This window comes from Lycium barbarum, chromosome 4 (assembly GCF_019175385.1).
Source record: "Lycium barbarum isolate Lr01 chromosome 4, ASM1917538v2, whole genome shotgun sequence".
Lineage (NCBI taxonomy): Eukaryota > Viridiplantae > Streptophyta > Magnoliopsida > Solanales > Solanaceae > Lycium > Lycium barbarum.
Window position 1 is genome coordinate 122,670,543 of NC_083340.1, and position 144,179 is coordinate 122,814,721.

Below are 144,179 nucleotides of genomic sequence, written 5' to 3' on the forward strand. Positions count from 1 at the left end.
AGATGATATAGACAGTAATTTAAGCAACAATAACCAATTTATACAAGGGTTTCATGATTAATACCCTAGGTCTCATAACCCATCATTCTAAGGCCATAATCTCCCATGGAATCTTAAAGAGAAAGGTAAATAAGCAAAATATCATAGGTTAGAACTTACCCCAACAGATGATTTCTCCAAAATCCTTCAAGAATCACCTCTACTAGCTCTTAGAATAAGGTTTTTGGTGCGTTGGACTAATGATTTCTCAGTATGTCAGTGTTGTACTTTTCAGCATGATTCTCAGTTCTTTTATATAAATCGTTTAATGTTGAACACCTGTGTTTTGGGCCTAAGGCCGCAGTTATGTATACGTATACTTGGGCTTGAGGCCACAGACTTGTGCACTTATATAGGTCTGAGGCCACATATTATATGGGCCCAAGGCCTCATGTTATAAATAGGTGATTCCATATTCAGAATAGGAAGTAATCATAACTTTACTTCTTTGTTCATTGCAATTATCAGTTTCAACACTTATTACATGTGCATTGATTTGGGCTGCCCTTTCCCCGAGCATCCCACTTACTTTTCTTTCTTTCAATTATTTTATATACCAGTGCAATTCAAATATACTAACATCTCTTTTTCTCAGGGCCTGCATCTCGCGATGTAGGTAACGATTTATAGGACGACGAATTTGCTAGTTAGGATTTCCAGTATCAGCTGATCGGTGAGCCCAGTCTTTCAGGGCATTATCATTACTTTCAGTCTTTCAGTATTTACAGACAGTCAGGTATGTCGGGGGCTTGTCCCGGCAATAATCAGTATTTTTAATACTTCATTAGAGGCTTCATAGACTAGAACCGTTAGACAGAGTCGCAGGCTTTACATGTTAACCGATGTTGGCTATAGTTATGCTTCAGACTTATATTAGCGTTTCCGCACTTTAATTTATATCATTCAGACTTTCAGTATATCATCATGTGTTAGTTTATTTTATGCATTCAATATGTTATTGAAAAGTCCAAGTGCATTTGTGTTTTGATGATTGTCAAACTATTTCAGAACCAGATAGTGACCTATTCAGTAACCTGCTCTCTGTGCACCTTGCACCGTCAGTAGAGAACAGTTGTAAAGCCGAGACAGTTGCTGCACACATGTACAGCTGTGAGTTGGCCCATGCTTTAAGTCAAAGTGAATGAGTGATCTCTATCTATATGCTCCCACTATATATACAACATGATGGCAACATATTGAGTAGACTTGAAAACCTAATCTAAATCGTGCAAAGCTGCCGACACAAGTTCTCAAGATCTCTCAAGAACAAAATCACCTAGAAGTTAAAGAACCTGATCCAGACACAAGATTCAGTCTAAGTTCTTTAAATGGTTGTAAGTCTTTGTTTAGTTGTTTTAAGCTGTAAACCTACTCTTCCAAAAAAAAAAGTTGTTTGTAGGTGTTCTAAATTCTCAAAGTTGCTTCCACAAGCTCTTGAGTGGTACACTAGGCTAGAGTTAGCTTAGTTGTATTAGTGTGTGGCTAGAGTTAGTCACGATAAAATCTCAAAGGGTGCCTTTGAGTGGTACATTAGGCTAGAGTGAGTCTAGGTGTATTAGTTTTCTTGGCTAGAGTTAGTCAAGTGGAGGTGCTTGCAATTAGAGTATTTTAAAGGTTGAGGGACTAAGTGAGTTAGTTCCTAAGTTGCATAAGCGTTATTGTATGGGTGAGGGATTATGCGAGTTAATTCCTAGCTTACGATAGAGTTATAACCTGAAGTTGCTCGTGTAGTGGAATTGAAATCCTACTGGTGTAGGTCGTGATTTTTAATCCCTTGAGCAAGGAGTTTTTCATGGTAAAATCTTGCCTTTTGTACTTACTGCATTGCATAAGGGAACTGGTACTCAACCAGGTCTCTTCATATTGTTTTTGGTGGACGCATAGCCTGCAACAATTGGTATCAGAGCATGTTCTTTCTAAAAGGTTAACACCTAGAAAGGATCTCTTCATGGCTAGCTCACTAAACCAAAAGAAGGGAGAATCTCTCTCAAGACCACCAAGTTTCAGCGCTAAATATTATGAATGGTGAAAGGTTAGAATGCAAGACTATCACTGGTAAGGATACAGATCTGTGGGACATGATCTGTTATGGTTCTCATCTCCCTGAGCTGAATGGAGATTCTTCTTCAAAGCATTGGATCAGGGGAGTACAATCTAGTTTCTTCTTGTGAAACAACAAAGGAGATCTAGAACGCTCTCAAAGGTGCACATGATGGAGTCGACAAAATCAGTACAAAGCTTGATCTTTCAAAATGAAGGGTAGTGAGACCACTCAAGATCAAGAAAGGGATGATATGGTCGTTGGTATCATAGATCTACAAGAGCAAGTTAAGGAAGTTACTAAAGAAAATCCTCTTCTAAACAGCCACATAAAAGAACTATTGAATACATCATGTAGAGGGAAGGAGATGATAAACAACGCACAGGATGAGTATGAGGGCAGACAAGATGGATCACGAAACACCAGCATCTTCAACCTTCTTCAAAATGAAGATACTGCCAAACAGAAGTCAAGAGAGGAGGAACCTGGTCTGTGGAAGGAAAAAGAAGAGTTTCTTGAATTAAAAGAAGAAAGCTCAATTCACTCTGCTTCTTACTCTAAGGGACCTGATCAGATGCGGGTTCCCAGACTGAGTCAGTAATTTAGACAGAAGACTTGGGTAAGTAAAGGACAGTCAAAAGGTATCATTTATCAAAATCCTTTTGAAAAATGAAGAATGTCACCTCACTCAAGGGACTCTAAGGAAAGTGTGTTAAAAAATGAAAAACACCTTCCTATGATATTGAAATTAGCTGCTACTGAAGAAGAGACAACATGATCAGAAAACGCTATTTACATTCTAAATGACACTGACCAAGGGGAAGCATACTCTCATACCACTCTCAGGACAGCATAAGTATTAGAGACATTGCATACTTCTGAATTCCCTGCTACTTCAAAAAAACTGTCAAGGAACTTGGTTCCTGTGATTCAGGTTAGTAGTCTCTCCAATGCTTATATATATGTGTTAAACTGCTAACATGTCATGTCATTAAAAATCTTCCCGCCCAAAATCCTCATCCCAAACGTTAGATTTTTCCTAGACCGACCCGGTCTGTAAGAAACTTCAGGTATTAACCGATCAGAATCGGTTCCTTGTCTCAAATATTTAAGGCTACTATTTGTGTCTCTCTTACTAAATCCTTATTCTCTGTTCCCTTTGTTAATGTAACATCCACAAACTCAAATCCCTCTTCTTCCTCTCAAAACCTTAGCCTAGACCAATTATGTTTAACAAAGAGTCCACCTCTCAAGCTATCTCAGACATAAAACTCTTCCCCTCACCTTCTAAAAACACATCCTTAGATCCCGTTCCATCTGAAAAACTAGTTTTAGACGAAAGTAGTCAAACATTTTCAGTCTCCAAATTCCTCCAAACCACTGAGGAAATCAACGAAAGGGATGATAGAGTGGAAGTTTCAAGCAACATCATGAGCTCTGTGGGTTTAAATATCAATATCCAAAGGTCTGTTGCTAAAAAGGCAAATTGTGAGGATATACAGGACTCAAAAAATAGAGGTACAACTAAGGAAAGTGAAGTTGGTGCAGAAATCTCAGGTAATCCTAATTCCTTTAGCTGTGAAAAAGGAGCAGAGGACTCCATCTCAGTTATAGATAGTAACATATCGGAGAAAAGAGTGGGATTTTCTAATATATTGGAGAGTGAAAACGAAATAGTGGTTGGGTTTGATGATGCCATGCAGGCTAAAATGGACAGTGAAAAAGTTAAGGGGAAAGAAGAAAGTACAGGGGATGTGCAGGAGGGACGTGGTCTCTCAGCACAAGGAGTGTTCGAGTCATTTATACTTCGGATTACTCCCATCGTAGTTGAGATTACAGACCTCTCTAAAGTAATTAGAGATGTAATTCCTGCTGTTGTGCAGTTAAGAGGACCATCTCCGGAGAAAGAAAAGTCTGATAACTCCTCTGAGGAAGTAGACTCAGATGGTGATATCATTCTAAGTACCGTAATTAAGAGATCCTCTGGCCCTGTAACTCCAAGAAGTGGGAAAGTCAGGAAACGAATTGCTTATAAAGTCCACACACTAGGCAAAGGAGAAAAGCTAGGCTTGAGTGCACCCTAAAGGCAAAGAAAGATAAATTGGTAGACAAGACGAAAGGAAGATTTGGGAAGAACAGTTTGAAAGATGAGGAGGTTCCATCGTCTTCGGATGTGGTGACAATTCCTGATGAAGAAGAGGAACCTGAACAACTATCTCTTGAGAAAAGTTTATCTAAAAGAAAAGAAGAAGAAAAAGGAAAAAAGGTTATCAAGGAGGATACACCTACTGAAAGAAATGAGCAAGTTCTCAAGAAGAAGAGTACACCTCGACAACCCAAAGAAAAGGGAGCAAACTAAGAAAGGAACCACGTTGCTCTGAGAAAAAGAGAAGGTTACAGGACTCAGATGAGGAAAGGGAAAATACTCTAATGAATCAAAAAGTGTTACAGGGAAGAGTATTTGATTATGACATCTCTGACAAGCATGGAATGAGGGAACTTCTAGAGATCGTAAAATTTTAGGAATGGGAACATCTGTTTGTTACTCCAGTTCCCAGTGTTTTTGAACAAGAGGTGATTGAGTTATACCTGAATCTGATATATACTGATGACTCTACCTTGGCTCTGGCAATTCATTCAAAGGAATTCCAGCTAGATGAGGCAAAGCTTGGAGAAATCTTGGCAGTCCCAACCTGTGGACTGAAAATTGTGAAAGGAAAAGCCTCTTAAGATTTCAAAAACTCGATTGTCAATAAGGGCCCTGCATCCTCTGATAGGTTCCATAAGAAGCAACTGAAGCCGCAATATCAACTTATTTTTGAGTTTGTTAACAAAGTGCTGCTTCCTAGAGCTGAGGGGAGATACACGACTTCATTGTCAGACCTGGTACATCTTGAACCTCTTGCAAACTTTTAACCCATCAACTTGCCTGGTCTAATGATTGAACATAGGATAAAGGTTTGAATATCAAATATAGCAAGCATGGGCTTCCTTATGGCTTTTTCTTGACCAATGTGTTTGAGCATTTTAGTGTCAAGAATGGAAAGGCTACGAAGGGAACAGGGAAACAGATGATCACACTATAGGGACCTTAGAAGAGTGTGAATGAATACACAAGAGGGAAGGTGTGGGGAGCAGCTCTATTATATCGGATCTAATTGACGCACATGAGCAAGCAACCATTAAAATCAGTCGGCTTCAAGTTGAAAATGAAGGCCTGAGAGCTAAATTGGCTGAAAATGATCGCCTGAGAGTTAAATTGGTTGAACAAACATGTGAACCTGCCCCTAGTAGTGAGCTTGGACGCGAAAATGTTGAGCTTCAAGCGGAGAATGCTCGCTTGAACGAGAAGGTGGGTGAGCTTGGTGATAAGATGATCAAAAATCAAAGAGATAATAGCGAGAAAGTGAATAATGTTCTGAAAGCCTTTGCTCGTGCTCCCTGATTCCTCTCCTTGTTCTGTCCTCCATATTCCAATCCCTCAAGCTCCCTCTGTTTCCCCCAGTCCTCTTTGTCTATGACATGATGTTTTAACATTTTAACTATTATATGTATATTGTTTAGACTACTGCTTTTGGATAATGATTGTTACTTCATCCTGTAGGCAAATTAATCTGATGAATGCAACGATTATTTTATCTTTATGCCATAAGATATCTCTATCATCGTGTATACTTATGTTTCATAGCTCTGAGAGGGCGTCACTGAATTTTTTTGATAATGCCAAAAGGGGGAAGATATTGTTGATGATATGAATGGGTACATCCGACTGTGATCAGAATAAGTGAAGACATGTTGCCGAACTAAGGGGGAAGATATGCTGTAGAAATGTGTTGCATTGTTACTAACATGTTGCAGGTGCTCTAAAATGATGGTCTGCTTCGCAGGGGGAACAAGTGGGAAGCTGGTTTTCAGGGGGAACATCGTCTATGAGTTTGTCATCATCAAAAAGGGGAAATTGATAAGTCCAAGTGCATTTGTGTTTTGATGATTGTCAAACTATTTCAGAATCAGATAGTGACCTGGTCAGTAACCTCCTCTTTGTGCACCTTGCACCATCAGTAGAGAACAACTGAAAGCCGAGCCACTTGCTGCACACATGTACAGTTGTGAGTTGGCCCATGCTTTAAGTCAAAGTGAATGAGTAGTCTCTATCCATTCCACATGCTCTCACTATATATACAACATGATAACATATTGAGTAGACTTGAAAACCTAATCTAAATCGTGCAAAGCTGCTGACACAAGTTCTCAAGATCTCTCAAAAACAAATCACCTAGAATTAAAGAACCTGATCCAGACACAAGATTCAGTCTAAGTTCTTCATATTGTTGCAAGTCTTTGTTTAGTAGTTTTAAGCTGTAAAACTACGCTTCCCAAAAAAAAAAGTTGTTAGTAGGTGTTCTAAATTCTCAAGGTTGCTTCCACAAGCTCTTGAGTGGTACACTGGGCTAGAGCTAGCTTAGTTGTATTAGTGTGTGGCTAGAGTTAGTCACGATAAAATCTCAAAGGGTGTCTTTGAGTGGTACACTAGGCTAGAGTGAGTCTAGGTGTATTAGTTTTCTTGGCTAGAGTTAGTCAAGTGGAGGTGCTTGCAATTAGAGTATTTTAAAGGTTGAGGGACTAAGTGAGTTAGTTCCTACGTTGCATAAGCGTTATTGTAAGGGTGAGAGATTATGGGAGTTAATTCCTAACTTACGATAGAGTTGTAGCCTGAAGTTGCTCGTGTAGTGGAATTGAAATCCTACTGGTGTAGGTCGTGATTTTTAATCCCTTGAGCAAGGAGTTTTCCACGGTAAAATCTTGTCTTCTATACTTACTGCATTGCATAAGGGAACTGGTACTCAACCAGGTCTCTTCATATTGTGTTTGGTGGACGCATAGCCTGCAACAGTTATGATATCACATGTTGATTCAACCAGCCAGTTGGTTCGCTCGATCACATGTAGCCAGGCACTGGGTGCCGTGTTACGTCCAAGCCCAGGTTCGGGGCATGGCATGGATAGTGTAAGTTTCAACAACACTTGTCCTCTGGTTTGTTAAATTAGTTGCAGCAAGTTAACTGGTTGGTGTTGCAACAATTTATCTAGTTGTTGCAACAAGTCTTTTTTTGTTGAATTAGTTGCAGCAAGTTAACTGGTTGTTGCAGCAAGCTAACTAGTTGTTGCAACAAGTGAATTAGTTGTTGCAGCAAGTTAACTAATTGTTGCAACAAGTGACTGACTGTTTTGATACTTTTACTGTAGTATGCAGATGAAATCATGCTGTTAATGTGTATTAGGAAATTTAATTTCTCTAAGCACTATGATTCCTCTGATAGAATGTTGGACCTCAACTTCTACAATAACATCAGCAAAAGGTACACAGAGTTGACCGATGAGGCTACAAAGGAGGGTGGTGCGCCCTTGGAGAAAAGACTTGCTATGTTTCTGTGGGACGATGATGTCCTCAGTTATCCCAAAGGTAGAAGACCCTACCTAGATGGATGCGAGTGGGTTGGTGTCAAAAAGGTCATAACTGTGATGAATATTAATACCACCCATTTTGTCACTCTTGAGTTCATGATTGAGGAGGTGGTCATAAATGTTATGATTGCAACCTCTCAGTTTATGAAGATGATGTTTTCTTCAGTTACATGTCTTCTGTTACATGCAGTCGGTATTGGATTTGTTACCCAAGTTACTAAAGCAAAGTGGCATGTTCTCACACTTGCCTTAAAAGGTGCTTAATGAACCATGGGAGTTTGATCAGAAAAAGAATCTCCCCCGCAATGAGACTAATAGGGCATGTGGTTCGTGGTCACTTGGTTTTATTGAGCATTTTCTTACCGGCACGAATATTTAATGAGTGACAATACTGTGGCAAGGATGCAATAGAGGTGGGCTTCTGGGATTATTGATAAGGTGTTGGAGCCATAATGTGGGCTGAAAGGCAATTATTTTAAATTAGTGTTTTGGGGAGCCCTAATTTGGGGACAAACAATTTCTCTTTATGTTTGCATTTTATATTCAGTTGTTAAATTATAGTGGATGAAGAAATTATGTAATTTTTTTAAGTATATTTTCTATGTTCATTACCCTTATATATTGTATGTTCAGTAGTCTCAAACAAGTCAAATAGTTGTTGCAACAGAATCCTAACTTGTTGGAAATAATAGAATAGTTGCTGAAGATGTTGCAACAACTAAATAATATGTTGCAACAGATCAGTAACCTGTTGCAACAGATGACTCACCTTGTTGGAAAAAATCAAACAGTTGCTTAAATTGTTGCAACAACTAAATAATCTATTGCGACAGATGACACATCTTTGCAACAACCAAAACTTAAAGGCAAGTTCTACAAAGTGGTGGTTAGACCAACTATGTTGTATGGGGCGGAGTGTTGGCTAGTCAAGAAATCTCATGTTTAGAAGATGAAAGTGGCGGAAATGAGAATGCTACGATGGATGTGTGGGCACACTAGGAGCGATAGGATTAGGAATGAAGTCATCATAGACAAGGTTGGAGTAGCCTCAGTGGATGCCAAGATGCGGGAAGCGAGACTGAGATGGTTTGGGCATGTGATGCGAAGAGATGCAAATGCCCCAGTGCGGAGGTGTGAGAGGCTGGCTAGCGACGGTTTCAGAAGAGGTAGATGTAGGCCGAAGAAGTATTAGGGAGAGGTGATTAGACAGGACATGGCGCATTTCCTGCTTACCGAGGACATGACCTTAGATAGGAGGGTATGGAGGACTCATATTAGGGTAGAAGGCTAGTAGGTAGTCACGTTTATCCTTTCTTACGAGTAGTTATATTGCTCTATAGTTTCTTGTCTCTTAATTTTTGCGAGTATCTGTTGGTTTATAATGGCTTATTTACTTTTATTGTTTTCATTTTCATAATTGCTTTGATTTATTTGCCCGTATTTGACCTTTCATATGTCTTTTCTTGAGTCAAGGGTCTTCCGGAAACAGCCTCCCTACCTAAGGTAGGGGTAAGGTCCGCGTACACTCTACCCTCCCTGGACTTGTGGGATTCACTGGGTATGTTGTTGTGGTTGTTGATCACTAAATATCAGAGAATCCCTTTGTTGATCACTGAATAACATTGAAACCCTTTGTTTACCACTAAATATGGATGAATAAAGTACTTCACATCAAATCACTCTAATGATCACTTGATTTAGGAAGAATACACTTCAAATTGTGAAAGGTCATTGAACACATCTATATTGTAAGCTTTTGCGACTTTATAAAAATGAGATACGACCTTCGAATTGTGAAAGGTGGTTAAGAGATTTTCCCCAAGGTGCCTCATGCAACAACCACAATGAGATGTAAGGAAGACAATTGAAACCGCCTTTTTGATACTTGGATGCCTATCAGAAATCATGCACAACTCAGCGGTATCATCTACATAGCTTCTCATTTGTTCAAAAACAATATTAGTATGAGGCATCGCACTCCTTGTCCACTACACAAAATGCCATCGGGAAAATATGATTCTCCGTATCTTGTGCGACGGCTGACAACAACACTCCTACATACATGCTCCTCAATAACGTCCTATCGACAGCTATGACTTTTCTCATTTGCACAAAATCAAGCATCCAAGCCGCATAAGCTACAAAAAAGTACTTAAACTTCCTATTTTCATCAACCTTTAATGCAATCTTACTTCCTAGATTTGCGGAACAAAGCATATAATGATACGCATCAAGCACCGCCTACCCGTGCTTATGTGTCCCCCTTGTCAAAGCCTTTGCGATCTCCATGCCCTTCCAAACCTTCCAATAACTTACCTTATAATCTAATTTTGTATGGACTGAATGGATCATATCTTTTGTAGATGGGCCTTTGCCGTCGGGAAACCTATCTTTGAAGTATTCACCAATGACTTTCGCTATGGCGTGTGGATTATGGCTCATAATATGCTCAGAACCACATGTGTGATATTTTATGTAGGTTCTGATATAAATTCTGTCAGAACTTAAAAGCTTCACAGCCCTCAGCCACCACATGCACTTCGGATGTACACATCTGAAGCAATACACAGTACGTGAATTAATCACCTGTTTGAGACTGAAAGCTTTCTTCAAGCAAGCAAGTTTCAACGAAGTTGCTAGTACTTCCTTGTTCTTGAATGACATTCCTTTATAAAAACCTGTTTCATCATCTTGAACATGGCTGGACTATGTTGATTGTGTAGTGCCCGGTGTATTGCTCGCAACTTCCGGTATAGGAATCTGGTCACCTCCACTTCCATTATCTGGAATATCCATATCCATCCCATCCAATTCATCATTTAACATATCTTGTTGGTCTTGAGTTAAATTCTGGTTCTCTACCGGGCTTCCAACCAAGTATACCCTTAAAATGGGCCTAGCTACAGCATTCAAATAAGCATGCAAACGAACCTGATCGGTTATCTTAAAAGGGAAGACCCTCTGGTTTTCAAAAGAGTTGTTCATGTAAGTGATGGTAAGATCTTTCGGTTCACAAATTAATTCACAATAGGTAATGATTAAGTTCACAATATCATCAAACACAACATCAATCATCGCCATCGTCTCTAACATGTCACTACCCTTCCAGCGCCATACATATCTATGGTTCTTCTCGCTCCATTCACCATGGCAATCAAACCCTATTGTTATTGAGTCCCCCATTAATGGTACCTAAAGATATTTTGTTTTAAGAAAATCAATCATGACAGTATAGTAACAAAATGAAACAATTAAGTGACTTGTTACAACAAGTAGTCTACTTGTTGCAACTACTCACTTAGTTGTTGGAGACAACTTCAATTTTGGTCTCTATTTCATAACATCTGTAAAATATGTCCAAAAACTAATGTAGCTGTTGCAACAAGTCATCGAGTTGTTGCAACTACTCACCCAGTTGTTGGAGACAGCTTCAGTAACAACTGTAAAATATGTCCAACAGCTGTTGTACTTGTTGCAACAAGTAACCTACTTGTTGGTTACTTGTTGCAACAAGTCAGTGAGTTGTTGGAATGAGTAGAAGTTGTCCAGCCACTATCACAGGTTACTTGTTGCAACAAGTTAGTGAGTTGTTGGAAAGAGTAGAAGCTGTCCAACGGCTATCATAGTTGTTGCAAAAAGTACAACAACTGTTATAAATTATTTATACCCATATTTAGCAGTTGTTGCAACAGATTTGTACAAAATTTGCAACAACATCATAATTTATTGCAACTGTTGCAGAAACTACAACAGTTGTTGCAATAAATTCAAAAGCTCTTATACAACATCTTTAGCACTTGTTGCAACAACTGCAACTGCTACTGTAAATTGTTGGAAAAGCAACAGCTATAGCTAGATGAATAATTGAAACAAAACAATATTGTTTTGCTTACCAAATGAGCGGAAATTACTTATGAAGTAATGCCCAGTGCTACACGAACGAAATCCAGTCAAACAATTGTAAAATCGGGTGGTTTCGTTTTTTTTATTTCTTGAGCAAGTTCTTCAAAATGAAGAAGAAAACATCAGCAGAAGAAGGAGAACAAGAAGAGAGCAGCAACAGTGGACGAAGAAGACAAAGGAAGAAGAAGAATGGAGGGAATGGAGAAAATCAGCGCTAAAGAGAGCTTTGGCGCGTTTTTTATTTATTTACCTGTTTTGGGTATTTTAGGGCTTATATTGGTTGGGTCAAAGTGTTAAAAATAAAACTTGGGGGAAAGTCGGAATATGGTCAAAACTCTTTAATCACTAATCTAAATTTTATCACCCTACTCAATAGAAATAACTTGAGTTACTCCCACTCAATTTTGAAACTTTTTTGTCAACTATAATTAATTGTCCCAAGTTACTGTATGAAAATGATATATATATATATATATATATATAAAAGATGTCAACGAGAATGCGTCCCTAATCAAATTGTTTTTTTAAGATCAAGAAATATCAAAAAGCTGGGTTAGAAGAAGAAATTATTTGAATATACACAAAATAAACAGATAATACATTAGATAGTATATCTGAGAGCTAATTTCGGAAGTTAAAGTGCAAAATATTACACACTATAGCTTCAACAATTAATATTATCTTCAATAATCAAAATTGTATTTTGATTGCAATTGCTAATTAAAACGACAATTTTCAAATTTTAAGTTTAGGTTAAATTATTTAATTGTAGCTTCTTGAAGGGCATGATTACATGATTCAAATTCGATAAAATTAACACATAATCACTAGATTAATATAAGGAATCATTATCTATAATAGTTGGGTGAAACTCCACCAATTCGGATCCAAAAATTCGAGTGGTCTTCTTTCCAAATTTGTCAAGAATGATTATTGTCCCGAATATCTAATTATTTATATGTGTGTGTGCCCGCGCGCGCGTGTGTGTTGTATCGTCGCAATTGCGGACCTCTTGATCGCAATTGCAATGCTGCAATTCTAGAACCCACGCAAATGTGAATGCCCGGATGGCCGACCACCATTGCAATTCTGACCGAACCATTGCAATTGCAGAAAGTCACCATTGACCGACTTTCGCCTCTGCGTTCCCTGGCTCACTTTTGCAGAGGCCAGGCCTGGTGCTTCCTTTTACCATTTGTGACCCCAGGGAGGCATATGTGACGCACCAGCTGATAGTAACTTCAGTGACTGTGCAAAAATTAATACTTTGCCCAAAACTCATCCGAACTCCTTGAGTCTCAATCCAAACCACATGTTAAGTCCAAATGATAAAAACAACATATTCAAAGCATCAAATCACTTTTTTTAGGCAAAATTATTCAAAACGAGCAGCTGTATTATTACAATTGGCCATCTACCTAATATTTTGTGTTTTCTTCTATTCGAACGTAAAAGATCCCACAAATTGACAAGTATATTAATAGAGAGAAACACAAAAGTCCAATTTATATGGAGAAAATCAAAATGGTTTTCAATATGTGAGTTTTGGTTCCATTTGGTCCTTAACGATGAAAATGATCCTTAATGTAAATAAAAAAGTAATTGATTTGATCCAAAACCATATAAGTAAAGATAATTGCTACTTTTAATGTCAAACTAAACTGAAGTCTTTCCTCCGTACACAACCCACTTTGTCTAATTGAAGAATTTCTAGGCTTCCTTTCATGCTCTAGTTAATAAAGTCACAGTAAAATTATAATTTTCTTTCGGCTTTACCTCTACATCAATTTTTCCCATGGCTAGTTCAAGTTATGATTAAATTTTGGCGTGGATGTCGAAATGGGATTTTGAACGATACAATAAGATAACTTTTATTGTGTAGTTTAGTAGCATAGCTCACATGGAGTACATATGCCGAGGGTCTTCATTTATTTTAATAGTAAAAATAACAATTATTATTATTTATGTGATTTAGGATCAAATTGATCACTTTTTGAAATGCCTTAAAGAACTATTTTCATCATATTTATTACATTTTAAGGACCAAAGCCCATAGATAACCCTTCTGGCCATAAAAAATATTCACTTTTTTCCGGAATAGTTTATGACTTTATTTAAAAATTAGCGTTTGTCATAAAAATCTAAATTCAACTTGAAGTTGTATTTCAAATTTGGAAAACAGATTATAACTTATTTTTCAACTCCCTTTTCACTTTTCAAGTTGTATTTATGATAAATTTAAGACCACAAGATTTAAAGAGCTATATGTATGCCCAATCAAACTAAGAGTTATATTGAAATTAGTTATCCTGGCATTATTTCTTATTGATTGTTTGGGTTTGTTGAATTAAAAGTACCATGCATTGCATAATTTCTAAGTAAAAGTTATTTGTTTACAAAAATGGTAATTTTACATACTGTAGAGAACATAATTTAATAGTTAAATATTGTATTTCAATTACACAAGGTAACTAATTCAAAACCCATCTCCTCTTATTCAATTGTATCAATCTTTTCCCTCAATCGCTCTCTCTTCTCCCTCAACTCTCTCTCCCTTTTTTCACTCTCTCTTCTCCGTCGGTCAACCGTAGCGGGTCTCCCAAAGTGTAGTCATTTGTGTAAGTTGCCCAACAAAAATAACCTCCACCTTATTTAGTAGAAAAGGAGTTTGACGGACCGCAGGCTATTTTTGTCATTTTAATTATTTTATCCTGAAATAACTAATCCTGAAATTATTATTCCATACCAGAGATAATTTATTCTGATACTATTTTTAAATTATTAACCAAATAAGGGATAAGATGTTTTCCTTATGATCGTGCCAAACGGCCCTGTTAACACTACGAAGGACCATTTTTGAATTTTTATTTTTCTCTCACCAAAGAACATTTTGATCATCATTTTGTTACATTAGACAGTGGAATAACAACGGAGAAGCTTCAATACGGGTATCCCGCATATCAGAGTGTACAATTTGATTGTTTGAATGGAACTGAAATTTCGAAATCGAGAGTATAAAGCTGAACAAGAGGTTCACTCCTTGCGTCGGGTAGCAGCAGAGACTACTCATCCTCTCTCCCTTCAATCACCCTTATGTGCCCACCAGGTTCAATGTTTTCCTCTATATTAAATAACTTCTATTAATTTTTTTTTTTTTGACTATTACAAAACAAGGATCTATGTTCCTTTTACAAATTATCAAAAATATCTTCTGTCATGTTTACACCAAAAAGAGATACACATTTCATATTTTCTGCATTGTTTGCTCTCAAAACTTATAAGTAAGTATTAATTAGAAGCAACTTAACTTTAAAATTTCCTTTTTACCCTTAATGAAATTATTCATAGCCACATAAATATGTTAAAGGTTTGTTTTAGACTACAAATTTCAAACTTCTCAAGTCAAATGGTGTCACATTAATCGCAACAACTTATTAGGCAACCGCTTGCATTTAAATCAGTGGAGTATGTTGTAAAGTAGTAAGTTGTTTACAAAATGTGGAATCAACGGTACAAATTGTTTTTCTGTTATTTCTTTTCCCAGACTGCTTTGATTTGCTTTTCTTCGGGCCGAGGGTCTATCGGAAACAACTTCTCTACCTTCCATGATAGGGGTAAGGTCTGTGTACACTCTACCCTACTCAGACCCCACTTGTGGGATTGCACGGGGCATGTTGTTGTTGTTATATGATCAGGTTTTCAAACAAAAGAACGAACACAGCTACTCATTATCATGATTAAATACTTAAATCTCCTATTGTTCTGAAGAGATTAGCCGAAAAAAAGTGGATAGAATTTCAATTTGAAAAATTTAGGCAAATTAGTGACAGGTGAAGTCCTTTTTCCAGTGGTTATTTATGAAACAAAAAAGTTATTAAGATGTAGATAAGTTAGAACTGCATTCATGCTTTTGTGTTTGTGTGATTTCTACTTTATTGTGATTTAGGCAGTGCAATTTCACCAGAGCAGGTTCAATGTTTCTCCCTTCCTCGTGTATATTAATCGCAGCAACTTATTACGCCACCAATTGCATTTAAATCAATGAAAATGTTGTGAAGTAGTGAGTTTTTATGACATTGTGGACCAAAAAGTGGATTCAACGGTGAACAATTTCACTTAAGGTATAATCAGGGTTTTAAACAAAAGAACAAACAGATACTACTCATTTTCATGACTAAGTACTTAAATCTCCTATTGTTCTGAAGAGATTAGCCAAAAAATGGATAAAATTTCCATTTGACAAATTTAAGCTAATTAGTGACAGGTGAAGTCCTTTTTCCAGTGATTCATTGTGAAAAAAAATAAGTTATTAAGATGTAGATAAGTTATAACTGCATTCAAGTTTTTCTACTTTATTGGGATATAGGCAATGCAATTTCACCAGAGCAGGTTGTAGTTGTTGGACTTCCCATACTCCTTAGTCCTTACTCCTTAGAGGTGTTAAGACTCAGGATAAACAAAGTGCATCCATCTGTCTAAGTTTTGGTGGGCAGCGCCCATACTGGTAACAAGATGCACGTACTTGACGAAATAGGTTAGTAAGCTGGTCTACGCACTACAGTTAAAAAAAAAGAAAAAAAAAAAAGAGAAGAAATACTTTAAGACAAAAGAAACTACTCCTATAAGAGAAGAGACTTATAAGCTTGTTCAAAAAGAGTCAAAACCAGCAAAGGAAAATAAAACCAGATGATTGTGTATACGATACGTAGCTAAAATTGTAGCCACTCTAGGTTGCTTCAATATTTTAAAAGATTATAATGGTGATACCAATATACCACCTAGGTTTAATCAAGTGTTAAGTCAATAACCTTACACTACGATTGATCATGGGCTCTTGTTGTTCTTAGCATATCCAGATATTTTTTCATTTCCTAATTTTTCCATCACTTGGTTGAGTTTGTAGGTTGACGTTACGGATTATGGCAGGGACGAGTTTTTTGATCCACTAAGGGGGAATCATGGAGAACCAGAGGATTCAGATTTAGGAAGTACAGCTACTGAAATCACAGCAGAACCATATAGAGATATAAAATTTGTGGGAAAGGAATGGACATCTTACAAGAAAGTCTTGATGCAAAAGTTTCCTGTCTCCAAAATGATTTCTGTTTCTTCGGTTAGTATGCCTTTTTAATCTTCATACACGTGCTATTACAAATTTTCCAAAATGGAGGTGATCTTAGTGGATCCCTAGTTAGTGGTCTTCTTATAGTTTATGGTATAAGTGTGTATTTGGTACGGAGGAAAACATATCCTGTCAAAATGTTTTCCAATTTTTCGTTGGTCAAAATGTTTTGGAAACTTAGTTCCTTAAAAATCAGAAAAATGACTTCCTTAGAGTGAATAGGAAAAACAAGTTCCATAAGTGACAATTCAAGATCATTGTCTCTTCCTACCCCAACGCCCCAGCCCCTACCCCCGCCTCAGCCCATCGTGTTTTCTTAGAGTTCATATAAATGCTGTTAGGACAATATTTTTTTGCTTACCTAACAAACACCAAAAAATAAGTAAGAAAATTACTTATTTTCCAATATTTTATAAGAAAACATTTTCTTCATACCAAACACACCCTAAATTTGTTTTAAAGTTGAGTTATCAATTTCTATTTATGTTCAATGGATTAGACGGAAATTCTTTTCTTATGTTGCAGTTGCTAGCTGCAATTTATAATGAAATTGTGTTTGTTTTGTCCCAAAGTGCTTTATTTTTCTTTCTTTCAAGTTTTTCTTTTGGGGTGGGGTGTTTGGGAGGTGGGGGTAATGGGCTTTATTAACACTGCAACAAATTGCAAGTGCTGGTGGATTTCTTTTTTTTTTTTTTTTTTTTTTTTTTTGGCTTAAAACGAATAACAGAAAAGAGAAGGAAAAAGTAAAACGAAGAAGAAAAACTAGGGTGTCAATAAAAAAAATTAGAAATTTTTGATCAGTGTTTTACGTGTTCAGTTCTTAATATTGTTCTGGGTTTTTGTGTAACTTTTTTCTTGCTCCTTGCAGCTGTCAAGCTCAATTATGAAGACAGGCATGGGTATGATATATCCTAGCTATATTTACTTTATGTGGCTCATTATTTATTTTTGAAATGTCACAAATAAATTACATATATTGTCAGACAATAATATTCTACATTATACAGGGTTTAAAACATTTTGATTTAAGATTATGATACATTATTTCCATATAAATGTGACTTGCGTACCTAATCCAAGTCATCTGACTCCTTAATCTTTGTGGCTCAATCAAAGATTTTCATATAAAATAGGACAAAAGAAGTCATATCAAAGGTTTTTTCTTTACTCGTGGCCTTTTAAAGTTCTCTCATCCTTTTAGTTTCTGATACAGGTAAGAAAAATGTAAAAAAAAAAAAAAAAAAAAAAAAAAAAAAAAGGTATCAGTTGAACTTGTTTGATATGTTAGACTAGCTGTTGTATTTCCTCGGCAATAATTGCTATGATGATTAAATATTGTAGGCCCTGAGAAACCCTCAGCAAATGCACATCTAGAGGAGCTAGGTGATCCTCAGAGATTTGCTGAAGAAGGTGTTAAATTTATCACCCTGCAGGAGTATGTTTCACGCTTAACTGAACTTAAAGATGAAATTAGTCGTGCCTGGCATGCAAATGACCGTGTAACCTCCCTTAATCTGTCAATCAAGGTAGTTTTTATTCTACACTTTGTAACATTCGCTTCTTGCTCGATTCTGCATTTACCAATCAAGTGATCATTCTTTTTGGATAAGTACCTCGCAGTTTAACAACTTTATTTGGTATTCATACAGTAAGTCAGTTCAAACTTGCTATTTGATACTGGGCTCATAGCTTAGTCTGGTTCACTCGGGTTATTCCTATTCAAGTCATTATTTTTGGATAAGTACCACTCCGTTTAAATTTTTTATTTGGTATTCGTTAATTAAGTCAGTTTCAAGTTTGCTATTTAGTAATACTTGGCTCATAGCTTAATTGGCTGACTCAGGGCTATTCTTAGGTACAGACTAGGGATTGGCTTTTTTCGTAAAACCGAAAAAAGGGACCGAACTGAATACTTCAATTTTTTCGGTTTGGTATTCGGTTTTAATTTTTAAAAAATTCTGTTTTCGGGTTTTAAGGGAAAAAATATTCGGTCAAACTGGAAAACGGAAATTTGCACATGCAAGTAACATGCTCGGCCATGGTGATTTAATAGTGTGAGAAATTGGCATGAAATCCAAAGAGAAGATGGGATATTTTAAAGGATTGGAACGATAACTGAAAGAAGTTAATATTTTACTCTTCTAATAAAACATTCGGCTTTTCTTTCCCACAGAGTTAAGCAAGTGGGCCAATAGAGGAAGTTAAATATAAATCGTTTAATTGTTTCTTTAAGTTATTTGTTTGCCCATTTGTTTCTTTTACATTCGGTGAGTCATTTTGAACCATAAATTAAGAATGGCGATTGTAATTGTTAATTTTCCGTGTTTTTCATTTCTTCACTTTGTTTCTTTTCAAATTTTCACATCTTCACTCCAGTATTTGTCTATATGCTTATCGATGACACCTGATGCTGAAAAGATAATTCAACTGTTAAGGTGCAACGCACAATTCGCCTGATATTCTGATAGACCGACATAATTCCAAGCAAAGTAAACAAGTAAAAATAACATGATTGCATTGGTTTCTTATAATTCATAAACAGTAAAAGTTTCTTCTCTTCTAATTGATTTCAACAGTAAAATGCATAATAAAAATTATGAAGGATCAAATTAGTCAACTGGTGTAATGTAACCACAGATATAATAACTTAAGACATTTCTATAACATCAGGTGGTCTGTTGGCATTTTCTACTTCTTCTATTTTTTAGCTAAATGTATCTTGACTTCTCTTGTATAGGTTGCTAAGCTGCTGTCGGATACATCTGTACTACAATTGTATCCAACAGTATTTGTTCTAGCTACAGAAATACTAGATATGTTAGGGGATATGGTATGGGAGCGCATCAGGCAGAAAGCTGAATACACTGAAGATGGGACATTAGTCCATTTACCAGGTATAGCCGTCACATTTACCTCAACCTCTGCCTCCCCGTGGCCAACTGGCACTTAAGCTCCAGTATCTGGTGTCCACTGCTGTCGTATGCGTTTACTGTGACCAAATTTAGTTTGAAATGTACTTAAGTGTGTGTAAAATAAGTTTGTCATCATCCTCTAAGTCAACTTGGAAATTATTTGTTAGATTTTCTAATTGATTTTGTTTGGATGACTTAGAGCAGTTTGCCACTGTTCATTGTAAATTTGTAATGGAAGACTGTAGAATCCTTAGGCCCACGGTTAGAATAGTAGATATCTTGGCAACGAGTTATGAAATTTGTCTTACTGTCAAGCCTGACCTTAGCACCTTAAGGTTCTCCAATTCTCATTACAACTTATCACAGTCAAAGAGGCAACTTGATGGGATGGTTATATGGTGAAGCAATGATGGATAAGTCAATCGGGGTGTTGTTAACATTCCAAATCAGAATTGCGCGTTTTTTTCTTCTTTTTCATTTGTCATATTTTATTTTTAAGTTGAAGGACAAGGCTTCAATGTCTTTAATAAACCTAATCTCTAAGACACCTATCCATTTTTTTGTTTCTTCTTGTTTTCAGTATTCTGATATCCTTGATCTTGATGTAATTGTTCTGGTTTCCTGAGTCTCATTTCTTCCTAAAAGACACACTTGTTCTATAACAGATAACTTTCAAGCAACTGAAATCTGTGCTGAAGCCAAAGAAACCTGCTATAACTGGTTTTGCAAAGTTGGTTCCATCCGCGAGCTACTGCCACGCATGTGAGGTCCTTAGTTCTTGCAATTGCTTCCCCTGTCTATTGAGCTCTTGATTCTACTTCATTAATTTATCTTTAGGTGTCTGTTATTCATAAACATAACTTCCTTAAGTGAGATGCTGGAATGGAATGGATTAGCATTATAGAGTTTTTGAAAATTGACATATTGAATGGATGATCTTTGGATTTTTGTTCCATCCTAATGTGATGATCTTGGTTCACTAGTGAAAAATTGCTAGAATTCCATACAAGCTGGAGATTAACAATGTATTGCTGGCATGGTAAATTTTAATTTATCTAGGACTTACATTGCCATTGGGTTTGTCTATGCAACTGCTTTCATCACAATCATAAAAGTAAAGTTGATTCCTTCTCCCCCGCTAGACTGGGATGATTTAAAGTTTTTAATGATAATCCACCTCTGGTATTTGTAGTTTCGTGCTTATGTTCCATATCAGCTGAGCAGCTTCGGAAACTGTTAATAATTAAAAATTGTTAATATGGCAAGAGTTCATTATAAATATGCGAAAGTTGTAGAATCCCTATAATTGTGTAAGTAGAAATAGAAATTTCTTTCTTCCTTTTGAGTATTACTTGTAAACACTATTTAAATACCATCATGTTTGATTGAACAGTGAATCACCAGATCTCTTCTTCTCTTTTTCTTTACAAAAGCGAAGTGTCTGTGAACTATACAAGAGATCATTGCAGGGAGATAGCCAAAATCACTTGTACCGGTTCTTTTCTGCTGTGCATGAGTTTATATTTCTGTTAGTCTTCTGTTTGACAAATACTCTTGTGAACAGATACTTGGAGCTGGCCATATACCATTGCTGGCGTTTCCTTTTGGAACAACCTGCTGATAATCTTCCACGACTAGTTATGATGGCGAGAGGCGTTGCAGATCCATTATCATCGTTTTATTGCCGCTTATATTTGGCCCATTGTGCACAAAAATTACCCCAACGGAACATAGGTAACCTTATACGCAGTTTACTTGTTTAGTCATGACGGATAGCTCTAATGTCACTGCAAATAGGTATGTGTGGTTCATATTTGCTAATAAAATTTGCCACAAATTTGACTCAGCAAGTTGTGGCTTCTAGTGGTCATGCGAACTACAATTATGAAAAATTGATGGATCAACATAGTAGTTGGATAAGATTAAAATGATACTAAGCAGTGTTATCAAAAGCGAAAAGCACAAAAAGCTCTTAGGTCAGCTGGGGCTTTAAGCGCAAAGCGCAAATAAAGCGTTGGCTTTAATGAAAAAAGGCGCAATGGTGCAAAAATACAAATATATATATATGTGTGTGTGTGTGTGTGTGTGTAGTCCAAGACTAATAATAATAAGCATGAATAACTAATATTTGGACAAAGAAATTGTAAAACCATTACAAGAAAGTGAAATATCAATTATCTAGTGTCACCTCTTCAAGAGAGGCTCATTGGCAAGGAAAAGTATGGCTTAGAGCCTTGATGATGACACTGAAGCCCACATAAAGCGAGGCGAAGCGCTCAACATGTTTTGGGCCTCGCTTCAGGGCTTAAGTGCGCCTTTGACAACACTGGTTTCCTATACCAGTGAATGTGGTTAAAAGGATAGATACTCTTAAGGAAAACTTTTTCTGGCAAGGCAATGAAGACAAGAAGAAGTTCCATCTAGTTAAGTGGGAGGAGTTGACAATCAACAAGGAAGTAGGATGGGTGGGAATCAGAGACATGAGTAGACAGAACAAGAGCCTGTTGAAGTGTTGATGAAATGGTTGTGGAAGTTTGCAACAACTGACAACTCACTTTGGAAGGAAGTGGTCACTGCAAAGTATGGGATGGAGGATAAGTGGATAGCTGAAGTGGTGACTACCCCTTATGGTTGCAGTTTGTGGAGATCTATCAGGAATCTATGGCCTTTAGTTTTGGCTAGAGCAAGATTTAAAGTGGGGAATGGTTTGAAGGTGTCCTTTTGGGATGACAGTTGGTGTGGCCAAGAACCTTTACAGCAAATGTACCCAGATCTTTACACCCTATGCCAACTTCAACAAGTCACAATTGCTGAAATATGGACAGGACAAGGATGGAATCTACAGCTAAGAAGGAATCTGAATGATTGGGAGATGCTAAAGATAGTAGCCTTTTATAACACAGTGGCACATTTCAACAATTTAACAGGTGAGGGATACTTTGGAATGGAAAGCTGATAGTAAAGAGAATTTTACTGTTAAATCTGCATACAGAGACTTGAGTTCAACAACAAATCAGGAGGCAGGATGGCCCTGGAGGATGATATGGAAAACCAAGATACCATACAAGGTAAACTGTTTTTCCTGGCTTTTGGCAAAAGAAGGAGTGCTGACTCATGAGAACCTGAACAAAAGAGGTTTCCACCTATGCTCTAGATGTTACTTATGTGGGGAACAAGCAGAGACAGTCAACCATCTGTTTTTGCATTGCAAAGTGACAGACCAGTTGTGGCAGTTTTTTCTCAAAATGAAAAAAATCAACTGGGTGAAATCAGGAAGTATAAAATAAGTAATGAAGTGTTGGAACAGAGATGGTAATGCAGCAAAGGGGGAGGAGAGATGGAATACTGTCCCAGCAAGCATATGGAAGTTTGAAAGGAGAGAAATCAGAGATGTTTTGAAGATAAGCAGAGCAGCATGCAGAAAATGAAGATGAATTGTTTAGCTATTTACTATTTTTAGCGTAAACAGGAAATGTTAGTCAAACAGTAGATATTTTAACAGCTATTGACTGGTTGTAATTTAGCGGAAATAGGAAGGCAATGTAGCTGTAATACTTTTGAAGGGGGACTACACATTTGGATGTAGTTATACTTGTGGATATATAGATTAATTGTTACCATTCTCAAAAAAAAAAAAAAAAAAAAAAAAAAAAAAAAAAAAAAAAAAAACTATAAATCTTCCTACTTCTACAAAAGAGGTATTCTAAATCTTTCCATATTTAGAATTCCTCTTTTGTAGAACTAGGAATATTTATAGGGTTGTAACTATATGGTTTTCTTTTTTCTTTTTAGATTTCTATCTTTCCATATTTTAATTCCCAACAGAGACAAAAACTAGTTGATTTCTTCCCATCTGTTCTAGCCTTGGTAAACAGAGTTACCTGATACCTGTTGCTGGTGGGAGGTATCCATGGAATTAGTCGATGTGCGCGCAAGCTGTCCCCGACACCACGGTTATCAAAAAAAAAAAAAAATCTTTCCATATTTACAAAGAACATATTTTTGTCATATTCAGTGACGGATGCAGCCTGTGTGCTGCAGGTTAAACCAAACCAAGTATTTTCATCACATAGTCTAAATATATATGTGAAGAGTCACCAAAATTTTAATAAATATTAGACCTGAACTCATCTTGAAGGTCGAACCTATCAAATTTAAATCTTCAATCTGCCTCCGGTCATACTTACAGATTCTTAACAAAGCTCTTCTATAAAAATGTTCCTTTTGCTTTTATATTCATTTTCAAGAATAAAGTAATAGTCCTTCCTCCTGTGATCCTTCCTGTATCAAGGAATTTACGATTTCTACACTGGAAGAAGCAGAATGCTGCAACTGCTAGATGGTAGACAATCCACACCCTACCCCAAATACCAGCCAAGATATAGGAAAATATGATCTTTTTGCTCTTTCGTCAAGTACGGGAAAAATGTGCTTTTGACTATTGTGGGACTAAATTGGGTATGTTGTTGTTGTTTTGAACATTGGTTTATTTGAGCAAACTGAATGTCAGAAAATGCAGGTCCAGTTAGTGTAAGGTGGAGTTGATTGCTCAGTACTTTGTCTGATCACAGGCTAAACTCTTCTCCTTATTTGTTTTTTTGCATCAGACAAAATACCCTTCAAGTTACCACCCCATCCTTTTTTTCCTTCTTTTGGTTCGCTGTGTGAACTTAGGAGCTTTCCAGTCTTGCTAGCATTCCGGATATTTGAGTTGTAAGCTTGAACTTTATATTTGGGTGAAGTGTTACACCTGTAGTGATCTGATATGCTTTCAGTTTTATTGTATTTTCTTGAATAATTCATCTGGTTTTTTCTCACAGGGCATCTGATAATTTCTATGAACGACATGAAAACTCTTCTGATGAATGGTGCACATGTTGCATCTGCGGAAAAAACGTCTGGAGGTTTATCAGGAACTCGAAGTTCAAGACTTGGCCTGATGGAACCAGCTATTGAATATGTTATGAAATGCTTATTCAAGGAGTCATGTGAGGTTGGTAATTAGCAGCTTCTGTTTCTTGTTTTCTGGTTTTGCTAACAGCAAGGTGTGCTGTGCCTTGGTGTTTTCTCACATACAGAAAGATGCATTTACTATTTAAAGAGGGCTCTGAGGTTTGGAATAAGTAGTTAAGCTCAGTGGCGGATTCAGGAATTTTACTAAGGGGTGTCAAAATATAAAAAGATAGACACACGTAAAATATAAGGGGAGTAACATATAGTATTTATACACAAAACTAAAATTTTGACCTAGCTGGACATTGTAATTTCCGGGAAAGATGTGTCAATTGACACCCCTTAGCATAAGGTGGCTCCGCCAATGGTTAAGCTTCCACCCTTAGTTTTTGTAATGCTGCTAGTAGAATTGCCTCTCCTTTTAAGATGTGAAAGGGTGTTATGCTAACCTCATTTAGAAACTGAAAACAAAACATATGATGCATTATGAGGATGGGTTCAGCGAGTTGGGCAATGGGATTGGTGGAGCCAGAGGTAGGTCATCTATGGGAGGGGAAGGTGTTGGCTTAACAAGAGCGGATAGAAAAGTGGGAAAGGAGTTGCTGTTTGGGGAGATCAGGTGCCGGAAGGAAAGGAAAGAAGACTGGAGAGAAAATTCAGACACGGAGGGAGGGAAAGGATAAAGATAGTGAAGTAGGTCACGTGGTTGGGTAGTATAGGGAGGGTAAAAAAATAGAGGAGAGAGGAATGGGAAACAAGTAGGTTGAGGGAGGAAAGATGGAAGTTGGAGGGAATAGGGTAGAGATAGAGTGAGGGAAGAGATAGGTTCATTCAGACAGTGTGAAAGGATGGGTAACAGGGAAAGTGGGCAGGGGATGTTTATCTTTGGGGCCATTGCTGTGGGTTCATTTTTTTATAAATTTTTGGGACTATTTTGAGATTGCTCAAAAGGCAAAAATGTCCACAAAAATGTCCACAAAAAAAAAAAAAAAGATCTGTAATTTTCTTTTCATAAACACATAGGGGGATAACAGTTATGACCTAAGTTTGTAGGATTTGTTTCTGCTTGGCCCCTGTGAAGTTAATCTTTGTTGATCATCAGTAAAAGCACATATTCATAAATTTGAAAGAAAAACCTCACTATTTCAAACAATAGGGGTACAGGCGAAAGCAACCACCTAAATGCTGAGCAAGGAGATGATTTTCTGCCTGGATTTTGTGGTGGAGCCTCTCGGTCCTATGCCAAATATCTATTGCAACAGTGACCCTAATATGTTCTCAGAAACAGAGAGAGAACAGCAAATTTAAGCCACCTAACGGGAATTTAAAAGAAGACATACTAAGTTGATGAAATAAAGACTTATTTGGGGACACATCATATGAGAGCTCAAGAAAATAGATTGTTGTTGGGAGAAAAGTAGACGTCTATCTTAACAGCAAAGTAGACTATTCCCCACAATACATGATAGATATCCTAATCTTCTAACTTGCACGAGTATCCTTAGTGCGCTGGGCTGCCCTTTTTACTAATAAATTTCTTAAAGATAGGGCAAAAGCTTACCCGTATCCACAAGATATTAAATTAAAACCGGTCTATCGACCAACCTAGGCCTCTTTCTGCTCTTCTCAACAGAAAGTAATCTTTAATCTACTAGCACTCATCCAGTGACCAATTAAATTTTTGCTGGAATAAGCACAGTGCAAAAAGAGAACTCCCTGCCTTTGCACCACCTTCCTCTTGAGCTTGATTTTTGACTCAAAATCTCGAGTAATAAATAACTAAATACTGCTAGAGTAGAGCGGTATTCTTTCTTTCGTCCACATCACTAGCTGTTGTGAGAAACACAAATTAGATTCGAGATACTTTGTAACGACAACCTGTTGACTTGTAATGCATATGTGAAACAGTTGCAAATTGGAGACATATTGATGGGGCTTGGACTTGGGAGGAACCAATCAGAGTTATTTGGAAACTCATCATGCGTCTCGCTTGTTCTTCACCATTTATTAAGGGAACTTCCTATAGGAATAGTTTGTTCTAATGCCTTGGACATTCTTCATCTCATTGAGTGTAGCAACGACTACTCCTTTGATCAGGTATTTCGTGAGATTCATGTGTTGTTGCTTCTTGAAGCTTTTTGTTCTGTTTATGCCTAAAATCATTTCGGTTCAATACACAGTGTTTGAATTATAAGTTACTTGGACTCAGACTATGCGAAAACATATCTCATGTGAATGAAGTCAATCTCGTGATGAAGAAGGTTATCCAGGTATTGCAGTGTCTCTCTTCAAGTCTTTGTCTGGTACTGTGTATCTTTGAGGGCAGGGGCTGGGGGCGTCTCTTTCTGTCTCTCTCTCTCTCTTCTTCCTTTTTTTTTTTTTTTCTTTTTAAATATTTTATCTTTGTGAGGACTAAGATAAACAATGACATAAAATGAGGCGTGAAGACTAATGTTTCTTCTCCTAAATCCTTTTATGGTCACTCTTTACAATGTAAATAGCTGTATTCATCACAGGTGGGATAGTAACTCTATACTACATCTGAGTATACTTATTTAAACTTAACTATATTTTGCACTCCCCTTCTAGTTTGGTTCAATAGCAAATGTAGTACATCAGGGGATGCATGGTTGGCATATGTCACAAATTTGAATCCTCGTGGTAAATAAGGTTTGGTACTTAAATGGAGAAGGGTAGAAGGCATGTTATCCACTGGGTTCCAATAGTTGGAAATAACAGATATTTTAGTTATCAAAAGGAAAAAAGAGATGTCAAGATGGTCTAAAGGAAGTACAAGATAAGGTTGAGTTTCATAAAAGGTGAAACTGATTATCATAAAGTACTTAAGGAAGTCGAGTGAGTGGCAACAATATCTCCCCTAGGGATTTGACAGTGAACAAAACAAGTTAGACACAGGGAGGAAGAATAAAATGTGAATGTTGTAAATCATGATTTGGATAGTGTTAATTAATCAAATAGCTTTTTGAGAACCGTGTACACCAAAATGCAGTGAAACATGTGATCATTTGATTAGCGTGCGGGCAGTCTCCATGATGTCTACTCTTCTTAATTACTGCATTTTGTTGAGGGGTATACATGATTGATTGCTGATGGAAAAACCGTAGTAGAGCTCACAAAATGCTAATATTGACAAAATAATATTTTTATATTATACCACTGGAAACTGTGCATGGAAACCTCAAACTAATTTTGTATTTTAGCCTAAAATGTCTTTAATTTGAAGAGTAACTTAAAACAATCTTTTATTAAGAAATTTCGAGTACATTTTGAATAATCATTGGTGGAATTGTTAAAGCGACAAAAATTCTAAAGTGAAACTAATGCGACTGGAACTCCTAACATCTGAATAGACTAAATATAAAAAGTAACCTTGCCCTATTATCAGGACGATGAATCCACCAGGAAAGGAAAAACATATATGATTACTAAGTTGTCACTACTCAAATTTAGATAGGAAAGTAAGATAAACCATAAACTATTTTCTGAAAGGTAGATAGTTTGGAAAGTCCAAATTTTGTAATGGTCGCAATCACCAGGACTTGTCGGAACCTAGATGAGTAGAGTCAAGTGCAAGAGGCTACTCCAAGAAGCCTAAAGTTGGTCAAAAGATGGTTTGGGTGTTGAAAAAGCAAGCTCTGTACTTGAACATAGTAGAAGTTTTTTTTTTTTTTTTTTTTGAGAAGGTAACATGTTGTATGTATTAAACACAAAATAGTACATGGGTTGTACTGAAACCATATTTACAAGTGAGCAAAAGAGAGTAAAACTAGTCTACAGTTCTAACAGGAACCTAATGAGTCTAGGATAGATATAGTATCCTCTGGGTAGATCTGATTACACCAAAAAAGAAAAAAGCTTAATACAGTTAAGTTTGATCGAGCATTGTGTTGCTGCTGTTCTCAAATCATCTAGAGTTCCTTTCTTTCCAAATTGCCCACCAAATGCAAGCAGGGACCATCCTCCATCTGTTTATGTCATCTGCTCCAGCTCCAGCTGCCTCCCAACTAAAGAGAGCTTCAGTAATCTTTCTAGGCATTGTCTAGGCCATGCCTCTGAGATTAATGAAGATCTTCCATAACTGATCAGTTATCCTGCAGTGCAAAAATAGGTGACCAACTGTAAGAAAACATCTTGAGCACATAGTCCAGTTCCTCTTTAAATTTTCATGCGTGAGCACAGCTTCCTTTGCCAGTAACCAGGAGAAGCATGCAACCTTGTATGGTATCTTGGTTTTCCAAATATGCTTCCAGGGCCAGTTGGTGACTTGAGGTGTTGGTTGGTTTATCATTTTATAGGCTGCATTAACACTGAATTTTCCACTGCTATGTCCCTGCCATCTCAATGTGTCATCTCCGTTTTGAGTTCCTGTGAAGTTATCCAGTTGTTTGTAGAACTCAACCATTCTATTTATCTCCCAATCATTCAGGTCTCTTCTGAGTATCAATTCCCAACCTTGAGGTGACCGCATTTCAGCTATAGATCTTTGTTGGTGATGAGCTAAAGCATATATGTCAGAGAATAGATCCTTCAAAGCTTCATTCCCCAGCCAATTATCATTCCAGAAGGATGTCCTGTTACCATTTAGCACTCTGATTGAAACTTGGCTCTTTAGAGCTGGCCATAGTACCCTTATAGACCTCCAAAGACTGACTCCATAAGCTGAGTTTACTGGTTTAGTCATCCAGTTGTCTTCTACTGCATATTTGGCTTTGATTACCTTGCTCCATAAGCTTTGAGGGTCTTGAGAGTACCTCCATAACCACTTCAATTTGAGGGCTTTGTGATTCTTCAAATTTCTAATTCCCAATCCACCTTGAGCCTTGCTGAGAATTACCTCTTCCCACTTGACCAAGTGATAGGCTTTTTTTTCTTTTTTACCTTGCCACAGAAAGTTCCTTCTTCTTGCAATGAACCCCACAGGAATGGGAAAAAGGGACATCATATAGGTTGGTAGTGAGTCTAATACAGAGTTAATTAGAGTGGGCCTTCCTCCCATTGACAAATATTGACACTTCCATCTTGAGAGCTTCTTTTCACATTTCTCCAGACAGTGTTCCATATTTCAGTAGATTTTGACTTGGCCCCCAGTGGCATGCCAAGATAAGTATTAGGAAGAGTCCCCACTTCTCCCCCCAAGATCAGTGCCAAATCATCCATGTTTGTTACTTCATTAATTGGGAAGAGATGACTCTTTCTCCACTTAATATGCAGCCCAGAAATGCCTTCAAAAAGGACCAGTATCATTCTCAAAATTCTCAGTTGTTCCACTTCTGCATCACAAAAGATCAGGAAGTGGTCCTCTATCACATGGAAGGCAGTGATTGGGATCAATATCTACGAGATGGCCGGGAATATGTTCTTGTTCGAGTTCCCAAACAGAAACATGGCGGAACAGATCATTCAGAAGGAGTGGCGATGGAAAAAGTCCAAGTTTCATCTTCAATGGTGGAACCCCTTTGTTGGATGTGCACCATCGTCGCAGAACACAACCACCACTTGGATTCGAGCATTGGGTATCCCTCTTCAGCTTTGGTCACAGAAAATTTTCATTGAAATTTGGAAACTTTGTGGTGGATGGGTCTCCACTGAGGAAGAAACAGAGCTGAAAAACCATCTAAAGTGGGCAAGAATTCAAGTTTCCGGTGACGGTCGGAATTGCCCGAATGAGGTGACAATAGAATGAGAAGGGATCAAGTTCTACATTCCTGTTTGGGCTGAAAAGAAGGTTCGTTTTGAACCAGTGGCGCCGGCGATGGTGAACTTGATAGAAGAACTGCTGGATTTGGGGATTCTTCATACCTTAGGGTAAAAGCTTTACATGTTGAAGGAAAAGGACAGGGGAGCAGGCTTTTATCAGAGGAAGTACTGAAAGAGCATGTGGGGTGCTCATAAACAGCTGGTCAAAATTTTAATTGGGACTTAAAGGCATGTGCAACGGAGATGGAGGCCATAAAGGGTTTATTTAGACTATTGGGCCAGGACAATAGGCCCAAAGTGAGTAAAAAATGGTCTGGAAAAGATAGAGCAGCCCAAGTCATTTTTAACTGCTACACGTATGGAAGGTTTTTTTTGATCCTTTGGCAGTAGAACCACAAAACCTCAATATTCAGGAGGTCTTTCCAGTGACGATGACAGAGGCGAGGGACTTGACACATGCAGGATTCAATAATTATGGGGAAAGAGTATCAGCCGAAGAAGACATGCAAAATAACATGTCTACATCTTTGACTGAAGTGAATTCTGCAGAAGGGGCACAAAATCCTGAGGAGCAGCACATCACGGTGATTGATCAAGATGTAGTAGGAACTGAAGAATGGGTGGTGGAAGATGTAGAACCAATCCAAGATGATCAGAGTTTAATTCGTCAAAAAGAGAAGGCTACATCAACATGGGTGCGACAAAACATGACTAAAATGGGAAAAAAAATTGGGGCCGACTTCTAGGGGCATGAGGAGGAAGCATGGGAATTATTGATGCAAATCGATAGCTACAGACAAGCAAGGCTCATGGAGACAGAGGCATCTATCAAGAGGCCTAGATACAAAGGGATACAAGAATTAAAGGGGCTCATCTCTTTTGATGTTATTTCAAAAGTGATGGAAAAAGAGTCAGGGGAAAAGATGGAAACTTTTTACAATGAATCTCAAAGTGGTATCATGGAGTGTAAGGGGATTAAACAACAGGGATAAAAGAAGAATTGTGCAGAGTCTTTTGTATAATTGGAATGCTGATATCATATGTCTTCAGGAGTCTAAACTGGAGGGGGATGTAAAAGAGATTGTCAAAGAATTATGGGGAGGGAGATGGGTGAAATTTGCATGTTTACAAGCCAGTGGCACTAGAGGGGGAATTTTGATGTTGTGGGATAGTAGAGCTTGGAGAGGGGATATTCTGGAAAATGGATCATATACTCTAACCTGCAAGTGTGTGGCACTTCTTCAAGATTTTGAGTGCCACATAACTGGAGTATATGCCCCAAATTGCAGATTTGAGAGGGAGCATGTATGGGAGGAAGTAGGAGCTGTTAGGGGTATGTTTGAGGGTCCATGGGCTGTCTGTGGTGACTTTAATGTCACAAGATTTCCATCGGAGAAGAGGAATTGCAGAAGAAGAACGCCTGCAATGGAGGATTTTCAGATTTTATAGAAGACATGGAACTTTTGGATCTTCAACTAGAAGGAGGATGTTTTACTTGGCTAATGGGAGATAATAGTAGAATTGACAGGATTCTAATCTCTCAAGAGTGGGATGACAGGTTCAGGAATATCATTGAAACTTTGCAGACCACTTATTTGGGAATGCCGTTAGGTGCTAAATCAAAATCTATGAGTATTTGGAATTCTGTGATTGAAAAGTGTGAAAAGAAGTTGACTAGATGGAAATCACAATATATTTCTCTAGGAGGCAGTGTCACTCTCATCAACTCCGTGTTGGATGCACTGCCAACTTACATGATGTCCTTATTTCCCATTCCAGTGGAGATCATCCAAAGGCTTGACAAGATTAGGAGGGATTTTCTGTGGCTAGGTAGTCAAGACAAAAAGGTATTCCATCTAGTCAAATGGTGTGATGTTATGTTGGGGAAGAAACAAAGTGGATTAGGCATCAGGAATCTCAAATTGCAGAGTAAAGCTCTTAAATTAAAGTGGTTGTGGAGGTATGCTCAAGACAATCAATCTTACTGGGGAAGCATCATCAAGACAAAGTATGGTGAAGAAAGCAAATGGATGACCAAAGAGGTGAACACTCCTTATGGAGTTAGCTTGTGGAGATCCATAAGAGTATTATGGCCTTTCCTGAGGAATCATGCAACAGTACAGGTAAACAATGGAGATAAAACATCATTTTGGGAGGATAAATGGTTGGGCAATAGAAGTTTAAAGGACCTCTTTCCTGACATTTATGGGCTGGCTGTACATCAACAAAAAACTGTAGCTGAAACATGGATTCCTCAAGGATGGAACACTCAGTTTAGGAGGAATTTTAATGACTGGGAAATTGATTCACTGACTGAATTCTTTAGAAAGCTGGAAGAATTCAAAGTCATTCATGATGGAGTAGATAAACTATGGTGGAAAGAAGACAGTAAAGGCATATTTAAAGTGAACTCAGCATACAAATTTTTGAACCAAGATAATCAACAGGTGCAACAGTGGCCTTGGAAGCATATATGGAAAGCGAAAATACCATACAAAGTAGCTTGTTTCACTTGGTTGTTGGCAAGGAAAGCTGTTTTGACCCAAGAAAACCTTTAAAAGAGGAAGTTCTCTCTTTGTTCCAGATGCTATCTATGTGGAGAAGAGGCTGAAATAGTCAGCCATCTGTTTTTACAATGCAAGATAACAGATAAGCTTTGGAGGATTTTTGTTGACCTTAGGGGCTTGGCTTGGGTAATGCCTAACAAGATTACTCAAGTACTATTTACTTGGGAGGAAGCAGGATTAGGAGCTGCAGACAGAGATAGATGGAGGGATGTTCCAGCCTGTATATGGTGGACAATTTGGAAAGAGAGGAATTCAAGGTGTTTTGAGGACATCAGTAATGAAGCACAAAAGATCAAACTGAACTGCATTAGACTTTTTTGTTTTTGGTGTAAGCAGATATATCCAGAAGATACTGAGTCTGTTGTAGATATTCTAGGACCTTGTTAGAATGTTGGATCAGTTGTTTTCTTTTGCCTGATGTAAATATGGTTTTCAGCACAACCTATGTGCTGGTTTACTCTATACATACAACTGTTACCTTCTCAAAAAAAAAAAAAGAAGAAGATCTTCATACTTCAGCAATAGTGATGCCTTCTCCACCATTTCCCCTTCAGTTAGGATTCTTACTTCTAGTACTCTGTCCAGTACTGCTAATTGATTAAGCAGGTTTGATTTTTGTACTTTCAGGTTGCCTTGGCTGCTTTTACTCCACTCTCTTAGTTTACCTTTCAAGGCCTTCAATTTACAAGTTAGAATATATCAGGTTTCCCTGAGAAGTCAAATGTTGTCCACCAACTCTTAATTCTATCAACAAAGCCATCAGTATTCAACCACCAATTGTCAATTTTGAAATATGACTTTGGTTGGTCCCAATCTCCTCATTGCAGAATAATAGGGACATGATCAGATGTCACTCTCTGAAGGAGAGATTGTTTAATATTTTTTGCTAAAACTGTCAACCCACTCTTCAGAGACCAGGATTCTGTCAATTCTTGAAGCACTAGTGTGATTGTCCCCTGTGTACCAAGTATAAGCACCTCCTTATAGCTGAAGATCAATAAGACTCATGTCTTCTTTGAAGTCTGAGAATTCCACCATAGCTATGGACCTTCTCCTATAATTTCTTTTCTCTATCGGGAATATAACAATATTGAAATCCCCACAAATTGCCCATGGGCCCTCCATCAGACCCCTGACAGCACTTATTTCCCCCTAAACCTCTTCTCTTTCAATGTCACAATTTAGAGCATACACCATGTAATATGGCATTTAAAGTTCTGTAACTGGCCTTCAAATCTGCAAGTCAAAGTATATGACCCAATCTGAAGAATCTCCCCTTTCCATACCCTTCTATCCCATATCATCATGATTCCACCTCTAGTTCCACTGGCTTCTACACATGCATAACTTGCCCATCTTCCTCCCCAAATATAATTAACAATATCTTCTATATTCCCCTCAAGCTTTGTTCCTGCAAACATGTAATGTCTGCACCCCAATCAAGAATGGAATTCTTCACCAACCTCCTCTTATCCATGCTATTTAATCCCCTCACATTCCATGTGACTAATTTGAGCTTCATTGATCAATTAAAGTTAAAGCCCTTCCCCTGCTCCAGTTTCCATTACTTTTGAATTTAACATCAAAAGAGGCCAATCCCTTCAGTTCTTGTGTCCCCTTGAACCTGTTCTTCTTAATATTAATCTCTGATTCCAACTTCCTTGCTTGTCTACTACTATCAATCTGCAAGAGAAGTTCCATGGCTTCTTCCTCGTGCCCCTGAAAGTCAGCTCCAAACAATTTATTTAGCTTGAGTAAGTATCGGCGGACCCAAATAGGCGTATTTGTTTCTTTGTCTGAGCATCCATCTTGTTGATGAACCAAAATTGGTTCGGCATCCTCAACTTCCCAGATTTCCCCACAATTCCCCAATTCTGCAGTATCGCAATTAAGCTTTGGTTCCTCCATTACTGTGATAGACATATCTTTGCTGGTGTTCACCGGTCGTTTTTGTTCTCCCTTTTTCGAGCTTCTTCTAACGTAGGTCGATAATTCTCTGCTCATCGAGTCAATTCCTGAAGAGTCCACTAATATCCTGTTAGAAGTAGGAGTAGTTTTCCTATGATCGGAGTTGCTCAAGAAACGAGTTAGGAGGTTCACTAAACTCCTAAGGACCCAAGAAGCTCATGGACAGTTGTTGAAAAGTGCCTGGTGCATTGGTGCATGGAACCAGACTTGCTGTCTTTGTTCGGTGTGTGAGAGCATGTCCACCTTCTGACTCCGATTCAACTTCTTGTGTTGTGCTTTCTGTACCTTCTTGGTACTGTTTTATAAAACTTTTACCTTATCAACAACAAAAACCAAAAAAAGAAACTTCTCGTGTTGTGCTGTAAAGTGCTCTAATGCTTGTGGTGGTGTTTGTTTACGCGCACATTCTTGGAAAACAAACTTTCTTGGATAGTAGTCGGATATTGCACGATGACAATATTTTCTTCTCCTAGTGTCCTGGTAATCGCATCAGTAATTTGTCAAGAAAGCTTACTATGTGAGAAACAATATAAACAAGAAGCACACGAGGGTGTGACTTACCTATTAGTGTAAGCTGAAATGAAGATCATGGGAGAAAAAGGTTCAAATCCTAACAAAGGCTAAAAAATTAGAAGATTTCTTTTCATTCATCTGCCTAAGTTTGGTGGCAGAGTTACTCGATATTTGTACTTGGTAAAATAGTCAAAGTGCACACAAGTTGGGTCCGGTGCCATCGTTTTTCTAAAAAGTAAATAAAACGATAAACAAGGAGAGCATAGAGAGAGGGAATGCATGGAGACTTATGTCTTGTGCCTGAAGGACTATAGTCACACTTAGAATTTACGCAGCTATATTTACCGGACGTAGGACATCAAGTATAGCTTCTTACAATCTTATAGCTCTAACCCCCCCCCCCCCCCCCCCCACACACACACACACACCACAAAAAAAAAAAATATCACAGAAATGTTCAACGTATGTACACTGATTCTATTTTTATTTTGTTATTTGGGTTCATCTCTCTTCATGTTAATCTCAAAAGATTCCCTATGCTTTTGCAGCCCTGGTTCTCCATTATTATGGGTTTTCACCATGTATTTATTAATTTACAATTTCAGGTTGTTTCTCGGTTTAATAGCCTTGATGTTTACCTCAATGTTGTAGATGCTCATATAGATATCGCTCTCCAAAAGCACATGGTAAGTCGAGAGAATTTTGTTGATTGGTTTACGTTTATCTAAAAGTTGTTCCATAGATCTTTTACTCTTGTGCAGCTATGCTACAAAGCATGATGTCATCTGCTATAGGCCGTGCTTCCTGTAGTATCTATTTTGTCATCGGAGCATATGTTGATTCAAATTAAACATGTGATGGTCCTTTTGCATCTTCAATGATTGTTACTAGTTTCTGTTATTTATGTTGTACATTCTGTAGTTTGTGCATAATTCCATCTGTTCTGTATAACTCAGTTTGGTTTAAGTAATTCATTTTTAGGTTGTTGGAAATTCCAAGAAACATATTAGACAATGCGGGATTGAGATTTTTTTTTTTTTTCAAGTCCTAACTCAACTTTTACGAATTGCACCTTGTCTTCAAATCTTCACTAATCCAATTAGTGGTGAAGTTTGTTCTAGCTTTTTGATTTATGTGAGAGCAGCACGTGACATCCAACCCTCCACATTTTGCTGACACCCATCTCTTCTTCTTCCAGTGGCGGACCCAGGATTTTGAGTTCGGGGGTGCTCTATTAACTATTTATATCTGTTTCCTTTATATTTTCTATACAGCTATACACTCCGTGACTGAATTTAATGGGTGCTGGAGCACCCAAAAATTGTACATGGGTCCGCCACTGTCTTCTTCCATTTTGTCTTAGACTCCAGCCTTTTTTTCCTTGCAACTTTAGCAATCAGTGCTCATAATGGTAACACTATGAGGGTGAGTTTCTTTAGGTCAGTTAATTTTTACATTTTTATTATGTTCTTCGTTGTTCTCTTAGTTGGATGTGTCGGCTATTGTGGAAATGATTTATGCAAAAAATGTTTTTTGCTTCGATAGGGCTCTCCATGAGGCCCTTACTTAAAAGGGCTTCAGCCCTAATTGATCTACTATCTCCGTGGATGCTTTCCCAACTCAGCATTAATGATTATCTTTACACCAGCCAACTCTGACACAACCTTCTGTTTTCTTTTCCTTGGATGATGTTTCATAGTTTACCTATTTCTTATGTTTAATTACGGTAAAATGTGAAATTTGATACCTTCAAGGAAAACAAGTTACACCAAAAGGGGAAAGTAACTTCCTTTTGGAAGTCCGTTTCCTATACTAATATCGTAAATCTTACTCATCCCTTGGTTCAATCAATATTTAAAGGTAATTTTTCAAAATTATACATCCCAACACAACATATTGCACCCACACAGCCTATTTTTAGTTTACACTTGTGTAGCCAACTTTGGTTTTCACAACTGTGCTTATACACCCGGTATACAACATTATACAATATTATACACTCACTGTAAACAATGTATCAACCTTGTATAAAAGTGTATAAGAGGTGTCCACACACTATTATATTGTGATACAAAATTATACAATAATTCATAAAAAGTTATACAAAAAATATGTTTCGTCTCCTAACTCAACCACGAAACTCCATCTGAAATAGGTCAAATCTTCATCGAATAGCTTCAAATTTTAACCACAACTTCAAAATGACATCCAACAAACCCCAATCATAAATTTGTCAAAATTTCAACAAATCACAAAACCCATTTATGAGTTTTCAAGCCTTTCATAAACTCCAACGATGGAGTTCTTAATTTTTTCACTTCAATTAACCCAATAATGTTTAAATCTGTGATGATAAAAATGAATGTCATTCTCAATCAGTTTCTAAGCATCAAAAAATGGATATCATAATCATAAGTTCAGGAATTATTGCCTTTTCCCAAAGTATTTGAAATTATATACAAAATGGGCTAAAGAGGTTAAGACCTGAAGGTATGGGCTCATTTTGTTTATAAACTTGGGCCAAGTGTTATAGAGTGTAAATATCTCATATGTAAATATTGTTGTTGTAAAGAATGGATCTTGGGCCTAACTCAACCCCAAAGCTAGCTCATAGGGTGATGATTGTCCAAGTCCACATAAGGAGATCAATTACTCATCCCATATCCGACCACGCTCCAATTAACGAGGTTTGGGCGTGCGGAGGAGTATTAAGAGTCCCACATCGGATATGGGATGAGTAACTTAACCCCAAAAGCTAGCTCATGAGGGGAGGATTGCCCAAGTCCATATAAGGAGACGACCCATCCCCTTTTCATCAGATGTGGGACTCTTTAACAGTTGTCAGCTTTTAATACTAGAAAGTAGAAAATATTACACTCGGTGTACGATTACCATATGTTACCTACTTTTGTATCCAACCAAACACTGAATCAAAATTGACTTCCCAAGGTAAAAAAGTTTCAACAAATAACATTTTCCGTGGAAACATTTTCCTTCATACCTAATGCATCCTCGGTTTATATGTGTGTTTTTCTTATTATTTTCATCGTGCAATATGTTGATGTGCACTCATCTCTAATATGCCTCATATACCATATGTCATTGTCTTAACTTTATGAGCCTCTTTTCCGCTTGTAACTAAGGACCCAATCATTATGTTATCTTTTGGTCTTTTTAAGTTTTCTTCACTGCTTTTGAAGCATCTGGTTTGCAAAAATGATGCTCCAGTTAGTAAAGTGTTATTGATTCTCTATTACAGGTAGGGTAGATGCTAGTGTTTGCTGATCTTAGAGCTCATGTTCGGAATGAGTAGCTCATAGAATAGTTGGGATGTCCCATGCTAGTGATATGACATGGGATTCATTAGGTAATTTAATATTTGGTGACCACTGTTCAGAGATAAAGCCAGTCAACTTGCCAAGCGCACCAATTACCAACTATAAAATTTATCTTGATTGCATCTGATTTGATATTTCTATATGATGAGGGTATGAATAGTTATCTTCTCCTTGGTTATGAAGTCCCCAAAATGTGCTGCTCCTTTGTTTGTGTAGCTACTTTTCCTAATTCTATCCTCTTGCGCAGAATAGTTATCTGGACAGCATATTAGATGGAATACTCGAGCGCACATCAAATGACGAGATTGGTGAAAATGGACTATCAAGTTTGCAATCGATTCTTCTGAAGCTTCTTAATCATTTTGACAACCTAGAGGACATATTGCAATTGGTAGGCTACTTGTCTTTGTGGTTGCTTAAATTCATTTTCCTTTTACCGTTGTTTCTTAGCTGTCCTATCCTCCTACTAGTCATTTTCTACCTTATGCTTTAGTCAGATAAAAATATGATAAACAATCATCAATAGACATGTTTACTTGTAAATTGGGCCCTGCAATCAGTTCTGTTATATCGTGGTAAAGGGGGATATGAATCACTTTATGTTGAGCTGGACTACCATCATCTTTTGCAGAACCATTTCAATCAAATATTAAGCGTGACGCAGGGGAGCTCTAAGACCATCATCAATATGCAGATCCTTAGTATAGCCACGAGGTATAATTGTTTTGACCTAATGTGTGTTTGAATTACACTTTTTATTTCATCGAGCAATAATCTCAGCATTTCTTCCTGCATAGGTATATCCATTGCACCATTTAAGACGGAAAGAAACACTCCTATTGTTTAAAGTCACTCTGTAAGACCTGGCTGAATCACCTACCATTAGTGAAATTTTAAGATGATAAACACTTGTCGCGCTCCCTGATCCATGTAAAAAAGGTATACTCTTAAATATCATAGACCACAAAATTTTCTTGTTGGTCAATCTGCCTGACAGGGTGGTTTTGTATAGTCTCATCTTACGGATATGCATGGTCTCTGTAAGAAAATGGATATTTTTCCTCTTTATCTAAGTTTAATATATACAAAAGAACGAAGGGAATGACCACTTCGATTGCCCAAACAATATTCCTTTAGCCATTTTAATAGAAGTACACTAAGCAATTATACTGGCATACGAAGCTGGAGCTCTCTCTTTGTTGTTTTTCACCTTTATGTACTTGTATGCAAATTACATAAACAGTATACTGGCTCTTTAGAATGTGTATGATGGCTACACAAAATTATGACCCCTCAGATGGGAAGTTCATTACCATCTCACGTGTAAATAAAATGTGTCCTTCTTAATTGTTGACGAGAAATTGAAGTACAACAACAACAACAAAAACTACGCCTCAAACCCAAGTTAGTTGGGTCAGCTGTATGAATATTCATTGTCATAAATGCTCTAATTTTGGTCCATAAAATTTCAATACACATACTTAAGGATTATCTGACACTAGGGGTTATTCTCTAATATACTCTAGTGGTTATGTCCTATAATACTCAGAGTCTTTAGTTGGCTTCACTTATACAAATTATCCACTTCCATTGTTTTCTATCCTTTGTTTGATCTCCCTGAATTCCGGGGTAGTCTAAATCTTTTGAGTTAACTTTTTTCCATGTGATTTTAGATCTATCTCTTCCTCTTTTAACACATTCAATCATCATGTTTTCACATCTAAGAGCCGATGCATGTAGAGGCCTACATAACATGTGGCTAAATCATCCCAAGCGATATTCTTTCATTTTATTCTCTATGTACGCTACTTGCACCTTCTGATGGATATGATCATTTCTGATCTTATCTAATCTTGTATGGCCGCACATCCATCTTAACATTCGCATATCTGCAACACTGATCTTGTGGACATGTTGCGCTTTAGAGGCCCAACATTCACTCTCATAGAACATTATTGGCCTTAAAATCGTTCTATAGAACTTAACTGATGTTGAATTTGCTTCAAAGGTAACTGATGGTTTCGTGGGCACAATTAAATTTTCTTCGTTATTTGGAAGGTATCTTTTTTGAAATGTGAAAACAAACTGTCAGTTCCTCTAATGGAAATATAATTGTCATTTATCAACTTTTCTTGTTTTCTCTATTAGGAATTCTTGTGTTCGAGATCCTACAACCATTCAATTCCTTTTCGAAGTTTCAAGGTCCTTGCATGATAGCATAGATCTCTCAACCATTAAGGACAAGGAGAACAACCGTTCAGCACATTTAATTTCTCGTTTTATACACATGGTAATGAAATATTGTTTGCAAATAATATCCTTTTTCTTGATGGTAGGTTAAGAGATGCTAAGTACAACACATTAGTGCTTTACATGTGCTAATACATTTCTTTATCATAATATTCAGGTTGATTATGGTTCTGAAGTTGAACGTCACTTATCTTTTTTGGTTCTGTGCCGTGGAGCTTTTGGAAGCATGAGTGAAGTCAAGGTTAATGTTCTCCAAAATATAAAAGATGTCCTCAATGGATTACTGAAAAATCTTATCTTATTTTCTGCTTCCATGAATCATGCATGGGGGACAGTTTTTGGTTATGTGATTTCTTTTTATGTTTCTGTTATATGAATGTGATGTCGCTTTGTAGAGGTTTACAATATCCTCGACTCTTACTTCTTGTTCCCCAGTTCTTTTTATCCCTGTCAGTTGGTGGTATGATGTTATTTCTGTCTTTTTGAAGAGAATTATTCTTTCCAGTTTAACTGAAAGACCATAGCTGTACTTCCTCTCCTCGTTGTGTGTGTATATTGGTCTGCCTATTGCTGGACGTGGTGCATGTAATAGTGATCTTATGACACATGTCTTCTCCCTAACCTGTTTTTCCCTGTATGTTGGAAGTACTCTGGTGTGGTGGACTATTTCCTCACATAACTATGAAGTCTTCTTTTATAGAAACATGAAAGAATGTTGGGCAATATTTATCTTGACCTGCCCAAGTTTTACCTACAATCAGCTGTTTCAACTAACTCTCATGATATGGATGTCAAGGAGAATATAGATTGGTGTTAGGGAATTGAAGTAGTGATATATTGCTAAAGAAAACTTTCAAGAAATTGCTCGAGTTTAAGCAAAAGCGGCTCTCCGGGGTCGTATCGATTGGTTGAAAGGCCTAAACTTATTAATACCGCTGCTAAAGCAGTACTACTATTAGGGGAAGTGCAGTGCACAGGAAACAAATTAGTCCGGAAAGCTGGAGTCTTAAATAGATGATACTCTATTAGGGTCCTTTCGAGTCTTAGATTATAGTTGGGAACAATTGAACCAGGATATGCAAAGAAAAGGCCCTCTGTTTATTTATTTACTTTTTGATGAAAAGGTAAGGAAAGAAAAGCTTCTCTATAATCATCCTGCAGTGAACACAATAAATTCTTTAATTAGCAAACAAATGTTTCCTGTTATTAGCTTAAGTTTGATAGTATGGTGAACTCTTGTGACCTTTACAGACATGGAGGATATGCAGAATAATTTTCTAGCAAGATAATGTGGGTCATTCACATTGAATTAATACTTTGCCAAAAGAGTGTTTATTTTGGGTTAAGCAACACGGACTTCTGCAAGTTAATGAATTTGTTTCTTAATCTTCTACGGAAAGGGTAGAGGGTAAAGTTAACAAATAACTTTTGAAGGGATCGAAAACTCATTGTTGCATATTAAGAGTTCTCTTTTATTTAAACTATATTTTTGGTGTAAACAAGAACTTGCAACTTGTATAGATATTGGTTAAGACTTTGGGAAGCTTAATATGTACTTGTAAGGTGTAGATTTTTCACTAGACAACACCAACTTTGTTTAATGTTAATAAATACTTTATGTTAACCCAGAAAAGGAGAAAATTGATCCTCTATATTGCACTGCATGACTTGTAATTAGCGTAAGTTTAATGAGTTGATCCATGCAAAATTACTCCTTTTGCCCACAAAAATGAATTAGTTGTTGAAGGTTCTTTATTTATCGAACAAGTTAAAAAGGTCCTTTGCTTTCTAACATTACTTGCAACATTCTGTGTCAAAAGAGCCCTAAAATCACATGTTAGGAAGTTGTCTCAAATGACCTACAATTTCTTGGAATCCATGTAGATTTAGCAAAAAATAGAACACAGTAGAAGAAAAATATCCATATAGGTGATATCAACTACTTCTTCCGTTAGTTTATATGGCGTGTTTGACTTGGCACAAAGTTTAAGAAAGAAAGATTTTTACAACTTGAGGTTTTAAACATGCCATGGCATTTATGTGGTTGTAAGAGCATTTCATTAAGGTAAAACAGGAAGTCTAAAGTTTGTTACCTTTATCAAAAAAACAGGAAGTCTAAAGTTAAGAAGTTAACAATTACAGAAAAGTGTAATTCTTTTTGGAACATACTAAAAACGAAAGAGTGTCACATAAATGGAACAAAGGGAGTAGTTCAGATTAGGGCTTAGTCATATTGGTATGCTGATTTATGTACAATGACTTATGGAGTCTTATAATTTTGTAAGGGAGTAAAAGATATAGAGAACTTATAGTGTTCCAAAACCAAAATCATTGAATATTGGACTATAACAGGTCTAAAGGAATTCCATTGTTATGAGGTGTAGTGTTTCTTATTGTTTCCTTTCAACGTTGCTAACAAGCTCCCACTTGATTGCCTTTTAAGTTAGCATGGTGTATAAGTTAGACATAGTAGAAAGGTTTGAGCTCGGCATAGATCTTTTGAAACTGATTATTGCTCCAAGTAGTTCTTGTTGATGAGTGACAGTTCTGGTATCTTCTGCTTCTTTCAGGAGACAATTGTTCATTCCAGCAATTTACTGGTGGTTAAAGCTACACGGAATGACATTAGTGATGTTATTTTTGTAAAATCTTGTATAGCATGCAGTGAGGTTACAATACCATCTATCCCATCTCATATGAAACAGTTAAACCTCTACTTGGAAACTGCAGAGGTAATGTTAGTTCTTTCTTTATTCTTATATTTTGAAGTGGTGTTAATTCAGATGAATCTTTTATTTTTGTCTCTCAGGTTGCGTTAATGGCTGGTTTAGTTTCTCACTCGGATGGACTTATAGATTCAGCATTGAGGTGCTTGCATAATGTTGACTTACTGGAAGGTTTGTGTATGAATTCTTCTCCAGATGGCTCGGTATATATTAGTAGTCGACTCAAAGTTGTAGATTTGCAATGCGCAAGATTAAACCGAGCGGGATGATTTCTTTCACTGCCTTCTCTATTCCTCTCCCTATCCTGAAAATGTATCACTTACAATAGCTTTTCGAAACTGATTTTGGAGTAAAGTTCCTCTCTTGATTTCAAGTTAAGTTTATATCACCATTGCCTGGAATATCCGTTACGATACACATAATGGGTGACTAAGTATTTAATATAAAAGGTAAGACAGTTTCATTCTCACTTGCTTTAACATTAGTAGAAAGCTTACAATCATAACATGGGCAATGGATAATTAAGCATCTCAGTTAATTATTGAGAACAACAAGGAAGTCAAGCTTATGGGCATTGTCCAAAATCGCATTTTGCTAAAAATCAGTCAAAAATGACATGATTTCCCCTTCTGGGAGGATGAGTCAAGTGCTTGTTGCCTCTATTCACATTTTTACATTACTTAAAAAAAAAAAAAAATTACTTGCACCAAATGGCATGTGCAGCTTAGAGGTTTTGGAGATGCTCCGTGAGTCTAGCTTTTGTATTTGAGCTTTTGAGCTGATAGGGTATGGGACATGGGTTTGCCTTTTGAACTTTTGGAGATATTGTTGGTGAATATGATGATGACAAGATTATAAAGAGGAAAAGGGAAGGCAAAGTTCTCAGTTATTTCAGTGTCAGAGCAGTAACAAGGTGCAATAATTGTGTGGAAGCATATTGATGTTTCCATTTACCTGAGTTCTCCAAGATCTTTTAATGTTTGACCCTGCATATCTTTGACTAAAGACCTGATCAAATATTCAAATTAATGTGTCTTTTGCATCTCCTGTGAACCTTCTTTGTCTGAATTTGAGAGGTATTTATGCGTGTTGCTGTATCAAGAAGCTACCAGATTTAAGATGTTCGACCCCAGTTGTATCGTGGTTTTCCTTGGAAAATTATTGAATTGCAATAACATCATCTGCAGGCTCAAGGATGCCCAAGGACATTGATGGGTTTCAATCAACATTATGCAAATTTTGCAGTCTTATTGTTATGATTCCAGGTTTTTGATATGTTCCTCTTCATTTCTTCTATTTTGCTTGTCCTTGGTATTTTGTCATCTTGGAACTTACGACAGCATGTTGGAAGCTGTACTGTCAACTGCTTGGGAATGGCCACCTGGTGAACCTGTAATGTGAAGAGTTAATTTGAACAAACCGCATACAGATGTAGTGTAGTGGGCAAGAACAAAAATCAAAATCCAGTCTGACATTTTCGGATATCCCAATAACCATGGGCTAAAATGCTCTAATAAAGTGGGAAAATTCTCTAGGAGGAAGTGTTTAGTCTCTCATTTAGCATTGGAGCTGATACAATATGAAGAGAAGCTCGATTCATTTGATTGATATCTCCAATTTCTAATCAACTGTTTGATCCAGACAGTTCCCAAGTTGCCACAACCATTGCTTGATAGTCTGTTTTTGCACTAGCTTGAGCAACTACATTCTATTTCTTGCTCTTCCAAAATACAAAATTACCTCCTATAGAACACAATGTCCAAATGTAAATTGTCTATAATAATGTGATTTGCCCAATCTGTGTCTATGTGTCCAATGATCTGAGCATGACTTCGATCCTCAAAAAGTAGTCCTTTACCTGAGGTTGATTTTATATAGAAGAATACGAACAATTGCATTCCCATGACTATCAGACGGAGAGTCGATAAATGTGTGTATCCTCGATAATCTCATTTCTTTCGCGAAATCTTGGTGATCTTCTCTATCTAATTTGCTTACAATACTTATGTAAGAAGTGAAGATACGGGAAAAATATTACTCCTATTAAGATACAAGACTGTATTATTACATTGAGCCCTATTTATAGACAATATATTACAATCCTTTTCCATGTAGGATACTATACACATTAATATTTAACCGGAAAAGGCTCATAAATACCCTTAACCTATTGAAAAAGGCTCATAAATACCCTCCTTCCACCTTTTGGTCTAAAAATACCCTTAAGGTTTGTTTTTGGCTCAAATATACCCCTCAAACTAACAAAGTTAAAGTTAACTCTTTTAAAAAGCCAAATGTCATTTTGTGATTGAACCCAATTTTTCAATTTCGTTTTTATATGAACGAAAATAATTATTTTTATCCTATTTCGTTTTTTAATACACGAAATGCAAAAAAAAAAAAATTATAATTTCCTATTTCGTTTTTTTATTCACGAAATGCAAAAAAAAAAAAAACATATTTCGTTGATTAATTCACGAAATGCAAAAAAAAAAAAATTAGTTTCGTTCATATTTTTTAATTTTTAATTCGTTAAAAAATTTTAATTTTTAATTTTTAAGTTTCCACACAATTTAAAAAAAAAATGTAAATTACGGAATTTTATTATTGGCAATTGTTTTTTAAAAATCTGGAATTTTAAATTACTGGCAATTTGTTTTTTTAAATCTGGATTTTTTTTTTTAAATTACGGAATTTTATTATTGACCAATTACAAAATGCCATTTGGCTTTTTAAAAGAGTTAATTTTAACTTGTTAGTTTGAGGGGTATATTTGAGCCAAAAACAAACCTTATGGGTATATTTAGACCTAAAAGGTGGATGGAAGGGTATTTTTAGACCAAAAGGTGGAAGGAGGGTATTTATGAGCCTTTTTCAATAGGTTAGGGGTATTTATGAGCCTTTTCCGATATTTAACACCCCCATAAGCTGATGCATATAAGTCATATGTGTCGAGCTTGTTATAGACGTAACTAATACGAGGACCACTGAGGAAGTTTGTGAAAATATCTGCAAGATGATCCTTTGACTTCACAAATTTTGTGACAATATCTGCTGAGGGTATCTTTTTTTCTGATAAAGTAACAATCTCAATGTGCTTAGTCCTCTCATGAAATGTCGGATTTGATTAATATGAAGGGTCGCTTGATTATCATAAATAAGTTTCATTTGACTGATTTCTCCAAATTTTATTTCTCTGAGCAACTATTTGATCCAGACTAGATCACAAATTGCTATAGCCATTGCTTAATATCCTGCTTCTGCACTAGATCGAGCAACCACATTCTGTTTCCTACTCTTCCAGGACACCAAATTACCTCCTACTAAAATACAATATCCAGATGTAAAAACGTCTATCACAAGGTCATCCTGTCACACGTCTGTATATCCAACGACCTGCTCATCGCCTTAATCCTCGAAGAGTAGTCCTTTGCCTAGATTGACTTTATTCATCGCATAATGCGTACGACCGCATCTAATGACTATCACATGGAGAACCTATAAACTACTCCCTCTGTCCAAATTTATGTGGCACTTTTGGCTACCCGAGATTCAAACTGAATGAACTTTGACCAACATTTTAAGATGTATTTTTTCACCAAATTGATATGAGAAATGTTGCAACTTATAGTACTTTTCATGTAGTTTTCAAATATATAAATTTTAATGTTAAAATATTGAGTTAATCTAAACCAATTTAGCTTCAAAATTTAGTCAAATTGACTCTCGAAAAGCGAAAAGTGCCATATAAATTGGGACGGAGGGAGTAACTTGCAACACTCAAAGAAAAGAAATGTCACAATTATCTCATAACTGAGAGATAATTCAACTTACCAACCAGAGAGATCTCTTCCCATATGTTCTAGCCTTGGTGGATAGAGTTACTTGGTACCTGTTGCTGGTGGGGGTGGCAGGTATCCTGTGGAACTAGTCAAGGTGCGCGCAAGCTGGACCGGACATCACGGTTATCAAAAAAAGGAAAAAAAAAAACAAAGAAAAAAAAGATAATTCAACTTACCAAACAGCTGCCTATATCTTCCAGGATCACTGAATGGCTCCCCATGTCCTGGCAGGACTTTAGCATTCAGATCCATAGGAGTGTCGGTGGGTCTACATCCCGTCATTCCTGTGCCCTCAAGAATGTCTAAGGCCTACTTTCGTTGTGAAAAAACAATGCCTGATCTGGTTGCACCAGATCTGAAGCTCACTGGAAAAAATTGCACGGTGACTATCTTCCTTTCCTGGACGTGTTGGTAAATGCACAACATAATTTTCACCAATGCTCAGATATCATGTGAGAGTAACAAGACAAGAAAGGAAGAATTGAGTGAAAACCTGGCTTAAATATTCCTTCAAGCTATTGGGTTCAAATAGTGAATGTACAAGTGCCAGAACAGGAAATAATCAACCTAATCCTAATTGATTAACAATGTTATTTACAATATTCTTAACAGTGAGGGTCTAGCTTCCAAGATTGTGCGAGGAGAGAGTATTACTAGATCGGATGGTGACTAAAACTAAGTGATGGAGAAGCAAAAAGTTGCGGAGTTGGATCATGAAAATGTCTCTCGGTAACTGTGCAGAAATGGAAATATAGAACTTTTAATGTGATGAATATAGTTTTCAATCAGTTAAGAGTTCTATATTTTGTAGAAATTATGTTGCCAATCGTGGAGTTGTTGAACTCTTTGAGATGAACCGTGTTCCTTTTTTGCTCATCTTTATAAGCACTTGCATAAGATTGGCCACAATTGGAATCCAATTTGCCACAATTTGGGTGTATATTTGGCATTGGAAACAAATACTCCCTCTCCCCCCACAAAGATTATCCTCCTTTCCTTTTTAGTCTGTCCTAAAAAGATTGTCCCCTTTCTATATTTAGAAACAATTTTAACTTTATGAAATGATTTACAGCCACACAAATATCTAAAGCTTGTTTTGGACCATACATTTCAAAAGTCTTCCTTTATTTCTTAAATTTTGTGCCAAGTCAAAAGAGGACAATCTTTTTGGGACGGAGGGAGTAATTCAATAATGAAGGGGAGCCTTGGCGTAACTGGTAAAGTTGCTGCCATGTGACCAGGAGGTCACGGGTTCGAGCCGTGGAAACAGCCTCTTGCAGAAATGCAAGGTAAGGCTGCGTACAATAGACCCTTGTGGTCCGGCCCTTCCCCGGACCCCGCGCATAGCGGGAGCTTAGTGCACCGGGCTGCCCTTTTTTTAGGGAGTAATTCAATAATGCTTAAGGCCCTAGAACTTTGTCAATGAACTGCATAAACTGAATTTTCTTTTTTGATAAAGCATTAACTGATTTTCTGCCTGAAGTTTATGGAAAAGTAAATCGTCGACCCAACTGGTAACATCTTCCTAACTAATATAAGCAAAAAGCTAATGATACAAGTGTGATAATATGTTTAGACGTCTAGATTGAATATCATGTTATACTGCCAATGAGCTTTACGACATTGCCTTACTTCCTGGATTCTCATTCTAGGTAACATTGAACTTGGAGTCACTAGCATCCCCAGAAATATGTTTTCTCTCCTCAGCTCCTTGTCATGGTGAGACAACCCTATATCTTCTTTTATCATTTTCTTTCCATTCTCTATTAATGTTCTATTGTTGTGTTATAGGATGCTGCCAAGTATGAAGGCAAAGGTGTTATGTGCACTCATCTTAACAGTTGCTGCATTATCACAGAATAATCTCCTGTACCATGCAATACATGATGAGGTATTCCTGTTGTTTCATAAGTATAAACTGTGGTTATACATTACATCAATTTTCAGATGTATTATATTTCATTCAACGAAACTAACGTCTGTGGTTAAGCTTGTAAAAGGATATAATTTGTGCTAAAGCAATTAAAGATGATTTATGTAGGTGAACTTCCTGCTGCTACAATTAGGCCCTAGCAGATTAGTCTTGTAAATATTTGGAGTGTTATATATGTCCTATTTAAAAATATATAGGACAGGGAACATTTCCTTGAAGATTCATTGCATCAGCATCTTTTATATCTAGTTCTATAGGCTCATGCACGTTGATATCCTGTTATCCAGCTTAGCAGACTGTATGGTTATTCTCCTTCTTGGGAATATTATTTTTAATGGAGGCGGAGACATTGAACATTATATAGCAACCACATCTAACATTTACATTTGTGATGATTAGAGATGAATTCTTATCCAAGGGATGTGTCACGCCCCGAACCATGGCCTGGGCATAACACGGCACTCGGGCCTTACTTGCATGTGTCCGAGCGAACCTCATGGCTTGCTTGTCAACATGGGCATCAAAAAAATATAATCTATATGATGCAATTTGCGGAATAAAGTCTTGAAATTATCTCATAGTATGAAATATCATGGAAACACAATAGTTTGCAAACATAAAAGCATAACTGAAACCTCTAAAACATGTCTGAATACTAACTACCAGGACATGGCCCTGGACTATCATAAACTAAATACTAATGCAGACTCCATGTTGAACCCCGAGAGAAGTGGGGCTCACCAATAAGCTGATATCTGAAGTGATCCTACTGCGCAGATGTATGCTCCTGAAAACCGGTATCTGCACCGTGAAGTGCAGGCCCCCGGGCAAAAGGGACGTTAGTACATGGTGAATAGTACTAGTATGTAAAACCTGCTGAAATGAAGAACATGGCACAACATAGATATAGGATATGAACTGAAACTGAATGTAACTTGAACATGAACATGAAACGTGAGTGAAGTCTTAAAACAGTAATCAATAGAAATACTTGTATGTAAAACTACTTTGTATCGTGGGGAATGCTATAGTATAACCGACAACATGGTCTGGTACTTGCGTCCTACCAGCAGAACACTCACAACCTTGCCAGGGATATGAGATTTAAGTAATAATAAGCATGTAAGGATCCAAACTGCATAATGAAGGTGTTGCCTCCTTGCTGACAACCCTTATCCTACGGTGGCTACGTAGTTTTAGGCTATCTGAGCCTTCTCGGTTAACTAAGCAATTCCCAAAACATGAACATAATATAGTTGGCTAAGAAGCCCATGATTTTCGTAAAATAACTTGTAATCATGATTTCACGAAATAACTTGTAAACGTGGTTTCATGAAATATCTTGTAATATGGTTTCATGAGATAACTTGTCATAGTCTTGCAACCATGTTCTTGATTCATGAGTAATAACAATAGTTCATAATTATATATATATATAATTGACTTGAAAACATGCTTGTAACTTGCTACATAAAATCATAAAGTTTCATATAAACATAATGAGAATACATGAGGAAGAATTCATGATTCATGGATTAAGCTAGGGTTCCTAATAACCGTAATGGAAGATTAGGAATATAATAACGAATATAGATACAAAATTCATGTACATAAATACATAAATACGGGCTACCAATATGTTGGGTTTAATGCCCTAGGGTTTGAACTTCATGGATATCAAGAAACGGAGCATGGGGAAGAACGTAGAGATTCCCTCATGTGGATGGAAGTTCTACATACCTTAATTGCTCCAAAACTTGAATTAAAGACTTGAGCTTTGAAGAAGATTTCCAAAATCTTGAATTCTTGAACCTTGAGATGGGTTTTCTTGAAAACCCTAGTTTTAGAATGATAATTTCTTGTTTAGATTACAAGGATAGGTGTTAGAATTGAGTTGGAATAATTTGAGTAGGCTTACCTTGGTGTTCTTGATGATGGAAGAGGGTAGGAAGTCGTTCTAGGGCTTGAAGGAATGAAAAATAATGAGTTGAACTGATATGGACGAATATATAGTGTTCTGGAACTTTGCACTTTACGTCCAGCAAAATACTGGCCGTATTTCAGTTTACGGGCCGTAAACTGCAATACGGTCCGTATTCTGCCATATGGACTGCACTGCATCTCTTCAGTAAAATGGCCATAACTCTTTGCACAGATGTCCGTTTGACCCCCGTAAGATACCGTTAGAAAGGTATTTCAATGCTCTACAACTTTCATCAAGGAAGTTTTCCCAAATTCCAAACACGTTTTGAAATACGGGCCATAAAGTGAAATACGGTCCGTATTTAACCATATGACCTCAAAATGTCAAATTCCAGAATGTTCAGAAATTCTTGGTTTCAGTTTACGGGCACTGTTCATGGTCGTAAATTGAAATACGACCACTGTTCATGGGCGTAAACCACCATATCACAACTGAACGGAAAAATTTCAATTCCCACATTCTTTATCTGATGTTCTAAGTCTAGGATCGTGGTCAAAACTTTCGTTAAAGGTACGGGGTGTTACAATATCTCCCCCTTGGGATCATTCGTGCTCGAATGATGGGTCATGATTAAGGATATGGATGGACATGGCTTGAATACATAAACGTAAAGAAAACATGACATGAAACATGAGACATGAAATGATGTGATTACTTGAAAATATAGATACTTCTGGCATGAGACAAGAAACATGAGTGCTGGATATATGACATGAGCGTGAAACATGAGACATAATGTGACATGGGCTACGGAAAGTTACCTTGAAGGTTCTCTGCTTGCTGTTCAAACAAAAATGGGTACTTGGATTTCATATCCTCCTCGGCTTCCCATGTAGCTTCCTCAACCTTCTGGCTCCTCCACAAGACTTTCACTGAGGCTACTTCCTTAGTCCTCAACTTGCGAACCTGACGGTCAAGAATGGCTACGGGGATCTCCTCATAAGTCAACCCATCCTTAACTGTTATAGTATCAACAGGAACAACCAGCGATGGGTCTCCTACACACTTCCTCAACATGGACACATGAAACACGGGATGTACGGCAGCCAAATCTTGTGGCAACTCAAGTTCATAAGCTACTAGACCGACCTTTCGTAGAATTTTGTAAGGTCCAATATATCTGGGACTGAGCTTCCCTTTCTTGCCAAATCTCATAACACCCTTCATGGGTGAGACTTTAAGGAACACCCAATCATCAACTGAAAATTCTAAGTCCCTTCGCCTCACATCTGTATAAGACTTCTGGCGACTCTGAGCCGTTTTCAAACTCTCCTGTATTAACTTGACTTTCTCCATAGCCTGATAAACCAAATCTGGTCCTAACAACTCTGCTTCACCAACTTTGAACCAACCAATTGGTGATCTACACCTTCGCCCATACAGAGCTTCAAACGGTGCCATCCCAATGCTAGCATGATAACTGTTATTATAGGAAAACTCGATAAGAGGCAAGTGATCATCCCAATTACCTTTGAAATCCAAGACGCATGCTCTCAACATGTCCTCCAGAGTTTGAATAGTACGCTCTGCCTGGCCATCGGTCTGCGGATGAAAACCTGTGCTAAGGTTTACCTTGGTACCCAATCCTTTCTGAAAAGATTTCCAGAAGTTCGCTGTAAACTGAGCACCACGATCTGAAATAATGGACACTGGTGTCCCATGCAATCTGACAATCTCATTAACATACAGCTTGGCATAATCTTCTGCTAAATCTGTGGTCTTGACTGGCAAAAAGTGCGCCGACTTAGTAAGCCTGTCAACGATCACCCAAATAAAGTCATGTCTCCTAGCTGAACGAGGTAGACCTGATACAAAGTCCATATTGATCATTTCCCATTTCCAGACAGGAATATCAATATTCTGAGCCAAGCCACCAGGTCTCTGGTGTTCGGCTTTCACTTGCTGACAATTCGGACACTTAGCTACAAAATCTGCCACATTCTTCTTCATATCGTTCCACCAGTAAATCTCCTTAAGATCATGGTACATCTTAGTGGAACCTGGGTGAATGGAATACCTGGAGTTGTGAGCTTCTGACATGATTCGCTCTCTGAGCCCATCTACATCTGGAACACACAATCTGCCTCGGTACCTCAAGGTACCATCATCTCCCCCTTGTTCAAAAGCCGTCGTCTTATGCTTGTGAATTCCCTCTCTCAGCTGCAACAAGTAGGGATCACTAAACTGTTTCTCTTTGGCTTCAACCACTAAGGAGGAAAGGGCTCTATTCAGAACAACTACGCCACCGTCCTCGGAGTCTAAAAGTCGAACTCCAAGACTAGCCAAACGATGAACTTCCTTGGTCATAATTCTCTTATCTGCATCAACGTGGGCTAAGCTCCCCATGGAGCGCCGACTAAGAGCATCGGCTACAACATTCGCTTTCCCCGGATGATAGAGAATATCCACATCATAATCCTTAAGCAATTCGAGCCATCTCCTCTGCCTAAGATTCAGCTCTCTTTGCTTGAAGATATACTGCAGGCTTTTATGATCTGTGAAAATATCAACATGCACTCCATACAAATAATGACGCCATATCTTAAGTGCAAAAACTACAGCTGCCAACTCTAGGTCATGAGTCGGATAATTCTTTTCGTGAACCTTGAGCTGACGAGATGCATAGGCTACAACCTTACCATGCTGCATTAAGACACATCCGAGACCAACTCCCGAAGCATCACAATAAACCATGAACCCTTCAGTTCCCTCTGGTAAAGTCAAAACTGGAGCAGAAGTCAATCTCTTCTTCAGCTCTTCAAAGCTTCGCTCACAAGCATCTGACCATTGGAACTTAACTTCCTTCTTCATCAGCTTAGTCAATGGTGCTGAAATAGATGAAAACCCCTCGACGAAACGTCGGTAATAGCCTGCTAGACCCAAGAAACTACGGATATCTGAAACTGATGCAGGTCTGGGCCAATTCTTAACGGCCTCAATCTTATGAGAGTCAACCTGAACACCCTCACCAGAAATCACATGACCTAAGAAGGCTACTGATTTGAGCCAAAATTCACACTTGGAGAATTTTGCATACAACTTGCGGTCCTTAAGAATCTGAAAAACTATACGAAGGTGTTCTGCGTGCTCGGCCTCACTACGGGAGTAAATGAGGATATCATCTATGAAGACAATGACAAAGAGGTCGAGGTATGGCTTGAAGACTCTGTTCATGAGGTCCATAAATGCTGCTGGGGCATTGGTCAAACCGAAGGACATGACACAGAATTCGAAATGGCCATATCTTGTTCTAAAGGCTATTTTAGGAATATCTTGTCCCCTAACCTTAAGTTGATGGTAACCTAATCGGAGATCTATTTTGGAGTAACATTATTCGTGGAAGAGGGTATTTGTTCTTGACCGTGACTTTATTGAGCTGTCGATAGTCAATGCACATGCGCAAAGAACCATCCTTCTTGCGAACGAAAAGGACTGGGGCACCCCATGGAGAGACACTGGGTCGGATAAAACCCTTGTCTAAAAGATCTTTGAGTTGAGCCTTAAGCTCGCGTAATTCAGCTGGAGCCATCCTATAAGGTGGAATAGATATAGATTTCGTACCTGGGAGTAGGTCAATTGCGAAATCAATTTCCCTATCAGGAGGGATTCCGGGAAGATCCTCGGGAAAAACTTCTGGGAACTCATTAACAACAGGGACTGACTGAAGAGTTGGGGTCTGGGAAGATGAATACCTAACCCGAACGAGATGATAGATATAACCCTTAGACACCATCTTTCTTGCCTTGAGGTAAGAAATAAACCTACCCTTAGGACTGACAGAATCACCCTTCCACTCTAAGACTGGCTCATTAGGAAACTTGAAATTCACAGTTTTGGTTCTATAATCAACTGACGCATAACATGAATATAACCAGTCCATGCCCATGACTACATCAAAATCTACCATTTCTAACTCACATAGGTCAGCTGGAACAACATGGTGATAGACTCTGATTGGACAGCCCTTATAGACACGTCGGGCTATGACTGACTCACCAACTGGAGTTGACACTTCAAAAGGTTCTTTTAGCTTTTCAGGTTCAATACCAAATTTCCTGGCAACATAAGGGGTGACATAGGATAGGGTGGATCCAGGGTCCATGAGAACATAAACATCAAAACTGAAAACTGTGAGTATACCTGTGACAACATCAGTACGGTTATCGATATCCTGGCGCCCGGTCAAAGCATACAAACGGTTTGGGCCACCGCTTGTGTTGCCAGATCTAGCTGGTACACGTCCTGCCTGAGTCTGGTTATTATGAGGAACTGATGAATTTACTGACTGAGTCTGATTACCTCCTGTGCCCTGTCTGACTGAAGGGTAATTTCGCTGAACATGGCCCGGCTTGCCACACCCATAGCAAATATTTGATCCAGAGCGGCACTCCCCAGGATGCCTCTTCCCACACTTAGCACAAATCGGATTGGTGAAGTTACTCTGAGTCACACTGGCCTGAGACTGGGAGCCTGACCACCTGAAATTCTGTTGACGGTTATCTTTCCTGAACTTGGAAACTGGAGCACTTGCCGTGGACGGAGTAGGTCCGGCTGACCTGTTCTTAAAAAACTTCCTATTTTCATTACCGTTGAACTGTCCGGTAGACTTGGCCCTCTTGTTGAACTCCTTGTCTTTCTCTTTCTGCAAGGCTTCCTCCTCCTTCAGCCTTGTCTCATTTCCCTGTACGAAAGCAACCATCTTGGAGATAGTCATTCCCCCATTCTGTGCGGCAATATTGGCCCCATCGTACAAATAGGGATCAAGACCTCCAACAAACCTCCTCACTCTTGCCCTCATATCCGGTACCATATATGAAGCATGCTTAGCCAGACTGATAAATTCTAAGTAGTAGTCCTGAACTGACCTACCATTCTGTTTAAGCTTCAGGAATTGTTCAGCCTTAGCTTCTCTGACTTCTATTGGCATGAAGTGGTCCAGGAAGGCACTTGTGAATTCATCCCATGTAGCATCAGGTGCATCCTCACCTCGGGATAATTCCCAAGATTCATACCAAGTGTTAGCAATGCCCTGTAGCTGATGGGCTCCAAAAGTAGCTGCTTCGGTTTCTGTAACTGTCATAATCCTGAAGATCTTTTGGAGAGCATCAATGTAGTCCTGAGGGTCCTCATCTTTCTTTGTCCCCGTAAAGACTGGGGGTTTCATCCTGAGAAAGTCCTTAGTCTTAGAAGACTCCCCATTACCTCCTGAACTCGACCTAGATTCCTGACGTTGGGCCTGAGCTGCTACCAGTTGTGTGAGCATATTGATAGCATTCCTAACATCCCCCATCCGAATCAATAGGAGGTGTTACTGTAGGGGCGGTTGGGGCTGTTGTCTGAGTCGGAACAGTCTCTTCCCGAGTTGCTTCTGCAGTAGCCCCTTGGCTGGTGGCTTTAGCCTTTTTGGTGTACTTCCTTTTCGCAGGCATTTTCTGAAAATACGTACACGCACGAATTAGAAAGATATCCTAAAAGTACTGCTCTAACTGCACGATCTAGAATATGAAAGAATTGAGACAATCCTGAATGTCTTGGTGGTCAACTGTTTATATGTGTGGGGCCCTCACACATATAAAAGTGACCCCACTGGACACGGTTTCATAGACTCCCTAAAGACACTTGAACCTACGCTCTGATACCAAGCTTTGTCACGCCCCGAACCATGGCCTGGGCGTAACACGGCACTCGGGCCTTACTTGCATGTGTCCGAGCGAACCTCATGGCTTGCTTGTCAACATGGGCATCAAAAAAATATAATCTATATGATGCAATTTAAATAAATCATGAAAATGTAATTTGCGGAATAAAGTCTTGAAATTATCTCATAGTATGAAATATCATGGAAACACAATAGTTTGCAAACATAAAAGCATAACTGACTCTGTGAACTAACATATGTCTATGAAACCTCTAAAACATGTCTAAATACTAACTACCAGGACATGGCCCTGGACTACCATAAACTAAATACTAATGCAGACTCCATGTTGAATCCCGAGAGAAGTGGGGCTCACCAATAAGCTGATATCTGAAGTGATCCTACTGTGCAGATGTATGCTCCTGAAAACCGGTATCTGCACCGTGAAGTGCAGGCCCCCGGGCAAAAGGGACGTTAGTACATGGTGAATAGTACTAGTATGTAAAACCTGCTGAAATGAAGAACATGGCACAACATAGATATAGGATATGAACTGAAACTGAATGTAACTTGAACATGAACATGAAACGTGAGTGAAGTCTTAAAACAGTAATCAATAGAAATACTTGTATGTAAAACTACTTTGTATCATGGGGAATGCTATAGTATAACCGACAACATGGTCTGGTACTTGCGTCCTACCAGCAGAACACTCACAACCTTGCCAGGGATATGAGATTTAAGTAATAATAAGCATGTAAGGATCCAAACTGCATAATGAAGGTGTTGCCTCCTTGCTGGCAACCCTTATCCTACGGTGGCTACGTAGTTTCAGGCTATCTGAGCCTTCTCGGTTAACTAAGCAATTCCCAAAACATGAACATAATATAGTTGGCTAAGAAGCCCATGATTTTCGTAAAATAACTTGTAAATAACTTGTAATCATGATTTCACGAAATAACTTGTAAACGTGGTTTCATGAAATATCTTGTAATATGGTTTCATGAGATAACTTGTCATAGTCTTGCAACCATGTTCTTGATTCATGAGTAATAACAATAGTTCATAATTATATATATATAATTGACTTGAAAACATGCTTGTAACTTGCTACATAAAATCATAAAGTTTCATATAAACATAATGAGAATACATGAGGAAGAATTCATGATTCATGGATTAAGCTAGGGTTCCTAATAACCGTAATGGAAGATTAGGAATACAATAACGAATATAGATACAAAATTCATGTACATAAATACATAAATACGGGCTACCAATATGTTGGGTTTAATGCCCTAGGGTTTGAACTTCATGGATATCAAGAAACGGAGCATGGGGAAGAACGTAGAGATTCCCTCATGTGGATGGAAGTTCTACATACCATAATTGCTCCAAAACTTGAATTAAAGATTTGAGCTTTGAAGAAGATTTCCAAAATCTTGAATTCTTGAACCTTGAGATGGGTTTTCTTGAAAACCCTAGTTTTAGAATGATAATTTCTTGTTTAGATTACAAGGATAGGTGTTAGAATTGAGTTGGAATAATTTGAGTAGGCTTACCTTGGTGTTCTTGATGATGGAAGAGGGTAGGAAGTCGTTCTAGGGCTTGAAGGAATGAAAAATAATGAGTTGAACTGATATGGACGAATATATAGTGTTCTGGAACTTTGCACTTTACGTCCAGCAAAATACTGGCCGTATTTCAGTTTACGGGCCGTAAACTGCAATACGGACAGTATTCTGCCATATGGACTGCACTGCATCTCTTCAATAAAATGGCCATAACTCTTTGCATAGATGTCCGTTTGACCCCCGTAAGATACCGTTAGAAAGGTATTTCAATGCTCTACAACTTTCATCAAGGAAGTTTTCCCAAATTCCAAACACGTTTTGAAATACGGGCCATAAAGTGAAATACGGTCCGTATTTAACCATATGACCTCAAAATGTCAAATTCCAGAATGTTCAGAAATTCTTGGTTTCAGTTTACGGGCACTGTTCATGGTCGTAAATTGAAATACGACCACTGTTCATGGGCGTAAACCACCATATCACAACTGAACGGAAAAATTTCAATTCCCACATTCTTTATCTGATGTTCTAAGTCTAGGATCGTGGTCAAAACTTTCGTTAAAGGTACGGGGTGTTACAGAATGGGTGTCACTGCTGTGCAATGCATCAGCTGTAGCGAAGTAGGAAGATATTATATGCCTGCAAAGGTCGGCTCATTAAGAAACAAGATAGGGTTGAATCAAATGATTCACTTTACCTCAAAAAATAATAATTGAGGTTCTGTATTACAGGTTAATCCTACTCTACTAGCGCTAATAGGCAGCATAGTGGAAGAATCGCTACACCTAGGAATCAACAACACGAAAACTTTGTTCTAAGTCATAAATGATTCACTCAGGTCAGCTGGATAAGCCGGTCTTCATATATTAGGTACTTTTAATATGGGAAAATGGTTAAGAAGAGTTGCGTGTGAGAAGAATGCTATGGAAGAAGATGATTTGGGTATAGTATGGACATGACTGATATGAATGTTAAGGAGGTGACAACTACCTACGGGGACAAGCGTGCGGAAATGGATTATGAAGGGACTTTGATCTTTTCAAAGTTTATTGGATTCTAGGTGGGAACTGTAAACTGAATACGGTTCTGGCTTGATGTATGGTATGGTGACACCACATAGAAAGAGGCGTCCCAAATTTACTAGTCTGTTACGAGTGACAACCTAGGTCATGGTAGTGGAGGTCCATAAAAGTGGTGGTCTGTAAGACCTCTACAGGGCTGGGAATTTGAAGAGGTGAAAACATTCTTCCAGAGGTTATACGTCCCACACGGTTCAGAGAGGATGATAGATTTTTAAAGTGTCATCTAGTGAATACTTCACAGTGAAGTCATGCTATCATGTTCAATTTGTAGAAGCAATGCCCGTTTGGAAATCATTATGAAGATCTAGAGCTTCAAGGATGGTGGAGTCTTCTATGTCATATGCAGTATAGGATGCTATTTTGGCAGTAGACAATCTAAGGCAAAAAATGTATTATTATTAACTGTTGTCTATAATGCAAACAACACGGAAATGACACCAACCACCTCTTGGTACATTGTAGGTTTCTTTGGAACTTTGAGCTTTGATATTTTATGCTTTTATTAAGTGCGCTGTGTCTGAGAACTGTGGTACAAATGTCAATTATCAGGTTAGGAACTAGCAGAAATTGGTTTTGGAAGAACGGCGCATTTCCTTTTTTTAGGATAATATGGAGAGAAATAAATCAATTAGTTTTGGACTAAGGTATACTTGATTAATGTATGGAGAGAAAGAGAAAGGGACTTTTGAAGGAGCTGAGAGTTCACTGTTAAGTGATTAGAGTTCTCTGCTGTCCGCTTTGATTTTTGGCACAAACAGGAAAAACAGTCTTGTATGCATGATTTGGTAGTTCTTTGAAAGTCTTAATACATGTTTGTATTATCTAATTTGTTATTACGAACCAACTTTGTGTCTCATTAACAAATACTATAAAAAAGTTAACAAAAGCGTTGACCTATCAGATAAATAAATTAATTTTCGTTCAAGCAACACAAACCAAAGAGTGTGGGCATATAAGTAAAGATGTCTGAGGAATAAACTGTAAGATTCAATCCCTTGGTAAAACTACTGATGGGAGAGGGTGGTAAGCGGAGGGAGGGAAGGAGAATGATTTTCTATTAGGAGGTACTGTTAGAATGTTGAATTTTGTGTTAGAATGTTACTAACATCTTGTTAGGAGATATTGTCTCACACTGGAGAATTATAATATGTGTTGTGTTTTGACACCTGTAAAATAGTGTCTTGAATGCATCAAGTCATCACTCTCCGCTTCTCTTATTTTTTCTGACTAAGACAGTTCTAAAATTTGGCTACCACATCTTGAGCGGCCCTTACAATGGGTGTGGGATGAATGGTGCACGAGTACAACTTGATAAAGGAAAAAAACATTATTGACATTAAGTCATATTAGTGGGATTTCACTGGGTATATTGTTGTTTACATCATCATATTAGGCCATTCTACATGTGGCTGTTTTGTTTACTGGTGGAATGAGAAACTATACATGTGCGCATTTCATCTACTGGAACGAAAATGCCAGTTATAAATATATATTTTCTTTTGAGAAAGGTCAGATTGTAATTATAATTATTTTTGTGGGCATACACACAAGCTGGCCCGGACACCACGGTTATTAGAAAAAAAATAAAATTGTGGGCACAACAACTTGCACTTTCTGGTACTCTATGTTAATAAATGATGGACATGTGAAAGATTGTCCTAACAAAGGAACCACCATCATTCTCTTCCTAGTTTTTCATTCCTTTGATTTGATATCTACATATTTTTCTATTTCTTTCGTAAGTGTCCTAGTGCATTTACCCTCTCATTATTGATTTATCACGCATTCAGGTTATGGGCAATGTAGTGCATTTACCCTCTCAATATTGATTTATCACGCATTCAGGTTATGGGCAATGACTCTTTGTTCAATTGTGATCAACAATATCTGCAAGAGCTTCTTTCATTTTCTGCTGTTATTCTTCAGAGCTTAATCGATACCGTCTTACAAGAACCGAACCAGGTAACATCTTGCTCATCCCTCGCTCTTCCATGAAAGATAAAAGAATAAGGGACTGCTATTAAGCTAAGTCTGAATACTGTCTTTGAAGGCTGTCCGAGGAAATCTTGCACTTGATGCTTGCAATGCTATTGCATCTTCTTTTGAAGTAAGTCACAGTTCTTTTTTTTTTTTTCCCTGAAATATTTGACTGAAGGACCTCACGTCTTGGTTGGTATCTAAAACTGCACCCAATCCAAGACATTCAAATTGGTACCAGTACCAAATATAGAAGGAAAAAAAAAAAAAGCTTTTTCAAATCTGTCCCATCTCTTATGGACGGATGTTTAGAAGGTGGAATGTTTGTAAGGTTTGGTACAAGTAAATAGTTAAAGTTCCCTTGTTTAAGCCTAGAATGCTTGTTAAACAGGTATGTCAAGGAGCATCTGATATTTGCTCCAAGCTAGTCGAAATTGCCAAGCTGTCTTTGAGATCTGACAACAAATATCTTCAATCTACTGTTGAGTTTCTCAACAGCCGTGGACTTATGCAAGGGAAGAGTCGTAAAAAGCAGGAAAATAACATGATCTGCGAAAGTGATGTGTAGCTTACTTTGTCACTGTAGTCTTCTTTTGTATAATAATTGAAGCTTTTCTGGTATTCGAGAGTAGGTTGTTTGTCTCTAGTTGTCTCTTCATTTGAATTGTCTACTTTGGTTTATTCACTTCGAGGATCATGTGCTATATAGTTTACCTGGGAAAGTTAAAATAGGTTATACCACATTCAGAAAAAGTACATTGGTTTATGATCTGTGCCTGTGTTATCAAGCTGTTTTAATTAGTTGAAAACCAATTTGTATTTAGAATAAAGTGTTGGAAAAAGAAATTTACTTCTTGTCAGATGCCCTCAAATTTTACTTCTCTTGCTCAACTGGAGATGAATATCAACAGGTAGTATGTTGAATTATCATCTAATGAAGGGACGTAGTAAGATAAACAGAGTTTGCGAGCTCTGTTTTAAGATGTGAAAATGTTTTCCAATTTTCTTATGTTTGGCTGACCAAAACTTTTGAATTATTTTTTTCTAGAAAAACAAAATCCTTCAATATGACGAAAATGACTTTTCTAATGCAAGTAGGGAAAACAAGTTTCATAAATGACATTTCACTCGTCCACATCCTTCAACACACCTCCACTGCCCGTAGCCCCCAATTTTACCACCTCCAAAAATAAATGCCAAGTGCTTAATCGAATTGATTAGGTCATGTAGGAATATGGTTCAAGTCTACCTGTCTGTTAGGATGCCTCAGCTACATACATCACTGACTGTCTGACTCACTGTATTTCCTCATAGTGTTTGCCTAGATTATGTATAAATATTTTTTGGATAATATTTTTTGTTTTCTATCAAACTTAAGAAAATTACTTATTTTCCAAGAAAGTATTTTCCTTTGTACAAATACCTTAGTTGTTTTTGTTAAGAGTTGATTTCTTTCAAGATTTTCAAATTGAGAATATATATCCTAGATTTTGAGATGTTGAAAAATGGAGCTAGAAAATCATCAACAATAACATATCCAGTGAAATTTCACAATGTGGGGTTTGGAGAGGGTAAAGTGTAGCAGACCTTACCTCAATGTAGAGATGCTTTCTCCGAAAGTGACTCAAAAAATAGGGTTTGCAAAAGTTCAGTTTCTCACAAGCTCCACTTTCTCAAAATCTCAAAACAAACACAGCGTCTTCATTTAAGCGTTTTTGAAAATTTATGGTTCGTTTCCATTTCCACTTCTTGACAGTTTGATAAAAAGAGTAGCAGTCACATAACAGTATACTCGTTGAATAAATAAATCATACAAACTACAACCAGACACTTAGGAATACAAAGGGGCTGTAAAATAATTAAAGGCCAAAAAAAAAAAAAAAAAAAAAAAAACATCGTCATGCACTAGGATGTGTCCAATATACGTGTTAAGGCAACCTAAACATCAAACAAACAGAGAATATAGGTGGTAAAACTTAGATATAATATGTAGCCTCCATAATTCTATGTACTTTTGCTGGGACTTTTAGATGTGACATCTTCCACCGGGGCTTTCTGGTTTGTTTTCTTTTCTGCCTCCACTGTCTTCCTTAGCAGACGGAGCTCTTTTATGTAGTAGTGAAGTCTATCTATGACCAAAGCAAGGAACAAAGAAAATCCTGCATTTGTACACCAGAAAAAAGAAATTATTTTAGGCCATATACAAAAAATATAGTTCAAATAATTTAAATAAGCCTCAATTCTAAGCAAGTCGGGATTAGATATGTGAATCCACATGTAGTCTCCATCTTAATTCATCTCAATCTAATATTATATAAAAATAAATTTTTTAAAAGCACTAGAAGTTCTCTATATTTTCTCAGGACGAAAAGCCACTTAGAAAATATTGTACCAAAGAAACGTGCTAACATGATTAGATATTTTTCCTGATTAATGTATATAGCCTCTTAAAAAAAAAAAAACTTCCAAATATAATATGACAAAAATCTGGGACGGAGTGAGTGTCGGCTAAATCAGCCGAACCCAGTAGCTTTAATTCAAACGTTGTTTTTATTTTAAAAAAATCATTGAATATGTAGAAATTATAAATTTAGGACCCTGTAATTTAAAAAGATTAGAATTCAGAATTCATAAGTTTCAAATTCTGGCTCATCTCTAACGAAATCATAAAATAAAAGGTGTAAAGGTTGTAAGATAAGATTCACCCAAGAGTGATGCTTCTAGGAGGTGAGTAGCCAATAGAACTTGATCAGTTGGATTGACCGTGCCAGAATCCGTTGCACGGTTTTGCATTAAAGTCACATTGAACAAGATTGACACCAAAACAACAAATAAAGTTCCTCCAGCACTCTTTACTATCACAGGTCCCCTTCCTTGCTTTGATCTATCCAATGCCATCAAAACCGGTTTTCTTAAAGGGGTTCGGAATACGAGGGTCAATACCACGGCCACTTCAAGAAATACAAGGGCGAATAATGGTTGAATCATTGTCGTAGTCAAATGTTAACAAAAATACAACTTTTTTTTTTATGTTGTTAGTTGTGATGATTTATTAGTGAGGTAAAAGAAAAATACTTAACTCAAGCTCTTCAAAGCGTGATAGTAACAAGATGCATCTAAAATGCTTGGGGACTAAGAAGCAACAAAGAACAAAATAAAATGCTTGTGGTTTCCAACTTATTTACTTGTTGTTTGGTTAAGGAATGTGTGTGGTGGCACGTAAATGGAGGCTTCTTTTATTCAACCTATGAACATGTCAAAGGGAAGCATTTTGATTTGGTTGTATGGCCCCAACTTGCTATTCCAAACCTTAAACCCAATAGTGGGAAATGGATATTTTTGGGCCTTATCCAAACACAAAATTTGGTGTAGAAATAGCATCAAGTAGTCGCTTTTGGACATGCTATTTAAATTGGACACTTTGCACGATTGGCCTAGTCGGGGGTGGTTTTGATTTTTGGCCCTCAAATTGCTAGTCTTTAATATGTAGCTTTCGCCTAAAAATTACTGGGTTCAGGCTTCGAACCCCCGCTCAATCAAAAAATTTTAAAGAAAATTGCAAGGTAGAGTTTGGATTCACTTATAAGGCAGAGTATGCCTTAAGGTAGCAACTCTACCCTTAAGGCAGAGTTTGCATGAAACTCTTCAAGGCAGAGTTTGCCTTCATGCATAAGGCAGACTCTGCCTTATAAGGCAGAACTCTACCTTATCAGGTTGCGAATCCAACCTCTGCTTTGCGATTTTATTATAAATTTTTTACTGAACGGGGATTCGAACCCGGAAGCTCATGATATTTTCGATCACTCTTTTAAGTGAAGGACAAAACTTAAAGACCAACAATTTGAGAGCCAAAAATTAAAGAGAGTGCCTTTGAAGGACAATATGCGCAAAAAAATGATTTAAACTACAGCTAGTTTTTATAATAATATAATATCATTTAAATTTTAGCTAGATGGATCAAACTTCAGACCCTTCCTATCGGGTTTGCTTCTACTTCTTCAGTTTTTGAACGCAAAGTCTAATTTTTGCCCTTTAAAGTTCGAATGTGCTTATTCTTTTTCTTTTTCATCTTCAGACCTTCAGGTCAAAAAAATTGAAATAATAGAACCTAACTTTCACCCTCAATTCTGAAGTTTGAACAGCATCCAAACTTCAGAGCTGAGGTATGAAATGAGGCTCTATCAATTCAAACTTTAGGCTTTTGAGTATGAAGTTTGAAACCTTAGATCCGAGGTTTGAAACTTTATTTGAGGTCTGATGTTTAATTTGGGAGAGCCAAACTTTAGATATTTTATAAATTTCAACGATATTTTAAATTGTGGTCCTAAAAAAGGACTATTTGTGCACTTAGCCCAAATTCGATCGGTTGTCAAATGGATGCTTGGTAAGAATTTGGTGAGTCAAAACTGATAAAGTAAAAGTATGAGTCATGATTCAACTTGTCCAAATACTATTAGAAAAATAAGTAAAAAATTGAATGGTGGGACATGTCTAACTTATAACTAAATAATTTCTTCTTGAAATTAAATATGAAAAACATATCTCTTTCTATACTACTTATTATTTATTCTTATGTTTAATGTAGATGATTTAACTATTTTAGCGCAAAATAACGAATCAAGATTCAATTTGTTACAGACTCTTATAGCTCATTTTAGTACGAGCATAAAATGGAAGAAGTGCACATATAGCCTTTAGGACCCCTATTTACAGAATAATAAAAAATTACAAAGTGTTTAAAGTTTAACTACCTCAAAATCAACTTCAAATCATTGGGTTATGATCTGAAGTTGAAATACGAGTCTGATGTTTCGGCTCTACTAAAGCCTAACTTCGAACCTTAGGTCTAAATTTAATAACATTTCAATATCAAACTTGCGGTCTGAAATTAAGCTTTGACAGATTTTAGGTCTGCGTTGACTCGAAGGTCTGAAAAAGAAAAAACATAGTACAAGCGGTCTAAAATATATCCAAACTGACTAAACTTTAAATAGTTCTTAAAGTTCAAGGGGAAATCCGTGCAAAAACAATCAATAGGGTGGAAATGGCATGGACTCACCACTTATTTAAAGTTTAGCTAGCTTTAAATCTTGTGCAAATATATCCAGTTTGTTTTAAAATGAACTTCAATCGTTATTAAATAATGGCTATGTTTTAAACAGTGACTTTAGAATGCGCTATTCGTGGACCTCGCCCATCAACAGAATAAATTGATTAAAAAGGAAAAAAATTACCTAGTGTAATTGATTATGCCCTATAATTACAAATTATAGTGATACGTTTAAATAATTACAAAACATAGCTATATTTTACATGTTATAGCAAATATATATTGATTCAAATAACCCTAAATTGTAGGCTGACTTTAAAAAGTTGAATACTCAGTTGATTTACCCCTTATTAATATTACAATCAACATTTCAGAATAGTGAAATTTTTTAATCTCGTTATCATTTAGAAAATCTAAGAATGAATCATTGATAATCAACTACGTTAAATGATCTTTCAAATTGGTCAAGACACTCTAGTTTATGGCCGCTTCTCTATGGTACCAGTTGTTGCTTCACTAATAGGCTCACGCTTCGACCTTGATCGTTATGGACTAGTACCAAGATCGAGTCCTAGACAAGCGGATCTAATTTTAACAGCTGGAGCAGTAACAACGAAAATGGCCTCCTCTGTAGTGAGATTATATAAGCAAATGCCTGAACCAAAATATGTTATTGCTATGGGAGCTTGTACAATTATATGCGGGATTTTCAGTACCTATTCTCATAGTACTGTTCGGGGAGTTGATAAGCTAATTCCTGTAGATGTATATTTGCCAGGTTGCCCACCTAAACCGGAAACGGTTATAGATCCCTTAATAACAAGCTTGCAAAATGGATCTGTTTATCATAAAGAAATTCGTCGTTCCTGACCCTGCTTCACCTTAATTGTTATTTGAACAAGTAAAAGTTTTGTGTTGGTCTGAGTGGGGATAGCATTTCTCTTCTGCATGTCCATGGAATTTTGAAAAATCCAAACATTTCAAAGATAGATCGAGAGGTAGGAATTTCTCGAACAAATTCATACAATTCTTGTATGCACGCGTATACTGTATATATGCTATCAACGTATACATATCTATATATACAATGTATCCGCGTATATACATTGATACTGTATTGGCGCATACAATGTATGTGCTACTTTTTCTTTGAAGAGTGAGCATAAAGTGTATATGCTACGTTTTAAAAGAAAATACTGCTACATCTTTGAAAAAACAATATAGCTAGTTTTTGTAGAAAAAGACACTAATCCTGCTACTTATGATACTTTTCCATTAAAATTTGATGTCATAACAAGATGTCGTAGTCGTAGCTCCAAGGAATATATATATATATTATGTTTCATTATGAATTTGTTATTCTTAATATATGGTTATTCTCTTAACTTCTTAATAATCTCGATGGATTAACCTGTAAATTTTTAGGTTTTAAAGAGGCCATTTTAATGTCTAAATAATAAAAGACGATGTTGGCCGTGGTTACCGGGGTGTGGTTAAAAAAGACTGTTATTAAGAACGAAGGTTAAGAGAAAAAGATAAACAGTATAACAAGATTCATGATTGCACAAAGTTCAGATTTAAAAAAAAAAAAAAAAAAAAGTACTGTTCATAAAAAAAAAAAAATTGGGAGATAGACAGAAAATTAATTATAACTACATGACTATATTTCTTCTTATCATGTAATTATAATTAATTTTCTGTCTATCTCCCAAATTATTATTATTATTTTTTAACAATCCTACTCGGTACTTCCTCCCTCCTATATTTCTTCTTATCATGTAGTTATAATTAATTTTCTTACATGCCTATTTGTGCAATCATGAATCTTGTTATATTGTTCATCTCTTTCTCTTAACCTTCGTTCTTAATAACAGTCTTCTTTAACCAGTCTTTATACATATATATATATATATAATCTAAAACTCTTTCTCTTAAGATTTATGAACTTTTGTAAAAGCGTAGTTTACACTACACAAAACTATGATAAAGACAATGATTTCACTGAAGCACTAGACTATGCTAGAGGAGTACTGGGTCCAAACTATTATATTTTCTCTTAAGATTTATGAACTTTTGTAAAAGCGTAGTTTACACTACACAAAGCTATGATAAACACACACACACACACACATATATATATATATATATATATATATATATATATATATATATATATATATATTATTTCTTCGTTATAATCTAAATAGTTTTAGATTATATATCCTAAATAAACCAGAAATACTAGTTAGAACAGACTGCGAAGCCATAGTTAAATTTTATAAGAAGACTGTTATTAAGAACGAATCTGAACTTTGTGCAATCATGAATCTTGTTATACTGTTCATCTCTTTCTCTTAACCTTAGTTCTTAATAACAGTCATTTTGAACATCCCTCATCTTCACTTTTTGGCAAAGTGACAACTATCAACGGATTGGTTTCTTCTATTGTTAGTTCTCCTAACAATATATAGAGAGGTTTCCCTTTATATTTAGAAATAAAGAAATATAGAAAAAAATTAAGCTATAAATAACTTAACTTATAATATATAAGTTATAAGTATATATAGTATACTTAAACATATATATATATATATAATATAAATTTTTAGATTTTATATCCTAAATTTTTCAATAAGAAAAGTTCAAAGGATTTAATGATTTCTTCTATTCTTTTAAACTAATGTTTAAAAGCGTAGTTTACACTACACAAAGCTATGATAAAGACAATTACAAAAAGAAAAAGCATAAAAAATACATAACACATTATAATAGAAATTATCCTCAATATAATAGAAAGAAATATTATCTTAGAAAATCATGAATCTTGTTATACTGTTCATCTCTTTCTCTTAACCTTCGTTCTTAATAACAGTCTTTCTCTTAACCTTCATTCTTAAAATCATTATAACTTAAGTTATAATTATAACTACATGATAAGAAGAAATATAGGAGTGAGGAAGTACCGAGTAGGATTGTTGAAAATTTATTTGAAAACAATATAAATTTCCGGCTTTGTCCTTTGTTAGTATATGTAGATGATATACTAGTGTTTAGTAGAGATATTAAAGAACATTTAGAAATAAGAGATAATAAATTCAGAAACATTATCTCAATATAATAGAAAGAAATATTGCTAGTTCTCCTAACAATATATAGAGAGGTTTCACTAAATAATAAAGAACGAAGGTTAAGAGAAAGAGATGAACAGTATAACAAGATTCATGATTGCACCAAAAAGTGAAGATGAGGGATGTTCAAGACTGGCATTAGAGTAGTTCTTAACTTCTTAATAACCTCGATGGATTAACCTGTAAATTCCTAGGTTTTAAAGAAGTCATTTTAATGTCTAAATAATAAAGGACGATGTTGGTCGTGGTTCCCGTGGTGTGGTTAAAGAAGACTGTTATTAAGAACAAAGGTATATATATATATATATACATATATAAATATATGTACATATGTATATACATATACATATAAAAATAGGAATCATGAACTTTGTGCAATCATGAATCTTGTTATACTGTTCATCTCTTTCTCTTAACCTTCGTTCTTAATAACAGTCTTTCTCTTAACCTTCATTCTTAAAATCATTATAACTTAAGTTATAATTATAACTACATGATAAGAAGAAATATAGGAGTGAGAAAATACCGAGTAGGATTGTTAAAAATTTATTTGAAAACAATATAAATTTCCTGCTTTGTCCTTTGAACTTTTCTTATGGATTTCGCATAATGGAAAAGACGCTAAACATTTTGTAGCTACTATAAATTCTCTCTATCAGTATTTTACAGACCGAAATTTAGTATTTTTATTTTTATTCCTGTTTTAAAATTATATAACTCTGTCTCTATGTCTATTAAAGTATTAAATATTAATACTTTAATATTTAATACTAAAGTATTAAAGTATTAAATAAAAACACTAGTTTTTATTAAGTTATAATATATTTCTCCAGCTCTCAGACAAAACCCAGACAAAATCCCTCAGTACAATGTACAAAAAGACACAGATAAGATAATTTTTTGTGATCACTGCTCTACTATGACCGACGTGGTCAAACGATTAAACCAGCAGAGCGTAGTTTACACTACACAAAGCTATGATAAAGACAATTACAAAAAGAAAAAGCATAAAAAATACAGAACACATTATAACAGAAATTATCCTCAGTATAATAGAAAGAAATATTATCTGCGTCTGTATCACTATATGTTTTTATATAGTCTGCTACTACTATTCCTTTTCAAAGATCTATTACTGAATTCTATCTTTGTGGATCATGTGCTGCTATAGGTGAAAATAGCAGACTGTTATTAAGAACGAAGGTTAAGAGAAAGAGATGAACAGTACCGTATGATTACAAGAGATGGTATTTCACCCAAATTACTCCATCTCTTGTAATCATACAGCTGTCATTATGTAGATGATATACTAGTGTTTAGTAGAGATATTAAAGAACATTTAGGACACCTACAAACAGTATTTAGACTATTTGTTTTTATATGTATATCATATACATATTCATACATACATACATACATATATATATATATATATATATGTATATACATACATACATACATACATATATATATATATATATATATATATATATATATATGTATATACATACATACATACATATACCATAATGGAAAAGACGCTAAACATTTTGTAGCTACTATAAATTCTCTCTGTCAGTAATTTACAGACCGAAATTTAGTATTTTATAAGAAGACTGCCATTATATAATAATAATTTGGGAAATAGACAGAAAATTAATTATAACTGCATGATAAGAAGAAATATAGGAGTAAGGAAGTACCGAGTAGGATTGTTAAAAATTTATTTGAAAACAATAATGTCTGCTAGCCGTTGCTTTTTTCAACGAATCTTTCAACTTTTTGTCTCATCATAACTATTTACGTCTGTCTGATTGTACACATATACATATATAAAGAACAGAAAGGAATGTTTAAAAGATGAAAATAGATTGTTTCTTCGTCTGTATCACTATATGTTTTTATATAGTCTGCTACTACTATTCCTTTTCAAAAATCTATTACTGAATTCCATCTTTGTGGATGCTGCTATATATATATATATATATCTTAATTCGCTTTAGAATAGAGATACCTTAGAATTTGTGCTCACTTGATCCTTGCCGTCTACAATAGAAAGATCACATAGCTTTTATACCATTCCTTTAAGCATTGAAGGCACATGGATCCAACCTGCATAAGATTCTGTCTCCACAACTTGTAAAATCTTCTACCCATTCCTTCTACCATGTAGTAACGAGGAATGACAAGATACTCACAATTGTCTACTATTAAGATGCCTTGATGCTGAAGTAGTAGGCACACGAGATGATGTCTTTTCATATCAAAGTGAATTTAATAAAGTGAAAAATTACATAAATAATTTTTTTTAAGAAAGTACTAAAAGGAAGAGGGCTTTCTAAGAAGAGCTTGGGACCTATGAAGATTTTTCAAGAATACACATTGAATGTTGAGATTACACATTAAACTTCTAGTAATAGGTCCATAATTTAAAAAGTCTGTGATTGTTCCAGAGAAAATGAAAAAAAATAAAAAAAAAAAATATATATATATAAAGCTAGAACAGTAATGTATGAAGTCTATCCAATGCTAAATGCAAAAACACATAATAGATCTATATGAACATCATGAGCTGCCTCGTAATAGAACCTGTTATTGCTGTGTAGATGAATCTGAAACAGAGATGAATCCCAATCAGGGCTACCAGTACAGTTCTAGGAAAGGAATCGCCTCAAATCAAGAAGACAAGACAGATACAAGAGTAACTACATAACATGAAACTGAAAGGCATAAAAAACTGGTGAAATATATTCAAGCAATAAATTATCCTCCGTGGGTGTCATCTGAAAAAGTAATAAGTTGTGGAAAAGGATGAATCAAGGAAAGGGAAAGATTGAATTGTAACATAGCTCTATTTGCATGTCTCAAGCATAGATGGTTTGCAACTGATTTAAGTAATCAGGGACAAAAGCAATGTCAAAGGCCTCAATAACTTTTGACTATGTTTATTCTGGTTTTAAGCTTGCGTGAACACTCAGGTATACCACAAACAGTCAAATCAAAATCCAGATATGGTTGTATATCTTCAAACATCAAGAAGCAGGCGACGTGGATCTTCTACCACATCTTTAATCCTTCTCAAAAAGTATACCGCCTCTCTTCCATCAATCAACCTATGGTCATATGTCAGCGCAATGTACATCATTGGTCTTGAGATAATGTCGCCTCCAACAACCATTGGGCGATTCACTATTGAATGCATTCCCAAGATAGCAGACTACAAAATCAAGCAACAAACATCAATGGTGAGATAGCTTTATGAGAAATTTCAAACTTTGTTGTCTCAATAAGGACAAGTACAACAACAACAACAACAACCCAGTGAAATCCTACATCGTGGGGTCTGGGGAGGATAGAATATACGCAGACCTTACTCCTACCAAGGTAGGATGGCTGTTTCCGAGAGACCCTCGGCTCAAATGAAGCATAAAAAGGGAGTCAGATAGGGTTAAAAATAAGGACAAGTACCTGAGGAGGATTTATGATGGGGGTACTTAGAAGACTTCCATACACACCACCATTGGATATTGTGAACGATCCTCCAGCCATTTCATCAATAGAGATGGTTCCATTAGTTGCCTTCTTAGCAAGCTCGTTTATTGTCTTTTCTATCTCAGCAAAATTCATCTTGTCAGCATCACGGAGAACAGGGACAACCAGACCCTGAATTGGCAAAGAAAAGTTGGAAAACATTGGCAATAAACTTAGTGCGGGGTCTCAAAAGCAGGTAAACGGACAAGTTCGACACATCAGATTACAGGTTGTCTATAAATTGTCAATTTAATTCGAAATATTGAGTCAAAGAAAGGGTGGGCATGCCTTTGGGGTACCAACAGCTATACTGATGTCTATATAGTCCCGATATATGATGTCATCGCCATCAATAACTGCATTAACTATAGGTTGATTCTGGAGTGCACTAACTGCTGCCTGAAATTTTGCATAAGACCTTTTTCATTCGTGTTTGTCAACATATATATATTTAAAAAAACTATTAACATTGATACTTTTCATACTTTGATAAATCCAGACATGAGTCCTAACTTCACACCATGCTTTTCAACAAATGTGTCTTTGTACTCAGATCGGAGCTTCATCAAATTTGTCCTGCAATAAGGAAGATTGAAGAAAGTGAATACAACTAATATAATGGGTGCATAGCAAACAGTTCATGGGCTAGGACCAATGGCTCCTACACCTCTAATGTATCAGAAGAACAGGAACAGTCTGCTTACAGGATATCAGCTTGAGAAAGATACTTAAGTTATAACCTCAAATGTCACTAGCCATAAAAAATCACCAAAAAGAAAGAGGTACTAAGATTTGGACTTCTAAATCACTCAAGTAAACTAGTTTTAGTCATCTAAAGGATCTGTACGTGGACCCTTCCATTTGCTTTGGCATACCATGTCGAACGGGTGTGATAGTATGGGTATTTCAAGTGGAATCTTCAAAAATACAAAGTCAGCAAAAATTAACATGCCGGTACCGGATACTTCTGCACGTATACTGAATATGTACCCTTATATGAATCCATGCGACATATATCAAGTTGTCCTTTTTCGGATATCTTTCTGATAACACTAGGGTTAAGCTAAAACATATGACAAAGAAGCTCACAAAGTTGTTCATCAAAATAACAATCCATACTTACATATCAACTTCATTGAATGTAGTCAACAATGCGAATGTGTTCTGAGAATCTTTCAAACGAGTGGCAACTCTTTTCCTGAGCCTAGTCATGGGAACCTATCATCAAGGGAGATTTAAATGTTGCTACTCGGTAATTGATACAGATGCTCAAATGAACAGTGTTGTGAGTAGTGACAATAAGCTTTCAAAAGTTTAAGAGAGTTACTCGTCTTTCCCGCTCTTTAGGGGGAAGTTGGGGTTCTGTAGCAGATCGTTTAGGAGGCGGTGAAGGTTCCTTAGGCTTCTCCTTCACAGGAGCTGTCTCAACTTTGGGTTTCATCTCTTCCTCTTTTTTCTCTTGAACGGGAGCAGCTGGCTTTGGAGCTTCTTTTTCAGATGGCTTCTCAGATGGAGCAACATGATCTACACTTTCCGCACCCTCACCGGATTTTGAAATGATAGCAACCTTGTAGCCTGGTTCCACAGTGTCTCCTTCCTTAGCTACAAACTATAAATATTCAAAAGCAGATGCAAAATCCATTGATATCAAAATAAGAAATGCATAATAAACCTGGGGAAGAAAATGAAGGGTTCCAGAGTTAAACGATATTTTACCTTTTGGATTACACCAGCTTCAGGACTGGTTACATCAATTGTTACCTGGATTACATGTAAGCCATTAACCTCCACAAAAACCCATAAAAGTTGGAGAAAATTGGTTAAACATGTTCGAATACCTTATCTGTTTCAATCTGAGCAATTGGCTCATCAACTTCTACTCTGTCACCAGGATCTGCATAAAAAGAATGAGAGATTAAAGGAACCAAGTGTTAAAGGAAAAAAAAAAAATCGTCGTGGACACAATAACAAAAAACACACTCTTCAGCAATTTAGCCAGTGTGCCGTCACTTATGGATTCGCCCATATGAGGAACAACAGCATCGACCAGATCACCTTTGGAGAAATACAGATGAAAAAAGCACAAAATGTTAGTGATCATATCACATTGCAGACACAATTGAGCGCAGTAGGGTCCGGGAATTCAAGCATTTTCTGAACTACTAATAAAATTGCCAGTCATCTCACTGATAGTCATCATTCTACCCCATTTAAAGGGTTAACACATCTTATGATAATCCAATTCTGAGAAATTCACGTATATAACAATGAAAACAAAGTGATGAATAGTAACTTTGTCACTGCAATTGGGAACAATTAATTGTGCACACGTTGAATACGTGTGTCAAAAGTCTCTATAATGAACTTGCTAGACATAACACTGGTAGTTATCATTAGACTCCACTATTGCAGTACAAGTATAGCTAATTCCTCCACTTTAGATTAACGTATTTCAAGACATCCATACAGCTGAATTCATATACTACTAATGAAAATAGAAGGGTAAAGGCCCTAATGTTCATACTTAATCCCAACCAAGCCCAATAGAAGAAGAAAAAGGAATAGCACTGCAAAGAAGACTAGAAATGGAAGCAAGAAGATGAATAAAAGTAAACATCCAACCACTCTACAATTTCACAACAAATGGAGTATAAATCAATTGTGAATTTCCAATGAATACCAAGTAGCTACCTCTGTATCTTTAGATAGATAAATGCAAATTAATCGTTCATTCTCAGACAAGAATTTGCATATTACCGTAATTAACATGTTAAACATTAGAGATCATAATGGAAATAACAAAAGAACCTGCAAAGTTCAATTAATATCTACATAAAATCTCCGTACTAAAACAGAAGGAAAAGTAAAAGGTATCTTCTCTAAGGATATCAACAGGTAATAATCATTTCAGGCGTCAAAAACTAGAGAAGAAATTTTAATTTACATGTTGGAAATTAGCAGATGCAGCATTATTATCAAGATTCAAGACAAGACAAGACAAGGTTAATCACTATTATAGAAGATATACCACTATTTGAACAAAAAGGCCTGCTGCAAATCTGTAGTGTTAGACTTGAGTGAAGATTACCCATAGCTCCCCTGCAGACAATGAAATACGTCATGTGCACCAACAAAAACGAGGGGAAAAGAAAAGTAGAAGCAGCAGAATGTAGCAAAATCATCAATTCTTACTCTTTACTCATAAACATCCATCAAAGAAAGAAAACCATCATAACAAGGTGCAGCATAAGAAAGAAAGGATTAATAGGTGGCAACACCCAATGAGCACATACTTCGAGACACATTATCTCATCTTTTGTTATACAGTTGATGATGAAAATGGGATAATAATAGTTAAATATGATTTCAGTCCAGCGTTTTATTTTGTTTACTTTTCTTTACACTACAATTTGAGAATGACTTTAAGGGTATAAAAGCGAAATATTACTGTTACCTTTCTAAAAAAACGGTATATAAAAGTGAAATACCATTGTGGTCAGTGCTATATTATTGACACAGGTCAACTGCTGAAGTAATACATAATATATGTACAGAAACACATACAAAAAGCACATTACATTTGTTTTTTAAGATCACCTTTTCTTATTGTTTTAAGATCCACTTTTTGGTTTTTGGGTACAGAGACTTCTTTGAGCATACAAAGTTATCAGACCTACGATCATAAAACTCCCTTACTCTCAGTTTATATGACAAAGTTCCAACCATATGGATGTCCCAAAAATGCCTACACAATAAAATCATTCACACCTTTTGCAAGTGTAAGATTCACTTCTGTTAAGATCAAATCAAGATCATAATATGATCTCCTTATCAATCTGCAAGTCTTCAACAATTATAATATGTTCTTCTAACCACAATGTGAATAATAATGCAAGTGAATTTATTAGTCTATAGGCAATCAAATTATGTTTGTTTGCTGGTATTATTACCAATACTCAATAAAATTATGTTTGTTTGCTGGTATTATTACCAATACTCAATATTGGTTCTTCAACAAAAAAAAATTCCGGTTTTGGTTTAGCTTACGATGTGTTTGGAAGCCCTCGGTCATTGTATTGTATAAAACAGGAAGGAGGGAGTGTTTTACTTATATCATGTATAGAAACATGTAGATTTTTTGTCTCTTTAGGGCACATGAACATGCTATCCTTGTCATGCTGCCTCAGCTCTTAATTTCTCATTTTAGTGCAGGAAGACACATAGGCAGCTGCCAAAAACAAGGTTTCTTCTTCCAGTAACGCGTAATGACAAAAAACAATGATCAAGCTGTATAGCTAACAGCAATACTAAGATATGCAAAGATAAAAAATTGTTGGTTTCACCTCCAAACATAGAACTAAAGCAAAGCTGTCCTACGAGGAGGAAAATGGTTAGGCTAATTGGAGGAAGCATATGGTGAATCTTTTCATGCTATACAACTTTACGAAAAACAGGTCTCCTAGTAATGAACATGGTCACTAACCTTTCTGGCCACAAGTTCATTGAGCATCCTGTAACGGAAACTAGGAGTTAATAACAATAGCAACATGAGATGAATAGATTGAATTTGTGATTGAGCCATCATGATTACCAGGTAAAACAAGGTGACTGAAATGCCGAGCATGACCGCATTGTCGAGGAAGAAGTAATATCTGTTGACATGTGAAAAGTATGTTCTGCTTAAAATCTCAAATAGAACAAAATGAAAATTAATCTGCATCTTAGTAAGAAAATGAAGCATTTATATCCCGCTATAAATATAGACCTTACCTCTTCTGTTGCGGCAGAGGAAATTCTAGATGTAGACACTGCAGGTCGAACCGCATGCATAGATTTCCCTAAATACTGCCCAAAAAAAAAAATTGCCGTATAAATTTCATCAACCAATCATAAAGTACCGAACATCGTACGCAACTGAGGCCCGTTTGGCCATGGATAATTTTCACTTTTTTCCAGAATTATATTTGGGCAGTCAAGAAATCTCATGTTCAGAAGATGAAAGTGGCGGAAATGAGAATGCTGCGATGGATGTGTGAGCACACTAGGAGTGATAGGATTAGGAATGAAGTCATCCGAGACAAGGTTGGAATAGCCTCAGTGGAAGACAAGATGCGGGAAGCGAGGCTGAGATGGTTTGGGCATGTGATGCGGAGAGATGAAAATGCCCCAGTGCGGAGGTGCGAGAGGTTGGCCAGCGACGGTTTCAGAAGAGGTAGAGGTAGGCCGAAGAAGTATTGGGGGAAGTGATTAGACAGGACATGGCTCATTTCCTGCTTACGGAGGACATGACCTTAGATAGGAGGGTATGGAGGACTCATATTAGGGTAGAAGGATAGTAGGTAGTCGCGTTAAGAGTAGTTATGTTGTTCTATAGTTTCTTGTCTCTTGATTTCTGCGAGTTTCTGCGAGTATCTGTTAGTTTATAATGGCTTATTTACTTTCATTGTTTTCATTTTCATAGTTATTTATAGCAGTTAATTCTCCTTTTACCATGACTTTCTTGCTTTGTTATTCCTTGCTTTCATATTGTTTTTGATACGCTTGATCATATCTAACCTTTTTTTTTTTTTTCTCGCCTCTCTTGAGCCGAGGGTCTTTCGGAAACAGCCGCCCTACCTTTCAAGGTGGGAGTTAGGTCTGCGTACAATCTACCCTCCCCAGACCCCACATAGTGGGATTATACTGGGCTTGTTGTTGTTGTTGTTGTTGTTCCAGAATTATATTTGGGCATAGAAATTGTTAGAATTTTGCAGAATTCGACAAACTCCAAATACCTTTTTTCAGTCCAAACTACTCACAAAAATTCAACATGTTTCTAACTTGTATTCATGTCCAAACTCATCAAAAAGCAATGCCGCTATGAATGCTTGGCTGCCACAACAGCCCACACTTTCCCGGTTCATAATTACTGAAAATCAGAATCAAACGAGCTTTGACCCTTGTGTTCCACAAAGAGATATTGTGTAATTTTGAGACACTTTTGATCTCATATTAGGCTTCTAGTTTCATTTTCCTGTCTCTTTATTTTATTTATACTATTGTCATTTCGCCTGCTGGTAAATGGTTCTTTTGAACCCCCCAAAAGAGGAAAAAGGAAATAAGGAATGGTACCGAAGCAGAAGAGGCGGTAGAAACGACCTTGCGCCTTAAAACACCCAGCATCCTTTATCAAATCTGTTCAAATCAATAAAAAAACAATAGTGTAACAAAATGAAACAATGATGTAGATCTCTTATAGAAGAAAAGTAATACATATTTTTGACCTCAAGAATCAATGGAGTAGGGTTTGTTTGGGAGACCGCCGATTGAAAAAAGGAAAGTCGCAAACCAGTGAATACTTTTCTGCAGTAGCTTGCTTTTTTTCTTATTCCTTCCGGAAGGAGTTAGAGGGAACAATGGACTGACATGTCAACTTGTCACCAAACACAATTAGAGAAATGGGGAAAATACACAACTTACTCCCTAAAATTGTCCCCAAAAAAAAAAAAAAATTACCTAAGCTTCATTTATTTACCCACAATTAGGCCTGGGCATTGAGCCGAGCTCAACCGAGTTTTTTACCATATCGAGCTCGAGTCAAGCTCAATCGAGCTTTGCCAAAGTATAACCGAGCTCGAACAGGCTCAACCGAGCCTGGTTTTACCGAATCGAGCTTTGATCGGACATTAACCGAATCAAATCGAGTCGAGCCGATTTTTTTTTTTTTTTACTTAAACCAAGATGAGCTGACTCAGCTTTGTGCCTAGGCCTACCCACAATGAATGTTTTACTTTTAATTATTTAAATCTCAATCATCAAAATCGATTTACTTTTAAGGTCTCAATCTTAATTATTAGTGCGTTTAATTTTATAATTTTAATCGCTTAATAGATCTGAATTTATCTAAGCAATTAAGATATATAACTTAAGTCTTAGTATTATTAAGATTTCTATTCAAAATTCTCTACAAAGATGCACCTTCATCACTAATCGTCATTGTCGCTCATCATTATCAATTAATACCACCCATACCCACTGTCACTGTCAGTCACCACATTCAGTCGTTATCACCATTAGCCACCATTTACAATCATCACCACCAATTACCATAACAACCCCCAATCACTACCGATAATCACTATCATCAGCCACCAATATATGTCATCAACCACTGTTATCATTCACCACCACCATTAGATATCACTATCGTCCACCACAATTGATTTACTAGTGAAATCTTGTCCCATCTTTGGATTAGAGAGAGTCACTGATACTTATTGAGTAATGTGACAATGTACTCAATCTCTCTTTAGCCCTCTTTTATTTTTCATATTTCAGGATGAGATGTGACACGTGATGAGCGGACAGCACTAGGATGACTCTCTACATGAGGTATATGACACCACTTCTATTCTGTGGTTGCTAGTATGTTGTTTATTATTTTCTTTAGTCGGGAGTTGTCCCAAATGTTGTGTTATTCTTTGGTGTAGATGCTCCATAAATAGTTGTGTTAGGTTGTAATAATGGGATAATACACGACACACACGAAATGACATCTATTTGATTTTGATTTCATTATTCTTATTAAATGCTTCATATATGATTTCGTTTTTTGGAAACGCTTCATGATTAATTTGAAATGAGAATAATTTTCAAATGGCTTTCACGATTAATTAGTTTTTATGCCTATGGTTGGGATGATCATATGTTTTAGGACGATCATACGTTTTAATTTACTCCGATCATGTAGTGTGTTTGGTGCAAATCAGGTGGATTTTGATCATGACATTTAACATCCATTTTGACATCCTCTTGCTACATTAATGCTATTTCAACTCAATCCCAAACTATCCTCAACACTATATTGGTACACATATCTAACATATAACACAAAAAATCGAGTTTCACCACGTTAATCATCGTCTAAAGTCATTGTAGGATTCATTTAGGCATTCAAATGAATCCTACTATAACTTTAGACGTTTGATCAGACCAAATAGTTGATGTACGGTCCTTTGTCTTGGATGTTCATATTTCAGTAAGTACTCTTCTATTCTTTTCAATACTTAGGAATTTATGGGGTGTTTATTATTTAATATTAAAAAAGTACTCTAGGAGTCCAACAAGATCATCTTTGGTGATTCCGCACTTCTCAGTATAGAACTTGCCCAGTAATTGTCTTGTTTAAGCATTCAACAGTTTTGCTATCGCGCGGATCGTTTCAAAGGAAAAAAACACACTATAAGACGTGTGTATTAAAAAAAAGAACCTAAAAGCACTTCTTGTTAAACAATATTTTGGTACAACAGAATTAGTCAAGATCTTTAGAACTACAATAATTGATCCACCAAAATGAATATTTAGGACTATACAATGTATGCAAGGTAAACTTATTTGCATTATCGGCCTTCTTCAACCAAAGTAGATTTCTGATAGATTGTTGCATCAATACATGTTTCCTAAACTATCAATGTGCTACCAAAAACTTAATCAAAATCTTCACCAAGACTAATTCCTACGCATACTACATATTATGAATTTACATAAAAGAAGAGAGGATACACTGCCAAATTTGACACTAAAGCAAAAGAGGATAAATGGACAAATTATGTACGTTTGTTTTCAAAAAAATAATATGTGTGAGTGCACATTTGTTTTTGTTTCAGTTTGCAATCAACTCGCTAAATTGTCATATTAATCATACAGTCACTATTCACAATGTATCTATGCAAAAGAAAATTAACTATCTATCATAAGTAAACTTTCTCATGAATAATAAATGTGTATTCACCATTTGTATTGTTCAAGAATATTCCAAACCTACATAAAGGTGGCCGTAGATTCATTAACTACTAATTCACAAATCATAGTTATCTATTGTCACATGTATCATAATAATCGTTGTTTAAATACTTAAACAGTGGGGACATACACAACAAATAGTCATCACATGGAGCAACAATAATCATCAACATGACCAAGTAAACTCTTTACTTACTAAAAAGCAAGCTTCCCTAAACTATTGAAGAAGCCAATTTAAAAGCTATGTAAAAACAATTACGGGACATGCCTCTTCCCTTACAATTGTACTTGAGAATTTTCCTGTGCCACAAACAACAAACAACAGAATATCATATTTTAAACATCTTTTGCACCAAACACATTTAATCATACAATCAACAATCATTTTCTGAAGTATGCTAATTGTTAGTCTGGTTCACTTTCAACGGAAAACCATCTCAAGCAATTTACGTTTAATTTTTTCCCGCGGGTTAGTAATCGCGCATCCTTTAGTGATATTACTTAAAAGGTAATAAAGTAAAAGTAAGCAAAGGAAGAAAAATAACACATTAACGATTGTTGTGAATGCACATCAAACATCCTCAGCGAGTTTGATAATTTACTCAAACAAATCAACATCAAAAGAAATTATAAAATTGACAGACTACTCATATTAATGATTGCTATGAATGCACATCAAACATCCTCAGCGAAGTTGATAATTTCCTCAAACAAATCAACATCAAAAGGAAAAGATCATAAATTGACAGACTACTCATGTTTTATACTTTCTTTTATTTTTGCTAGCTAAAATGGTTAAATAAAGTATCGCTCAACAAAAACTTCAGTAGAAAATAACACACACTACATATGATTAGTAACTCTCCTTACATATTCTCTGAATCTTTGCCAAAAGGGGTCCCAACTCCACCTTCTGCTCCTTCCAAAAGGCATAATGGAATCAATCGCGAAAATTTCTATCGATGAAGGAAAATCAAAAGAAAAAATATCATAAAAGATCATAATTTACCTTCATTGAGGATTTAATGAAGTTTCTCTAGTGATTACATCCACGTTGTAGTTTTTTCTCATTTTTTAGAAATTTGAATATGGTTACGTCTGTGCAAAGAAAAGATCTCAAATTCTTGAAAAAAAACATATAACTGAAACATTTAAGGAGTTTCTATTACAACATATTACTTTCTCAACGCATAACTAAGTTATATCTTCAATTTCATGTACCACACCTTCAGTCTGCCCCGCTATCAACAAAATTAATGGCCCTAAGCAAAATAGATCATGAAACATGTATTATAAGAAAAAGATCAACAACATGGGAATGACGAGACAATACCGATAAGAACTTTTGTTAAACCATGTAAATTTAGTATTGTCAAATTGATAACTGCAATGAAAACTCAAGATGAGTTAGTCGTTGCTAATAGTGAAATCAAAATTCCTACATTGAGTGAGCCATATGAATACCACCAAGAATCTATCAATCATAGAGTAAAAACTAAAATTTAACAACCAAGTAACTGCTCCATCATCCATAAATCAAGAACGTTGTATATACAATACCACTACATATATAAGCAAGTTTCCTCCTGGTAAACTTCACTAAACCTACAAAAAAATAAAGTTGAAATCAAACTTAAAAGTTAAAGATATATTTATACGATAATGATAAAGAATTAAAAATATATTTATCTTCAATATAGTCATAAAATCCTAAGGCACTCACTGAATGGAAAATTACTTCAAGGAACTCTTTGACTCTTCCAATGCAAAATCTTCTTTCAGGGCCTGCTATCACTAATTGATCATAATTTTTTTTTTCACTCACTTTTTATCAAGTCATTCCCTGTGAGGCTGCGACCATTATTGATTTCAGTCCAAATTCTGCTACATATTCTCCTTCTGGTATTCTTTTACCTATGTAGTCTTATTTTTCTGATGAGGCGGATTGTTTTTCTTCAAAAGCTGATTTTCTTTTATGTGGATATAGTTCGATATTCTTCAAATGGTATATGAGAGGCAGAAAAAGACTAATAATCAATTGAAAATTAACAATATTATAGTTCTTTTGAAAGCGACGCCATTGCCGATTTCAGTCCGAATTCTGCTAAAGCTTCTTGTTTTGGTATTCTTCTGTCATAACTCTCCTTTTTGCTTAAACCGCGCTGTTCAAAACTTAGTCTCAATTTCAGTAACTTCATCCACAATTGAACTTTTTGCTTTCCAAAAACCTGCACATACAGTTTAATTAGTTAACTTACATCAAGTTATATATGTATCAAACCATTCCCTACCACCATTATTAGTTAACTTACATCAAGTTATATATGTATCAAACCATTCCCTACCACCATTAATGAGAATAAAGAAAGCAAATACAAACGAAGAGAGCAAAACTGTATGGTTATTGAGAATGTAGATAGCAAACACAAAAGAAAACTGTAACAACGCTAGGAGAAAAGAAGAGAGAAAACCCCTTCTTATTTCATCCTTTTGTTTTCAAAATAAAGAGGAAAACTTAATTGTGCAATATTTAAGGAAATTTTACAGCACTAACTAATTAAAAAACATAACAGCTAAATAGTTACATTCCTTAATAGGAGAAACCTATCATTTTGGAAGAGAATCACGTTAAAATCCCAATCCTATAGTCCTGATTTTTCGCCCATCGCACTAACCAATTACAGTGCCAATAATTTATCATTAATGAGGCAATATTATAATTTTCAATATTTTTGGTTGAAGCATGGAAATAACGGTAGAAATAATCTTAATTAATGCAGAATTGATGAGAAACCTGCATCCCTTTCTTTCAAAACATAAAATATGTTAAAGTTTTACAATTTCTCTCTTTGAGTGTGAGATTTTGTTTCAACTAATATCCCACTAAAATAGAGCACACGTCTTTTACTTAAAGTTGACTCCTTTTATAGTCTTTTGCTCCATATTTACAGCAACTGAATTTCTTATTATTGCAACTCTAATAGTCAATTTATACAATTTAATATTGCAAAAAGTAAAACTCCTATTACGATTGAAACTCTAATAAATTGTTAGTTCAAATTGGATTTGCATATAGATTATTCCCTAAATCAAGGAAAATTTATACTAACGCGATTTTCTTGCAAATTTGGATGATATAAAATTGATTAACAGTTTTTTCCATATATGTTGATTGATTATTAATTGATTAACTTTTCAACTCATTTTATATCATATGAATATTCTTTGTCATATATAAATATTCCTTATATCATTTCAAATACGGCAACTTTAAATATTGAGCGACAAATTAGGAATAAATTATTTAGGTTAAAGTAGTTGAATACTTATAGCTAAAAAATAGGAAGTAATTAGGTGCTTCATTTCTACTACGATAACTTCTGATTTTGAGAGACAAATTAGGAACAATTTTTTTTAGGTAGAAGTAGTAGAAGATTTGTAGCTAAAAAATAGGAAGTGAATTAGTTATTTAATTTCTAAGATTACACGATTAATTCAAAACTTAAAAAGATATGAATCTCCAATCAAATCCACCAAATTAGGTGTGTACATTTAATAATGTCAATTAATTTATTTTTAAATTAAAACAAATAGAATTTGTTGTCAAGTGGCTTGTTCATATTATGTCACTTTGCTTATTATCAAGATAGACTACCCTCCTTAACCAAAAAGACAAACATTTGTCGATCTGTCGAAGATTACTTTCAAATTTAAGTCATCTGATCCAACTTGGTTGCAATTAGTATTGATGCTTTTACAGCTGATTTTTCTTTTTTTTTTTAATTATTTTTACAGCCAACTGATATTAACTTGGTTGAAAGTAGTTCTAATTTTTTTTTAAACCTAGGGACTTTGGGGGCCTAGCTGGTAAAGAAACGTAATTCATCAACAAACTTGAAAATTGTAATACCTTTCACATTACCTTTGAACTATAATATATTTGAATTATTTTTCTATCCAAACAATGTTTTCCCATCCATCAATAACTACGGAAAATATTAAGAATATACGATAGAGAAATAAGTTGTTAGCAAAGTGAAAAATGCTAATAAAAGTACTTAAAATTTATTTTGGCTTAAAAATACCTAAAATAAGTCAATCCAAACAGCAAACACAAATTCTCAAAAGTGAAATTTTATCTTTTTATTCTTTGAAGATAATGTTCATTTTTTTGTGCGGATCGCCCTTCTTTTGCGGTGGTCTTTAATATTATTTATTGATGATATTTATACCATTTATCAATTGCTATTTTAAATTTTTATTCGTCTGATTAAACGTAAAGTTTTTTTTTTAATTTTCTCCTATATTCTTATGTTGTACATGCTGGCAGTAATCAACAAATATTTCACTTAAGGTAGGATTAAGTTTTAAATTAACAAAAAACACAAATAACTTATATCATTGTTAAATACTTTAAAAGGTATCAAAATCTAGATTATAGTCCTTCCTCTCAATCAAAAAATAAATTCTAAAGTACGGTTGTTAGTTAGTCTAATTTTACGTGCGCACACTTGAAACATAAAATTTACCTAATATATGACTATATTAAAGTGGAACTATAAAACACTATTTTCATATATAGTCTAAAAATGTTGGAGAAACTGTAGTTAAAGAAAATACAATTTGATCTCCAAACAGTAATAATACTGGACAATTGCAAAAGAATATATTTTTCACCTTTTTAATATTAAATATTTTTACGAAATACGAGATAATCAATATTTTTTATAATTTAGGATAAAATAATTAAGTTCAACATGAAAAGGTTATTATAATGTAGATTCCACAAAAAAGTCAATTAAATTAAGAAAAAGGAAAAAGAAAACGTTAGAATATCTTAATATTCATCTTTTGGAAGGAAAAACAAAGCTTAAAGCAAGAACAATTTAATTTCAATGACTTTTCAGTATTTTTTTTTTTTGCATGTTTTAATTTGAAAGAATATATACAAAAGTATCTTGTAATAACAAAACTTTTAATTATATATGATATGATATGATATGATATGATGATGATATTATATATCATAATATTTTAAATTTTAAATAACTCTTAAAATATTCTAAACGTTTTCATCATTTTATCTTTTCTAGTTAGTTGGCATGTGGTTCATCATAAACATTATCATATTAGTTCAATGTCTATTAAATGACTATATAACATTATTAACATAATCCACTACAAGAAAGAAGACATTTGCCAACAATTTTTTTGTTGTTGCCATAAATAAACTATTGTTGCAAAAAAGTACTTTTGGCATCAACATTTATTTTGTTGTTGCATAAACTTTTCCCAATGGCTGCTACTGCAATGACATGCGACAATTTTTTTGTTGTTGCCAAATGTACTTTTTGCAACAATAATCAATAATATGACAACAAAATTAAATTGTTTGGTAGCAAAAAAAGTTTATTTTAAAAGATTCATCATATATGCCAACAATAAAACTAAGTTGTTACCAAATATTAAATTTTGCTAACTATATTATTTTTGTTGCCAAAAAAGTTATTGCCATTTTTGTACTTTCTTGTAGTGTTTAAAGAGAATAAGTATCACAATGGAGCAAACATTTTTTTAATGCAATAAGTGTGGCCTGCTATTTGATACGCAAATGCAACTTAATAGGCACATGGTTTCTCATTTTAAAGAAGAGTGCCCTCATTGCGGTAGAGAGTTTACAAAAGGAGGTAGCATAAAAAGACATATACTTAAAGAGGAGAAGCAAAAAAAAAAAAAGAGGTCGTAGAAAAGTTTTTGAAACCTGTTACTAAGACGGAGAAGAAGAAAGACCATGTTTCGGGGAAAACCGGCAACCCCTCCGTTTTGGGCCCCAAAACGTTGGGGACCTCATTTCATAATGATCATTTGAGTAACAATAATGTATAGGTTTGCCTTTTTAAAATTAGTATTAGTATCCGCGCGATGCGCGGATATTATTAAAGAATATTAATATAAATTATATTATGATTTTGTTTTATTTGTATGGGTGCATTAATTGAATCATATTAGTTTAACAAATATTTAACTGTCATTTTGTTTTTTAGGGCAATGTACCCAATAACAAAAACTCTATAAATCAAAGGAAACAAATTATGTAGATACAATTATCATATAGCATTTTGATGACTTCATATATCATAATAAGATACAAAAAACAAAAAATGTAATATGATACCAAAAAATAAGTTTACATTATAATTAAGAGAATATTAATTATTTCAAATTAAATTCAATAATCACTTATTTATTGTATTGATCATTACTTAGTACTTACACTATCATGTGACTTTTTATTAATCACCCCCCCCCCCCCCCCCAATTTAATTTAAAATAATTAATATTCTCTTAATTATAATGTAAACTTATTTTTTGGTATCATATTACTTAGTACTTAGATGTGACTTTTTATTAATCACACACCACCCCCACCCACCCACCCTTCTCTTATATCAAAATGTTTTTTTTTTTTTTTTGTATATTTTACTATTTTGAATTTGTAGTCTTATCGATAGATAGAGTTTTTCATCATACATTTTATAAAAAATCATCTGAAACGCAAATAGTCTATCCTTTTTATTTTTGTTATTTTTTTTTTTTTTTTTACCTTTTCCTCTTTTTTTGTTCTTATAATATCATATATTTGGTAAAACATTTTCAAGTGGTTTGTTAGGAGCTTTCCACCTGATTTAGTGCAAGATATTCTATGAAAACTCTATAAAATTAAAGAAACTGAATTTTAGTTATCAAAAGATATTAAGTTCCTTATTTTCTTAATGCAAATCTTTGAGATTACAATTTATATGTATCCATCTAGGTAGGATGGATTAGAAAAACATTTACGTATAAGTCTAATCACCGAATTGGATAAATCACTAAAGTTTAATGTTGTCACTAAATTTATGTAGCATGAATCGCTTGAAATTACAAACTTACCTTAAACAACAAATATCAATTCGAAAAACATAGTAATATAAGTAATTCTTCATAATATTCTAATTGAGGGTATCAAGAACAAATAAAACTACAAAATAATTCACAAAGAAATAACATTATAATTAATTCAAAGTATGTGGAGAAGTGATAAAAGCAAGTATTTATTAATAGTCTATTAAATTTAGAAATCAAACAAAAAATATTAAATTTAGAAAAGCATAAACTTACACCATTACTGCACACGCAATTGATATGAATTGATGGGAGAAAAGTCCTAAGTTCGCAAAGATATTTATAGAGATGGGAAGGTGAGGAATCTTTTGAGATTTTATTACAAATGTAAAAGATCTTATTACAAATATGGCATTATGGCATTACCGGGGATAATTGCAATCACGCTTTTAATGCTATAATCAAGGTGAAAATTCCCAATAATTAAAGGATCACGTTGCCATTTCACAGAATAAAGGGTGTAAAAAGTTATTTTACTTTTCTCTCTCTTCCATGACCAAACATTGTTTAAGCTAGTAATTATTTTTCTTTCTTTTCTTGCTTTGGTCCTATTTTTGCTAGCACAAATTAATCTCCTATTACTTGATAAACTGCAAAATTTTTGATGATTTGACTACGTTAACTGTGCATAGTAAATTATGCTTTTTACAGACATAATTAAGTCTTCACCCAAAATATCCAATAAGAAATCCCAACTTTTCTCTTTTTTTTTTTAATATATATATATAAAATAAAAAATTCTAAATATTTATAAAGTTGTTGTATATCTCAAAGTTAATGGAAATTGATACCAGGTGTTCTTATTTCTTATAAGTATGTATTATGCAATAAATATTATCAATATCTTATGTATCAAGTATTATGAATAGGTGATAAAATTTTATACCAATTATTCATTTTATGAAAATATGTATTATACTGTCAATATTACCTGTATAAATTTCTTATATCTTTCAACATTTCATGTGTATATTAAATATACCATAAACATATCATAAAGTATTTCATACCAAATATAGTTTTTTTATATCTCGTATAATATTTTTATATCTTCAACATTTCATGCATACGTTAAATTTATCATGAACACACCATATATTTTCACAAATTAGTTATGGTTATAATGGATGTGTGATGGAAGATTAAAAAAAAATGTAAAAAAAAATAAATAGGAATGGAGTTATTTTTGGTTCAATCTTTACGTGCTTTATGCTTATCTAATTTTGATATTGCATTAATTTTAATGGTACACGTGTTCTTCATATAGGCTTGAATTTACCCTAATTGAAAGAAAGTAACAAAGGAAAAATATTATAAATATTATATCTTACCATTTAAAGGAGTATTCTTGACTATAAATTAGATCCCAAAATATCAATTAATTATATTTCTCCAATCAAATACACCAAATTAGGTGAGTTCATTTAATAATGCGAATTAGTTTCTTCTTATAATATTACAAATAGAATTTGTTGCCAAGTGACATGTTCATATTACGCCACTTGGCTTAATATCAAGCTAGACTACCCTCAAATCAATTAGATAAAATCCTAACTAGTATAAATTAGGTCCAAAAATATAAATTAATTATATTTTTCAAATCAAATCTAACAAATTAGATGAGTATATTTAATAATGTCAATTAATTTCTTTTTAAAATTGATACAAATAGAATTTGTTACCAATTGGCTTGTTCATATTATGCCACTTGGATTAATATTAAGCTAGACTACCCTCCTTTTATTATAATATAGATATAGATTAGGGGTTCCAGCTTATCTTGTTGCACTAGTCACATGTTTACGTGCACCAAAATCATGCAACTACACTCCAACAAAGTTAAGGGAACAAATGAAAGGGAGATTTTCTCGATGGACATATATTTCTATTGACATTACACACGAACGTGTGAAGAATGTTTAATACGGTATAATAAAGAGTGGTCGGTTGAACACTCTTCATTAAAAAATTATACTTCGTATATAAAGAATTATACTGAGCATATAGGTCAAAATTAAATTTTATAACAAATCTTGAACACCCTTAAGAAATTTTTGATTTTGCCACTGTCTTGATACATATAACTTAAGTATAGGCAATGGAAAATTTATCCTGAACAAGACATGTAGAGAGGAGAGTACCTCTTATCGACCTGCTCTTGCAAGGGTGTGAATAATTTGGAAATATAGAAATAAGTTAAGATTAATTTCTCATGAAAATAAAAGAGAAAGAGAGTTGAATTTGCTTAAGTGGATGGTTCAAAGTACTAGTAATAGAATCTCGTTTTATTAGCCAACAACAGATATTATGTAGAATTATTTTATATTTAAAATAAAGTAGCAGAAGCGGGGATAGCTCAGTTGGGAGAGCGTCAGACTGAAGATCTGAAGGTCACGTGTTCGATCCACGTTCACCGCATTCTTTTTATTTTTATTTTTCATCTCCTCGTTGAAGTCCCATTCTCTTCTACATTTATTTTTCGCTAACTGGGGCATTTTATATTGATAAGGTAGGAAATTACCTAGTAATGGAATGGAACTAATACATAAAGAGACCAGGAATTCATTCCTGTTCGGCACTTTTGCTTCAGTATATTGGTTAATAACCTAACCTCACATTCTTGGAGGCTAAGTTACTGAGACTCTTCATTTTTGATGCCACACCCTTCACCGCATTCTTTTTATTTTTATTTTTCATCTCCTCGTTGAAGTCCCATTCTCTTCTACATTTATTTTTCGCTAACTGGGGCATTTTATATTGATAAGGTAGGAAATTACCTAGTAATGGAATGGAACTAATACATAAAGAGACCAGGAATTCATTCCTGTTCGGCACTTTTGCTTCAGTATATTGGTTAATAACCTAACCTCACATTCTTGGAGGCTAAGTTACTGAGACTCTTCATTTTTGATGCCACACCCTTCTCGCCGCACGACGAGTGCGGGTGCGGGTGTGGATGCGGGAAGAGGCGGATCCAGAATTTAAATTTTAGGGGTTCAATTTTAATATTTTAAGTATTGAAACCATTATATTTAAAAGTTATGGGTTCATATCTACTATTTATTACTCCCTCTATTTCAACTTACGTGAACCTATTTTCTTATTAGTCCATGCCAAAAAGAATGATCCCTTTCTATATTTAGAAACAATTTACGTTTATGCAATAATTTATAGTCACACAAAGTATATGTGACTCATTTAACACCACAAGTTTAAAAGTCTTCCCTTATTTCTTAAACTCCGTGCCCAATCAACTGAGTTCACATAAATTGAAATGAAGGGAGTGCAATTTTAATAATTTGTTACACATAAATTTACGCTCCACGTCGAAAGTTAGGGGTTCAATTGAACTTCAACTTACCATGATAAATACCCCCTGCGTGTGGGCGTGGGTGCGGGATACGTTTCAGATGCAGTCAACCAACTTCAGATACTTTGATCGGAGTCCATGAACAAATTTGGGGGGGGGGGGGGGGAATTGAGATTTTGATTTCTCAAAATGAAAGATACAACAGATTTAAGACATGGGAAATGACATAACTTCAATATTATAGTCCTTTTGTCTCATATTCGTTGCTTCATGTTTCAGGCCAAGCAGAGAGAAACTGAGAATTCAAGGTGTCATGTTCTTTATAGCTGTATTTTTATAATTTTGAATTTTCTTAGCCGAATTCCCGCACCCGTATCCAAACTTGGATCAACAACCCCGAATCTTATAATTTAGATTTTACCGAATTCGACACTCGAATCCGTACCCGCATTCCATATCCACACCCGAGTCCGAGCAGTAAGCTGGCTTTCGATATTCCTCTACATTATTTATCTTACATTTGCCAGAATTTGGAGCCTTGCAATCATTTCAATCCAGAATTTTGGTCCAGGTTACTGTGGGTTGTGGTTAAACAGTATCAACACTTTGCCAAAGTTTGAAGCCTTACCCATCATTTTATTGAACCAAAGAGATAAGGGTAATGGTGTGTCCTAACTGCATAATTGTAAACTTGTGCTGTCACACATATTTTTGCATGGTATTCTTCAAAAAGATGTTCTTTGCAATTAATGTCAAAAGAAAATCACCACTCTCGCTTTAAAGATAGAGCAACAAAAGGCAATACACTAATACAAGAATATATTATCCAAGGGAATGGAGAGATTGATGATGATGTCACACTCCGTATTGGGGCAGGGTAGATAAAATAGAGGTAGCCTCCAGAGTCTTGTGTGACAAGAAGGTGCCTCCAAAACTTAAAAGCAAGTTCTACATAGCGGTGGTTATTAGATCAACTATGTTGTATGGGGCGGAGTGTTGGTGTCACACCCCTTTTTTTCCTGATAAATAAAAATAAATTTGATTTGTTTTTGTTTAAAAGGGTTTTTCCAATTAAAGTGACATTTTGAGAAAGGATTATTTATTTATTACAGAGTCGTCACTTGGAATTGAATTTTGGTGTTCCAAGTCACCTTATTGAATCCCTAATCAAAAGGAAATGACTCTTTATTTTTGGTCTGCGAAAACAAAAGTCCAGGTAAGGAATTCTGTTGACCGGGGAGAAGGTATTAGAGTGACATTTTGAGAAAGGATTATTTATTTATTACAGAGTCGTCACTTGGAATTGAATTTTGGTGTTCCAAGTCACCTTATTGAATCCCTAATCAAAAGGAAATGACTCTTTATTTTTGGTCTGCGAAAACAAAAGTCCAGATAAGGAATTCTGTTGACCGGGGAGAAGGTATTAGGCATTCCCCAAGTCCCGTGGTTCTAGCACGGTCGCTTTTACCGACTAATGTTAGGCTTAAACCAATCTTGGATAAAATCATGCTTGCCTTAATTCTAGTTTGCCCAATTATTTGCTTTGAACATAATGACTTATATTTTCGGCCATGCCTCACTCCCTCATATATATTCCTTTCGCTCTTTTCCTTTTATTATTTTATGGGACAACAGGATTGAAATAATTCACATCTCATCTCGGTCATCTCTAACTTATTTAATTGGGTCTTAAAATGGACCATTAACATAATTACCACTTAAAATAATTAACTATAAACTTTTATACCTTAGCAGGAATGGGCTGTCAACTACATCTCAAATTTTTCTTAAAAATAAAAATCACTTGTATGCCTTCAACTTAGAATAAAATCGTTCACGTGCAAAACTTGAATAATGAACATATTTACAAATAACTTGGAAATATTAAAACAAGATAGAACTATGAGTGTAAATCCATATCAAATATGCTACTAACTATCATTAGATACTTACTGCTAATACTTACACCTTTCATCATAAAAATGAAACACATATATAACACATTCACACAAGGATATGATTTCCATCAAAATGTACAGCTCAAAGCGAAGATACCGATTTAAAATTATTTGTATCAGTATACAACTAAATCAAAGGACTGTAAATCAAGATGAACATTTTAATGGCATGCTTATCTAACATCAAAGAGAGAAACTATCTAAGACAACCAAATACCTCCAAGAATCAATTTTGAATCATTTTAAAAATAGCAAAACATCATCAGCATTATAGCATGAGCTAAAATACTACACCATTTAATTTATAAATAAAATTATCCATATACACAAATTTACTTCAATCAAAACAAAGAACAAAAAAAAAAAAACTTAAATGTGGAAGTTCCTTTATAAATCGTGAATCTGCTCGTTGACGGGAGAGTCAATTAAGAACCAAACTCAAATTTTCAAAGCTATTTTGCTAAAACACTTTTTTTTTTTTTACTGAAATTGTTCTTTTGTTGTTGCTCTCTCTGTTTTTTTTTTTTTTTTTTTTTTTTGGTTTTTTAAAAAAAACAACTAACACCTATAAATATTAATGCTTGTGGTACTGCAGATTTGGTGTTAGCGTATAAACGTGCAAATCATACTACTAAAGTGGAAACCTTTTAACTTGAAAACAATAAAGTTTGCTGAAGCTTGAAAAGTCCTACGACATTACTTTCTTTCTCAAACTTTGTTTTCATAGAAATTTCATGTATCGTGACAAGTCTTCAACTAATTTAAAGGGCTCGACTTCTTTTAAGTGTCAACACATTTGCATATAAAAAAAAACATAGTTAATTAAGTACCAAAGAAAAAAAAACGTTTAACTACTGTACCAAACATTAAACCAATAAGCATTATATAACATGGCAAAACAGATTACCAAAGAAATGAAAAATCTATTTAAACACTTGAAGTAATCATAAGTTTTTTAAAAGTAGATAACACGTAATCAAGGTACAACTTTTTATGCTATTCAAGCCAAACGGTGCACCTTTATTTGTAAATTAACAATTACACGTTTCATCAATCTTACCCTTAATTTAACGATGCAAAAATTTGAACGTGATTCATAATATAAAGTCAAAGAATAATAACCAGTTAGACACATATGAAATATTAACAACTTCATAACAATGGAATAAGGCCTCATATAATCATGATATTTAATCATACAAGGAAGATGGACTGTTACCTTTGCGTAGATTAATTCGCAACAAGAAAACGGCTATACTCTAACGATTTCCAAAGTTAACAATGCTAACTTTCTGGTCCACAAACGCAAAACCGTGAGCAGAAACCTCGAACTCCAACTTAGCATTCAAACCAAACCTTTTCGAAATTGGTATTTTTTTTTCACTCTTTGCTCTCAATGTATTTTTTTACTGTGTATTTTGCTCTCTTTGCTTACTGTTTTTTTTTTTCTACTACTTCTGATGTGTTTTTCTCTACTCTCTGTGGTTCTTTTTTTTTGTACGTGTAGGTGTGTGTTTATATAGGGTAATGTGGTGAAGGGACGTGTGTATATGTGATAACTGAAGGGAGAGAACGTGAGGGAGTAGGACTATCTAGGGATAATTGTTTGAGGAGATTTTTAAGGGAAGGAAATATTGTTTGTTTAGGATAGATTCAAGAAAAAGAACGAGAGAAAAAAAACGTGTAGTTGTGTGTGTATGGGGTGAGAGATGTGCATGATTGAAGGGAATTGAGGATGGGGTTTTTTGAATTACTAGCAGATTAGTTTTAGTTAGGTTAGTATTTTTCTTTCCATTTTTGGATTTTTGTCTTGTTTATTTCGTCCTCTTCCCTTTTTATTATTCTGCTCTTTTTTTTTTTTATTAAAGTTAAAAAGAAAATAAAGAGAAGAAAATTAGCTAATTATTTTTTAAACTTAATAGAAATCAAATTAAATAACTAGTCCAAAATAAAATGTAAATAAGAAAATACTTAAATCCTTAGCTTGTTTATTAAAACCTAAATTTAAAGAAGACATATTTTTTGTAAACTTTTTTTTTTTTAAAACAAAACTTATCCTAAAATGTGACTCTATTTTTGTAGCTTTCGATCTTTTAAAAGTAAGACTTACTAAAAATGAAACAAAAATTAAAATATTTAATTAAACCTAAAAGAAATATTTAAACGCTAAAAATGGTGTAAAAATTTATGTTTGGTAAAAAATTAGGTGTTCACAAAATGTCCCTCTTTGCTTGGAAACATGAAGAGTTTTCAGGCAAAGAAGTGAACACTGTGACTGATTTTTGACCTGACCATTATTTGAAAGACGAAAAAAAGAAAAAAAGAAAAAAAAATAAAAGGATGTGACTGAGTCCTGGTTTTGGGCATCCTACATATTCCGGGTTATAAGGGAATCAGGTCACGTGTAGTTCAAGTGGGTAAAAGGATGGAATGATCAGTTGGAGAATCGAGTGAGGTCCTGTCGAGGTTTCGGTTCATGGCTCCTGTTATTACATAAAAAGAATGAAAAATAGAATAAATGATGAAAGGAAATACAAGGTCCTATTTACTCTACTTGTCTTGAACCTTCCTTTAGACCATCTCTTGGATCTTCAACTATCACCTCACCTTCTTTCGGTGGGTACCTTGATCTCAAAGTATGACCTTGAAGTTAGAATTCGAGACTTCAACTTGCACCTTGGAATGAGTTGTTGATGCTCTTCCGAATAATAGTTCGTAGAATATTCTTGGATGCTTGTTTCTTGATTAGAAGTTGAAAAGATGTATCTTGAGACGTTGGGCCGCCTTATGTGTTAAAGCTAACTCAGGCTGCCTTCGAGATTTGAACATTCTTCTTTCTCTGACCAAATATTGGAACTTCATTTTTGAATATCAATTTTGTGCTTGCCAGCGTACCTGCAAGCCATCAAAGACAAACAAGACGAACAAAATTTACTGCCCCAGTTTGTACTAGGAAAATTTTGTGAGTGTTAGCAAAATCATGAACCACTTGGGACTGTATTCGGAGGTAGTCAACTCGAAATTTAAAAACATGACTTTATTTTGAGGTAGTCGACCTGAAAGCATGACTATATTCTGAGGGTAGTCAACCTATAAAAATATGACTTTATTATGAGGTAGTCAACCTATGAAAAAAAATGACTTTATTCGGAGGTAGTCAACCTAAAATTTAAATACGTGACTGTATTCTGAGGTAGTCAACCTATGAAAATATGACTTTATTTGGAGGTAGTCAACCTGAAATTTAAATACGTGACTGTATTCTGAGGTAGTCAACCTGAAATTTAAATACGTGACTGTATTCTGAGGTAGTCAACCTGAAAATATGACTTTATTTGGAGGTAGTCAACCTAAAATTTAAAAACGTGACTGTATTCTGAGGTAGTCAACCTGAAATTTAAATACGTGACTGTATTCTGAGGTAGTCAACCTGAAATTTAAATACGTGACTGTATTCTGAGGTAGTTAACCTAAAAATATGACTTTATTTGGAGGTAGTCAACCTAAAATTTAAAAACGTGACTGTATTCTGAGGTAGTCAACCTGAAAATATGACTTTATTTGGAGGTAGTCAACCTAAAATTTAAAAACGTGACTTTATTGTGAGGTAGTCAACCTATGATAATATGACTTTATTGTGAGGCAGTCAACCTAAAAATATGACTTTATTTGGCGGCAGTCAACCTGAAATTTAAAAACGTGACTTTATTTTGAGGTAGTCAACCTATGAAAATATGAGAAAAGCAGGGATTTTTGTTCCCTAAAATGCAACCAATAATAACATGATTATATGCATATCAAAGGAAAAACAAACATTTGAGAACTTTACTTTATAGCGTTCATAATTTTTTTTTAAGAACTGTTTTCCTAAATTTCTTCGCCCCTGTTTTCAACAAAGAAAAATTTGTTAGTCTTAAAATGGTGGTCGGTTTGTGGCCTTCACTCGCTGTGGAAATTGTCTTAGAGCCCATCCCACTTTACGAAAAACGAGGCTGATAGTGATCGACCAAATTGCTTAGAAACTATCTTTGCTTACGAGAGACCATGATCTTTCAATGCCCACCTTGACTATTTTGTACCCCGTATCATTTTGCGTATGTGGTGTAACCGATCTTATTCTTAGAGCGAATTTTTGTTGTGGTGATCCTTCCCCCTAGTACCTCAAAATAATGCTTTGCTTTTTCGGGCAATTCACTTTCCTGGATAGATCACAAATGGCTTTATGCCGTTGCCGATGCGGTGCGTGCCCAATAGTCTTTGCTCTGTACCGCTAGGAAACTGTAGTCAATTTTGCAGCCTTTTCTTTGCTCTAGAATTTGACACAAGATTATACCGAAAGGGACTCAAAGAACATACTAGAGATAAGGAGAAGAAAATGACAAAAAAAAAATAAAAAAATAAAAGGAGTTATGTTTAAACAAAAAGGTGTCCCTTTCGGGGAAAGAGGGAAGAGACTTATCTGGAGGTATATGCCGACTTCAATGAATCATGACATGCATTTTGGACTGGACGCTTGATCCGTCTGAGCTGTCTAAATCTCAAAATAAATTACCCTTCAATCTAAAACTGAGCTTTCTACCTAGATCGTGTTCATGCCGGAATAGAAGAAACTCATTCGATCAATGGTTCCCTTTGCGGGTCTTCACCAACTGACCTTTCTCAACTTACAATCATCTTATAGTGCCCTTGAGGGTTTTCACCAATAAGACTCTCTCAATTTTTCTTTTTTTTTTCTTTTAACTTACAATCGTCTTATAGTGCCTGTGAGGGTTTTCACCAATAAGACTCTCTCATTATTTTTTTTGTTTTTGAACTCATTATCGCCTTATAATGCCCGTAAGGGTTTTCACCAGTAAGACTCTCTCATTTTTTATTTCCTCCTTTGCGTTCAAATAAAGCGTTGTATACAATACCAAAGTCGTGGCACGCTGATTTGACATTCTCAATGATTGATTAGAAGGTCTTAAAGGGGAAAGGCAAAAAGAATCATAGATTGAATTACAACTTTGGAACCTTTTTATGAAAAAAAAATGTCCCAGTTTCTTCGAATACTAGGGAAATATGATTTTTTTTTGGTGGGACCGAACCCCGAAATAGGGCTGCCTACATATCCTTTTAGGAATCAGGTCGAACGTAGTTCAATAAACACATTTGTTTTTTTTTGCGCTACATTAGTTCCAAAGAGGGGAAACAAAGAAAATGTAAACAAAGCTCAAAAGGGCTAGAAAGGGGTGACCGGTGTTTGGATAGTGAGAACGACAGCCTTTCGTCATCCCAAACTGAAAATGCCAAGTACCATAGCGTCGAAGTGAAAACATATCAAACACAATATCTTTTGACTGAGTCTGCGTTAATGGCTATGTCAGCCACCTTTCCTTCTATGTCGGCCAACTGCAAAGCTCCCTTTGACAACACCTGTTTGATAACATAAGGGCCCTGCCAATTTGGGGCGAATTTTCCCCTCGCTTCTTCTTGGTACGGAAGGATGTGTTTCATAACAAGTTGGTCCACCTCAAAATGTCTTGGACACACCTTCTTGTTGTAAGTGCGAGCCATCCTTTGCTGGTATAACTGGCCAAAACAAACCGCCGTCAACCGCTTTTCATCGATTAACGATAATTGTTCTAGTCTAGACTTGACCCATTCAGTGTCATCAATCTCTGCTTCAACAATGATTCGAAGAGAGGGGATCTCTACTTCTGCTGGTATGACCGCCTCAGTTCCATAAACCAATAAGTAAGGAGTTGCGCCAACAGACGTGCGGATAGTCGTGCGGTACCCTAAAAGAGCAAAAGGCAATTTCTCTTGCCATTGCCTGGATCCTTGTACCATCTTCCTGAGGATCTTCTTGATGTTTTTGTTTGCAGCTTCAACAACTCCATTGGCTTTGGGTCGATAAGGGGTAGAGTTGTGATGCACAATTTTAAATTGCTCACATACCTCCTTCATGAGATGACTATTAAGATTGGTTGCATTGTCCGTGATAATGGTGTTTGGTATACCAAAACGACATATGATGTTAGAGTGAACAAAGTCTACCACCGCTTTCTTGGTGACTGATTTGAACGTAACAGCTTCTACCCATTTGGTGAAGTAGTCTATGGCAACTAGAATGAATCTGTGCCCATTAGAAGCTTTTGGCTCAATTGGCCCAATAACATCTATCCCCCAAGCTACGAAACACCAAGGAGCAGACATAGGGTGCGACTCCGAAGGGGGCGAATGAATCCGGTCACTGTGAATTTGGCATTGATGACACTTGCGAACAAAGCGAAAACAATCTCGCTCCATGGTAAGCCAATAGTATCCTGCTCGAAGAATCTTCTTTGCTAGAACGTAACCGTTCATGTACGGGCCACAAACTCCGGAGTGCACTTCATTCATGATCATTTCAGCTTCTTGGGTATTCACACATCTTAACAAATTCAAATCCCGGGTCCTTTTGTATAAGATCTCCCCACTCAGAAAGAAACCATTGGAAAGTCGCCTAATAGTTCTTTTTTGATCTCCATCGGCATGTATTGGATATTGTTGTGTTTTTAGGAATATTTTGATATCGTGATACCATGGCTCACCATCTGGCTCTACTTCAATTGTATTGCAATAACCATGTTGATCCCTAATCTGAATCTCCAACGGATTAATGTAAGCATTGCCTGGGTATGGAAGCATTGAGGCTAAAGTGGCCAAAGCATCAGCCAACTCATTCTGAAATCTGGGAATATATCTGAACTCGATTGACTTAAACCTTTTGCTAAGGTCCTCCAACCATTGTTTGTACGGAATGAGCTTGATGTCTCGAGTTTCCCATTCACCCTGAGCCTGCCGAATGAGTAAGTTAGAATCTCCCAAAACTATTAACTCATGTGCATCCAGATGTATTGCCATGTTTAAAACCATTATGCAAGCTTCATACTCCGCTGTATTATTGGTACAGAAGAAACGAAGTCGTGCCGTGGCGGGATAATGATGCCCCATTGGTGAAATGAGAATTTCCCTAATCCCGACACCTTTAATGTTGATCGCTCCATCAAAGTATAATTTCCAGACGTGACTGTCATCGCGAACTTCTTCCTTAACTGAATTAATCTCTTCATCAAGAAAGTAAGTATTCAAAGGCTCATACTCATCGTTAACTGGGTTTTCTGCCAAATGATCGGCCAATGCTTGTGCTTTTATAGCGGTGCGGGTGACATAGACAATGTAGAACTCCGTAAGTAAAATCTGCCACTTTGCTAACCTTCCACTCGGCATAGGTTTCTGAAATATATACTTCAAAGGATCCATTCGAGATATGAGGTGAGTCATATAGGATGAAAGATAGTGCTTCAGTTTCTAGGCGATCCAAGTCAAAGCACAACACGTTCTTTCTAAAAATGTGTATTTTACCTCATAGCTTGTGAACTTCTTGCTCAAATAATAGATCGTTTGTTCCTTCTTGCCTGTGGCATCATGTTGTCCTAAAACGCACCCAAATGAATTATCCATCACTGACAGATACAAAAACAAAGGCCTACCCGGTTCTGGCGGGACAAGCACTGGAGGGTTCGATAAATATTCCTTAATCTTATCAAAAGCCTCTTGACACTCGTCTGTCCACTTGATAGCGCCATCCTTCTTCAACAGCTTGAATATGGGCTCACATGTAGTAGTGAGCTGAGCGATGAACCTACTGATGTAGTTTAACCTACCAAGAAGACTCATGACTTCAGTTTTGTTCTTCGGGGGCGGTAATTCCCGAATGGCTTTACCTTGGAGGGGTCTAATTCAATTCCTCGCTGACTAACTATAAACCCTAGAAGTTTCCCAGATGGAACTCCAAATGCACACTTGGCTGGATTGAGCTTGAGGTTGTACTTCCGCAATCTTTCAAAGAAATTTCTCAGATCACGCACATGGTCAGCTTGAGTCTTGGACTTAATGATCACATCATCGACGTACACTTCGATTTCTCTATGCATCATGTTATGCAATATAGTAGTCATAGCTCTCATGTAAGTTGCCCCTGCATTCTTCAAACCAAATGGCATGACTCTGTAACAGTAAGTACCCCATGGGGTGGTGAAGGCGGTCTTTTCTGCATCCTCTTCATCCATCAAAATTTGGTGATACCCAGCATAACAATCCACAAAAGATTGAATCTCGTGTTTGGCACAATTGTCAACAAGAATGTGGATGTTAGGCAAGGGAAAGTTGTCCTTTGGACTAGCTTTGTTCAAATCTCTATAGTCAACACAAACTCTGATTTTCCCATCCTTCTTTGGTACGGGCACAACATTTGCTATCCATGTAGTAAATCGGACAACCCTGATCATATTTGCACTCAATTGCTTCATGATTTCCTCTTTAATCTTATCACTCACCTCTTTCTTAAATTTTCTTTGCTTTTGTTGGACTGGTGGGAAATCAGGGTATGTAGGAAGTTTGTGCACTACCAGATCAACGCTCAAACCTGGCATGTCATCATAAGACCAAGCAAACACATCTTTATATTCAAACAAAACCTGGATTATGTCATCTCTGGTCTTTTGTTCGGCATGAATGCTTATCTTTGTTTCTCTAGTTTCTTCAGAAGTTCCCAAATTAATTGCCTCGGTTTCATTTAGATTAGGCTTAGGCTTATTCTCAAATTGATCTAGTTCCCTTTTTATTTCTTCAAAAGCCGTTTCTTCATCATATTCATCAACCTCTTGATTCATTGTTTCGAGATTAGACAGCTCTTTAAGATCTGGACGTGAATTCCGCATGCATGTCATGTTATTAAAGCCGGCGTTAATGAAACTGAAATGAAAATTAAATAACAAAATTAGGGAAAAGGAGAAGATAGAATTGACTAAGAAACTAAAACTTCATTTTATTGAATTGGAAAGGATAGAAGGGTTAACATCAGAGCATAGCAACTAAACTATTTGGATTACCACCCAGAGAATAATCCAAATATAGGAAAAACAGCAAAATAAACTACCAAGACTCCTTCCTTGTGGGGAGAGGAGTAGCTTCCCAGTTGGCGAACTTGACTTCTGGGCCAATACGTTGCACATCCGCATGACTAGGGCCTTCACCAATCTGAACCATGTTTACCCCATAAAACATTTCTTTGAGACTTTGACATATTTCGTCCATGTCATCTTGGACAGACATGTCCTTATTCTCTTCAAGACGTGACCTAGTAAAAGACTTGGTAATGTGGGGAACGGGCTTTGGCAATTTCCAAACCTTATTTTTCTGCTCTTTTGCCCATTTCCTATCAGCATTAGTTGGCCTAAAACCCAAACCAAAAGTATCTTGATTACCAAATGGAGAGATAGGGTCAACAACTCCTTGCAATGTCACCCCCAAGCCCTTTCCTGGCTCATAACCGTTTTGCAGCATTTGTGTAGCCACCATGACTGAAGTAGAGGGTAGACGAGGCTCTAGGATAGGCTTCCCTTCCATAAACTGATCAGCTGTCACTATTTCAAAGGTCTGAAATATGAGGGATTCGCAACCTTCCTTAGCCTCGATGCATGGGACAGAAGGGTCTCTATATATTGAAAGATCATCTTTACCGTGAACAATAATTTCTTGTTTCTCATACTCAAACTTGACCACTTGGTGTAAAGTAGATGGCACCACTCTGGCTGCATGGATCCATGGCCTTCCTAAAAGCAAGTTGTAGGAAGTGTCCATGTCTATAACTTGGAATGTGATCTCAAAATCAACAAGTCTGATTTTTAAAGTAAGATCAATCTCACCAATGGTGTCTCTTTTTGCTCTATCGAAAGCTCGAACACACACATTGTTAGTACGAATTCTATCTGTGCTGATTTTCAAACTTTGCAAAGTACAGAGGGGGCAGATGTCCACACCCGAGCCTCCACCAATCATGACTCTTTTCACATAATGTTCTTCACATTTGACAGTTAAATGCAAAGCCTTGTTATGTTCGGCTCCTTCCACAGGAAACTCATCATTGGTGAAAGTGATTCTATTCACCTCAAATATTCTATTGGCCATCTTTTCCAATTGACTTACAGTTGTTTTGTCCGAAACATGTGCCTCGTTCAGAATTCTAATCAATGCTTGACGGTGCTCTTTAGAATATATGAGCAAAGATAGCAATGAAATCTGAGCAGGAGTTTTTCTCAACTGATCAACAATAGAGTAATCCTGAACTTTCATCTTCTTCATGAACTCTTCAGCCTCTTCTTCAGTGATAGGTTTTTTCACCGGAAATTGGCTATCCCTAGCTTGTTTGGCTCTCCTTAATTATTCTGGAGCATAACACCTTCCAGAACGCGTTAAGCCACCGGTTTCATCTATTTCTTCAACAATCTCTTTGCCCTTGTAAGTCACAGTGGTTTTGTTGTAGTTTCATGGGACAGTTTTCATGTTTGTCACTGGAAGTTGTGTCGGGTGCTTTATCACAATTGGTTCTGTCATCTTTCCTAAACCATTCTGGTTTTGACCAAACCTGGGAAAACCACTAAGAACATATAATTTTGGTCCAGTCACTAATATCTCTTTTTTCTTTGTGGCTCCAGGGATATACAATATCAACTTCCCCGAGCCTTTGAGATTTGCATTAGAACTTGCACCTTTTACAAACAATGGTGCTTCTTGTGCAGACTTTGTCACCATACCCAACCCTTCTTTTAAGGTGTCAATTTCCATTACTATTTTGCCTGTTTGCTTGTATTCCTTATCGTCACAGATCATCCCAACAACATGAGCATTGTTGTGAGCAGGAAGTGGGTTGTTGGTGACATTCGGAGCCTCTTCGTCATGTATCACAATTGCTTTGTCATCAATTAGCTTCTCAATGGCTTTCTTCAAAGTAAAACAATTTTCTGTGCTATGACCCTGAGTGTTAGAATGATACTCGCACCTGACAGTAGGGTCAAAACCTCTTGCATTTGGGTTCACATTATACGGCATGATAGGTTCAATCAAACCCAATTGTATCAATTTCCGCAACAGGCTTGTGTATGATTCTCCAATTGGGGTGAAATTTTCCCTCTGTCCTTGTTCTCTTACATAATCAGTCTTAGGACGTGGATTATAAGGTGCTTGAAAATTTTGTTGTTGGGGACGAAAGCCTTGTGGAGCAGGAGCCCTCCATTGTTGGCGTTGAGGAGGTCGGGCATATGCCTGGGTGTTGAAAACCGTATATTGTGGTGGAGCAATTGAGTAGTGGGGATCCTGATGCGAATAAAAATGTTGAGGTGAGTTGGATTGTCCCTGTAAGATTTGGTGGTTTGTCCCCATTTGACCAGCACTGGACCCTGATGCCTTTATGGATCCTTCCTCTTTCTTTTTTCGATTTCCAAAACCACCAGACCCATTTTGAATCGCTTGGGTGGTAGCCTTGAGTGCTACCTGACTCACAATTTTGCCGGACTTAATGCCATTTTCAACCATTTCCCCAACTTTAATTGCTTCAGCGAATGTCTTTCCCACTGTGGAAAGCAAGTAGTGGAAGTAATCAGCTTCTTGTGCAACTAAAGCGGAACTTAATCACCAAGGTAGAGTTGTATAAAGCGGAACCAGGCATAAGGAGCAACAATCGCTATTGATAGTTCCCCCGTTCTTTCATCTTCCTAATTCCTCAGGTAAGCACGCAGAAAACCTTCCACTGGCAGGCGATCGTAATGTTAGAAGACGACCTACGGCATCTGATGGTCAGATGCCTGGAGGAAAACATCAATCATTTCCGACTCCTTCATCGGCGGTTTTGACCCTGGAAGCTTGTTCTCTCCACTTGATAGCATATTCTCTAAAACTCTCGGTAGGATTTTTATTCATACTGGCGAGAGAAGTGCGATCAGGCACAATATCAATGTTATACTGAAATTGTCGAACAAAATCTCCTGCCATGTCATCCCGTGTAGGCCAATTAGAAATATCTTGGTCGATGAACCATTCTGAGGCAATCCCCGCTAGACTTTCTCCAAAATATGCCATGAGCAATTCTTCCTTACTCCCTGCCACTCTTAGTTGATTACAATACTTCTTCAAGTGTGCTACGGGGTCACCGTGACCATCGTACTTCTCAAACTTCGGAGTCTTAAAACCAATGGGCAAATGAACATTGGGGAACATGCACAAATCTCTGAATGAGACGCTTTTTGGACCTCCTAATCCTTGCATATTCCTCACACTCTGCTCTAGACTCTTCATTTTTCTAGCCATTTCTTCTTGTTCCTCATTCTTAGCAGTTTTCTCGATCTCAACGGGGGAACTATACTGCTGAAAGGGGTTATATGAATCTGGGACTTTAAAGGTCAATTTCGGAGAATAATATTGATCGTGGTGACCTTTATATGGAGGCTCATTATTGGACTTCTGTACCAATGTTGGTTGAGGGATTGTAGTAGTTTGTACAGTGGGGATGAAAAGTGGGTTATTTCTGAGGGGTGCATTTGGAGGGCGCATAGTGAAAGTTCCAAAAGTGTTGGATATGTTAACATTTGGACCAAATCCAGGAGGAAAAAGTGGATCACTTGTCGGGGTTTCAATGGGAATTGACATAGTCACATTCGGGAATCCAGGGATGGAAGATGGTGGAGCTTGCCCATTCATCCAAGCTTGGTACATGTCAGTCATTTGTTGTCTCAACATCCTTACTTCCTCTGCTGATGCAGATTCATGTTGAACCATCTGACCTCGAGATTCGTCATTGTCTGACTCGTTTCCATCCTTATGGGCCATTATCCCCTTTCCTTTAGACCTTGTGTTATATTCGTGAGGAGCCAGTTCAACCACAAACCAACCACCTTATCTTTAAGACAAGAACAAACAAGTTAGGGTTTAGCATTTTGCAGATATTAATCACACGTTGTATGCCATGCACCTAAATTATTTCCCATCTAATATGAGCATTAGAAGGCTTTCATGTTTCATCCCGGCTTTTAGGTGAATTCATTTCAACAATTTACTTACTTTTCTCTTTCAGTGATTTTGAAGTATTTTGATCGAACCCATTAAGGGATGCCTACGTATCATGTTAAACATGAATCAGATCATTACGTAGTTCATGAAAAAGAACAAATTTGGATTTTTTGAATCAAACTAAAAATATTTTTATTGACTTTCAAATTAGTATTTTTCAATACAAATACGTAAAGGAAAATAACCAAAAAGAAAGTCACCATCGACTCGAAAAGACTAAATCGGGACTAGAATATCCAAAACAAACTAAAAATAAAGACTCGAAAAGAGTCAGTCTCAAAATACAACTACTGAACTAGAACTCAACTAAACTTCAATCTTGAGAAATCCTCGATCTCGCATGTAAACTAATGCATATCTGCTCACGGTGCTTCTGGCTCAGGTTGACCCCCTAACATGCGATATATCTGCTTCAGTTCTGCTGTGAAGTGGCGTGCGAAGGTAGGCACCTCTCTAGCAAATTGCTCATAACCCATCCCCTGACAGTCCAGACAACTTTGAGCAGCATGAACAGCTAAATGGTAGACATGTTCTCTAACATCCTGATAGTTCTGCTCTAAGTCTCGGACTTGCTGCTGGCGAGTAGTGGCTATCTCTCTTATACCTGCCTCACGATTCAATGCTAATTCAAGCTGGTTTCGAATTCTTGCTCGGTCATTCATTAATTGGTTCCTTTATACACCAAACTGAACTCTTTCTCTGTCAAATTCAGCTTGTTGTCGAGCTTGCAGGGTCAAGAATTGAGCTTTCTCATCTTCAAAACGTGCTTTCTCTGCATCAAAAAGGTCTCCCTTCTCATCAAGCTTCCTCTGTAACTGATCCACAGCTTGCGTGACAATGCCTAAGTCCTCATACAAGGTCTGAATTGTAGAGCGATGTTTCCTCACAGCTGTTTTGCGGGTTGTCGTAACTCTAGCATCCACTTCTGCCTACATCTGGGCCAAATACTCTCTGGCATTTGTTAGCTCTTTATCGAGAGCGTGTAGAGTGGACTGATAATTTTTCTCTACATCTAAACGGGTTTGCATGATCCTCGCCTCGTATACATCCTGTTGCTCATTTAATCAGGCTCGAAACTCATGTTCAACCTCTAGACGGGCCTGCCAAACTCTTGCTTTGACCTCTGACTCTCTGTCCAACTTTCATTTTCTAGACCCCTCGGGCCCTTTTTTGGATAGGGATGGCTTGCGCAACCACGAAAGGTACCTAGGAACTACTCTTCCCCTGTCTCCTCTACCATTTCTCTCAATTCGGAGATTATGCCTTAATACCAAATCTTCAGTATTCCATCACTATAAAAAAGAAAGCCTGGAGGAGTGTCATACATAAATATGCTCATGTTTTCTGTCACGACCGAACTCCGTGGGCCGCGACCAGTGCCCTAGCTGGGCACCTATACGTACCCGATACCCAATTTAGCATATTATCAAAATAATGTAATATAATAGCAACATTAGTGGATGCTACAGCATTTAGCAGAAAAGCAGACTTGGCATACAGAAGCCGATAAGGCTGTCATAAAACCAAAACATCCCAAACATATGTACAGAACCCACACAGATGTATCCACAGACCTCTACAGAACATATCATAATCATAAGACGGGACAGGGCCCCGTCATACCCTGAACAAAGTACACATCCAGATAGCAGTGACAGACTGTACCAAAAGATGGGCTCTGTAGAAGAGAGCGCCCCAAAATAGCAGAAATGGGATCCTAAACGTGCGGATCAGCAAACCTGTCGTCTGTACCTACGCGGCATGAAAACGCAGCCCCCGAAGAAAGGGGGTCAGTACGAAATATGTACTGAATATGTAAAGCGGAATCACAGAAGTCAAATCATAATGATTACAGAAAATGGGTACAAAATCCAGAGTGTCAAATGCATATTTCCAAATCAGACAGAATGTGTACAGAAACATATGTCATATCATATCCGATCCCTGCCACGGGACTCGGCAGACAGAACGTGGTCACCCTCCCGACACTGGTGCCACAATACAGAGGAATCAGAAAAGGGGGCGTGGCCCCGTATCATAAAATGTCATATCAGAATGGCCATAACAGATCAGATCAGAATAGGCGGACATGGCACATCATACTCCACAGACCCATGTACGCGTATACCTGCCCCCTCACATCGGGGCGCGGCGAACAATGCAGAGAATTACGCTTGACAACATATCCTGGCCCGGGCTCAGTGTGGGAAACATTGGGACATCCACGAATGGAGTAGTGAGAGACTAATGCAATTTAAAAATATAATAAATGTTTTCAAAGACTCGATGAAGCGTATCAAAGACAAACAAATCCAATGGGGTCGGACGGAATCATAATAAATGTATTTCGGATATCATAATAAATTACAGAAGTATAACTTTCCCGAAGTCATTCCGAGTGTCAAAATAATTTAAATATTTAACAGAATATTTAAAATAATATTCGTTAAGCGATTAGTAGGGTAATTAAAACATTTCTTTCAAAAATCGCTTAAAAAGGAAGCTTTAACACATTAGGGGCAAAAACGTAAATAGTGGGCCCGCCTCAGAACAAATAAGGTGGCGGGCTCAAATTGAGCCCTCTAAACATATAATATCATCTACGAAGGTTATACAGACATTCTATGACTTTCTGAGTAACTTAGAGCACAATTGCATAATTTCAGAAAAAGCGTATCAAAATGGTTCAATTCTACTGAAGGAAAAACTGAAATTTTGTCTTGCGGATTCCGAGGGCCAAGAGGTCCTTCGAGGCCCGGATCCGACCCTAATACACTAAGGGCATGCCAAGGGAAGAATTGGGTTTGCTTTACATACCTTTCACGCTCCTTAAGCCTTTCCAAACTCACTTCCCGTTTCGTCGAAAAACTGCAATTGGTCAAGTTTACCAATTGTAAGCTATGAATACCAAAGTTTCAACTTAATGCATATTTGGCTACCGAAATTTCGGCAACACTTCCCCTATACATATAGCACCCCGAGAATTCAACTCGGCTAGAAATCATCAACAACAACCAAAACGACAACATCAATATCAACAATGAACATTAAAAACATAAATATCCTTCAACTAGTCATTTTTCTCACAAGTTGACATAATCTTCAATTCAACCCAACTTTCAACTAAGATCAATAATTTCACATTCAACAACAATCATGATCATCACCATATAGTTCTAGAAACATTTCATATCGTTTTCCTCAAGATATACACTCGATATACATAATATACAACTTTCCGCCAAAGTCATAACTTATGCAAAACATCAAATCTTTGGCATACAACTTCATAACAAGTTTCCAACTTCCAAATTCATCAATGATCATCACTATTAGCAACCAAACAACTTCATTTCCTTAATGTCAGAAAATCATACTAAAACGACATAAGTTTCTACATTCCAATTCAATACAAACTTATATCATTCTAACTTCATTTACATTACAAACATCACAACAACACTTTAACACACTAAACAACTCAATTCCTTTCTATCCCAAACCATATACACCCTACGGCCATATGCCTATTTTTTCCAATATCAACTAAATTCATCCAACTTTCAATTCCCATATGCATTTCATCACAATCACAACTAGAATATAACATAAATTCAACACATTGTGGCTATACAATTGTGCATACCCACGGCTACACACCTACAACACACACCCACTTTGCAAACTTCCATTTTTCCATACAATCAACACATTTCTATATACTACAACACAATCAAAACTTCATAACACAATAAAAAGGTAGAAATTCTTACCTTTTCTTCAAGTCTTCTTCACTTGGAGATGTGATCACTTTGGTGATTCTAATGCTCCCCACTCCAATCCAACTATACCAAGTTACAAAGGAACCTTAACTTAGTAGGAAAACCACAAAAGAAAAATTTTAGGAGCAAGATTTTTGGTGGTGAATTTTTGCACCTCAAACCCGAAATGGTCTTCTTTTTTTGCTCTTGTTTTGCTCTTCTTTCTCTTCTAAGTCTCTTGAACCTTCTAAGGGATATTGATCCCTTTATAATTAATTAGCACATGGAAATACTCATTAAATCCATGGGTTGGGCCTCACTTGGCCGGCCACCCCTTAAACATTGGGCCTAAAGTTTTATTTTATTTTTTTGGGCCAACTCGGTTGGTCCCGAGTTGGGCCTAGCCCACTGATCTTTCGACCTTAAAACGTTCATAACTCCTTGTACCGACGTCACTTGGGAACCCACGACCTATGGATTGAAAGCTAATTAAATTATCTACAACTTCTAGTTCAAGGAATTTTCGAAATTCCAAACTTACAATACAGTTTTTTGCCCCCCAAAGTCAGGTCACCCGAAAACGTTTTCTTAAAAATATTCGTTTGGAGGGTTTCCACTTTGATTTGGTCCAAAGGTACTTCATGAGTTGTGTTTAACTTTACATATGTGATTCATATGACTTTTCAGATGTTCCAAAAAAAAATCTCGGTGTGTGGGCCCCACCCCAGCAGATGCTCCGAGGTTCAAAAATACGGGATATAACATCCTCCCCCCCTTTAGAACATTCGTCCTCGAATGTTAAATTAATCTCATAGGGTTTGAAAATACTTTGGGGGAGTTCATGTTTACAGACATCACATATGACACACGATTGATATTGAAATGAAATTAAGCAGGATTTAAGGTTACCTGTGGGCATAGGGAACAATTGAGGATATTTCTTCTTCATTTCCTCTTCGGCCTCCCATGTCATTTCCTCCCTATTATCGTTCCGCCACAGTACCTTAACAGAGGCTACGTCTTTATTCCGGAGCCTTCTTACCTGACGATCCAAAATAGATACGGGCTGTTCCTCGTACGATAGTTGCTCCGTCACCTGAATATCATCCGTAGGGAAAATTCTGGAAGGGTCACCAATGCATCTGCGAAGCATAGAGACATGGAATACCGGATGTACCGCTTCCAAATCAGATGGCAAATCTAACTCATAGGCGACATTTCCAACCTTCCGAACAATCTGATAAGGCCCAATATAACGCGGACTGAGCTTACCCTTTCTGCCGAACCGCATCACGCCTTTCATAGGCGATACCTTCAGAAATACCCAATCGCCTACCTGAAACTCCAACGGTCGACGCCGTTTATCCGCGTATGATTTCTGTCGACTCTGGGCTGCCAACAGTCGCTCTCGAATAAGTTTCACCTTGTCCACGACCTGCTGGACCATATCTGGGCCAATCAACTCTGTCTCGCCAATATCAAACCAGCCGATTGGCGATCTGCACTTCCTGCCATATAAAGCCTCGTACGAAGCCATCTGGATGCTGGAATGGTAACTGTTATTATATGCAAACTCAATCAACGGCAGGTGATCATCCCAGCTGCCTCTGAAATCAATAACACAGGCCCGCAACATATCCCCCAGCGTCTGTATAGTGCGCTCGGCCTGCCCGTCGCTTTGAGGATGAAATGCGGTGCTCAGACTCACCTGAGTCCCTAGTCCCTCCTGAAAAGATCTCCAGAAATGCGCCGTAAACTGGGCGCCTCTGTCAGAAATAATAGATATAGGAACTCCGTGAAGCTTCACAATCTCCTTAATATAGAGCCTGGCATAATCCTCGGCGGAATAGGTAGTCCTGACGGGAAGAAAATGGGCTGATTTCGTCAGCCTATCAACAACGACCCAGATGGAATCATACTTCCGTGGAGTGCGAGGCAAACCTGTAATGAAGTCCATATTAATAACCTCCCACTTCCAAGTCAGGATTTCTATCTCCTGCAGCAGTCCACCCGGTTTCTGGTGCTCAATCTTGACCTGCTGACAATTAGGGCACTGGGCGACGAACTCTGCAACATCCCGCTTCATACCGTCCCACCAGTATAAGCATCGAAGATCATGGTACATCTTCGTAGTCCCAGGATGGACCGAATAGCGAGCATAATGTGCCTCGCTCATAACCTGCTGCCGAAGGCCTGCAATATCAGGTACACACAACCTGCCTCTGTGTAACAAAGTACCGTCCGGTGAAAACTCGAACGGAGTCCTCTCCTTATCATAGGCTGTGTCCCTGTACCGAGCAAAGACAGGATCCTCATACTGACGCCGCTTAATATCGTCCCTGATGGACGACTCAGAAACCCCTCGAACAGAAATCTGGGTATCTCCAGAATCGGCCAGACGAACCCCGAGACTAGCCAACTGCTGAATATCACGGGCTATCTCTCTCCTGTCTGGCTGTAAGTCGGCCAAACTGCCCATCGACTTCCGACTGAGCGCATCTGCAACAACATTAGCCTTACCCGGATGATACAGAATATCCACGTCATAATCTTTCAGAAGCTCCAGCCACCTCCGCTGCCGCAAATTAAGCTCTCTCTGTCTGAAAATATACTGGAGACTCTTATGATCAGTATAGATATCCACATGAACGCCATATAAATAGTGTCTCCATATCTTCAGAGCATGAATTACCGCTGCGAGCTCCAGATCGTGGGTAGGATAATTCTTCTCATGCTTTTTGAGCTGCCGGGAAGCATACGCTATAACTCTGCCGTGCTGCATCAATACACAGCCTAACCCCATACCAGAAGCGTCACAATAAATAACATACCCGTCCGGTCCCTCTGGAAGAGTCAGAACTGGGGCTGTAGTCAGCTTCTCCTTCAGCAACTGGAAGCTCCGTTCACAAGCGTCAGACCAATGGAACTTAGCTTCTGAGTCAGCCTTGTCAAAGGCGCTGAAACCGAAGCAAACTTCTCTACAAACCTCCTGTAATAACCTGCTAACCCCAGGAAACTGCGTACCTCTGTGGGCGTCGTAGATCTGGGCCAATTCTTCACGGCCTCAATCTTCTGTGTGTCCACCCGGACACCATCAGCTGCAATAACATGCCCCAAGAAAGCCACTGAAGACAGCCAGAACTCACACTTAGAAAATTTCGCATATAACTTCTGATGCCGGAGTACCCCTAATACCGATCTCAGGTGATCTGCGTGCTCTGCCTCCGACCGAGAATAAACCAGGATATCATCAATGAATAAAATCACGAACATATCCAAGAATGGCCTGAATACCCGGTTCATTAAATCCATGAATACTGCGGGGGCATTAGTAAGCCCAAAAGACATAACCCTAAACTCATAATGCCCATATCGGGTCCGGAAAGCTGTCTTAGGGATATCGGCCTCTCGTACTCGCATCTGGTGGTAACCGGATCGAAGATCTACCTTCGAAAAAACACTTAGCGCCCTGCAGCTGATCAAACAAATCATCAATCCTGGGGAGGGGGTATTTATTCTTTATAGTTACCTTATTCAGCTGCCGATAATCAATACACATACGCAGCGACCCGTCTTTCTTACGCACAAATAATACCGGGGCTCCCCAAGGCGAAGTACTGGGTCTGATGAAACCCTTATCCAACAAATCTTTCAGCTGCTCCTTCAACTCCTTTAATTCTGCAAGCGCCATTCTGTACGGAGGAATAGAGATAGGCTGAGTGTCTGGGAGTAAGTCAATAGAGAAGTCTATCTCTCGCTCTGGAGGAAGACCTGAAAGCTCGTCGGGGAAAACATCTGGAAACTCATTAACCACGGGGACTGATTGAAGTGTCGGCATCTCGGCGTCCAAGTCTTGCACCCGAACCAGATGATAGATATAACCCTTTCTGATCATTTTATTTGCCTTAAGGTATGAAATAAACTTACCTTTCGACGATGCTGTATTACCAGCCCAATTTATAACTGGCTCCCCGGGAAACTGGAAGCGAACTACCTTATTCTGGCAGTCAAAATTAGCGTAACAGGAAGCTAGCCAATCCATACCCATAATAACATCAAATTCAGTCATATCTAACTCTACCAGATCTGCCTTAGTGTCACGGTCACAAACGATCACAGACCAGTCTTTATAAACCTGTTTCGCTACAACAAAATCCCCTATCGGCGTGGCTACCTCAAATGGCTCTATAGGTTCAGACATAATACCAATTTTACCGGCAACAAGGGGTGAAATATATGATAAAGTCGAACCTGGATCAATTAGTGCATACACAGATCGAGAGAAGACCAATAAAGTACCTGTGACAACATTAGGAGATGCCTCCTGATCCTGGCGGCTGGCCAAAGCATAAATGCGGTTCGAAGGACCGCTAATACCAGAAGCTCCACCACGGCCTCTGCCGCGACCTGCTGGTGCTGGAAAACCCTGCCCCGTAGGGCGCATAGCCACTGACGACGATGAAGACCCAGCGGCTGATCCGGTAGGCTGCGCTGCACCACCCGAACTACCCTTATACGGGCAATCTCTCACAGAATGGCCCTGACGGCCACAAGAAAAGCATGCACCGGTGGCTCTGTAGCACTCTCCCGTATGGTATCTGCCGCAAAAAGAACACTGAACCCTGGGTGGCCTCATCTGACCAGAACCCCTATCTGTCCGCGAACCTGAAGCCCTGGAGCTCTGGCCTGCTCCTGAATACCCTGGGCTATCGAACCTGCGACCTGTAGGCTGGGGAGGCGCGCTCTGCGCTGGCTGAGATGAAAATCTGCTAGGCTGCTGCGGCTGTTGGGGCTGTCTGCCCCGAAAATATCCAGATGACCTGGCCCTCTTGGGCTGTCTCCGATCCTGGCCCCTGTCAGGCTGGTGTCCTCCTCTGCCCCGATCCTCCATACCCTGGGCATGGGCCTGGATACGGGCAATGTCCATACCGGGCTGAGCAGCCAACACTAAGCAGCTATCAACAAAATACCGATCCAGCTCCATAATATATCTGTGCATCCGGTCCGCCATAGTAGCCACCACAGTAGGTGCATATCGGGCTAAGGAATCAAACTCCAAACTGTAGTCCCGGATACTGCGACCCTTCTGCCTCAATAATAAGAATCTATCAGATCTGGCTCGTCGCAACTCTGGGGGCAGAAAATGTCCAAGAAATGCCTGAGAAAAATCGCCCCAAACTGCTGGAGGAGCGCCGTCCCCCCTGGATAGCCCCCATGACTCGCACCAGTTTGCCGCCACATCATATAACCGGTACGAAGCTAACGCGACTGACTCTGTCTCGGAAGCATTAATCAAATCTAGAGTGCGTCGCATCTTCCTGATAAACTCCTAAGGATCCTCCTCGGGCTTTGTCCCGAAGAACTCTGGAGGGTTACAAGTCAAAACCTCACGGGCTCTCGAACTATCACGCCTGACTGCCCGGTCACCTCCCAGTCCATGCCCCTGAACCTGCCCTGCCATAAGTCTCGTCAGCAACTTGACTGCCTCCCTCATAGACTGATCCTCAGTGCCTGGCCGTGGAGCTGGAGGCTCAGGTACTGGAACTGCGGGAGCTGGCGGTGGAGCCGCCCCCCGATCTGCGGCTGCGGCCGCCCCAATCTCCTCCACGAGTGGCGGTGTAGACGAACCCTCTGTCTGGGGCAAAGTCGCCGGAGCAATATGTGCCTGGGCCCTGGTAATCCTTTGGACTCGGCTAGTCTCTCCCAAGGCTACTGACTTGGCCTTTTGGGCCGCTGTTGCCTTTTTTGGAGGCATATCTGCAAACATAGCCACTCGTTAGGAAGGGGTCATCCTGATAACACAGCTCTATCGCACGATCTAAGACAGAAAGAAGGGTAGTATCCTAAATGCCCTGTAGCCTCCTGTTTATAGGCGTGGTGCACAACACACCGATAAACAAGACTCTACTAGACACGGTCTGTGGACGTTCCGAGGACGAACTGCTCTGATACCACTTTTGTCACGACCGAACTCCGTGGGCCGCGACCAGTGCCCTAGCTGGGCACCTATACGTACCCGATACCCAATTTAGCATATTATCAAAATAATGTAATATAATAGCAACATTAGTGGATGCTACAGCATTTAGCAGAAAAGCAGACTTGGCATACAGAAGCCGATAAGGCTGTCATAAAACCAAAACATCCCAAACATATGTACAGAACCCACACAGATGTATCCACAGACCTCTACAGAACATATCATAATCATAAGACGGGACAGGGCCCCGTCATACCCTGAACAAAGTACACATCCAGATAGCAGTGACAGACTGTACCAAAAGATGGGCTCTGTAGAAAAGAGCGCCCCAAAATAGCAGATATGGGATCCTAAACGTGCGGATCAGCAAACCTGTCGTCTGTACCTACGCGGCATGAAAACGCAGCCCCCGAAGAAAGGGGGTCAGTACGAAATATGTACTGAATATGTAAAGCGGAATCACAGAAGTCAAATCATAATGATTACAGAAAATGGGTACAAAATCCAGAGTGTCAAATGCATATTTCCAAATCAGACAGAATGTGTACAGAAACATATGTCATATCATATCCGATCCCTGCCACGGGACTCGGCAGACAGAACGTGGTCACCCTCCCGACACTGGTGCCACAATACAGAGGAATCAGAAAAGGGGGCGTGGCCCCGTATCATAAAATGTCATATCAGAATGGCCATAACAGATCAGATCAGAATAGGCGGACATGGCACATCATACTCCACAGACCCATGTACGCGTATACCTGCCCCCTCACATCGGGGCGCGGCGAACAATGCAGAGAATTACGCTTGACAACATATCCTGGCCCGGGCTCAGTGTGGGAAACATTGGGACATCCACGAATGGAGTAGTGAGAGACTAATGCAATTTAAAAATATAATAAATGTTTTCAAAGACTCGATGAAGCGTATCAAAGACAAACAAATCCAATGGGGTCGGACGGAATCATAATAAATGTATTTCGGATATCATAATAAATTACAGAAGTATAACTTTCCCGAAGTCATTCCGAGTGTCAAAATAATTTAAATATTTAACAGAATATTTAAAATAATATTCGTTAAGCGATTAGTAGGGTAATTAAAACATTTCTTTCAAAAATCGCTTAAAAAGGAAGCTTTAACACATTAGGGGCAAAAACGTAAATAGTGGGCCCGCCTCAGAACAAATAAGGTGGCGGGCTCAAATTGAGCCCTCTAAACATATAATATCATCTACGAAGGTTATACAGACATTCTATGACTTTCTGAGTAACTTAGAGCACAATTGCATAATTTCAGAAAAAGCGTATCAAAATGGTTCAATTCTACTGAAGGAAAAACTGAAATTTTGTCTTGCGGATTCCGAGGGCCAAGAGGTCCTTCGAGGCCCGGATCCGACCCTAATACACTAAGGGCATGCCAAGGGAAGAATTGGGTTTGCTTTACATACCTTTCACGCTCCTTAAGCCTTTCCAAACTCACTTCCCGTTTCGTCGAAAAACTGCAATTGGTCAAGTTTACCAATTGTAAGCTATGAATACCAAAGTTTCAACTTAATGCATATTTGGCTACCGAAATTTCGGCAACACTTCCCCTATACATATAGCACCCCGAGAATTCAACTCGGCTAGAAATCATCAACAACAACCAAAACGACAACATCAATATCAACAATGAACATTAAAAACATAAATATCCTTCAACTAGTCATTTTTCTCACAAGTTGACATAATCTTCAATTCAACCCAACTTTCAACTAAGATCAATAATTTCACATTCAACAACAATCATGATCATCACCATATAGTTCTAGAAACATTTCATATCGTTTTCCTCAAGATATACACTCGATATACATAATATACAACTTTCCGCCAAAGTCATAACTTATGCAAAACATCAAATCTTTGGCATACAACTTCATAACAAGTTTCCAACTTCCAAATTCATCAATGATCATCACTATTAGCAACCAAACAACTTCATTTCCTTAATGTCAGAAAATCATACTAAAACGACATAAGTTTCTACATTCCAATTCAATACAAACTTATATCATTCTAACTTCATTTACATTACAAACATCACAACAACACTTTAACACACTAAACAACTCAATTCCTTTCTATCCCAAACCATATACACCCTACGGCCATATGCCTATTTTTTCCAATATCAACTAAATTCATCCAACTTTCAATTCCCATATGCATTTCATCACAATCACAACTAGAATATAACATAAATTCAACACATTGTGGCTATACAATTGTGCATACCCACGGCTACACACCTACAACACACACCCACTTTGCAAACTTCCATTTTTCCATACAATCAACACATTTCTATATACTACAACACAATCAAAACTTCATAACACAATAAAAAGGTAGAAATTCTTACCTTTTCTTCAAGTCTTCTTCACTTGGAGATGTGATCACTTTGGTGATTCTAATGCTCCCCACTCCAATCCAACTATACCAAGTTACAAAGGAACCTTAACTTAGTAGGAAAACCACAAAAGAAAAATTTTAGGAGCAAGATTTTTGGTGGTGAATTTTTGCACCTCAAACCCGAAATGGTCTTCTTTTTTTGCTCTTGTTTTGCTCTTCTTTCTCTTCTAAGTCTCTTGAACCTTCTAAGGGATATTGATCCCTTTATAATTAATTAGCACATGGAAATACTCATTAAATCCATGGGTTGGGCCTCACTTGGCCGGCCACCCCTTAAACATTGGGCCTAAAGTTTTATTTTATTTTTTTGGGCCAACTCGGTTGGTCCCGAGTTGGGCCTAGCCCACTAATCTTTCGACCTTAAAACGTTCATAACTCCTTGTACCGACGTCACCTGGGAACCCACGACCTATGGATTGAAAGCTAATTAAATTATCTACAACTTCTAGTTCAAGGAATTTTCGAAATTCCAAACTTACAATACAGTTTTTTGCCCCCCAAAGTCAGGTCACCCGAAAACGTTTTCTTAAAAATATTCGTTTGGAGGGTTTCCACTTTGATTTGGTCCAAAGGTACTTCATGAGTTGTGTTTAACTTTACATATGTGATTCATATGACTTTTCAGATGTTCCAAAAAAAAAATCTCGGTGTGTGGGCCCCACCCCAGCAGATGCTCCGAGGTTCAAAAATACGGGATATAACATTTTCCTCTCGAGGAATTTCTTGAAGTCTACCTAGCTGTCGCATAACCCGAAGTGGGGCATAAGGTTGGACACCCCTGAGCCCAATTAGTACTAGAAAAAGATGGTGTGAGGACATACAAATGACTTCATGTGCAGGGAACCAGTGGTAGTTCCAAATAATCTTATCCGCAGTCAACTTAGAGAGTTTTTCCTCCCAGGCTTTGATACTGATTGGTAGATCACACTTCTCGACCCTTTCTTCATGCTCGGTCATGTAGTTCACCCAATCAACATTGAATTTTGGTGCAAAATGATGACGATAGAAGTGTTCAAGAAACCAAATTTGTAAAAGAATGTTGCATCCCTCAAAATATATAGCACATTCTTTACATTTGGTCAGTGCTCGGAAGATGTCCCCAAGAATCATGGGTATGAGAGTGGGGTTATCCATCGTAGTCAATGCCTATACTACTCCAGCCAGGCGAATATCAATTTGTTTATCTCGCTCAGGGAAAAAAATACAGCCTAGGAATGCAACCATGAAAGCAAAGCGTCTATGTATTTTCCATGTCTCGATTTCCCCTTTGTTGTTAAGTTGACCCAAATACTTCTCAAATCCTTCTTCTTGCCCGTACCTTTCATATAAAAACTCCAAAGAAACCCAACCGCTTTCCAAACTTGCTTCCTTCATTTTATTGATTTTTAAATAATTCAAAAACTTAGTTCCATCCACAGGTTTCGGAACTATGGGTCTTTTATTATGAAGATCAGATCCCTGGAGCTTAGAGCCCATCCCCATGAAGCCTGCAATTTCTTCTAGGGTCGGTGTCATTTCACAGTCCGAGAATCGAAACATATTGTTCTTATGGTCCCATACCTGAACCAATGCCTCAAACACATCTCTTCTAGGTTTGATTTCCATCATATGCACCAGATGCCCCAAATGAACTTTTACTTGCCTTTGGTCATATCCCTCCATGTTTCTCCACCATTGCCATAGTTTCAGTGGTATTTCGTCGACAATCATGAACTTTGGTATCCCTTCAACCCTGGGCCTTTTGTCACACACTCCTCTAGTTGGTAGCGACATATTGTACCTTTAGGAAAAGGGAAAATAAAGAAAATTAAGATTGAAACCTACTAAGACACAAAATTCCCGATTTTCTCGAGTATACAAAAAAAAAACCCTTAAAAGAATGAGGAACTTAAAGTAGATTTGGCCAAGAGACGGGTCCTTAGTAAATCAATTTTTTTTTTGAAACAAACTCTGACAGACTTCATAGGAGGTTTTAAGACTAATTAAGGAAACGATCAAACGGAGGGTAAAACTAACTAATGGGACTATTTTTGCAAAATACAATATTTTTTATACTTTCGAGTAGAGTTTTAAAATTGTCTTAGCAAAAAAAAATGGACGAAGGCGGAACCACAAAGTAATCATTTTTGCAAAATCAACTTTTATTGTGACCGAATAGGAGACAAGATTGACAAAGTGGTTACCCTTACGAAAACAACATTTATTTACTCTCCTTTGCAAGATTTAAAGCTATTTTGATAAAGATGGCCAAAAGTAAAAACTAAAAGACTTAAAACTAGTTTTTTTTTTTTTTTTGGAAAACAAGATTTTTTTATTTTTTTTTAAATGGAGGATAATTATTTCTCCCTTATTCTTCCTAATCAACCTAGAAACCGGTCAACATGCAAAAGCCTTCCATAATTATGTGTTTTCATATAGCACATAAAATGAACATGGTGGTCTTTTGAAATGGATACCTGTCTTAGACGGACCCGACCCCTGTGCCGAGTCCCACTAAGTCAAATGCATGTGATGTAAATAAAGTTTAGCCTACTAGGGATAATCATTACTTGTGGCTTGTTCTGCTAGGTTTAACATCCTAAAGGAGAAGGTGTCTAGACTGGCTTACCCGAGCGGCCAACTCGAGCCGAGGAAGGGCCAGATTGTCGGTAGCAGAGCTTTTCCGGCTTCACTGGTGGTCCAACCCCGCCTAACATGTGTGACTGCTAATTATCCTGAACCAGGAGCGTAACCGCCCACAGGATACTTACTGCTAATACTTACACCTTTCATCATAAAAATGAAATACATATATAACACATTCACACAAGGATATGATTTCCATCAAAATGTACGGCTCAAAGCGAAGATACCGATTTAAAATTATTTGTATCAGTATACGACTAAATCAAAGGACTGTAAATCAAGATGAACATTTTAATGGCATGCTTATCTAACATCAAAGAGAGAAACTATCTAAGACAACCAAATACCTCCAAGAATCAATTTTAAATCATTTTAAAAATAGCAAAACATCATCAGCAATATAGCATGAGCTAAAATACTACACCATTTAATTTATAAATAAAATTATCCATATACACAAATTTACTTCAATCAAAACAAAGAACAAAAAAAAAAAAAAACTTAAATGTGGAAGTTCCTTTATAAATTGTGAATCTGCTCGTTGACGAGAGAGTCAAATAAGAACCAAACTCAAATTTTCAAAGCTATTTTGCTAAAACACTCTTTTTTTTTTTTTATTGAAATTGTTCTTTTGTTGTTGCTCTCTCTGTTTTTTTTTTTTTTTTTTTTGGTTTTAAAAAAAAAACAACTAACACCTATAAATATTAATGCTTGTGGTACTGCAGATTTGGTGTTAGCGTATAAACGTGCAAATCATACTACTCAAGTGGAAACCTTTTAACTTGAAAACAATAAAGTTTGCTGAAGCCTGAAAAGTCCTACGACATTACTTTCCTTCTCAAACTTTGTTTTCATAGAAATTTCATGTATCGTGACAAGTCTTTAACTAATTTAAAGGGCTGGACTTCTTTTAAGTGTCAACACATTTGCGTATAAAAAAAACATAGTTAATTAAGTACCAAAGGAAAAAAAACGTTTAACTACTGTACCAAACATTAAACCAATAAGCATTATATAACATGGCAAAACAGATTAACCAAAGAAATGAAAAATTCATTTAAACACTTGAAGTAATCATAAGTTTTTTAAAAGTAGATAACACGTAATCAAAGTACAACTTTTTATGTTATTCAAGCCAAACGTTGCACCTTTATTTGTAAATTAACAATTGCACATTTCATCAATCTTACCCTTCATTTAATGATGCAAAAATTTGAACGTGATTCATAATATAAAGTCAAAGAATAATAACCAGTTAGACACATATGAAATATTAACAACTTCATAACAATGGAATAAGGCCTCATATAATCATGATATTTAATCATACAAGGAAGATGGATTGTTACCTTTGCGTAGATTAATTCGCAACAAGAAAACGGCTATACTCTAACGATTTCCAAAGTTAACAGGGCTAACTTTCTGGTCCACAAACGCAAAACCGTGAGCAGAAACCTCGAACTCCAACTTAGCATTCAAACCAAACCTTTTCGAAATTGGTATTTTTTTTTCTCTCTTTGCTCTCAATGTATTTTTTTACTATGTATTTTGCTCTCTCTGCTTACTGTTTTTTTTCTACTACTTCTGATGTGTTTTTCTCTACTCTCTGTTGTTCTTCTTTTTTGTACGTGTAGGTGTGTGTTTATATAGGGTAATGTGGTGAAGGGTCGTGTGTATATGTGATAACTGAAGGGAGAGAACGTGAGGGAGTAGGACTATCTAGGGATAATTGTTTGAGGAGATTTTTAAGGGAAGGAAATATTGTTTGTTTAGGATAGATTCAAGAAAAAGAACGAGAGAACAAAAAACGTGTAGTTGTGTGTGTATGGGGTGAGAGACGTGCATGATTGAAGGGAATTGAGGATGGGGTTTTTTGAATTACTAGCAGATTAGTTTTAGTTAGGTTAGTATTTTTCTTTCCATTTTTAGATTTTTGTCTTGTTTATTTCGTCCTCTTCCCTTTTTGTTATTCTACTCTTTTTTTTTTCTTTTCTTTTTTGCATTAAAGTTAAAAAGAAAATAAAGAGAAGAAAATTAGCTAATTATTTTTTAAACTTAATAGAAATCAAATTAAATAACTAGTCCAAAATAAAATGTAACTAAGAAAATACTTAAATCCCTAACTTATTTATTAAAACCTAAATTTAAAGAAGACATATTTTTTGTAAACTTTCTTTTTAAAAAAATAAATAAAAAACTTATCCTAAAATGTGACTCTATTTTTGTAGCTTTCGATCTTTTAAAAGTAAGACTTACTAAAAATGAAACAAAAATTAAAATATTTAATTAAACCTAAAAGAAATATTTAAACGTTAAAAATGGTGTAAAAACTTATGTTCGGTCAAAAATTAGGAGTTCACAGTTGGCCAGTTAAGAATTCTCACGTTCAGAAGATTAAAGTTGCGAAAATGAGGATACTGCGATGGATGTGCGGGCATACTAGGAGAAATAGGATTAGAAATGAAGATATGCGAGACAAAGTGAGAGTGGCCTCGGTGGATGATAAGATGTGGGAAGCGAGGCTGAGATGGTTTGGTCATGTGCAGAGGGGATGCACGGATGCCCCAGTGCGGAGGTGTGAGAGGTTGGCTATGGACGGTTTCAAGAGAGGTAGAGGTAGGCCGAAGAAGTATTGGGGAGAGGTGATTAGACAGGACATGGCGAAGGTACAACTTAGTGAGTACATGAGCTTAGATAGGAGGTTATGGAGGACACAAATTAGGGTAGAAGAGTAGTAGGTAGCTGTGCGTTGCACTACTTAGTAGGTCAATAGTAGTAGTCGTAGTATTACTTGTATAGTTTTTTGTCCTTCGACTTCTGTTACATTCTGTCATTTCTTGTACTGCCATTAGTTTATTTGTATATCGACTGTAGTTACTGCCTTTTTTTTCATAATGTTGTATCATGCTTTACCTTGTATATATTTATCTGTGGAAGTTACTGCCTCTTTTTTTTCAAGTTTGCTTTATCATGGCTTTTTCGCTCTCGTTATTTTCATTTTAATACTGTTTTGATATATTTATCCATATCTAACCTTTTTTGTCAAGTTCTCTCTTGAGCCGAGGGTCTTTCGAACAACCTCTTTACCTTTCAAGGTAGAGGTAAGGTACACTCTACCCTCCCCAGACCTCACATTGTGGGATTTCACTGGGTATGGTGTTGTTGTATTGTGTATATGTGATGGTAGTTGACAGACTCATACTACAAGAGAAATGAATAACTTATGACCCATAAATTTTACATATGCACAAAGTACTAAAATTTGGCTTACTATTAACAATTAAATGAAAGATAGTAAGAGTTCTATATGTCACTCGATATTTCTCTTTTCAAGTGTTCTTCAGAATTAAAAATCATGGGGTGATTGAAGAAATAAATTGAAAGATACTAAGTTGGAATAAGAAATTGAAAAGTAGATCGTGAACTTTGTATGGAGACCACTGTTTTCCCAGAGGGAAGGATCATCAAAATCTTTTACTTTCGTGCTAAACTACCCTTAAGAGATTGATTAGCTTTATCCAGAATCAAAGCCATTATTTACATAGGAATGACGTGTATATATATTTGTTATGACACAAGAGAGGCTACTGAACCAATATTTTCAACGCACAGAATATATATGTATAAAATTACTAAAGTTGCAACAAATACATTAAATTCTGAACCCATAAAAATCAAAAGTGTACTGAGTTCAGTGGTAACCAATCTTCGATCCGCCTGTCAACACGTTATCTTGGAAACTTGCGTAGAGAAAGCTGAGAAAACGGGATTCTAAAGCTTCTCTTTTGCTTGTTCTTCTTCTCGAAATTGATGTCCGTGGAGGACTTGGGATCACGTAAAACACAAACGTCGCCATTGCAGACGAATCGGCTGGACTCTGAGTCTGATGACTCAGAAAAACAACTGCAAAAATTGAACAAAGCCATGGATCTTGTGGCTTTGTTTCTGTTTCTTGGGTGTTTTTGTGATGAAATGAGGAGTGTTGTGGAATAATAGGCACTATATATGGACATGACATCCAACAATAATGTGAAAATTGAATTGTTCCAGCTTGGTTCATGCAATAATTTTCACTGCATTGAATTATTCCAGCTTGCAGCTCCTTGCAATTTCCATGTATAAGTCGCTATCTCAATTAGAGTCAATTAAAACGAGCCGTGACTGTATACCAACTTTTCATTGATAAGACCGGTCGTTACAACTATTCACGTGTGGAATGAATGTGCTATTTTCTCTTTAAAAAAGCCAAATTAAGGGTGTGTTTGGTATGAAATTTTTCAATGTTGGTTGGTCAAATTTTTCAAAAGACATTTTCTCTGAAAAAAAACAAGTTCCTTAAAAATAAAAGAAATGACTTTCCAAGTAAAGTAGGTAAAACAAGTTTTATAGTGGCATTCCACATTGTTTGTCTACTCCTCACCATCCAACACCCCAGCCTCAGGGGCGGAGCCAAGTAGGGAAAAGGCGATCCATCCGAACCTAGTTCGACAAAAAATTACACTATATATATAAAAGGTTAATTTTTTTAGTTTATATATAGTAGATTTTGAATCTCCTTGAGTGCTTCGTGTGTATTTTGAATCCCCTTGATTCTTCGTGCGTTTACTTCTTTATATTTTGAACCCTCTTAATGAAAATTCTGATTCTGTCACTGCCCAGCCTCCACCCCACCCCATCCCACCCCCATAGTATTTGTCTCGATTATATGCAAATGCTTTATAATATTTGTTTGCTTATTTATCAAACACCAAAAATAAGTAAAACGTCACTTATTTTTCAAGAAAATGTTTTCTATACCAAACACAACCTAGTGTGAATAATCATTTCAATGTCAAGATTAACAACGAAAGCTATATAAATACCTTGTCCATAAGGCAGACCAACAATAAAAGAGAAGTTCCTAATTAGAATAAAAGGTGCAATAAATTATAAAGTTTGCATAAAAAGTTCCAGATCTGACCAGCCCATCCACGTTTTTTAGTTTTTTAATTTCCTTTTTGTCTCGATGTGCTTTCTTTAATTGATGACGTACTATGTGCTTTGGTACCTACCTCTCGACAACAAACTTTCGTGGCATCAACATTGACTTAAGCACGTAAATAAGTTAACATTTAAATTCAATAAATTCAATTTTAATTTTTTTTCCACAATTCACTGCACCTTTGATTTTGAGAGTTCATTATAGTTGAGCGTAACCAATTGAACGATACCACTATTCACTTATGCTTAAATACCTACCGGCTAACATACCAGTAATCTCAACTTAATATTCAATAATAAGTGAATTTACAATTAAATATTTTTAGATATTTAGTAAATTTCAAAATTTAGTAAAAGCAACTAGTATAGATTCTCAGTAAATTGTGCTCTAGATCCGCCACTACAAACAACTACTTCGAGTAGTTAATAATGCTTACTAGTAGTCACGATTTCACATCGTTTCATTAATTTCTTGAAAATTATACCTCAATTTAATTTATTGCATCATATTTATTGAAATACCTCAGAATTGAATGATAACTTTCTTTTCCTTTTTAGACAAAATTTCTAAAACATTGTTCAGAAGTATACTGCAACCATGCAGCAAAATGTCTAATATGAGAACTTCCTATACGAGAGTATATATAGAGAGCTAGTAACTTCATTGAATTTACGATTTTTTTTTTTATATACTTTTTGCATGCATTAATGTTGTTGATTTTCCTTGGGACCCGACAACATGGAGCAAGCTCAAATTTGGTAAATTTGATGAAAGATAAGTACTTTATCTTCTTGCAGACGCTGAAGAAAAGCAGATCTTCAATAATGGGAGCAAACTTTAGAGACAAATCGGAAGGAAATAAAAATACTCAAAGGAATAATATAAGCACAAGCGGAAGACTCAACAATGGCTATATAAAAGAAATTTATCAAAGTAGAGAGAGAAGGTAGGAGACTTTACTTAATAACTCAAAACTCTTGAATCTCACTACAATGAAAATATGTGACATAGCATCCCTATTTATAATACTAGAAACCAAAATAGACTAGGACTAGAAAACCCATTCCAATATGAACTAGACAAATAAATCCTAACTAAATATGAATTAAATAAATACCAAATACCAATCCTAAACAACTTTGGATTAGTAATCTTGGTTTAATTCCAACATATCTTGTTCTCTATCCAAGTGGTTCCTCACCAATGCCGCAAAACCATAAGAAGGACACATCGAATGATTCCCCGTAAAAACCATAAGAATGAACGAACAGAGTAATCCTTCACCAAACAACAAAACCACAAGAAGGATGCATCAAATGGTTCCTCGTGGTCGTCCCAGAATCAATAAAAATCAAAATAAAACAAAATGTTCATGGAAACTTTATGTATGTTTGCCTTCATAATAAGTAATTCTCCGAGTTTCTGACCAAAAACAACCCTATGCTATATTCACAACCAAAACTACAACAACAACAACAACAATAACAACAACAACATACCCAGTTGAATCCCACAGTGTGGGGTCTGGGGAGGGTTAAATGTACGCAGACCTTACCCCCACCTTGGTAGGGAGGCTGTTTCCGAAAGACCCTCGGCTAAAAAAAACAAGAAAACAAGGGAAGAGAAGTCAGATACCGACAAACAAATCAAAGCAATGCGAAAATGAGAAAAAAATAAGGGCAAAGAAGTCATGATAAAACAACATGGAGAGAGAAGACCCAACACATAAAAGCAGTAAATAAAGGGCAATAAAAAGTAGAGCAAAACTATGCCTACTAGTGCAACAGAAAAGCGAGACTACCTACCTGAGCCCTCCATAATCTCCTATCTAAGGTCATATCCTCGGTAATCTGAAACTGCGCCATGTTGTGCCTAATCACCTCTCCCCAATATTTCTTTGGCCTTCCTCTACCTCTACTAAAACCGTCCATAGCCAACCTCTCACACCTCCGCACTGGGGCATCTATGTCTCTCCTCTTCACATACCCAAACCATATCAACCTCGCTTCCCGCATCTTTTCCTCCACCGATGCCACTCTCACCTTGTCTCTGATGTCCTCATTCCTGATCTTATTTCTCCTAGTGTGCCCACACATCCACCGTAACATTCTCATTTCCGCGACTTTCATCTTCTGCACGTGAGAGTTCTTGACTGGCCAACACTCTGCCCCGTACAACAGAGTCGGTCTAACCACCACTTTGTAGAACTTGCCCTTAAGTTTTGGTGGCACTTTCTTGTCACACAGCACTCCGGAAGCGAGCCTCCATTTCAACCATCCTGCACCAATACGATGTGTAACATCATCGTCAATATCCCCATTTCCTTGTAAAATAGTCCCAAGATACTTGAAACTTCCTTTCGTTTGAATGACCTGGGCACCAAGCTTCACTTCCACGTCAGCCTCCTGAGGTACATCACTGAGCCTCCATAACCAAAACTACATCCTTAAAAATTATACCTGTGAACAAAAAAGTCCCTAAAGTTTCTCAAAGCAAGCAGGTTTCATGGGCTCTCCAAGTGTTGGAGCAGGACTCTGAGCAACAATAGCAGAATCCTGTCAACCATAGAAGAAACATGAAGGAACAACATGGCCAAGCTAAAGACATCAACAAAAATGAAAGAATAAAATTGATGAGGAAGCAACAAATAACTTTCCATTGTAACATGTAAAGAGAAAATAACACAAAGGTATCCTAAACACTAAGTGCTGCATTACATGAAAATTTAAAAAAGATAGAACCTTAAAACTATACAAGTTCCCTGCCATGTATCCACCTATTGCAGCTTCGAAATTTAATCATTCTAGAAACATTTAATGTTGACATGAAAGATAAAGATGTGTGAGCATCACTAGCCTTTCATTTCAGAAACATCCAAAAGGATAAAAGAGCCTGAAAATGTATTTCACTAGGTTTATGTTAGTTTGCCTTACAAAAGTAGTGGTAAGGTCTACATACATCCTACCAACCTCCCCAGACCTCACTTGTGGGACTACACTGGGTATGTTGTTGTTGTTGTTATGTTAGTTTGCCTTGTTTAAGCAAATACACAAGCTCTATTTCCCTACCAACTGCATTTGGGATATGAGTACATGACAAAAGTGCTTTCATTCAACTTGAGCACTGAACAAGAACAAATATGCCATAGTTAACTTATCTCGTGCCTAGACAGGACTGGTGCAAATTCGAGTAGCGTATCTTGCATATTATAAAGTACCAAAAGAATTGAAGTTAACAATAAGTCACAAGCAGTGCTCATGCCAATCAATGTGATCATATTATGCTGTCCAAAATGAGTAGTAAGGTGATTTAATCTTGGAGCTTTACAAAGAAACTATGACCCTCTCTTGGTCCATTAGATACACCTCGCAACAATTCCAATTGAATGGCTCAATACATTTGCAAACCAACAAAAATGACCACATATCAGTCACTGGCTCAGCGGATGCTTTTCAGACACTTGACATTCTTTTTCTACAAGGATTAGTTATTTTTCCTTGTTTGTATTGCATAGGTACAGTGACTTAGGTAGAATTTTTTAAAAATATCGCAAACAAACAGAAATATACTTGACATTCATTAAACATGAGTTTTTCATCTGTCAATTGGTGATACACAACCGTTGAACCTAAATATCTTAACTTCTAATATTTTGAAAGATGGAACATAATGTATAAGAACACTTAAAAAAGTCAAATCATAGGATATGATTTGCCGCTCTATCTGGAAACAAGATAAAATAACTTACTATAGCAGGAATAATTCTTGTTCAATACAACAAAGATGACAAGAGAATGCATTTATCTTCCCTTAGAATATATAGGGTCCTCTTAAACGAAGTTCATCCCAAAATCTCTTTATACTATATTCCCCCGTTCCTCGGTACCACACCCACACTCATGATGATAACAGCTAAATTAGCTACTAATATGCTTTATCCTTGCAATTCACTCTTGGTCATGTCAATGTAACTATCAAAGTGGCAGAAGAGTAATTCATCATTTGATTGACCAAATGAGTGAGGGAATAAGAAGACGGTCATGAAGAAATAAACAGTTAGTGGTTACTGACAAGCATGCAAAGAAAACACCAAAACAAGTTCAAAACAGATATAAAGAGTTAACTATTAGCAGCAATGGAAAAGCCCAAAACTATATAATATGCATGACCTTAATCCTTTTTGCGTAATTACTGCAGTTTCTTTTTGTTCCCTGTTAAGTTTCACCTGAAAAGATTAGTTAAAGAAGATAGATCAAACAGCAACCCTGGGAAGGGCTACACCTAGGTGTCAAAGGCAATTTTATCGGTTACCATTTCTATTTTCTTGGTAGTCTTTATTCTTACTATATCTATTGGCACAACATCCCCTTTAAACACTGCTCAAGAAGAGAAACAATGTCCATGATATTTAGTTTGAACTAGAAGACAACATTATTGCTTCATGAAAGTAGTGCATGAAGGGAAAATGACTAACGAGATCCTCAAGCAATACGGTTTAAAGACATCCTTTACATATGCATTGTCTATATTTGAGATAACAAACGGAATTTAATAACATTTGAGGAAAATGCATAAAGTGGAACTCTTACAAGTTATTTGTTGCTCGGTTGTCATGTTCTGAGCTTTTCCAGCCTTTGTTTTTGTTGCATTCTTCGTCCCTTGATACAAATCGATTTGGGGATGAAACCAAATCAACTCAAAATGCGGAAATTAAGGATAGAAAGAAATGGGATGAGGAATAGAGATAAATACTTGACCCGAATGGTAGAATTCTATAAACAAACCTAGGTATACGAAACCTAAATCCTTCTAATATGAACTCGAATCCACAAGAACCAAAGCAATATGAATCAAGGCAAAAAGTTCACTTGAAATCCACAGATGAACAATCTTCATGAATTCATTGGAAATAAAAGGTTCACAAACCAACAATGGAATCCACCATCATATGACTAAACTGACACTAGATTATACCTAACAATCTATCACTCAAAATATGAGTATCTCTCAAATATTCATCATAAAAAACTGAGTAATGAAATGAAGGACAAAGTGTGAGGATTTACCCAGTGCGCACAAAGTGCTAACCCAAAGGGCAGAGGTTGTAACGGTTGCGGGTTATCCTGGGGTTCCAAAGAAATGAAGGACAAGCTATATATACAAGCTAAGTAAAGAAGACTAATAAGCAATTACAATGCTACCCTTAATGAAGTAAGGGCCTTGTTTGGCTAGTCTTCTTAGTCTAGTCTTCAATTCAAGAATTGGCCTTCAATGGCCAAACACGCCCCTCCTGGCATAGATGGCCTTCTAATCAACCTTGCATGTATGGTCTTCTTGCAATCATAACCCTCCTTGCGCAAAGTAGCCACTTTCACAAATAGCCCTTTGCGTAAATAGCCATCTTTCGGCCTTGAATCACCCAAGCTTGCAATTGTAGCCACTTTAAGAGGCAAGTCTTGGGCCTTGGACTCTTGACTTCTTCTCCCATGCTATCTCCCATAGCTTGAGCGCCCTTCAATGACTCCATTTAAATGCTCCCAAAGCTTCATCCTCCATGATTCCGCTTCCAACACAAATCCTTGGAGAAGTTTGAGTAGTTGAGTCATTTGTGTCATTTAGGATCATATCATCCTCCCCTTCTTCAAAAGAATTCGTCCTCAAATCCGTACTTTGCAAAATATGGAAGAGAATGAGTACAAACCCTTTCACAAAACAAGCAAGGTAGTCATCATAAGGCCAATGATAATACCTAAAGTAAGCAAAACATGCAACCAACATACTAAATGGCTCACATTTATGATATAACCAAGCATCAAATGGATCTAAAAAGAACATGTATCCAAATAACGCCAAAAACACTTGGCTATTCAAGTCATTTTGACAAAAGGGTAAATCAAAGAACCCAATGCAAATAGAAATCCCAATATGCAAGTCTACATTGGTCCTAGCAATTAAGAAGCATACATCTCCCCTTAAGTCAAGAAACAAGTGAAATCCCTCGTGACTAAGTGTAATATCACCAATAAGCCCAACCCAAGTCAAGGGTCCAATCATCACACTAGCCCCCCTAAAGTAAGGAATCACTCCTAAGTCATCACCGGGGTCAAATATAAAGGTATCATCCGCACTAATTTGCCCACATTCCCCATGCAAGCCCAACATGAAATCAAGTAATAACACTAGCAAATGATCACATGAATGGAAAGAAGTGTTACTACTATACTCAACACACCAAGAAGTTACCTTCATGGCTTTAGAAAGCCCAAGAATAAGCATGAGCCAAGAATACATACCGTTCTTGAAGGAAGTACAAGTTGTGACTTCATACCCAAGTGTAGTCCAATAAGGTCCCTTCAAATGGTCTTCATCTTCAACACTCCTCTTTTGACAAAATTTCATAAGCAAGTTAGTCAAATAATCAAGTTCATCAAGAGAGAGAGTTTTACCATTATGCTCATACAACCTATGCCAAGCTAAGAGAAGCATCTCCTCACCCCTTAGGTTAGAAGATCTATCATAGTCCTTCCAAGAAGTGGGCTCTTTTCCTTTCAAACTTCTCCCCTTCTTTAAAGAGTACTCATCACTTTCGGAAGCTTTTTCCAAATTCGACGTTGTTCCATTAAGTGGGTCGCAAACCCTCAAGAAGAACTTTTCGTCATCGGGGATTATGTCAAGAGCTTCAACCACCCCATGCTTGTCATCAAGACCAAGCCCATCATCATCCCATAGTTGGTTACTACATACATTATAGCCTCCAAAAGTGGCTACATGCTCAGCGTTGCAATACAACCCACTACGCATGGCATACTCACTAGTCATGTTGTCACCGAATGGGACATTATCTTTTAAGAGAGAATAATCTATGAACAACGAAGAGTCAAAACATGCAATTCCACTCTTATAAAGACAAAGGTCACTTCCCACAATGCTTTCATGCACACGACTAGGTAAATGATCAATTATATCAACATCATCACTAAATTGAGGGTCATTAAGCACATTACAAGGTTCCTCAAATAGTGGATTTTCATAGCAAACAAATTGATCAACACAAGTAACCATACTAGTTTGACGCAAATCGATCTTGTTAGAAGAATCAATCCGGTCATCTCTAGGATCAACCAATGGGTGTCCTAACATCTCACATGACAATGTACTAACACGCATATCAAGAAGATCAATACTAGGTGGACACAACTTGCACTCAAAGGGAGAGTCCAGATAGTCATCAATAGGATCAACTAGTGTTGGTTCACCTATAAACACTACATTGTCAATTGTGATTATAGCACTAGGCATATCACAAGGCAAAGATTCATTAAGCTCATTTAAGAAGCTATCATTTACACTCACTTCAACAACATGGGCAATCACATTATTGTTTGTGTTAAGATTAGCTATTTTACCTTGAAGTTCGCACACAACATCTTCTTTACCTCGTTTTTCAACTTGGGAGTCCATTTGCTCCTTCGGGAAGCTCTCAACTACCTTATGAACTTTCAAAGTTTGAGGCTCAATATTTGGTTTGCTTCCAAGAATACCTGCACCATTTTTCAAACAACTAGAGAAGAAAGAAAAGTTACAAGGGTTAGAATGTGGTTGTGACAACTCCCTCACATCACTCCTCACAACCTCTCCCTTTTCCACTCTAGAGTTGTCACTTTTCACTCCCTTACTCCTCTCAATTTCATGGGAATTAGGGCTAGTGTCAAGTACATCTTTGGAAGGGTTAAGGGGACCCTCCGCTTCACTCCTCTGTTTCGCTTCACAAGGCTTATACTTCTCCATCTTCATTCGTTGCACCTTGCGTATGCGTTTCATCTGTTCATCTATACCATCCAACTTTGATGTCCAGTCCGATATTTGATTTATGATCATAGACAATGAACTTGCTATGGATGGCATATCTCCTATCTCTTGAATCCGACTTCCTTGATTAGTTGTTATAACCTTTGGACTAGGATAAGATGTCGGACTTGAGTAGTCGCCACAAGAACTTCCATAACCAACAAGTTGGTCACCTCCCGTCAACACTTCTCTCCTTCTACCCTCCACACCATAACAATATTGAGAACATGGCACCTCCGGATTAGGATAAGAATCATAGTTCATTGTGTTTCTTGGATTACGAAATGTATAATCTCTTCTCCTCCTCGAACTACTCCTACTTGGACCAATCCACACACTTATACCATTTTGCTTTGAATAGGAAGTATTACAAGGCGATGCATATGAATATCTATTAGAAGACCCCTCATAAGAATTATATGCAATCCCATTATCTTCACAAGCATACTCACCATGAAGTGCATAGCCACTAGGCTCATCATCACCACATTCTTCCCATTCTTGCAAGTTCTCACCAAGTGGTTCATATCGAAAGTGTGAGTTATGAGCATACCTCAATTCGCCCCCATGTCCATGGCGTATAGGATGAGACTCTTCATGCTCGTATCTACCATAGGACTCTTTGTCATGTTCATCTACTCCTTCTTCTTCATAAGCCTCATGAGGTGCTGCCTCACAATCTCCCTTGGAGTAGTATTCTTCACCCTCATACGGGTTATGATCATATCGACCATATTCTTCATTCGACTCATAAGCACCATTACCATCATATTCATTGTAAGAATAGTGATGCTCATATCCTATGTCATCCCCCTCATAGCCCCATATTCATCATAGTCATACCCTTCATTGCTAGAGGCAGAACATTCATAATCATCTCCACAAGATTCGGAAGCTATGGGTGACATCCTTATCTCTCCTTCTCCTTATGTCTCCTTTTCGTGTACCTAGAAAACGACCAAACAAGATTAGTAGCAAAAGCTCCTCACGTCACTCGAATTTGCACTCAAACTTACCTCTCAACCTAAAGCTTCTTCCAAGGTTGGTCAAGAACCCTTATAATCCAAATTAATTCACAAGATTTCTAACATTTATGGAGGAATAGATTCTTATTAATCGAAATACGGACGACTCGATAAAACAAAAGGACTTAAGCCAAGAAGATTCAACGAGGTTTAAATGAGAAAAGCTTGAAAGAATTAGCACAAAATAAATGCGGACACAAAAACTAGCAAACACAAGTAGGAAAAGTACTAAATGCACACTAGTTGAAGGGAACAAGAAAATGAAATGTGAAAATCGGGAACGAAATAAAATTTCGGGTAGGTAATAACTTAAAAACACGGTCGTGAAGCCCCAATTGATCTAAGGTATCAATTTGAAACAACTAAATTTTTTAAGTTTCTATACTCTTTTTTTTTCTCCCTACCAAAGGATTAGGGACACAAAACCATCAAGCACCATCAAGCAATCCCAAGGAAAATTTTGAAATTAAAATGAATTAAGAACAAGATTTGAGGCTTGGGAAATCAAATAAAAGATATGAAAGCTTACCTTGTACTCAGGAAATTATACTGTGGAAAAGTGTGGAATTTGATGGACCATAGGAAATTATACGGTCCGCAGAATGATACCATCAATGAGTCATAGTAAGCAAATTTCTTGGCTGGATTTTGACAATGCAGTTGACGGACTGTAGAAATATTTACGCTCCGTATAATTATACCGCCAACGCGTCATAGTAAGCAATTTTCTTGGCCTGATTTTGACGCTAGGATTTGATGGTCCGTGGAAATTTTTACGGTCCGTGCAATGGACCATATGCCAGTTCTGTTGATGACATCTCGTATTTGAATTTCTTGGATATTGAGTCGAATTTCTGACCTTGTTGACTTCCTTGGGCCCATAAAAACCTAGTAATTACCCCTTTTGGATGATTTAACACCCTTTTCACTTGGACTTGGAAAATTTTAGATCAAACCTTCCCTTTTGGTCTTCTTCCTCAAGATGAATTTATGAATGTGCTCAAGAACATGAAGAACACTCAAAATTCCAAGTCTCTTAATTCCAACTCGTTTTTCCTCCAACTTTCGGATCTAAGCTCCCTTTGATATGGAGAACAAAGCCCACTAACAACTTAGCTCCAATTTCAACTCAATCACCAAACCCACTTTTCAATTTCTTGAGTTCTTCAAAGCTTCAAAACTCAACAATGGTGATTCACTCCAAACTCAACCAAATGAACTCAAATCTTGGGTTTAGGGGTTTTGGATATTAACAAACTCAAATATAACTTCAAATTCGAGAAAAAAGACCAACATTTTTGGAGTTTTTGAATATGGATTTTTTTGGGATTTTCTATGAACTTAACTGTTTGTAGTCTTTGTTCTAATGTCTTCACTTGATCCAAGAGTTTCATTTTTTCTAGTAGCTTTTCCGCCATCAAATTGGACTTTTAAAGTATTACCAGAATATGTAATAGACAGACAACAAAGATGCTTAGTAGATAATCTATGGATCTCGCATAATAGAAAGGATGCTAAACATTTTGTAGCTACTATAAATTCTCTTTGTCAGTATTTTACAGATCGAAATTTAGACAAAAAATTTAAATTTTATGTTGTAGTGCATGGTAAAACTAATGGTGTTGTTCAAACTTGGCTAGAAGTTGTAGACTCTATTAAAGACATAAGAAAACCTCTTTTTAAAGGATTTAATGATTTTACTGAGGCATTAGACTATGCTAAAGGAATGTTGGGTCCTCTATATTTCTCCAGCTCTTAGACAAAATCCCTCAGTACAACGTACAAAAAGACACAGACAAGATAATTTTTGTGATCACTGTTCTACTATGACTGAAGTGGTCAAGAGATTAAACCAGCAGAAAGAGACATTGGTTTAAGAAAAAATGAAACTCTTGGATCAAGTGAAGACATTAGAACAAAGATTACAAGCAGTTAAGTTCGAGTTAGTGCAATCGCAGAGCTCTCCATCTCCGATAAAAATGGATGAGACGAGTGTGCATTCCCCAATGAATGCAGTCAGACCCACTGTATCGGGTAAGGATACAGCTAGTCCGGTTCAAACAGTAGCCGGTAAAGACTCATCAAATCCGTTGATGGCTGTCACTTTGCAAAAAAGTGAAGATGAGGGATGTTCATCTCTCCAAACAAGACGAAGACTACCAAAGACACTTACGCAAGGAGCAACTTCTACAAACAAAAACATATTTGCAAAAAAGAAAAAGAATGAAAAAATAGAAAATATAGTAAAAGAGACACTAGAAAAAAATTTCCAGACAAAAGAACAAGATAAACATATAGTTAAAAATCCTAGTCCAGAATTATCTCCAAGTCAAGGGATGTCACCAGTCCATAGTTCAGATTTCAAAGGAGACGATATTAATTTCCAGGACAATGCATTTCAAGACTCTCAAGATCCAAATGATGTAGACTCAGGCATGAGTTTTGATTCAATTGCTCTACACAATCTAGACACTTAAATCAGTTAATGAAGAAAATAATAGAACCTAAGTAAAAAGAGACGGTTGAAGACATTGGTTGAAAACAATAAGCCTAGCAAGAAGACAAAAAAAAAAAAAAAAAAAAAAAAAAAAAGGTGATACAGAGAACAAAGATAGAAAGACATTTCAGAAAGGAAAATGAAAGGAAAAAAAAGTCAAAGACAATGATATTTGAAGACTTTAGTGGCATCATCTTTCAGAAAGAAAAAAAGAAGACAAGACAATGACATTAGAAAATGAAGACTTTTGGTGGAAATCTGACAAGGACATCTCAGAAAAAGAAGACCAGACTTTATTAAAGTAGCTTTAATAAAGTAGTAGCTTTATAAAGTAATGGGACAGCTCAGCAAACGGACAAAATTATAAAGTATCTTTTGAAAAGTTTCACGTGATGATGGGGCCCCAAGAGCACCCGGCTGAACTCAAAAGATTCTTCACAAATTTGAAGTCCGCAGTTGAATTTTTTTTTTGTTTGAATTTTCTTTGAACCAAGGATTGAAAAATGTAAGAACACTCTTCTAAACTAGCTCTGATACCAAACGATACGAATCGATTTGGGGATGAAACCAAATCAACTCAAAATGCAGAAATTAAGGATAGAAAGAAAGGGGATGAGGAATAGAGATAAATACTTGACCCGAATGTTAGAATTCTATAGACAAACCTAGGTATACGAAACCTAAATTAATATAAACTCGAATCCACAAGAACTAAAGCAATATGAATCAAGGCAAGAAGTTCACTTGAAATCCACAAATGAACAGTCTTCATGAATTCATTGGAAATAAAAGGTTCACAAACCAACAATGAAATCCACCATCATATGACTAAACTAACACTAGATTTTACCTAACAATCTATCACTCAAAATATGAGTATCTCTTAAATATTCATCATCAAAAACTGAGTAATGAAATGAAGGACAAGCTATGTATACAAGTTAAGTAAAGAAGGCAAATAGGCAATTACAATGCTACCCTTTGTCATACCCCATTTTAACCGGGTTGAAGCGGGAGTATGACGTATTGGTGATTCCTATTTGTTTTATTTAAGGAGTCGCCACCTAATTAATTTAACGGTGAATTAGGACACCTAGATGTTAACTACGGCAAAGTTAAAACTAAACCTCTGTTAATAGTCTGCTTAACCAATGTGATTCTAGGTAAGGGCTCTATATTATCCTAAAGGGAAGGGGTTAGGCATCCTTTAGAATCTGTTAACTTACGGTTATCCGACCAAACTTAGGTTAATTAATTTATATTGAATATAATGCTTAAGTATTAAGAGAATATGTTGTAAATGTTATTAAGGTTTTAAGGAAAAAATAATAATGCTATTTAAACTAACTTGTAGAAATACACAGTAGTCCACTTAAGATAAACTTATAAATGTTATTTAGCTTTAAATAATAACGTATAAAAAAGAACGAAACTTGAAAAATATAATGATTTGCATATGAATAGAAACTTTTAGATAAGACTTAACCAATTTAACCTTAGAATAGAATTATATTGTATAAATATAGTGGTGTAGAACATCCAAACTTATTTTGAATTGGATGTAAAATAGATGAGTTTTCTTTCTCTTATAATAACTCTATTTAAATACATTTGATTTAAAACATGTATGATTAGAAGAATCTTGGAACAAGGTTTATAAAATATACTTAAGTTGCTATTTAATGACGTTTTGAAATTTTAAGATGGTAAGAATAAAATATGATTCCTTTTACTTAAAATATATAGTCATGGCATTTTGCAAATCAATTATTCCAAGTAAATATTAGACCTTACAAGTAGTTTTAACATGAGAAGAAGAGAATAACTTATGGAATTAACTATTAGTCTTCCTAACTACCCATCACTAAAGCTAAACCTACTAATTCGTCTAAAGTTCATCTAAATTAAGGAAATAAAACAAAATAAAGAGTTAGTCATGCAATACAAATTAAATGCACAAAAATAAAATAGACGAGGCAAATAAGTTAAATGGGTTGCTGGACCAAGCTGTTGTTGGGGAGAATGGACTCAGCCCATTTGTAAACTACTGCGCACTGTTCATGCTTGTTGGGCCTTGGCCCAACATTTATGTTTTCCATTTTTGCTGTGGACATGGATGGACCGAGAGAAGATCTCGTTGGGCTTTTAGCCCAACACCGCGTGCGGAGGGAGACGAGCCCTTTGGACTCGTATGCGAGATTCATGCGAAAAAAAATGAAAGAAACAAAATTAGTATATAATCAATAAGGCTACAGGTAAGAAAAATACAAATTTAAAACAAACCCACATATTATATGTATACCATGTATCCATATGAATGTGTTTCCGTGAGCGTACTTGTAATATAGGTTCACATACATATTCCAACTGATATATACTTGCAGCAATGCACAGAATTCAAACAACAGCAAGTGATAATATAGGCTACGCACAAGACTTGCTAATTCATGTTCACTTGCATAAAAATGCATATGACCAGACTGAAACATATTCCCAATATTCAACAATTTGAAGAACTTCAAATCAGACATTTCGCATACATAACACATGCATAATTTAAAAGAAAGTGGGCTGCCCACACATAACATATACCCAGTCTGAACATGTCAGGTCTGTGATATACAAACATCTACTGAATTCAGGAGAGGTATTCATGGTATTCAGGCATGTTCCAGTTCATATTCTTTATACTAACAAAGCAAGACACCAATAGTTATGGCAAAAGCATCTCTGCCCGCGGTTTAGAGTGACAGCAAAACATCGTTGCCACTCAGTTCACATCATACGATCAATTTCTCATTTATCATGAACATATAAAGAGGAAAGCAGAATACTGAGGCAGAGACATAACACGGACAGATAGAGTACCAGGCCTCAAAGTCATTTTGAAACAAGTAATATATGATAATGTTACGGCTATTGCGAACGCAAACCTACATCATAAATAATTGACTCACATGACACTTTTAGGTAAGAGAATAGACATATTCAAGAGGGAAGACCGAAACAGAATGTAATAACTTGAAAAATAGGTTCATATCGAAATTATTTTAGGCGAACTCGAATCTGAGAAAGAAGGAAGCATATCTCACAACTCGAATATGATAGATAAAATATGATAACTCAAAACTTACGGGTTCGCAAATGCTGAAGTTAAATCGTACCACAACAGCACACCAAACAACAACATATTTCGAGAACAACATATTTTGCTGTTGAGACTTATGATATTGCAACAGCAAACCAAACAGCAACATATTTTAAGAACAATTCTTTTGTATGGCAAACACCTAGGTCACCGACAACTCTAACTTAATTTAAACAAATACAGACAGTCGAATACATTAATCATGGTGTCAAACAGGAGAGTTTACATATTACCCAATGTATATTCAACCATACTGATCAAATCCAGCATCCATTAATCCAGATTTGACATAAACAATTAATAGATTGACCAATCATAACAAATTTTAACCATATTAGCATGATTAGTAGACTTCTAGATCATAACTAAACATGGAGCTCATTAGATGCCAAACAAAACCAGATTTTAGAGGACAAGCAAGGATTAACACCACTCTTCTAAATGGTACATGAAAGCAAACAGAATAGGCATGATGAATGGATGCTAGATTTAGTTAAAGAATTCCAAGTAATGAACTGGCAAGCCAAGGCAATTTTCAAGAAACTATTAGAATTAAGCATGAACAGCTTTAAACTAAACAGGCCTGCTGATGACTGGATAAGCTCACTCAATATTTTATTTAACAATTACAAAGAAGGAATACCAAGTTCACATACAGAGGTCCCACTTACTTCACCATATCTATTATAGTTCATATGTACATACCAAATTCTCAAGTTTACAAACTTCATATTTAAACTCATGAAAAAAAAGTTTGCCATACTGATACATAACTCAAATTCAAACATCTTCACCTGCATATTCATAATAAACACCTTAGAAAGCTATCAGACCTGATTTAGATAATTCAGATCCTAATTTAAATTGACATTTGAACACATAGGATCATGCGGCGATTTGATTTATCACATTGATATCACCAGTTGGGTATAATCATCTTCGGATAAACTTTTATGAGCACTTGAATACTGAAATTAGCTGGATTGAATTGAGACATAAACAACTAAAAAGAGGTTCAAGCAGCTCATGTTCTTGAATGTAATTTAATGCAACATTCACCTTATGCCCACTGTTTTACCTTACATAGACCACAAATCAAGCACACAACTAATAAAAGCAGCTCATTTTAGCAAATGAGAACCAACATGAACAAACCCCAAAACATAAGCTAAATCAACTAACATAAATAAATTTAGATTAGGTAAAACTCTAAATAACAAAGGAAATGAACAAAGAGTATATGCATATCTATTTGTAGACTGCTGATATGAAATTCCCATCAACAGTTAATCAATTTAGCCCACATTGGCAACCTAAATCTTACTTGAATCATGCAGTACATGTCTAACAGATTCTATCAAACAGGGATTTTAAACACCATTTCAGGACTCGACCAAACACCAGTACACATTCACAAATGCTAGACTAAATTTAAAATGGCTTTAGCTCTTTTAAAATACCACCTGAGACTTACAATGATTAAAAAAAAACAATAAAGACCAAATAAGCATGCAAAGGTTTAAACAGGTTTAGTTCAACAAACAAATAACTATTCGATACTCATGTCGATTTACTTCCAGGGATTCAACACATAACTTTGGAGAGCAATAATGTTCTAAAAGACCTAAATAAAGTTGTAAAAATAGAAAAGAAGCTCTCGACCTGAATAAAGAGGTGGCTGAACTACAATTATGATTATACTGAAGAGAAAGACAGAGATCGATAACTTCATGATTTAAAATATTTAGCGATGGTTCGAGACTAGACCAGCTATGTATCAATATCTAAACAGCAGACATGGTTTTAAAACTACCCTAAACACATAAGACAAAAAGCAGGCATTTGATTTACTGATAAATTCGTAAAGGAAGAGACGTTTACCGACCTGATTAGCATGTTTACTAACCAGGCAAATTATCTCCTATAACCCATTTCGGTACCTACTTAAACTGACATTGCATGCGTCGAACTGAATCAAACTTCTTTGGGTGCAGCGAAGTGGGTACGAATCTTCAATCTAAACTCGAAACACTTTGAGATTCGAACTTGCATATGCTCGGATTCGAACGAACACCGACAGCAAAAACAGAACAGGATTTAAAGACTGGTATTTTCAAGGGGAATTTGGTGATTCAATAACTTTGATTCTTAGGGGATTTCGGTGGTTTCAAAGCCTTCGAAAAAAACTTGGGGAATTTCATCAACCGAAAACCAAAAATCCTCCCTTTTCAGAATTTTTGGGTTTTTTAGATCTGTTCTTGTAAGGGGATTTTTGGGTTTTCAATCCGTGTCCTTTTTGATTTTCGACCACAACTATTTATAGGGCTTTTGTGTTGAAGAATGAGAGAGAGGAGCGGGGGGGGGGGGGGGGGGGGGGGGGGACAAGACGAATGGGGTGGCAGTGAGCAACGTGGGGGACAAGGGTAAGTGGAGAGGAGCGGGATGCGAGAGAGAGGAGAAGTGGAGAGGGGAGAGGGAAAGGGAATGGGGTGTGCGGCGGAGAAAATGAGAAAGGAAGGAGATGAAACCCCTAGGGTTTCATCTTCTTTGGTTAAAGGAGATGGGCCGACCGGGTCGAATTTTGGACTGGGTTGTTTTAATTATTGGGCTAATTGTTTAAAATGCTGGGCTGGGTAAAATTAAAAGAATGGGCTGGTCCGAAAATGTTGGTTAACTATTT

The 144,179-nt window shown here is 36.7% G+C and overlaps 4 protein-coding genes and 1 non-coding gene across 10 annotated transcripts; 2 read left to right on the forward strand and 3 right to left on the reverse strand.

Moving 5' to 3' along the window:
• The first annotated feature begins 14,251 nt into the window (after positions 1 to 14,251).
• On the forward strand, positions 14,252 to 62,405 carry LOC132636334 (uncharacterized). 4 transcript variants are annotated; one of them, XM_060353150.1, is made up of 24 exons: positions 14,255 to 14,554; positions 14,993 to 15,067; positions 16,352 to 16,561; positions 17,439 to 17,469; positions 17,912 to 18,096; positions 19,308 to 19,464; positions 20,148 to 20,244; positions 21,047 to 21,216; positions 24,303 to 24,475; positions 26,344 to 26,532; positions 26,616 to 26,705; positions 35,807 to 35,887; positions 38,787 to 38,930; positions 39,171 to 39,253; positions 40,688 to 40,829; positions 40,947 to 41,030; positions 43,360 to 43,521; positions 43,599 to 43,686; positions 44,703 to 44,780; positions 49,010 to 49,076; positions 49,149 to 49,248; positions 61,414 to 61,530; positions 61,619 to 61,675; positions 61,937 to 62,405. In XM_060353150.1, the coding sequence occupies exons 1-24, from the start codon at positions 14,435 to 14,437 to the stop codon at positions 62,111 to 62,113; spliced, it is 2,877 nt and encodes a 958-aa protein (XP_060209133.1). In that variant the 5' UTR covers positions 14,255 to 14,434; the 3' UTR covers positions 62,114 to 62,405. The 4 variants fall into 4 exon arrangements, 3 of the variants coding, with proteins under 3 accessions (XP_060209136.1, XP_060209133.1, XP_060209134.1); XM_060353153.1 differs by lacking the exon at positions 35,807 to 35,887 and having other exon boundaries at positions 14,254 to 14,554; XM_060353151.1 differs by lacking the exon at positions 14,993 to 15,067 and having other exon boundaries at positions 14,257 to 14,554.
• An 840-nt stretch (positions 62,406 to 63,245) lies between these two features.
• On the reverse strand, positions 63,246 to 64,697 carry LOC132638552 (uncharacterized). The gene is made up of 2 exons (XM_060355393.1): positions 64,251 to 64,697; positions 63,246 to 63,704 (listed from the first exon to the last, which is right to left on the reverse strand). Exons 1-2 carry the CDS (start codon positions 64,531 to 64,533, stop codon positions 63,550 to 63,552), a joined length of 438 nt encoding a protein of 145 aa, XP_060211376.1. The 5' UTR covers positions 64,534 to 64,697; the 3' UTR covers positions 63,246 to 63,549.
• Positions 64,698 to 72,444: 7,747 nt separating this feature from the next.
• LOC132636335 (dihydrolipoyllysine-residue succinyltransferase component of 2-oxoglutarate dehydrogenase complex 1, mitochondrial-like) lies at positions 72,445 to 79,697 on the reverse strand. Of its 3 annotated transcripts, none has more exons than XM_060353155.1 (15): positions 79,518 to 79,697; positions 79,393 to 79,428; positions 78,025 to 78,099; positions 77,846 to 77,906; positions 77,738 to 77,765; positions 76,283 to 76,353; positions 75,235 to 75,309; positions 75,093 to 75,148; positions 74,971 to 75,015; positions 74,582 to 74,863; positions 74,378 to 74,472; positions 73,740 to 73,830; positions 73,543 to 73,653; positions 73,192 to 73,386; positions 72,445 to 72,940 (listed from the first exon to the last, which is right to left on the reverse strand). In XM_060353155.1, exons 2-15 carry the CDS (start codon positions 79,414 to 79,416, stop codon positions 72,749 to 72,751), a joined length of 1,401 nt encoding a protein of 466 aa, XP_060209138.1. In that variant the 5' UTR covers positions 79,417 to 79,428; positions 79,518 to 79,697; the 3' UTR covers positions 72,445 to 72,748. The 3 variants fall into 3 exon arrangements, with proteins under 3 accessions (XP_060209138.1, XP_060209137.1, XP_060209139.1); XM_060353154.1 differs by having other exon boundaries at positions 79,366 to 79,428; XM_060353156.1 differs by lacking the exon at positions 75,235 to 75,309 and having other exon boundaries at positions 79,366 to 79,428.
• An 11,628-nt stretch (positions 79,698 to 91,325) lies between these two features.
• TRNAF-GAA (transfer RNA phenylalanine (anticodon GAA)) lies at positions 91,326 to 91,398 on the forward strand. The gene has a single exon. It is a non-coding gene; the product is annotated as a tRNA-Phe (tRNA).
• A 10,185-nt stretch (positions 91,399 to 101,583) lies between these two features.
• LOC132637725 (uncharacterized) lies at positions 101,584 to 104,409 on the reverse strand. The gene is made up of 3 exons (XM_060354772.1): positions 103,214 to 104,409; positions 102,000 to 103,029; positions 101,584 to 101,904 (listed from the first exon to the last, which is right to left on the reverse strand). The coding sequence occupies exons 1-3, from the start codon at positions 104,407 to 104,409 to the stop codon at positions 101,584 to 101,586; spliced, it is 2,547 nt and encodes an 848-aa protein (XP_060210755.1).
• Between the last annotated feature and the right edge of the window lie 39,770 nt (positions 104,410 to 144,179).

What these genes read in the sequence shown, in the direction of transcription:
- LOC132636334 (XM_060353150.1), top strand. Translation starts at nt 14,435, where the DNA reads ATGGAACTGAAATTTCGAAATCGAGAGTATAAAGCTGAACAAGAGGTT. An exon ending in TAGAGGACATATTGCAATTG is followed by an intron (nt 38,931 to 39,170) that starts GTAGGCTACTTG and finishes CATCTTTTGCAG; the next exon opens with AACCATTTCAATCAAATATT. An exon ending in CTATTGCATCTTCTTTTGAA is followed by an intron (nt 61,676 to 61,936) that starts GTAAGTCACAGT and finishes CTTGTTAAACAG; the next exon opens with GTATGTCAAGGAGCATCTGA.
- LOC132638552 (XM_060355393.1), bottom strand. Translation starts at nt 64,533, where the DNA reads ATGATTCAACCATTATTCGCCCTTGTATTTCTTGAAGTGGCCGTGGTA. An exon ending in CCTAGAAGCATCACTCTTGG is followed by an intron (nt 63,705 to 64,250) that starts GTGAATCTTATC and finishes GTACAAATGCAG; the next exon opens with GATTTTCTTTGTTCCTTGCT.
- LOC132636335 (XM_060353154.1), bottom strand. Translation starts at nt 79,416, where the DNA reads ATGCTGGGTGTTTTAAGGCGCAAGGTCGTTTCTACCGCCTCTTCTGCT. An exon ending in CTCAGATTGAAACAGATAAG is followed by an intron (nt 75,016 to 75,092) that starts GTATTCGAACAT and finishes CATGTAATCCAG; the next exon opens with GTAACAATTGATGTAACCAG. An exon ending in CTAAAGAGCGGGAAAGACGA is followed by an intron (nt 74,473 to 74,581) that starts GTAACTCTCTTA and finishes CCTTGATGATAG; the next exon opens with GTTCCCATGACTAGGCTCAG.
- LOC132637725 (XM_060354772.1), bottom strand. Translation starts at nt 104,409, where the DNA reads ATGAAAGTTCAGGATTACTCTATTGTTGATCAGTTGAGAAAAACTCCT. An exon ending in CCCACAAGGAAGGAGTCTTG is followed by an intron (nt 103,030 to 103,213) that starts GTAGTTTATTTT and finishes TTTTCATTTCAG; the next exon opens with TTTCATTAACGCCGGCTTTA. An exon ending in TTGAATTAGACCCCTCCAAG is followed by an intron (nt 101,905 to 101,999) that starts GTAAAGCCATTC and finishes TTCATCGCTCAG; the next exon opens with CTCACTACTACATGTGAGCC.